General features: G+C 35.5%; 12 protein-coding genes and 3 long non-coding RNA genes across 22 annotated transcripts; 9 read left to right on the top strand and 6 right to left on the bottom strand.

Annotated features, from left to right (window-relative positions):
- The first annotated feature begins 1,278 nt into the window (after positions 1-1,278).
- LOC133858292 (probable polygalacturonase) lies at positions 1,279-6,200 on the top strand. Its single transcript, XM_062293732.1, has 7 exons — positions 1,279-1,344; positions 1,473-1,517; positions 2,057-2,386; positions 4,198-4,321; positions 4,421-4,595; positions 4,702-4,772; positions 5,400-6,200. The coding sequence occupies exons 1-7, from the start codon at positions 1,330-1,332 to the stop codon at positions 6,101-6,103; spliced, it is 1,464 nt and encodes a 487-aa protein (XP_062149716.1). The 5' UTR covers positions 1,279-1,329; the 3' UTR covers positions 6,104-6,200.
- On the top strand, positions 6,149-9,394 carry LOC133861858 (probable polygalacturonase). The gene is made up of 6 exons (XM_062297678.1): positions 6,149-6,163; positions 7,351-7,680; positions 7,906-8,026; positions 8,126-8,303; positions 8,405-8,475; positions 8,613-9,394. Exons 1-6 carry the CDS (start codon positions 6,149-6,151, stop codon positions 9,299-9,301), a joined length of 1,404 nt encoding a protein of 467 aa, XP_062153662.1. The 3' UTR covers positions 9,302-9,394.
- Positions 9,395-18,599: 9,205 nt separating this feature from the next.
- Positions 18,600-22,273, bottom strand: LOC133858294 (uncharacterized). The gene is made up of 3 exons (XR_009898503.1): positions 21,663-22,273; positions 19,748-19,821; positions 18,600-18,823 (listed from the first exon to the last, which is right to left on the bottom strand). It is a non-coding gene; the product is annotated as an uncharacterized LOC133858294 (long non-coding RNA).
- Positions 22,274-22,458: 185 nt separating this feature from the next.
- LOC133861849 (probable polygalacturonase) lies at positions 22,459-34,580 on the top strand (the record flags this gene model as incomplete). Its single annotated transcript, XM_062297667.1, has 6 exons — positions 22,459-22,640; positions 32,826-32,976; positions 33,179-33,299; positions 33,395-33,572; positions 33,674-33,744; positions 33,886-34,580. Coding segments are annotated over 6 exons (1,398 nt in total), but the record flags the coding sequence as incomplete, so codon positions are not given.
- On the top strand, positions 28,629-32,204 carry LOC133858291 (uncharacterized). The gene is made up of 7 exons (XM_062293731.1): positions 28,629-29,084; positions 29,209-29,447; positions 29,543-29,770; positions 29,850-29,942; positions 30,032-30,133; positions 30,203-30,596; positions 32,051-32,204. The coding sequence occupies exons 1-7, from the start codon at positions 28,637-28,639 to the stop codon at positions 32,059-32,061; spliced, it is 1,515 nt and encodes a 504-aa protein (XP_062149715.1). The 5' UTR covers positions 28,629-28,636; the 3' UTR covers positions 32,062-32,204.
- A 2,320-nt stretch (positions 34,581-36,900) lies between the features above and the next one.
- Positions 36,901-39,967, top strand: LOC133858289 (probable polygalacturonase). Its single transcript, XM_062293729.1, has 6 exons — positions 36,901-37,566; positions 38,092-38,406; positions 38,511-38,622; positions 38,706-38,883; positions 38,965-39,035; positions 39,180-39,967. The coding sequence occupies exons 1-6, from the start codon at positions 37,543-37,545 to the stop codon at positions 39,875-39,877; spliced, it is 1,398 nt and encodes a 465-aa protein (XP_062149713.1). The 5' UTR covers positions 36,901-37,542; the 3' UTR covers positions 39,878-39,967.
- Positions 39,968-42,580: 2,613 nt separating this feature from the next.
- LOC133858286 (probable polygalacturonase) lies at positions 42,581-45,472 on the top strand. 2 transcript variants are annotated; one of them, XM_062293726.1, is made up of 6 exons: positions 42,581-42,986; positions 43,525-43,839; positions 43,944-44,055; positions 44,139-44,316; positions 44,398-44,468; positions 44,613-45,472. In XM_062293726.1, the coding sequence occupies exons 1-6, from the start codon at positions 42,963-42,965 to the stop codon at positions 45,308-45,310; spliced, it is 1,398 nt and encodes a 465-aa protein (XP_062149710.1). In that variant the 5' UTR covers positions 42,581-42,962; the 3' UTR covers positions 45,311-45,472. The 2 variants fall into 2 exon arrangements, with proteins under 2 accessions (XP_062149710.1, XP_062149708.1); XM_062293724.1 differs by lacking the exon at positions 42,581-42,986 and adding an exon at positions 43,061-43,202.
- A 2,543-nt stretch (positions 45,473-48,015) lies between these two features.
- Positions 48,016-50,777, top strand: LOC133858288 (probable polygalacturonase). 2 transcript variants are annotated; one of them, XM_062293728.1, is made up of 6 exons: positions 48,016-48,418; positions 48,957-49,271; positions 49,376-49,487; positions 49,571-49,748; positions 49,830-49,900; positions 50,045-50,777. In XM_062293728.1, exons 1-6 carry the CDS (start codon positions 48,395-48,397, stop codon positions 50,737-50,739), a joined length of 1,395 nt encoding a protein of 464 aa, XP_062149712.1. In that variant the 5' UTR covers positions 48,016-48,394; the 3' UTR covers positions 50,740-50,777. The 2 variants fall into 2 exon arrangements, with proteins under 2 accessions (XP_062149712.1, XP_062149711.1); XM_062293727.1 differs by lacking the exon at positions 48,016-48,418 and adding an exon at positions 48,470-48,634.
- Positions 50,778-53,119: 2,342 nt separating this feature from the next.
- On the top strand, positions 53,120-55,656 carry LOC133858290 (uncharacterized). The gene is made up of 4 exons (XR_009898502.1): positions 53,120-53,340; positions 53,512-53,618; positions 54,171-54,231; positions 55,351-55,656. It is a non-coding gene; the product is annotated as an uncharacterized LOC133858290 (long non-coding RNA).
- Positions 55,657-60,469: 4,813 nt separating this feature from the next.
- LOC133858285 (uncharacterized) lies at positions 60,470-63,626 on the bottom strand. Of its 2 annotated transcripts, XR_009898501.1 has the most exons (3): positions 63,025-63,575; positions 61,787-61,822; positions 60,470-60,688 (listed from the first exon to the last, which is right to left on the bottom strand). It is a non-coding gene; the product is annotated as an uncharacterized LOC133858285 (long non-coding RNA). The 2 variants fall into 2 exon arrangements; XR_009898500.1 differs by lacking the exon at positions 61,787-61,822 and having other exon boundaries at positions 63,025-63,626.
- Positions 63,627-83,415: 19,789 nt separating this feature from the next.
- On the bottom strand, positions 83,416-86,537 carry LOC133861838 (probable serine/threonine-protein kinase At1g01540). Its single transcript, XM_062297656.1, has 7 exons — positions 85,891-86,537; positions 85,153-85,254; positions 84,899-85,018; positions 84,643-84,804; positions 84,402-84,525; positions 84,055-84,264; positions 83,416-83,451 (listed from the first exon to the last, which is right to left on the bottom strand). Exons 1-7 carry the CDS (start codon positions 86,436-86,438, stop codon positions 83,416-83,418), a joined length of 1,302 nt encoding a protein of 433 aa, XP_062153640.1. The 5' UTR covers positions 86,439-86,537.
- A 2,241-nt stretch (positions 86,538-88,778) lies between these two features.
- LOC133862755 (uncharacterized) lies at positions 88,779-91,120 on the bottom strand. 3 transcript variants are annotated; one of them, XM_062298630.1, is made up of 3 exons: positions 91,045-91,120; positions 89,444-90,953; positions 88,779-89,321 (listed from the first exon to the last, which is right to left on the bottom strand). In XM_062298630.1, the coding sequence occupies exon 2, from the start codon at positions 90,800-90,802 to the stop codon at positions 89,525-89,527; it is 1,278 nt and encodes a 425-aa protein (XP_062154614.1). In that variant the 5' UTR covers positions 90,803-90,953; positions 91,045-91,120; the 3' UTR covers positions 88,779-89,321; positions 89,444-89,524. The 3 variants fall into 3 exon arrangements, with proteins under 3 accessions (XP_062154614.1, XP_062154622.1, XP_062154608.1); XM_062298638.1 differs by having other exon boundaries at positions 88,779-89,329; positions 89,444-91,087; XM_062298624.1 differs by having other exon boundaries at positions 89,444-91,087.
- Positions 91,121-92,837: 1,717 nt separating this feature from the next.
- Positions 92,838-98,397, bottom strand: LOC133858284 (glutaminyl-peptide cyclotransferase). 3 transcript variants are annotated; one of them, XM_062293723.1, is made up of 11 exons: positions 98,052-98,395; positions 97,635-97,691; positions 96,919-96,954; positions 96,652-96,716; positions 96,350-96,413; positions 95,524-95,641; positions 95,178-95,275; positions 94,403-94,473; positions 94,218-94,245; positions 94,059-94,113; positions 92,838-93,557 (listed from the first exon to the last, which is right to left on the bottom strand). In XM_062293723.1, exons 1-11 carry the CDS (start codon positions 98,319-98,321, stop codon positions 93,436-93,438), a joined length of 984 nt encoding a protein of 327 aa, XP_062149707.1. In that variant the 5' UTR covers positions 98,322-98,395; the 3' UTR covers positions 92,838-93,435. The 3 variants fall into 3 exon arrangements, 1 of the variants encoding a protein (XP_062149707.1); XR_009898499.1 differs by having other exon boundaries at positions 93,428-93,557; positions 94,403-94,456; positions 98,052-98,396; XR_009898498.1 differs by lacking the exons at positions 92,838-93,557; positions 94,059-94,113; positions 94,218-94,245 and adding an exon at positions 94,767-94,873 and having other exon boundaries at positions 98,052-98,397.
- Positions 98,398-101,594: 3,197 nt separating this feature from the next.
- LOC133862748 (small ribosomal subunit protein eS10z-like) lies at positions 101,595-104,319 on the bottom strand. Its single transcript, XM_062298609.1, has 5 exons — positions 104,191-104,319; positions 104,047-104,095; positions 102,968-103,247; positions 102,735-102,867; positions 101,595-101,883 (listed from the first exon to the last, which is right to left on the bottom strand). The coding sequence occupies exons 1-5, from the start codon at positions 104,191-104,193 to the stop codon at positions 101,806-101,808; spliced, it is 543 nt and encodes a 180-aa protein (XP_062154593.1). The 5' UTR covers positions 104,194-104,319; the 3' UTR covers positions 101,595-101,805.
- An 8,340-nt stretch (positions 104,320-112,659) lies between these two features.
- LOC133863275 (uncharacterized) lies at positions 112,660-113,375 on the top strand. The gene is made up of 2 exons (XM_062299229.1): positions 112,660-112,919; positions 113,046-113,375. Exons 1-2 carry the CDS (start codon positions 112,697-112,699, stop codon positions 113,186-113,188), a joined length of 366 nt encoding a protein of 121 aa, XP_062155213.1. The 5' UTR covers positions 112,660-112,696; the 3' UTR covers positions 113,189-113,375.
- The last annotated feature ends 5,846 nt before the right edge of the window (positions 113,376-119,221 follow it).

The raw sequence follows: 119,221 nt of genomic DNA, 5'->3' as shown, positions 1-119,221 counted from the left end.
CTAAAATAGTTAATCAAAGTTATATTTTTTAGTTAATGACTTCTCAAATGCATTCCACGTACATCGGTTATTTATTCTTTATCTATACCATGCATTTTAAATATTCTTTATTTTTTATTTTTTTAAAAAAAGAATCCAAACATGAAAGAGAAAGTGGGAGATAGAAATAATAAAGAAAGAGAGTAACAGATAAAAACATAAAATAGTAATTATACATGAACCTAGAAAAGGGGGAAAAAAAAATTGAAAATTGAAAAGCACTTGTTCGGTAAAAGAGAAAAACGACATATACCTAATTACTTGACAAATAGGAATGAGGATGTGCCTAAATTCTAAAGTGATATAGTTCATGGTTAAAATGTCAAAGAACAGTTATGATCTAGTGGGTTGTTAGGGCTTGAATCCTATTTAGTTGGATAATCCCCCAACAATCAAGCACAATGGTGTACGTACGTGTCATCCAAAATATTCTTCAAATTCCGTGTTTTCAAAAGTAATTAAGGAATATATGGCTTATGGCCCCATTCAAAATTGATCACACTTTTTGATGAAAATAATATTTTAGATCAAATACTATATAACTATATATCAAAGAAATAAATTAATTTAAAAGAAGTTCACTTAAAGGTACCGTATTATCAGCCTATTTGACTTAAGGTTAGTGAACTTCAAAACGTCTCAAAATAAGATATTAAATTTTCAAAACGTTTCAATAACAGGTATTCTGTTAGGATTTGCTGTTAAATCATGTCATAATTCCCAAAATACACGTGTTTATTTTTTTACAAAAATTTTCAAAGACTCAAGTATGAGTATTTTTGCAGATTCCGTTAAATTCTGACCAACACCTAAATTCTAGCATTTTTTTTCCTAAAAAAAAAACGAGGATTATTTTAAAAATTTTGTTACGATTTAACAGCAAATCCTAACAGACTACCTGTAATTGAGACATTTGAAAAATTAGATACCCTTTTTTCAAATCGCACATTTTAAATTGTTATTTTAAATTGTACTTTTTGAAATTGTAAACCAAAACAGATCCGAAGTCAAATAAGCTGTTAGTTCGGTACCTAAGTTGTCCCAATTAATTTTCTTTTTCTTTTGTAAATGTCTTAGAATCTACCAATAAAAATTATGAGAATATATGAGTCTTAATAAATTGAAATTAACCTCTTACAATATTTGATTGGAAGACCACCACGACCACGATCTCTCAATATACGTGGGGGCAAGCAGCCCGCAAATATATAAAGATAAAGTCAGAAAGCGCCACAGTTACCATACCGCGCTGATCTCGCACGCCACTTTTACGTGACTTCACCGCCATGTATGGCTTCTCTTCAAGTGAGTTAATCATCTATATTCGTCACCAAGATTTGACCTAGATTTCCTTCCATTATTACGTTCCCTATAAATTCCCGGCCACCTAGTTTTGCAAACGAAAAACGATTATAAAGATTCTCTCTTCGCAGACCAATACCATGGAGACATGTCGAAGATCATTCAGAACATCCCATGTACGTTTTCTCTCCACCCTCAGTTTTTTTGATGAATGCGTTTTTCATTAATTTGGTACTATTATCATCTTTTTAGGGTTAATTATATTCTAGGTTGAATCTCACAAAACAGACTGCTCTTGCTGCTTAGTGATATATATGAAGCCAGATAACAAACAACCTTCATCTAACGTAAACAACAGTCTATCTCAAAGAAAATTGCTATGAAATAAGAAGAAATGTGAGAATCCAGCAAAACCGAAACCCACTTATATATAAGATCAAAGAAATGATCTAGAGGGAGAAGCTCTCAACCCATTTTACAAGTACTCCAACGCAAAGTTTTCTGTTTTAATACAGCGGTTTCTAGGTTTTGTTTACAAACTTGTTTATTTTTAGTTTTTTTTTTTTCCCTTCTGATTTCTCCTTTATTAATAAATAAATAAAAGCACTATTTTCTTTTGGGTAAAACATTTTTAAGTTTTAGTTATATATATGATTGAGAACTATTAAGAAGGAATTTAAAGTTGACACAAAAATTGATTTTCTTTGATAAACAGGTTATCCAGACCATCTCAGCAATTCTTATATTGGGAATGCTAAACTTACGAGTCGCAGAATGTACAGTTAAGGTTTCGTCCACCTTGCAGTACCGGGCAATAAATTGTCGAAAGCATAGTGCGATTTTGACGGAATTTGGAGCGGTTGGCGATGGAAAAACATCAAACACTAAAGCTTTCATGGCTGCAATTGATAGCCTCGGCAAGCATGCAGAAGATGGTGGGGCGGAGCTTATTGTACCTCCGGGAAAATGGTTAACTGGAAGCTTTAATCTCACTAGCCACTTCACTCTTTTTCTCCACGAGGATGCTGTCATTCTTGCATCTCAGGTAATTAAGCAAAACTTTAGTCAACAGCGGCGTGTCGTTTCTTGGGTTTTATTTATCTCAAGTATAACCATTGATTTAATAAATAAAATCTGCATTAAATTTTGAACAAATTAATCTATATATAATAGTAATTTAAGAACATGTATCATCTCGATCTCTTCGTTGTGACGGAGATAAACAGACACTACAAATTTAAGTTGCATATCTTATTGTAAACTGGCCTACTGTCGTTATCTTTTCCCTTATGTTGTATGTGAAAAGGCTCTCATGTATTAATGGCCAAGAAATTAACCAAAGGCGTTATAGCTGCTAGCCATGAAAGTGAAACCCGACTTTTCATGAAAGTTATATAACACCAACTTATGGTAATTGTTCCTACTCTCTGACCAAATCTGAAGCTAAAATCATGGAAATTAGATGTTGACTTTGTTAACTGGGGTGAATACCTGCAATCACCAAACACAAGCCTAATTTATCTACTTTTCTTTCTTTGTGCAAATTAAATAATTAATTTATCACAAAAAGATAAACACACAAATAACAATACAGATAAATAAGTCAAAAAACCCACAGGCAAGATTCTAAAATTTATATGTGAAAAACCTTTCGGTCTGAAGAGAGAAAATCACATAACCTAGCTAGTCAAATTAAATATTTCACTATCAACAATAATAAGCTTACAAGTGTCTTCTCTAAAACAATTTATAGAAGCTGCCAACACATCAAGAACTTATTTATTCTTGAATTAAACACAGTTCGTTACTCCAAGATTTGGAGTAGATTTCAATAAAAGAAAGAAAAAGAAAAAAAAGAAATATATCACCAGGTGGATATGAGCAATCAAATACCTTGAGAGAAAATCCAACAATCGATACCCGTCAATACGTAGGTCTCATCGTCAGGAATAATATACTAAAATTTTGATTAAGATCGAGCCGTAAACGACTTCCTATCTCTAATTAAAATATAAAAAGCCTCCATTTTCTTCATCTTTTCTCTCTCGCAGCTCTCTTCTCTAAGCTGATCTCTCGGTCTTTAATTTGTTGCTGCTTGTTTTTTCTTCCTTCTCTTTTTGTCAAAAGTCACACATTATCATGATTTATGTGACTTTCTTTTTGAAACAAGACAGGCTGCAGTGCTGCACCCTTCGTTTGTTCTACGTTGGTTGGTCCCTCACATACGATGAGGGACCGCCCAACAGACTTATCTTTTTCTTATCTTTTTTGTTTTCTCGTTTTAGACACGTTTTCTTACGTGGAGTTAGAAAAAAATACCACAAACCAATCTTGAATTTCACAGGAGGGCTGGCAACTTCGGTTACAATATATATGGTCATATAATCTTGATTGATTAGGGCTTGTTTGGCAAATACATGTACAAAACAGAACAGTGGGTTGTTAATTTTAAAATTAGTAAAAAATGATGATGTGATATAAAGTAAAAAGTATTTGTATATAAAAGTGAAAAAATTTTGTATTGTAGTGAATTTTTTTTATTTGAATAGTAATAAAAAATTATTGATGTGATATAAAAAGCGAAAAAAGTAAAAATGTTTTAATGTTGATTGGTATTAGAAAATATGAAAAAGTGAAAAAAGAAAAAAGAAAAAAAAAGTACATAAACAATAGTCAGCACTACTGTGTTTCGTTCCGGTGCTTGGCAAACAAGGCCATAATCTTGATTAAATTCCATCATAATTAATGTTGTGCAATCTTTTTGGTTACAATATTATGCATGGTTCCGTCTCTTATTTGATTCTATTTTTCTGATGCTCTGACTTGTCACATACGTGCATGATCAAATGGGTCCAGGATATGGAGTCAGAATGGCCTCTTCTTCCTGCACTGCCTTCTTACGGGAGGGGAAGGGATGCAGCTGGTGGGCGGTTCAGCAGTCTCATATTTGGAACAAATCTCACAGACGTCGTAATCACTGGTAATTATTTATGATAGTTACACATTAATTTTTGATAATTATATATATATATGATCAATTTTGTTGACCATGTCTAAATTAATTTGAATGTATAATTAGGTCACAATGGCACGATTGATGGCCAGGGTGCATTTTGGTGGGACAAGTTTCACAATAATGAGTTGAAAGTCACCCGACCATACATGATCGAGCTCATGTACTCTGATCAAATCCAGATATCTAATCTTACGCTAATCAACTCTCCATCGTGGTTTGTCCATCCGGTTTACAGCAGGTTTGAGCATGCATATATCCTCCTTTTATATATTAATTAAGTTTATCTTAATGCACAGTACTTGATCATAGCACCTCTTCTCATATTTCTGTGGTTTTGATTGCAGTAATGTACTAATCCAAGGACTGACGATCCTTGCACCAGTTGACTCTCCTAACACTGATGGGATAGACCCAGGTTTGTTTCCACTTAATTATTGGACTAACTCCCGACTTTTTCCACACGCTATTAGGCTTCTTAATAATACCTACCCACCTAATTAACAACTTAATTTATTATATATATATTTTTAATATAAGTACAACCTTTTTTCAATGCAATCGAAGAATCTAAAAGCAATTCAAAAGAAAAGGTTGTGGTCAATTTGTGTTTGGGTTGGTGAAATATAACAACTAGCTAGAGAGTCAAAAAGTGGCTTTGTTCTCAAAGTGTAAATTGATCAGAGTGATTTCAAAGAGTGACTTGAAATGTCAGAATTATCATTTTATTTTTTTATTTTTTTAAAAAAAAAAAAGAAAAGAAGAAGAAGAAGAAGAAAAAGAAGAAGATAAATGTGATTGAAGGGCAATTTAAGCATTTCAAATGCAAAATTTGCACGTATTGGTCATGAACTGATCATAGTTCGATCAAGTTAAATATCAAAAATAATAATTTCCAAAAGACTGGTGTAAGAGGATTAAGTATATATATATATAATTTTCCCTTAAAAAATTATGGATTAAAATTTTCCTTTCATTCATATCATGTTGTTTCCAATGAATTTTTCTTAAGACACTATCTGATCACCCATGTTTTGTTTTCCAGATTCGTGCACAAACACTCGTATTGAAGATTGCTTCGTAGTCTCAGGAGACGACTGCATTGCCGTGAAAAGTGGTTGGGATCAATACGGAATCAAATTTGGAATGCCCACAAAGCAGCTTGTCATCAGAAGGCTTACTTGCATTTCCCCCGACAGTGCTACCATTGCTCTAGGCAGTGAAATGTCTGGTGGAATTCAAGATGTTAGAGCCGAAGACATCACAGCCATTGATACACAATCAGGTGTTAGAATCAAGACTGCCATCGGAAGAGGAGCTTATGTGAAGGACATCTACGTGAGAAGAATGACATTCAAGACAATGAAGTATGTTTTCTGGATGTCAGGGGCTTACAATCAGCACCCTGACACTAGATTCGATCGAAATGCCCTTCCAAAGATTGAAGGAATTAATTATAGAGACGTGGTGGCCGAGAATGTTACTTATTCAGCAAGACTTGATGGAATCTCTGACAATCCTTTTACAGGAATATGCATTTCTAATGCTACTATTACTTTGACTGCGAAGCCAAAGAAATTGCAATGGAACTGTACTGATATTGCGGGGGTGACAAGCAACGTGACTCCTCAGCCATGTAGTTTGTTGCCGGAGAAAGAAGGTGTTGATTGTCCCTTCCCCGAGGATCGGCTGCCCATTGATGATATTCAGTTGAAGACTTGTTCTGCTAGTACCAGTGCCCTCGTGTAAGACGGTAATGTATTTTTGGAAAACTTTATGTTTAGAAAAAGTTAAATGGACCAAATGAAGGTAGTTTCTCAATTAAGTTCTATTTTTCTTTTTGCTATTTTCCTTTTTGTTACAACCAATCATGTTTGAAACATTCAACAAATTAATCAATTAACCAAGTAATTATTAGCTAATTCTCTATCAACGGACAATCAGAATTGAGAACAGTTGGCGTCAATTATATATCCATACTTATCACCAAGATTTGAATGCGAATATGCTTCAACAAATGGCGTCCCTATAAATATTCCCCTGGCCTCGTTCTGTTTTTTATGATCATCTCTTCTCGGACAATGGAGCCGTGTCTAACTTTCAGAACATCCCATGTATGGTTTCCTTCGACGCTCAGTTTTTGTGATGAATATATAATTTGGTTCTGGTTTCTACATATGTTTATCTTTTTATCTTTTTTATCTTTTTTTTTTTTTTTTTTTATGTTTTTTTTTTTTTTTTTTTTTTTTTTTTTTTGGTTTTTTGTGGGCTAGATCGATTATGGGTTAAAACTCACAAAACAGAATGTCTCTCAAAGTATTACCACTCAATTTGCAATTTCATCCTAAGCTTTCAAAACTTGCAATGTCTCTCCCCAAACTAGCTATCATTTTCACCTAGTCGATCCCTACCGTTAGAATTTTTCATTAACCTAGGCAGCACGCGCATCACGTGACCTAGACAGACATAAAATGTCCATCATATCGACCCTGTGAAATTTTTTTGAAAATATAATTATGCCCTTAGATGGAAAAAAAAAAAAAAAAAAAAACTTTGCTTGTCTTTGGAGAAGCCCCTTGACGTATCCGTGGGTCTGGAGTGAGCCATAGCCTAGCCATGTGTTTGGAGTGACCCAAGGCCTGGCTATGCTTTTGAATATTTTAACTTATACAGGGGGCCGGGGTATTTTTGAATAGACCAAAATGTCCATTTTTGTCGGATTTAACAAAAAAAAACCTTTAACGAAGGGAGTTCAATAAAAAAAAGGTTAGGTAGTTTGGAGAGGGATATTTGTAACTAATTATGAGAGTTTAAGGAGAATATTACAAATTGGGTGATTTGTTTTACAAGATATAAATAAAAGCTTTGATTGCTAGCTGGTGGGTAAAACATTAATTTCTAACTTCCTAAATTTATTTTGAACTTTTGCTTATGTAATTGACATATAAGAAGGAATATAAAGTCGACACAAAAACTGGATTTTCCTTGATAAACAGGTTGTTCATACCATCTCAGCAATTCTCATATTGGGAATGCTAAGTTTACGAGTCGCAGAATGCAGAACAGCTAAGGTTTCCTTGCATTACCGGGCAATAAATTGTCGAAAGCACAGCGCGCTTTTGACGGATTTTGGAGCGGTTGGCGACGGAAAAACATCAAACACCAAGGCTTTCAAGGCTGCAATTCATAGCCTCAGCAAGTATGCATCAGATGGCGGGGCGCAACTCATTGTACCTCCGGGAAAATGGTTAACTGGGAGCTTTAATCTCACTAGCAGCCATTTCACTCTTTTTCTCGAAAAGAAAGCTGTCATTCTTGCATCTCAGGTAAATGTAATTTTTGTCTAGTTTGGGAAACATAATAAAATTAAATAAAACTCTTAATTTCTATTATTGTATTTATTATAACAAAAATACCCATGACAAAGCATGATAAAATTCAAGAAAGTGGGTCTTTGTCCCACATCACAGTGTAACATGTTCTCCGCTCTTCATTGATTATATGTTTCTAATACTATCACTTGCCACAAACATGCATGATAAAATGGACAGGATGAGTCAGAATGGCCTCAAGTTCCTCCACTGCCTTCTTACGGGAGAGGAAGGGATGCATATGGTGGACGGTTCAGCAGTCTTATTTTTGGTACACATCTCACAGACGTCGTAATCACCGGTAATTATAGATTGATTCAACCCTTGATTTTTCAGAATTACATGTACGTAAGTATGACCATTTTGGTTTGACCATGTTCTCATTTCACTGTATCATTAGGCAACAATGGAACGATTGATGGCCAAGGTGCAACTTGGTGGAAAAAGTTTCGCAGTGACGGATTCTTAAATGTGACCCGACCGTACATGATTGAGCTTATGCACTCTAACCAAATCCAGATATCTAATCTTACACTAATCAACTCTCCATCGTGGTTTGTTCATCCCGTTTATAGCAGGTTTGAGCATGTTCCTCTTATATATGTTAAGTTTACCTTAATGCACGCATGATCGTCATAGCACCTAGATCTTTTCATATTTTTTGTGGCTTTGATTGCAGTGATATACTGATCCAAGGGCTGACGATCCTTGCGCCAGTTGACTCTCCTAACACCGATGGGGTAGACCCAGGTTTTTTTTGCTATTCTGACTAACTGCTATGATCATAATTATTTAATTCAGATTCCGTGGATGCCCATTCCTTTAATGCAAAGTATACAATCTAAGCCTATGTTTTACTACTTTTTTCTTTTTGCTTTGTTTTTCAGATTCGTGCACAAACACTCGTATTGAGGACTGCTTCATAGTCTCAGGAGATGACTGCATCGCCGTGAAAAGTGGTTGGGATCAATATGGAATCAAATATGGAATGCCCACAAAACACCTAATCATCAGAAGACTTACTTGCATTTCCCCTGACAGTGCTACCATTGCTCTAGGTAGTGAAATGTCTGGTGGAATTCAAGATGTTAGAGCTGAAGACATCACAGCCATTGATACGCAGTCAGGTGTTAGAATCAAGACTGCCATCGGAAGAGGAGCTTATGTGAAGGACATCTACGTGAGAAGAATGACATTCAAGACAATGAAATATGTTTTCTGGATGTCAGGCGCTTACAATCAGCACCCTGATGCTGGATTCGATCCAAATGCCCTTCCAGAGATTCAAGGAATTAATTATAGAGACGTGGTGGCGGAGAATGTTACTTATTCAGCAAGACTTGATGGAATGGCTAATAATCCTTTTACAGGAATATGCATTTCTAATGCTACTATTACTTTGACTGAGAAGCCAAAGGACTTGCAATGGAACTGTACTAATATTGCAGGGGTGACGAGCAATGTGTCTCCTAAGCCGTGCAGTTTATTGCATGTAAAAGAAGATGTTGTTTGTCCCTTCCCAGAGGATCAACTGCCCATTGATGATATTCAGTTGAAGACTTGTTCTACTACCTAGTGCCCTCGTGTGAGAGAGTATATGTATTTGGAAGTTTATGTATTGAATATGTTTCTTCTTTGAAAATATTGGATCAAATGAACCTACTTTCTAATGAAAAGTGGTTTAGATTGATGATATAAATATAAGGGTTAAATACAAAATTGCCCCATGTGGTTTGTAAACTTTATTTTTTGCTCTCTGAATTTTTATTTTTATCATAGATGGTACCTGAGGTATGGGAAAAGACGGAAATGGTACCTTCGTCAATTTTTCCATCCAAAACTAACATCCAGCCATGTCATCCTACAGGTGTCGGTGTACATGCGCGACATCTGTCCCCGTGCACACCTTAGCGCGAGAAAAACATGCACGTCAGCCTTTCCACTGCCACATCACTTAAAAGGAAAACTAAAATGGCGAATTTTCAAAAAAAAAAAAAAAGAGGAGTAAATATTTTCGATGCTGACAGTACCATTTTTCCCAACTTCCGATTATTTCTAGCCCTAGTACCTCAAAGTTAGTTCAGTCTCCCCCCAAAGCTACTTCCAACATTTAGGCCGAATTTGTTGTCGAAGGCTTAGAAGTAGATTTCTAGTTAGATTTTTCCGGAACCCACTCGGCCAACCTTTTCGGAACCCACTTGCAACAGAGTACCAGGAAAAGACACAAGGTATCTCTGAGACCCGAAAGTCATATTTCATAATGCTTTGTGTGAACTTTCTTTGTGATATGCAGAAGAACCTGACCCAAGAAGCCTTATATACATCTTTTGTCTTGGGGTTGGTTGTTAGGCAAAGTAATTTATATATATATATATATGAGTTTGGTTTTGTGGGTAAAGCATAAAGTGCCAAACTTTAGGTAGAGTCCCCAATGCACTGTGTTTTGTGTGTTTTTAACGGTTATGGCTTTTGGCATTTTCTGTCATGTTCTTGTTTGAAGGTTGTTGGGAACAATGTGTAAAGAATTGGGTTTGGGCTTCAAATTTTTAGGTCTTCTAACTTTTAAAAAGTTGGATGCATGTAGTTGACTGAGAGACTATAAATTTTTAGGTATCCTGGTCCATTTGAATTCGTATATCATATGGTCCCTTCCTTGCACAAGTTAGTTTGTCCAGCCATTTGAAAAATTTGCATGCGGATTTTGTTTGTATGTTGAAGTATAGGAAGTCAGTAAGAACTCACTCAAATTATCTTGTAAAAGTTCTTCAATCATAACAACAAAAAAACATACATGAAATTGCTTGGAACTGCTTACTCTTGAGTTGTAGGTGACGTAACCGCAAAATCTTCTTCCAGGGTTTTCCTCAGTCTAGGAGGTCTTTAATGGTGCTGGTAAATCGCAATAACATATGTACGACATCGATCTCAGCATGCCGCACCGAAGAAGATCCAGTTGATAACTACGTTTGATTCAAATGTCGAAACAACAAAACAAAAGATTTTTTTTTTTAATAGCCTGATACAAAAGTAAAATAAAATAAAATAAAATAAATAATAATAATAATAATCCTAACTCAAAAACAAACTAATAGGTTAAGAACACACCATGTCTGTAGAACGGGAAACATCTTTCCCTCCTGAATCTCATAGGCGACTTGATGATGCTATTCGTCCGATTGTGAACTAGATTTTGGGAGAAACGTTCGTGTAAGATCTGTGAGATGCGACAGAAATATGCGTTGGCCTTATCTGCTTTAGTTCCTAACCTTGATTTGGGGAGATTCGTCGGGTAGAAGCTGGTTAGGGTTAGGGGTACGGTCAAGGTTTTCAGACATTTGGGGAAACAAGGGAGGGGGAAGTCGACTTGTTCAGTTTTTAAATTTTCCTCTTTTTGAAATAATATTATGTGATTATGTAGATTTTCATTAATAAAAGGTGGCATTACATAAACACGTAGAATGTCTGAGGTGTGCACAAGGACAGGTGTCGCGCGCGCATATATGCCGACACATGTAGGATGACATGGCTGGACGTTAATTTTGGAAGAAAAATTGGACGGAGATACTATTTTATCTTTTCCTATACCATAAGTACCACTTATGATAAAAATTAATACTCAATGAGCAAAAAATAAAATTTGCAAACCACATGGATGTGTAGGGTATTTAACCTTAAATATAAATATCCATACCATTTCATCCAAAGATGTCATGAAAGCTCTCATTTTCTAGTAAGCATAACTGCCTTCATCAATGAATGATGGTGTAGTTAAAGACTTAATATGGCCGGGTTTAAATCAAATCCTAAGAACTGAACTTGCTATTATATCAATTGGAAAACGGTTTTGACAGAATTTGGAGTGGTTGGCGATAGAAAAAATATCAAACACTAAAGCTATCAAGGCTACAATTGATAGCCTCAGCAAGCATGCATCGAATGGTGGGGCACAACTTATTGTACCTCCCGAAAAATGGTTAACTAGGAGCTTTAATCTCGCAAGCCACTTAATTTACTCTTTTTCTTCACATGGAACCTGTCATTCTTGCGTCTCAGGTAAGCATAGCTTTTGTCTATTGTGGGTGTACGTTATTCAGTTTCATTTTGTAGCCCGCTTAACTTTAGTTTTGTTTCTTGGGTCGTTGTATGCTTAACTTTAATTATACTTGAAATGATTTTTTTTTTTTTTTGGATGAATGAAAGAAATTATTATTTTTTAGGCTGAAGATCTTCTATGTTTCTGATACTATATCGCTTGCCATGTACATGCGTGATGAAATGGACAGAATTAGGGAGAATGGCCTCAAAAATTCCAGCATTGCCTTCTTATGGGAGAAAGGATGCAAATGGTCAACGGTTCAACAATCTTATTTTTGGTCAAAAACCGGGTTAAATATCTTATGCACACTTGTGGTTTGAAAACTTAATTTTTTGTCCATTCAGTTTCATTTTTTTTTCATACGTGGTACCTGTGCTATGCGAAAAGATGGAGATGGTACCTCCGTAAATTTTTCTGTCCAAAACTGACGAATTTCAGCCACCCCATGGTCCAAAATGTTTTTTTTTTTTTTTTTTTTTTTTTTTTTTTTTTTTTTTTTTTTTTTTTAAGTTTTTAAATCACAGAGGACAAAGAGGTATTTAACCCTAAAAAATCTCACAAATGTTGAATTTACCGGTAATTACAAATTGATTAGACGACTGGAAAATACAATAGGACGTGCATAAAATATTTTATAGGCCAAAGAAATAAGTTATATAAAATAAAAATAAGAGAAAATGAATTAGAAATCAAATAAATGAGAAAAATGAAGAATTAAATTTGGCGCGCCCAGACGTGAATTGGTGCGTTCGGACGGCCTTTGATGGTCGCGCGTCCGAACACCTGTTTTAATGCGTCCGGACGGCTTGCAGTGAGTGGCTCACGTCTACTTAAACGGCGTGTCCAAACGGTAGTTAGTGTCTGTCCGGACGGCCTGCTATGTGGCGCACACCTTCTTAAATAGCGCGTGTCCGAACGGTGGTTAGTGCCCGTCCGAACAGTTTGCTTAAATGGCTTGTGTCTGGACGGTTTGTGATGTCCGTCCGGACGGGGTCCGAATTAAAGTGGGCAGAACGCTCATTTCTCTCTGTCTCTTCGGTTTTTATCTCCATTTCTTTACGTTTTTTCACCTAAAAACCGTGATATCTTGAAATCCAGCCATCCAATCTTAGATCCGACTTCGGTAACGTAATTCTTGAAGCCCGATTTACGTTTTGACCGAACATTTTGAGGTATTTTCATTAAGTTTATGTTTTGGAGATTTTGGTTAAATCTTGCAAATGTGAGTTTAATTTAGTGCTTTCTTTAAGTAATAGGTTACTTTGAACTTGCTTGAGATTACCCAAACAACGGATTTTGGTTTGGTGAATTTTTGATAAGTTTTCTCAAACCCTAACTTTTAAGTATTTAATTTTAATTGAGTTCTTATGTGATTAACCTTTAGTAAATGCTATTGGGTTAATGATATTATGCTTGGGGTAGTGTTTAAAAATAGATTGTTAAATCGTGTTAATAAGTTAGTAATTATTGTAAAAAGATTAGTGAATGTAATTTTAGGGTTGATGTTAATGTAAATATGGCAGTAAATTATGCGACTAGGTTAATGAAAATAATTTTTGGGTTAGTGGAAATAATTTGGAATTAGTATTATTTGAGTTTAAATTAGTATCCAGGATTTATAGGTAGATGTTTGGAAACCCTTAAAAATATTGTGGGTTTTCCAACAGTTAGCATTGAGCGATTCAAGTGCTAATTTGCGTGTTAAGTTGTTTAAAGTGCTAAACGATGAAATGTGTTATTCTACAGTGATGCATTGCATGGTGATGCCTAGGAAATCTAGTGCATAATATCCGCACAGCCATGTGAGTATTCTACTCACTAAGAAATTATATTTTTATGTATTATGGATTTGTAAAATGTATATTGTTTTATGAATTCGAACCGACTATATTATGAATTATATGCTTTGAAATAATTTGATTAGTTTCGATTATGTTTAAACTATATCAATGATGTTTAAGAAATGATACATGAGTGAAAAGTATTGAATTGATTTAAAGTGTTAAGTTTTGCGGTTGTGATTTAAATTATGCAAAATTGTTTGAGAACATGTCATGTTGAAACTGTTTATGTCTTATGAAACTATGTTTTGAATGATTTCAAAGTATTTGATGAAATGTTGGATTTGTTTAGTTTTAAGGAAACTAGATTTAGTAACATGATTTTATAGCATGATACAGTAGTGAAAAATATACTGATCAAACACAAAGCATAGAGCATATAGTATAGAGCATACATACTCTAACAGTATCAGTATATCAGCAGCATATCAGCATCAGTAGCATAATAGGATCAGCAACATATCAGTATCAGCAGCATTACAGAATCAGCGGCATATCAGTACCAGCAGTATCAATAGCCCCAGTTCATGCATATCATGTATAGCATTGTTCTATGAGTGATATTTTTATGTTATGAGTAGCTTTTACTAGACGTGTTGGTATGCATAAGTGTCTTAAATGAAAAGCACTTATGTATATTTCTATCGGATAGTCGCATGTGTTAAGATGTCATACATTAAACTTGAAAGTACACGGATACATGATTGCTCAGATGCGAGTAATGGCATGTCTATGAGTAGGAAGGTTAACTGTTCTTGTTCATCAGGAAAGACTTGTTAGCATGATTGAGTTTAACTCTAGTGCTCTCATGATCTACTGACGTTCAAGGCACGAAGCTGAAATATGATTAGAGATGATGTTGCGAGTGTTTTGTTAAAAGATGTTATCCTAGTATGGAAGAGTAAGATGCCATGTTTCTTGCTTAAGACCTATGTGTATGCGTGATATCTGTGATGAAGTGATCATGTACATGTATGTCTGAGCGACCGATGAAAAATAGTATTATAAAGGAGTCTATATGTAGAAACTTCCAAGGAGGGATGACTGGAACTTCTACATATATTCACAGCTATATAGTATGTTTTAAATGTTTTTTGAATAGTCGGTGTTTGCTGCATTAGCTATTAGTAAATTGTAGTTAATATAGTGCTCACGTGACTAAAAATAAAAGAAAGGTTGGTTCTTTATGAAAACTCAGTTAGTTTTATATCACTGAGGTCTTAGTATGAGGTATACTGAGGCGGTGAACTTATTCTTTCACCTATGTGGATGTGGATACCACCATAACCGTGTAGATATGGTTTCTTGATTGCAGGTACCGCAGATGTAGATGACGATTAGTTTGGTTAGCGTATGAGATGCTATGATTAGAACATATCGCGACAGTCATATGCCGAACTCATGGGTAGTCCGCATTTTAGGGTATTTTGTTATGGCTCGTGTCCTATGGGACATGTATTTGCAGAGCCTATATTTTGGGTATGTAATTATAGTAATATGTTTTATAAGCTTTAACCAGTTAGACATGTAATTGACTCTTGTTGTAATTAACTGTAATGTATTAGATATATTTTCACTTATGATATGTGTTCCGCTGCACATTGATTATTATATTCCGCTTCTAGATGTAACTCTGACGATCTGGTACATGTTATGGGCATGTGTCATATGTTGGCTGAGCGACATGTAGTCGTACCACTACGATAACTCGTTTTATATATTTTTTTTTTAAAAAAAAAAAGAAAAAAAAAAGGTCGTCACATTGTATTTTAGAATTAAATGTAAGTATGATCATTTTGGTTGACTGTGTTCATCTTTTGACTGTATGTATCATTAGGCAACAATGGCAAGATTGATGGCTAGGGTGTAACTTGGTGGAAAAAATAACATAGTGGCAGATTCTTGAATGTGACCCGACCATACATGATTGAGCTTATATATGCACTCCAATCAAATCCAGATATCTAATATTACACTAATCGACTCTCCCGCATGGTTTGTCCATCCAATATATAGCAATTTTGAGCATGCTTCTAATTCTATTGAGTTTATCTTAATGCACACACGACACATGATCATAGCCTCATAATTTTGTGTTTCTGATTGCTGTGATCTACTATTGATCCAAGGGCTGGTAATCTTTGCGCCATTTGACTCTCATAACATTGATGGGATAGACCCAGGTTTTTTTGCCTCTTGAATTATTGAATCCAGACCATGTGCAATGAGGATGTCCGTTCCACATCTAATGGGAGATTGATGTAAACGATTCAATCTGAGCCTATGTTTTACTTCTTTATTTTTTGGCTTTATTTTCTAGATTCATGGAAAACCGCTCGCATTGAGGACTGCGTGATAGTCTCAGGGGATGACTGCATTTCCGTTAAAAGTGGTTGGGATCAATATGGAATCAGATTTGGAATGCCCACAAATCAGCTTGTCATCAGAAGGCTTACCTGCATTTTACCTGACAGTGCTGTCATAGGTTTAGGATGTGAAATGTCTGATGGAATTCATGATGTTAGAGTTGAAGACTTTAAAGCCCTTCATACGCAGTCAGGTATTAGAATCAAGATTGCGCGTAAAAATTATAAAAAGCAGCCAAATGTTCCAAAGTTAGGCAGGTGTATTTAGGGTACTTGATGGCTATCCTAATAGTATGTATGTCTTGATCACTCCGCCTGATCTTTTCGTTGTGGCGAAAAAGGTCTATCAATTTATGTAATGCCCTACTATATCTTATTGGACTGTTGTCAAATGCATTCTTCGCTACCTCAAGCATATATACCCCGCATTTTGGCTTGCTCATTCCTAATTCAGCGTTTTTGTCAGTACATGCTTTTTTCAATGTCCATTACTCAGGTGGTTCGGATAATCGGTGCTCCACTCTTGGCTATTTTCCTTTGCTTGGATCCAACTTAATTTCTTGGAGTTCTAAAAAGCAATCCACTATCACTCGATCCAACACTGAGGCAGAGTGCAAGTCCCTAACTAACGCCACTGCTAAGCTGATTTGGTTGAAAAGTTTATTTAGTGAGTTTGGTGTCTTTCTCGCTCACCGCTTGACCCTTTGGTATGACAACATTGGTGCTACCTATCTTTCTATCAATCCCATGTTTCATGTAAGCAATGCTAGCTTGAGGTGGCACCAAACACGTTCTACCTCAAGCATACGTCACATTTTGGCTTGTTCGTCCGCAAATTGGCGTATGATGCCATCATGTCTATTTTGACGTTAAATTGGACAGGTTTACGCTCCACAAGTATCTGTTTTTACTTGGTCACAAATTAATCTCTTAGAGTTTTAAGAAGTATCCCAGTATCCCACTATGGCCCGATCTAGCTCAAGAAGTATCTCAAAATTTTAGGTAGAGTACAAGGTCCTAGCAAATTTCTTTGTTCGATCTCCTCTTTTTCTTCTTTTCTTATAACTTTTAGAACGTCATTGTTATAATGGATATTGATAAATTCTGTATTTCTTCCGATCCTTCTCTTCACTCAGCCCCGTAAGGTAGCCACAATCCGTTCTTCCTTTAACTTATGCAAATTGCCTTTAAAGGGAAGTCGTATAAACTATGGAGCTGATTTGCTTGCAAATTTTTCGAGTGAGCTTGACGTTTTTCTCGCTCACCCTCCGGCCCTTTGGTGTGATAGTATTGGTGCTATCCATCTCAACGGTACTGCTACTGCTCCTGCGTTGAGCTTCAGGGGCCATATTGAGACAAATCCCCTGATCTCTTCCTCATCTACCCTCGACACCTCAAAAGGAAAGAAATCCTAACATATCATAGACAATCGAGACGCAAGAAATCCCCAACCAATTAAGGAATGTGGCCATTCATGAGATTTCATTTCCATTACACGGTTGTGTATTCTTTTATATAAGAGAAATGTTCGAAACCTAGCTTCTTTGTATATATTTTTTTATTTGATCTTTTAAAATTGATACGACTTTTAAAATTATCGTTGAATTTGAAATTATTATATCATTATGAAATTTTGATCTAATGGTGATTTTAAAAGTCAGATTAACTTTAGGAGATAAGAATATGATTCCTAGGACCTTAGCATTAATTACTTTGAATATAAACATATGTAAACATGTGAATAAAGGCTGGATAAATAGAAGCTGTACTTACCACCTGTGTAACTGTGTTAAAACATGTTTATTATTCTCAAACGCCACTTTTATATAGTTGACTTCACCAATCACTGCTATATATGGCATGTTTGAAACATTCAAGAAGTTAGTTAATTCTCCATGGATGAAGAAAACAGTTCGCGTCAATTATCCATATTTCTCTCCGACATGCATTTGACGCAGATATGCTTCCAAACACAGGTGCCACAAGTACTCCCTACAAATTTCACCTCGTTCTGCAATGCAATGCAATTAAAACAATATTAAATATTATTCTTTTCTAAGAACATGGAGCCATGTCTAAGTTCCAGAACAACCCATGTATGCTTTCCAGCGACGCTTAGTTGTTGTGATGAATAATTTGGTTCTAGTTTTTTTATGTCTACCATTTGATATATCTTGTGTTTTTCTTTCTTTTTTTGGGCTAGATTTTGGGTAAAACATTTTTGAATTTTTGGATTTATTTTTAACTTTTGCTTCCCTCGTTGACTTATAAAATGGAATCCAAAGTTGACAAAAAGAAAAACCTGGATTTTCTTTGATAAACAGGTTGTTCAGACCATCTGTGACGACCCGTTTTTTTTTTTTTTTTTTTTATACAAACATAAAACGAGTCATCGCAGTGGCACGACTACGTGTCGCTCAGCCAACATATGGCACATGCCCCATAACATGTACCTGATAATCAGAGTATAACATACATCTATCTATGCAGCGGAAAACATAAATCTGAATAGCGGAAATTACAACTTATACATCTATCACCAATAATTACAACAAAAAGCCATTAAATATCTATATGATTAAATCTTTCCACGAATTAAATAAGTGATATAAATGGTTTTGTACAATAACAAGTGACACAAACGTCACAAGCCATAAACCAAACCTATAAACAAGTGGACAATCCGTGGTCCACCAATTACGACCGTTGCGGCGTGTTTCAGTCATAACATCCAAAATACCCTTCTACAATGCTATCAACCACGACCGGAATACCTGCAGCCAAAAGAACATCATCTATACGGTTGTGGGGGTTTGCCACATCCGTATAGGTGGAATTATGAGCCCACCGCCTTAGCATACATAAATACACTAAGACCTCAGAGGTATACTATTCACTGAGTTTTCGCAAAGAACCAACTTTTCTTTTCTAGTCATGCGTACACTATAACAGCCACCAATTTTATGAACTTTTGTTTGAAAACCCCCATAGCTGATATAGCGGACACCGACTAATAGAAAACATTTACACATACTATGTAGCTGAGACTTAGAAACAATAGCATTTAAATCATGCAACCATCCGATAGAAATATACGTAAGCTCCTTTCCATTGAGACTCTTATGTATATTAATACGTCTAGCAAAACTACTCATAATGTAAAAACACCACACTCATAAAAACAATGCTATACATGCTCATGCAAGTTTCTCATGGAAATGAATCCACGCCTCGTGGAAATGAATCCACGCCTCGTGGAAATGAATCCATGCCTCGTGGAAATGAATCCACGCCTCATGGGAATTATCCCAAGTATAGTTTCCTGTGGGCTATGAACCTCACTTTGATGCACGTTTAGCGTTCATATGCTCATGCCTTCAAACAATATACTTATACTTTCTAATTTCATGAACATGCTTTAAACTCATGTTTCCAATATAAATCCATAAACCATTTAACACATCAATTCTCCTACTAATATTTTTGTAATTGACATCCCTACAACATCTCACATTCAAATCCTTCAAATCAGTTTAAATCACTTTTCAGTCACACATAATTTCTCATAAACATCATTGATACTTCAACATAATTGAAACTACTTAAAACATCCAAAACATACATGTTAACATATCGTTGGTTCAGTAAGAAAATCATATATCATTTGCACTTCTATAAAATACATAAAAATATATTTTCTCAGTGAGTAGAATACTCACCTTGGCTGCATTGGACCATGACTCGGACTCTACATTGGAGAACCCATTAAAAAGACTCCAATCCGGACACTATCCTGCAAACATTAATAACATTAGACTATGTTATTGAACTCTATACTCTATGACATCCTAACTACCCGCGTGCTCACGCGTCACGTCACTCGCTTCTAAACTATCTAGATACCTTAAGCTATTATTAGATTAGTCGTTGGTTATAGGTTAATTCCACTTAAATCTTTAAAACACGTTTACTATTTTATTTGTCTCCTTATTATACTTACAACATATTGTCTTTATTGTTAATCTTTTTATAGCTTATTGCTTATTTACTAACTTATCATTATTTACCGAATTCATATTCATGTATATGACTATGTATGTATATACATACATATATATATATATATATATATATATATATATATATATATATATATATATATATATATATATATATATATATATATATATATATATATATATATATATATATATATATATATATATACATAATGCTTAACAAGCTTAGACCCAATCTAAAGACACACTTAAACACTTGGTGTACGTAGATAGGTAAATTGGGTATCAAGTTACCTTATTCTCATTTTTAACTACAAGTCTTATAATTGTTTATCCATTTGAGTTAAGTGTATTCGGTCCATACACATATATATATACATATGTGTATAGAATGCTTATTAAGCTAAGCACAACCTCCTAACGCACTTATGTATTTTATAATACTCACGTACGCACATTAATACTAAATTACATTACCCAAATGAATCCAGAGCATATATATGTATCTCCATAACCTTACTAACTTATATTTATCGACTTAGGGTTATTTAGATAATTTACAACTCTTATTACCTTCTAATCTTGACAATTGTATTTAATACTTTATTCTTTATTAAACCTATAGGCACAAATGGGTTTTAGAATTTATTTTAGCTATCTTTTATTTATTCATTTGTTAACCGCATCAAGCCCTATACTTACATACTTTTTATCATTCTTCCATTAGCGCCAATATTAAAACCATACTAATTACAACCACAATCTAACACAATCTCATAGTCAACATACCTATAATACCAATAGGAGGAATTTAACCATTAATTAACAACACATCCCTAATTAATTCAATTTCATCAATACCTAAAATATCTAACATCATAAACATATCATGGAATACATATTAGCCCTCATCAACCAACTACACATCAAAAACCCATACCAAATATCAATTCCACTATATTCCTACAATTCATCATAATCACTCCAAATCTCATCAAAACTCATCAATTTTTCTCCCCATAATCTTATAACAATAATCGTCCTCTAATAACACAAGTCCAAATGATAACCAAACATTACCTAAACAGAAAATCCACAATTAAAACCCTAGATTTCACAACAACACCCAAACACCAAACCATCATCTATAAACATTAATCTCCACCCTTAACAATTAATCATTAGCCAAATATCACTAAACTGCCAATCCAACTCCCAATTTCCCACTGCCCTTCACAGGTATCAACTATCAAAAATTAACTCATAACATCCATAAGCAACTTAACCCAAAAATCAAAGATAACAACTCCCACATCAACAACTCATTCATCAAAATCAACCCATAAATTCACCATACACCCTAGATTCAGCCAAGATCCACAAAATCCTAGAAATTCCATACCAAAGCCACAACTAAAATCACTCCACTGCCAACACACCAAAAACAAGGGTTTTCATGCTTTAACCAAAACACAAAACCAACACAGATCCATCAACCAATTTCAGATTTCAATTAATTAAAACAAATGATCTAAGAACCTCAAATACTCAAACCCTAATTCAATAATAATCAAATCAATCCCCAAATAAATCATCATAGGTTATAAGAAATTACCCCAAGGATTTTCATAGCAAATCCACCGAAAAACGCCACTGGCAGTCGCCGGAAAATGCCCTTAGAGAACCGGGTTTTCTGGATTTTCGGGTTGCGGGTCACTGGGTCGCGGGTCGTACCGGTTCTGGGTCACGGATCTACAAGGTTAGGCCGGAAAACACCTTGGCAAGTCGGAAATCGGCTTCTGACCGTCATACATGGAGGATCGGACCTCCGGAAGGTTCGGGTTTGGCTCACGGGTCCACGAACCACCCGGGTTCTCCCTTCACGGGTCAAGCGGGTTGCGGGTCACGGCACTTGGGCTCCGCTGAAAATCGTCGGCTTTGGCTCTGCCGGCGACGACCCAGCACCACCAACCAGCAACCGGAACCCTGAGGGGTCGGATTTCTCCCCAGCCCCGTCGGGTCTCCCCACACGGATCCACCGGATCCGCTCTTCACTCCCTCTCCCGAGTCTCATCTCTCTCTCAACATCTCTCGATCTCTCCCTCTCACGTCACTCTCTCTGTCAGTCGGTCTCTCAGTTTGGTTGAGAAGAAAGAAGAAAGCTGAAGGAAAGAAGAAAGAAGGGAAAAGAAGAAAAGAAAAGAGGAAGGGGGCTGTGCGTGAGGTTGGGGAAGAAAGGGTTGACCGGATTGGACCTTTTGTCCATTCTTTTCTTTTCTTTTTAAAACCCCCATATTCTCTAAATTATAACATTGCCCCAACCCATTTAGTTCTCTATTTTCTTAATTGTTATTTGACCCCATATATTTAATAAACATAACTTATAAATCACTAAATTTCATATCTAATTTCTTGGTCTTCACACCATCTCATCAGTTCTTATATTGGGAATGCTAAGTCTACGATTTGCAGAGTGCAAAACAACTAAAGTTTCCTTGCAGTACCAGGCAATAAATTGTCGAAAGCACAGCGCGCTTTTGACGGATTTTGGAGCGGTTGGCGACGGAAACACATCAAACACCAAGGCTTTCAAGGCTGCACACTACTAAAAAACCGGATTTTATAGACGGTTTTTTCATAGACGTTTTTCAAAACCGTCTATGAAAAAAAATATTGTGGACGTTTTTTTACTAAACCGTCTGAAAAATAAATTTACGGACGGTTTTTTTAAACCGTCCGTAAAACACAGACGGTTTTTTTAAACCGTTCGCAAAACACAGACGGTTTTTTTAAACCGTCCGCAAAACACAGACGGTTTTTTTAAACCGTCCGCAAAACACAGACGGTTTTTTTAAACCGTCCGCAAAACACAGACGGTTTTCGAAAAACCGTCTGGAATTATAAAATTACCGACGGTTTTTCTAAACCGTCTATATTATTATAGACGGTTTTTTCAAACCGTCTATATTATTATAGACGGTTTAGAAAAACCGTCTGGAATTTTCTAATTCCAGACGGTTTTTCGAAAACCGTCTAGACCTAATTTCTAATTGTAGAAATCCCTAGCTAGCTCAATCAGTTCATGCTCTCTCTCTCGGTCCATGCTCTCTCTCTCACACACACGCCGGCTGCCATAGCTTCTTCCTCCACTTCTCCGGCACTCTCTCTCTCTCTCTCTCTCTCTCTCTCTCTCTCTCTCTCTCTCTCTCTCTCTCTCTCTAGCTCAGTTCCCCCCTAGGTCCCGGCCCTCTCGATATTTCCCTCTCTTTTCCCGCCGGCTGGCCCTGAATCGTCTTCTCCGGCGCCATCTCTCTAGAAGTCGACCCCGGCTGGGCCTTACATCATCTTCTCCGGCGACGCTCTGACGCGTCTCAGCTAGCCCACGCCCGTTTTCCCGACGTACGCCGGCCCACGCCCGGATTAAAGGTTTGATTGGTTATTTGTATTTTTATTTTGTTGGTTTTTTGTTGAAATGTTTTCAAAAAGTTTGTCGTTTGCTGATCTGCTTACTATGCTGATTTGGTAGTTAATATTGCTGCAGACGAATTTGTGAGCAAATATAAGTGAGCTGGCCTTTCTTTTGCTCTCTCTGTGTTATGATTTTGTCCTAGTTACTTTTCACCGACTGGCTGAAGCCGATCATTTGTCTTTGCTATGATTAATTGGAGTATGCTTTAAGCATTTTATCTAGTTTAAGAATTTTCCCTTTAATTCATTTTATGTCTTTTAATATCGATTTTTAGACAGGAATGGTTGGTATTTATCTATCTTCATTCTTAACGACAGTTATAGCCAATTTGGTCAAGAGTTAGTATTCGAACTGTCCCTATGATTTCATTCACAGCACACTGTTGTTAATGAAAGATGGTGATAAAGTGTAGAAATTAAGGGCGATTTTATTTGAAATGTTGATGGGGAAGCTAGCAAATAAATTTTGATTACCACAAAGTGATGATATTTCAACTGGCTGGATGCTATATGGTACTTATTGCAGGGTCTGAATGTCAAATTTAGAAACATTGAAAATTAGGATTTGGGGTATATATATGCTAAAGTGCAGTGGCTACCCTATTCATATTTTTTGTTTGTTGAATGAAATTTGCTTATTCATAAAAAATAAAAAAATAAAAAAATAAAAAAATAAAAAATTAATGTCACTTACACATGAAAATTTGGTTATTTCCTCTTTTCTTTCCTCTTTTCTTTTCTTTTCTTTTCTTTTATTATTATAATGAAATTGCATGGAAAGGTTACAAAGGACCAAACAGTAAAAAATGACTGACCCGGTCCTCTCAACTTATCCAAAAGACAAAAACCATGTTATAAAAATCTTGAATAAGACTTACGTTTTAATTAAGAGAGTATAATTCGTTTTCTGCTTCTTTGTTTATAATGTGTTTTTGTTCACAATAATAGATTTTTCATGCTACAAACAGAGAAAAATATAAAAAATAATCCATCAAAATAAAATGATCTTAATATGAATATATATATATATATATATATATATAAAATTTTAATGTGTAATTAAAAGCAGGATTGACAGCACTTACAAAAAAAAAGAAGAAGCAAGGATTGACAACATTAATTAATGCCATTCAATTGATTGGTGGAGCACACCTTATGAGATTGATTTTGTTGGTCATGGTTAATAATTACATACACCTACTTAACTTCAGTGCTATATGTGCTAAGTTATGGATATGGTTTTGTTTATATTATGCTTTCTTTTCAAGGAATACCAAACTTACCCTTATATATATAGCATTTTTGTGTCTAAACTCATAGATTTAAGCTTTTGAGTTGTGTGTGGTATCTCAACGTATTATATTATACATGGTGTAGTTAATGTCACTTACACATGGTGTAGTTAGGAAGATGGACAAGAGTTGGATGAAGTTGCCGCGAAGTTCGCGAGAGTATATTCGCGGGGTTATGGAATTTGTGAAATTTGCACGTGAACATGAGAGTAGAAAAGATGTCATTGTGTGCCCCTGTAAGAAGTGTTTGTTGGGCAAATCATGGTCCAGTGAAGTCGTATTTACTCATTTAACATCAGGTACTGGGATTATTGAGGGTTACACTGAGTGGATAATGCATGAGGAATCACTTGTCCCTCCTGTTCAGAGCGAGACAATATATGAAGCTCCCAGGAGGCTTCAAGCGGATGGCATTCCACTACATGGGGGGTCCAGTGGGATGCAAGACATGCTTAATGGTGTTTTCATGATGCACGATATCTGTGTAGAAGCCGGTGGGTCTCAAGTGCGAGATGAAGTCGAAGCCGAAGCTGAGCCCGTGGATGTTGAAATTGAAGACTCTAACAGGGTGCCGAATAAGTTAGAAGAATTGCTAAAGGATGCCGATACGCCACTCCATGGAAATACAAAACATAGCAAATTGGGAGCTATTGTGCGCCTATTTAGTATTAAGTGTATGGGTGGTTGGAGCAATACATCGTTCTCCATGTTGCTTGAATTCATTAATGAACTAATGCATCCAGATGCAAGTTTGCTGCCTAAAGACACATACGAGGCAAAAAAATACTTGAAGGATTTGGGCCTTGAGTATGAGAAGATATCGGCTTGTCGCAATGGCTGTATGTTGTTTTGGAAGGAAAATGAAAAATTAGACAAATGTACATTCTGCAATGAGTCCAGGTGGAAGGATAACTTAATTAATGAAGATGGGTCGATAAAATGTTCGAAAAAGAAGCCGCTCAAAGTGTTGCGTTGGTTTCCTCTAATACCAAGGCTGCAGAGGTTATTTATGTCACATCATACGTCGCCACATATGAAGTGGCACGCTCAAGGCTGTACAAAAGACGGTGTGTTGAGGCATCCGGCCGATGGAGAAGCATGGAAGGCATTCGATTCACGTTACCCAATATTCGCATCAGACCCGCGAAATGTCCGGCTAGGTTTAGCGTCAGATGGCTTCAATCCTTTTGGAAACATGTCCTCTAGTCACAGTACTTGGCCAGTAATATTAGTACCTTACAATTTACCTTCTTGGATGTGTATGAAGCAGCCGTATTTTATGTTAACCTTGATTCTCCCTGGTCCGAGTGCACCAGGACAAAATATAGATGTGTACCTAGCTCCCCTTGTAAGTGAGTTGAAAAAACTATGGGAAGTAGGGGTACAGACTTTTGATGTAACCTCGAGGAAATATTTTACAATGCGTTTGGCCTTGATGTGGACGATAAATGATTTCCCGGCATATGGTGATTTGTCAGGTTGGAGTACACATGGACGAAAAGCATGTCCCTGTTGTATGCATGAAACGCAATCAACGTGGCTAACTTATGGTAAAAAGTTCTGCTTTATGGGACATAGGCGATGGTTGCCTCTTGATCATCCATGGAGAAGAAATAAGAGACGATTCAATGGTGCGCAGGAAATGGGTAGTCCTCCCAATGTGCCGAATGGCGATGAGATCATCCGACAATTAGAATGTGTTGTCAATCGGGCAAGGACTGGACAGAAGCTACCGCCTGGAGAAGTTGATTGGAAGAGGCGAAGTATACTATACGATTTGCCGTATTGGAAAGATCAGTTACTACGCCATAACATTGATGTGATGCATACAGAAAAAAACATCGTTGATAACATACTTGGCACGCTATTGAACATGAGTGGTAAAACCAAAGACAACAAAGAAGCACGTCAAGACTTGCATAAGATGAAATTGAGACCAGAACTTCATCCATTTACCGCGGAAAACGGCAAAACACTTTTGCCTGCAGCTTGTTTCACAATGACGAAAAAAGAGAAGACTGACTTTCTGCAAGTATTACATGATGTTAGAGTGCCAGATGGATATTCTTCAAATGTGTCACGTGGTGTGAAGCTCAAGGAATGTACTGTTGGGGGTTTGAAGAGTCATGACAATCACATAATCATGCAACAACTCATGCCAATTGCACTTCGAGGAACCTTATCGGATGATGTTGTGAGGCCTTTAATCGAGCTATGTGGGTTCTTTAGGGATATTTGTTCAAAAACACTGCGGGTGGAAGATCTGGATCGTCTTGAAAATCAAATTCCTATAATATTGTGCAAATTGGAACGAATATTCCCTCCGGGTTTTTTTACATCTATGGTGCACGTAAGCATACATTTAGTACGTGAATGCAAACTGGGTGGACCGGTACACTACAGGTGGATGTATCCTGTTGAGAGGTAATGTTAAAATTTTGTTAAATTAAGGTTTGTTCTTATATGGCAGTCTCATGGTCTAACTTTAATGTAGGTGCCTTGGTAGATATAAACGTAGTGTTCGTAATAAGGGCGCACCCGAAGGGTCTATTGCAGAGGGTTACATTGTAGACGAATTGTTGACATTTTGCTCTCGGTATTTAGTCAACGCGCCAACGGTTCACAATAAGACCCCAAGATACCAAGATGAATCAAGAGGGGCGACCAATTGGTTTAAACTTGATACTTGCACGTTGGAGCAAGTACACCGATATATTTTATTCAACTCTGATGATTTCCTCCAATTTCGCACGTAAGTCACATTATTGTTAGATATTGTTAGTTGCTAAATACGATGAAAAGTAACCAACATCATATGTTGTTGACGTATAGGATGCACATGGAGTCGTTAATGGAACAAAACAATAGGGAACGTACCTCGCATCAACCGTTGCTGAAGCAACAACGAGACCAATTCTGTAGCTGGTACAAGTCATACGTAAGAAAATTGTTGGTTTGAATAATTATTTATCTATAACAGCATCATGAAACTTTGATTTTTAAATAAGGTGTCTAAATCACAGGTTGATAAGTTGACCGAGGCGGAGAGGATGACATTAGGAGAGAAACTTGTTAGTCATGCCAAAGGCCCAATGTTCGATGCTGTCGAATGTAAGCGGTATGTGGTTAACGGCGTGTTGTACCGCACCCTGGATGTCGACGAAGAGAAAAAAAGTCAAAACAGTGGATTGTGTGTCACCACTGAAGATGGTCCCACCTACTACGGTAGGCTAACTCAAATAATCGAGGTTACATACTACGACTTGACGCGGTATGTCCTTTTCAAGTGCGATTGGGCCGATATTCAACCGAATAAGGGATACAAAAAGGACGAATATGGATTCGATTTGGTAAATTTCAAGAACCTAATACACACGGGTGCGCGAATCACTGATGATCCGTTTGTACTACCTAGTCAAGTATCGCAAGTGTATTATGTCGAGAATCCCAAAAATCCAAATTGGGCTGTTGCTGTAAGGACAAAACCAAGAAATGTGTACGATGTTGGCAGTGGTGAAAGTGATGACGGGACCGAGGCTGATAGTTATCATGAGCATGAGCCTTTCAACGTCAACGTGACGGGGAACGTTGGTTTTGATGACTTTGATTGTGCACGTACTGATGTACCGGCCACCGAAGCAACATAATAATTGTATGTATGAATATGGTTAAACTATTAAATAGAATCTAAATACATGGTGTGTCCAGAAGGATTTACTTATAGTTCAATCATTTTTTAATTCTTTAAGCATGTCGTTTTTGCATGCTGCATATTGTATATTTTATATTGTATGAAATGTGACTCATTTTAATGTGTTTGCAGATAGACATGGCCCCTAAAAAATGGAAGCCGCAATCAGGAAATGATTTTTGGACGCCTATGGACTGCACATCAGAGGGGCGATCGGTTGTGGGGTCAGATGATACGACACAGGACCCTAACGAGACACAAGGGAACATAGATTCTCAGCATGTACGACATGAGCAACCGGTTGTGGGGTCAGACGAAACGACACAGGACCCTGACGAGACACAAGGGAACATAGATTCTCAGCATGTACGACATGAGCAACCGGTTGTGGGGTCAGACGAAACGACACAGGACCCTGACGAGACACAGGACCCTGACGAGACACAAGGGCCGATAAATTCCGAACAATGTATAGCACCTGAGATGGAGTTTGGACCATCACTACAATCAGGATCTGATACTTCACATCATAATGGTACTACTCGGGTGCCACGTATGTTACGGGGTGGGAAAGTTTACACAATAGGTATGAATTAATTTTGGTTTTTTTTTTTTTTTTTTTTTTTTTTTTTTTTTTATCAAATACTTTGATAATATTCTACTAATTAGTGATAATCAAGTGTGACATAAATGTATTTAATGGTTTGCAGATGAGCAGGGTAGAAGAAATGTTAGGACTGTTGGTAGTCCTAAGGACATATGGCACATACCTGCTGGAGAAAAGGTGGTGATCGAGTTCAACACGTTGTGCCAACCAACCGGCCCGGGGGTCGAGAAATTTAGAAGGATTTGTGGGAAGATCATCAGAAATGGTCGATTTGTAAAGTTGCATGGTAACTGGAGGAAAATACCATTGCAAGAGAAGGAAGATATGTGGAACACCCTAACGGTATGAAACGATTTATTTTCATGTCTATCACTTATTTATAGTTTTGTAGTCCTACATTTTAAATTTAACTTGCGTTGATTTCATTTTTGGTGTAGAAAAAATTTCATTTTGAGCCTGTCCACCTAGTTGATCAAATTAAGTCGTTAACAATGAAGGACCTAGCAACGAAAAGAAGGCAATACAGATACGAGATCAAGTGCGGTCTAAAGTTGAAACAGGGTGATACCTTAGAGTCTGTGATCACTAGGGCTTCGGCAGTGAAAGTCTTCGATTCTGAAGACTTTGAAATGCAAGTTGATACGTGGTTGTCTTCGGCTGATATGGTATATACATTTATTTATTTATTTGTTTATTAAATTTGTTGAAGAAATATGCTACATATTAACATTACCAAATTTATAGGAGAGAGCGTTGAAGGCCAAGACAAGCCGTGCCCAAAATGTATTTCTTCACACTCTGGGATCGAAGAGTATCGCACAAGTTGCACGAGAAATGGTACGTATAGTAGATAAACGTTTACGGCATGTACGTATTGTAGTAAGATAATAAGCTTGTAACTGATAATGTTAAGGATATTAATGCAGGAGGAAGACATGGGAGAAACACCGAACCGAGATGATATGTTCATTGTCTCGCATACCAAGAAAGATGGAAACCCTGTGAATGAAGCGGTTGGGGAAGCTATTGTAAGTGGTAAATATGTAATTTAAATTAGTTCTATTACGGATGTTTTCACCCTTGGACATTATGTGCAGGCGAAGATGAGAGAGATTATCGAGAATCAGTCGCCTACAGAACGAGTGTGTTCACAGGGGTCAGTCCGTTGGTCGCAGAATGATGCATGTGCACAAGTGCTAGGACGAGAACATTCCGGTCGTGTGCGTGGCTTGGGGCTAGGGCCAACTCCCGGGAAATCAAGCTCTTACAGTACCTCCGGACAAGGATCGATCTCTAGTGCGCCTACTCCCAAAGAACTAGAGATGGCTGCTGAGATGGAACGTTTGAAGAATTTGTACGAAACGACAAACATCAAACTGCAAGAGCAAAACAACAAGTATGAAGCGCAACAAGAAGAGTTGGCAGCCGTCAAACGTATGGTCGCAATGATTATGGCAGAGAAACAATCATCAATGGGAAACAACCAAGAAGGTGAGCTGAACTTGATTTATTTTGTGTTACTTTCAAATTTGTTGGACTTGGTTTATTTTTAAACTTTTTATGGTCATGAGTCATTTTTCATCGTTGTGGTTGCATAGTATGATATGACAAAAAATCTCTCAAAAGTAAATAGAAATGTATGAAGTGTTACATGAGATTATTACTTTTTGATTTGATAGTTAGCAATTTCTTAGCCTTCCATGATGAAGGAAACAAGGGTTGAAGTCCCTATAAGACAATCAATTAATGCATTTCATTGGTATTGTATTTGTTAGTTTGAGGTGGTTGTAGGAAGTATTGCTCTTTGTATTTTTAGTTTTTCCTTGTATTTCCTGGGAATTTTTTATTTTTTTTTTATAACCTTCGTAAGTAAAGACTTGCAACTCTTATCTTGCCAGAAACAAAAAAAAAAAAGTTGCATGTTTAGGGAGTCAGACCCAGTAAAGTTCCAATACCCATGTATGCTTTCACTGTACACGATGTAATACAACTTTTGAATTCAAAGTACAATTAGGGTTGTGAACTTGTGAGACTCAACCTTCATAGTCATTAATTTTCTTTACTGTTTTTTGTTCTTTGTTGATATCCAACCTGCATGATCACGAAGGTTGTGAAGTTGGGGTTAGCTAGATTAAATTAAAGAATAAAGTTACTAATTGATCTCCACATAATACAGGCAAAATTGTGCTACATATACAAAATCATTTGGTGTCCTGGTCCTATAGAGAGATGATCAATGTGGCATAGATAACTCTTTCATTAACAGATCATGATTTATGAAGTTTTTCTTGTGAAATCCAAAATCATTTGGTGTCTTGGTCCTACAGAAAGAAATATAATTAACACAATTAATATATATATATAAACAGCATATCTAGGCACTTAATGCTGCAAAAAAAAAATATCACAGCAAAGGAACTAATCTAGTGGATAGATAAATAAATAAAATAGAAGATTAATTCATCTGATAGATTATCTTACTCCAACACACTTTTCAAATGCAATCAATCTCCTTGGAGGGCTTATTCTACATTCTTTGTCTCATTTACAGAGAAAAAGACAAAGAAAGACTTGCGTAAAAGCCTACAACGTTAAGATTATTAACTTATATAGTCTTATATCTATGTCATAAATGATTAGTGAGAAACAAGAGAAGAGGGGCCGTTGTTGCAGAACAACTTCCAGCTCTCTTCTCTATCGTAGAGAACAGAGAACAGTTTTTAGCTATTAACCTATCCTTTTTTCTTCAACCTCTCAGCCCTCCGAGTAGATGGCTAGTTCACTTTGTTCTCTTGTTCTAATTAGTTTCATATTATAAGTTGTATTATGATTGAGGATGAATGTTAATCTAGGCAGTTAATTTTCACCTTGTAACATGTTAATTTTAGCTTCATAAAGATGATTCTTACCTAACTAACAATTTGGAATTTGTATACTTATTGCAGCGAACACATAAAAGCATAAATGAAGAAGATGCACACAAGGTCGTAAACCGGATTTTCCTTTGGGTCGGCTTGCATACATTGATGATTATAATTAATGATGTATGAAATTTAGGTTTTATGTTTTTTTCATTTTAAGTATGTATTTATTTTGACTGTTGTGGTAAATAGTTAAAATTTCCCAATATTTTTGGATTTGAATTTGTATTGACTTTGGAGATGAATTTAGGATTTTGGAAATGGATTTGATATTTTTGTTGTATTAGGGATTTTTTTCTCAGAAATTAAATATATGCATGGGGAAAAAAAATTAAAAAAAAAATTATGGACGGTTTGGGCCCAAACCGTCCAGATTTTTTTTGGTTTATACAATCTGAATTGCAGACGGTTTGGGCTCAAACCGTCTGGAATTTTACAGACGGTTTGGGCCCAAACCGTCTGGAATTTTACAGACGGTTTGGGCCTAAACCGTCTGGAATTTTACGGACGGTTTAGGCCCAAACCGTCCGTAAATAATTACAGACGGTTTGAGCCCAAACCGTCTGCAATTATTTACAGACGGTTTGGATAAAACCGTCCGCAATATTTTCTAGACGGTTTGTAAAAAACCGTCCGTAATTGCGGACGGTTTTACTAAAACCGTCTGCAATTTTAAATGCCGACGCATTTTCATGGACGTTTTAAACCGTCTAGAAAAAACCGTCTGGACCATTTTCCAGACGGTTTTTTTCCAATTTCTGGACGGTTTAAAACCGTCTAGAAACTGAGTTTTTTTAGTAGTGGCAATTCATAGCCTCAGCAAGTATGCAGCACATGGTGGGGCGCAACTTATTGTACCTCCGGGAAAATGGTTAACTGGGAGCTTTAATCTCACTAGCAGCCATTTCACTCTTTTTCTTGAAAAAGATGCAGTCATTCTTGCATCTCAAGTAAGTGTAATTTTCGTCTACTTTGGGAAAAGTAATAAAATAAAACTCTTGATTTCTAATATTGTATTAATTATTAAAAAAAAAAAAAATACCCATGACAAAACATAACAAAATTCAAAGAAGTGGATCTTTTTCCCACATCACAATATAATATGTTTATGATACTATCACTTGCCACAAACATGAATGATCAAATTGACAGGATGAGTCAGAATGGCCTCAAGTTTCTCCACTTCCTTCTTATGGTAGAGGAAGGGATGCATATGGTGGACGGTTCAGCAGTCTTATTTTTGGTACAAATCTCACAGACGTCGTAATCACCGGTAATTATAGATTGATTCGACCCTTGATTTTTCAGAATTACTTGTAAGTATTATTATTTTGGTTGACTGTGTTATTCATTTGACTGTATCATTAGGAAACAATGGCACGATTGATGGCCAGGGTGCAACTTGGTGGAAAAAGTATCGTAGTGGCGGATTCTTGAATGTGACCCGACCGTACACGATTGAGCTTATGCACTCTAACCAAATCCAGATATCTAATCTTACACTAATCAACTCCCCAGCGTGGTTTGTCCATCCCGTATATAGCAGGTTTGGGCATGCTTCTTCTATATATATTAAGTTTATCCGAATGCACACATGATCATCATAGCTAGATCTTCTCATATTTTTTTTTTTGTCTATGATTGTAGTGATATACTAATCCAAAAGCTGACGATCCTTGCGCCAATTGACTCTCCCAACACTGATGGGATAAACCCAGGTTTAGTTTGTTTGCCACTTGAACTAACTGCTATGATAATTATTTAATTGAAATCCCGTGGATGCATGTCCATTCCATTAATGCAAACTATACAATCTGAGCCTATGTTTTACTTTCTTTCTTTCTTTCTTTCTTTTGCAGATTCGTGCACAAACACTCGTATTGAGGATTGCTTCATAGTCTCAGGAGATAACTGCATTGCCGTGAAAAGTGGTTGGGATCAATATGGAATCAGATATGGAATGCCCACAAAACACCTAATCATCAGAAGGCTTACTTGCATTTCCCCTGACAGTGCAACCATTGCTCTTGGCAGTGAAATGTCTGGTGGAATTCAAGACGTTAGAGCTGAAGACATCACAGCCATTAATACGCAGTCAGGTGTGAGGATCAAGACTGCCATCGGAAGAGGAGCTTTTGTGAAGGACATATATGCAAGAAGATTGACCTTCAAGACAATGAAGTTTGTTTTCTGGATGTCAGGCGCTTACGGTCAGCACTCTGACGGTGGATTCGATCCAAATGCCATTCCACAGATTCAAGGAATTAACTATAAAGACGTGGTGGCCGAGAATGTTACTATTTCAGCAAGACTTGATGGAATCGCTAATGATCCTTTTACAGGAATATGCATTTCTAATGCAACTTTTACGTTGACTGCGAAGCCAGATGAATTGCAATGGAACTGTACTAATATTCAGGGGGTGACAAGCAATGTGACTCCTAAGCCGTGCAGTTTGTTGCCTGAGCAAAAAGGTGTTGATTGTCACTTTCCTGAAGACAAGCTGCCCATTGACGATGTTCAGTTGAAGACATGTTATGCTACCATTGCCTAATGCCTTCGTGTGAGATTGTCATGTACTAAGAATTTTGTATTTCAAATAACCTGGTTTTCCAATTTGTGGACTTCTTTCAGGATAGGTTCCTTTTTCTACAACCAAGCTAGTGAAAAGGAAATGATTCAAATGAAAGTTGGAAATATATTGCTCTCATGCCTGTTGGCCTTTTTTGCGTTATCAAAAACTGTGAAGTTAGCAGATTCTTTTACTATTTATGTATAATTCTGAATAAAATAAACTAAAAATAACTTTATGGATCCAGAAATACTTCACTATATATACTACGTACAACCTGTCTAAAAGACAATATTCAAGATAAAGAAAAACAGTGTCATGTACACTAGGTTTATGAATTTTGCAATTAAGAAACATTATGGATAGTTTAGCCTTAGGATGATGGAGGATCGATTACGAAGAATAATCCAATCTAATCATCTTTGGCTATAATTAACATTATAATTAATTCATAAAACTGGATTAGAGAAAAAAAAAAATCCAATGTTATAAATGATGAGGAATATATGCCTTCTATTATGATTAATATTTATTTTGGTAAACAAAGGTAATCTAAAATGAACAAATATTTAATGGCTTGAGCTTATGAACGAATTGAAGGAATTAGAATCGTGATACTTGTTTTGAAAGAGCAGTACCTTCAACTCATTGACGTTCATGATTAATACTTTTTCTAAATTTGTAACATCATTTAGTACTAGTAGTGATTTTCTGATGCTTGCACCTTTATTTGTTCTGTTCAGATCATCATGATCACCTGATGCGGAAACAACCAAATCTCCCATTTTAGGCCTCTGATTTACATTAGGATCTACACATCGAAGATCAACCAAAATCATCCTTTTGAGTCCCTTTGAAGAAGGCATTTCTGGCAATTTAGGATCAGAAATTTCATGATTTGCAAACATGGACTTAAACCACTCAATCAAATGTGGATGCAGTTCAAAAATCCTAACATATTCATAATCTAGAATATGAGAAGGGCTGAGAAAAAAAAAAAAAAAAAACTAAAATTGGTTTTGCTTGTAAAAAAGATAATATATATATATATATATATATATATAAAAGCAGCCAAATGTTCCAAACATGATCTTTCCTTTGCAGTGATCAAGGTTTGTCAATTTATATATGTAGCACCCTGCATTCCTCATTGGACCGCTACCAAACGCATTATTCGCTAATTTAAACATATATACCTCGCATTTTAGCTTGCGCATTCCCAATTTAATGTCTCTGTTAATACATGCCTATTCCAATGTTAATTGGATAGGTTGTCTGGATGATCGGCGCTCCACTAGTGGCTATTTGATTTTGGTCCCAACATAATTTCTTGGAGTTCTAAGAAGCAACCCATTGTTGCTTGATCCAGCATTAATGCAGAGTACATGTCTCTTGCCAATACCATTGCTAAGCTAATTTGGTTGAAAAGTTTATTGAGTAAGTTTGGTGTCTCTCTCACCCTCGACCCTTTGGTGTGATAACATTAGTGCTTCCTGTATCTCTCTATGAATCCTATGTTTCATGTGAGGTATGGTTCAAGTAGCACAAAACACTTGTTACCTCAAGCATCCTATGCATTTTAGAATTTGAATTCTCTCAATTTCTTTCCATTTAGTTATAAAGTAGGGACATAGTTGTCTTTTTACATTCCATAAAAATGTGAAAAGAGAACTATACCCCTCCTTTATAAGTAAATTGAGAAAATCCTCTCTATTTCATCCTATTCCCGTATTTTGGCTATTAAATTTGCAAATTAGTATATTCCTTTTGCAATGTAATCTTTTTTCTTCTAAAAAAAATTTAACTCATTTGTTTACCTTAACAAACAACTTTTTTCACTTTACTCAAGAAAAAAAAAAATTAAAACTTTTCTCTACTCTATGTTATATCAATCAATTTTTCACATTATTGTACAAGTTTCTTCATTTTTCTCTTGCCAACCAAAAAAAAAAAATCTTACACTTTTACATCATATGAATGAATTCTTATTAATATTAAAAAAAAAAAAAATTGATTTGCCAAAACACCCCAAGCCTCTGATCATGGAATATTTTTTTCAAATAATTCTACATGAACATTAAAAGTCCATCAAGTATCCATTAAAAAATAAAATACATTTTAAAATTATTATTTAATAAATCACACATCTAATGATAATTTTAAAAATTACCATCATCTTTTGATAGATGATTAATATAATTATGGAATTACTCTATTTTTCCTGACGCTAGTTGTAGCATGCCTGTATTTCTCAAGTCAAGCATGGGCCCTTTCTTTGTTGCTTTTGTGGCTCTCCTTAAACTCCCTTCATTTCATCACACTTACATGTCTCTGTTTTCACTTAGCTTCTTGGAGGAACTTTGACCGAACAATTCACTTGATATTGAAGGAAAAGCTATTTCGGCCATTTAGAGAAACAGCGCAGAGACTTCAGGAAGACTTTTCTAGTTTTCTCACATGGTGTTGTTGTGCCGCACGGCACTCCGAGAATTAAGAGAAGTTTTTCCCTTTTTCTAATTCTTTGTGAGAATGAGATTTGGGTCAATTGGAGTTTTTGGGTTTAATTGATTTTTCGTTCATTACTTTCCATCTTTTCATAATGAATTTTTTCTTGGTTCGTCTTAGCTTGTAAACGTAGACTTGTTAAGCCGAATCTAAATTATCTATATTTACTATTTTTTTTTAATTTTTTTTTGGGGCTTATTTGGTGATCCTAAAATCAATTTTTGTCGCAACGCTAATTGGGAAGGTTAACTTAATATCTTGGAGTTTGAAGGAGTATCCCATTAGCTGGCGCTAAGGCAGGTACAAGGCCGTGGGGCACTGGGGCTACGCCAATACGGATCCGGAGCTGAATTTTTTGAATGAGCTTGGTGTCTTTCTCGCTCACCCTCCGGCCATTTGGTGTGATAGCATAGGCGCTACTTGTCTCTACGCCAATATCATGTTGCATTCGCACACCAAGCAGGTTGCCACTTTTATTTGCTTTACTTCACCGCTATATATGGCATGTTTGAAACTTTCAACAAGTTAGTTAATTGTCAATGGTTGAAGAAAACAGTTGTCGTCGATTATCCATATTTATCTCCGACTATAAATTCCCTCGCTGTTCTGCAATGCAAAACAGTTGTAAAAATTATCTTCTCAAACCATGGAGCCGTGTCTGACATTCAGAACATCCCATGTATGGTTTCCCTCGACGCTCAGTTTTTCTGATGAATAATATGGTTCTGGTTAATCTCACAAAAGAGACTGCTTTTGCTGCTTTCTGATTTGGATCTTTCGGTTTTAATACAGTGGTTTCTAGCTTTTGTATATAAACTTGTTTGTGATGGGTCTTTCGGTTTTAATATAAGTAAAAGCTCTGTTTGCTGTTGGCCTGGTAAAACATTTTTAACCCTATAGATTTATTTCTAGCTTTTGCTTCTGCAATTGTCTTATAAGGAAGAATTTAAAGGTGACACAAAAAATCTGGATTTTCTTTGATAAACAGGTTATTCAGATCATCTCAGCAATCCTTATATTGGGAGTCGCAGAATGTACAGTTAAGCTTTCGTCCACCTTGCAGTACCGGGCAATAAATTGTCGAAAGCACAGCGCATTTTTGACGGAATTTGGAGCTGTTGGCGATGGAAAAACATCAAACACCAAGGCTTTCAAGGCTGCAATTGATAGCCTCAGCAAGTATGCATCAGATGGTGGGGCGCAGCTTATTGTACCCCCAGGAAAATGGTTAACTGGGAGCGTTAGTCTCACTAGCCATTTTACTCTTTTTCTCCACAAGGATGCTCTTATTCTTGCATCTCAGGTAAGGATGACTTTTTTCCCACATCGCATTATTTTTCCCCTCTTCGTTGATTATATGTTTATGATACTATCAATTGCCACAAACATCCACGATCAAATGGACAGGATGAATCAGAATGGCCTCAAATTCCTCCATTGCCTTCTTATGGCAGAGCATTTAGTGGACGGTTCCGCAGTCTTATTTTTGGTACAAATCTCACAGACGTCGTAATCACCGGTAATTACAGAATGATTTTTCAGAATTACATGCAAGTATGATCATTTTGGTTGACCGTGTTCTTCATCTTGATGAATGATTAGGCAACAATGGCACGATTGATGGCCAAGGTGTAACTTGGTGGACAAAGTATAATAGTGGCGGATTCTTGAATGTGAGCCGACCAGGCATGATTGAGCTTATGTACTCTAATCAAATCCAGATATCTAATCTTACACTAATTAACTCTCCATTCACGTTTGTCCATCCAGTATATAGCAGGTTTGAGCATGCCTTTTCTATTAAGTTTATCTTTAATGCACACATGATCATAGTTTCATATTTTTGTGACTCTGATTGCAGTGATATACTAATCCAAGGGCTGACGATCCTTGCACCGATTGACTCTCCTAACACTGATGGGATAGAGCCAGGTTTGTTTGCCTCTTGAACTAACTGCTCTCTTTGATACGTATCAGACTCAATAATTACTGAATTTAGATCCCGTACAATGAGAATGTCCACTTCACTGATTAATGCAAACGATACTTCTTTTGTTTTTTGGCTTTGTTTTCCAGATTCATGCACAAACACTCGTATTGAGGACTGCTTCATAGCACCAGGGGATGACTGCATTTTCGTGAAAAGTGGTATTGATCAATCTGGAATTAGATTTGGAATGCCCACAAAGCAGCTTGTCATCAGAAGGCTTACCTGCATTTCACCTGACAATGCTATCATTGCTCTAGGCAGTGAAATGTCTGGTGGAATTCAAGATGTTAGAGCTGAAGACATCACCGCCTTTAATATGCAAGCAGGTGTTAGAATCAAGACTGCTATCGGAAGAGGAGCTTATGTGAAGGACATTTATGTAAGAAGATTGACCTTGAAGACAGCCAAGTATGTTTTCTGGATGATGGGTAATTATGATAAGCACCCTGACAATGGATTATTCGATCCAAAAGCCCTTCCAAAGATTCATGGAATTAATTATAGAGACGTGGTGGCAGAGAATGTTACTTATTCAGCAAGACTTATAGGAATCTCTAATGATCCTTTTACAGGAATATGCATTTCTAATGCGACTTTTACGTTGACTGCGAAGCCAAAGGAATTGCAATGGAACTGTACTAATATTGCGGGGGTGACAAGCAATGTGACTCCTAAGCCGTGCAATTTGTTGCCCGAGAAAAAAGGTGTTAATTGTCACTTTCCTGAAGATAAGCTGCCCATTGAACATGTTCGGTTGAAGAGATGTTCTGCTACCACTCCCTAATTCCTTCGTGTGAGACTGTAATGTATTTGGAAATAACTCGGTTCTTTAAGAAAATTGAACCAAATGAAAGTGATTTTCCAATTTTTGTTTTTCCTTTAGCTTTGTTGCTTTTTCTACATCCAAGCTAGTTAGAAGGAAATGAAAGTTGGAAATGTTTAACCATTTTCTCATGCAGACAGCAGGTCATCTATCATCTATGTGTGTGCAAGCCAAAAACTGATTGCAATATACAAGCCAAACAGCTTATGGCACCCATGTTCCACAACTTCCCAGAATATATTTACCCAAATAGAAAATTCCCTGAATTTCGAGGTAGAAAATGTACATATCTTAAACAAATCACAGAAGGTACGTGAATGAGAAACGAGAAATGTAGAAAGTGATCATGCCTGATTTGCAGATCTTAAATGGCTCAATCAGATAAAGTAGAATCAAATGAGCTTTTTTCATAACATTTATTCAGCTTATGCGTAGTATCCTCACTGCAATGGTAAAGCATCTGGATTGGAGCACTTGGCTAAACGAAACCGGTTTACTTTGGTGTAACTGCTCCAAGAAAGAAGGTAAGTGTTTTGGAATAATACTCTGCATTTCTCATTGGACTGCTACCAAACGCATTCTTCGCTAATTTAAACATACCTCGCATTTTTTCTTGTTCATTCCCAATTTAGTGTCTCTGTCAGTACATCACATGCCCTTTCCAATGTTAATTGGATAAGTTGTCTAGATGATTGGCGCTCCACTAGTAGCTATTTGATTTTGGTCCCAACATAATTTCTTGGAATTCTAAGAAGCAACCCATTATTGCTTGATCCAGCATTAATGCAGAGTACATGTCTCTTGCCAATGCCACTGCTAAGCTGATTTGGTTGAGAAGTTTGTTGCGTAAGTTTGGTGTCTCTCTCACCCTCGACCCTTTGGTGTGATAACATTAGTGCTTCCTATATCTCTCTATGAATCCCATGTTTCATTTGAGGTATGGTTCAGGTAGCACAAAACACTTGTTACCTCTTGCCTCCTACGTATTTTGGCTATTAAAAATTAGTGTATTTCTTTGGCAATGTATTCTTTTTTCTTCTAAAAAAAAAAATCAAATTCATTTGTTTACCTCAACAAACAACTTTTTTCACTTTACTCAAAAAAAAAAAATTAAAATTTTTCTCTACTTTATGTCACATCAATCAGTTTTTCACATTATTGTACAAGTTTCTTCATTTTTCTCTAGGTAAATTTATCATAAATCTCTGAGTCAACGAGTGATTTGAAATTTGTACCTCACTTTTTAAAAATCAATTTTTACTTCTTCATTTTTTCGTGGATTTAAAATAGGTCATTCCGTGAGTTTTCCGTCCAAATTTTTGATATCCGTTAGTGCCGCATCGGCCTTTTTGACACATCACTTTAAAATATATATATTTTTTTAATAATTTTATTTTAAAAGAAAACTTTAAAAAAGAAAAGGAAAAACAAAAAGTGAGAGGCATCCCACTAGGCTTAGGTTTCAACTTTCAATGGATCCTTCTCTTTCCTGGGAACAGATCCAGGTTCATCCGGCTACAATTCTCCTCCCAAATACACGAGGGAAGGCTTGAACAATCGAAATGTTACTAATGTTGTGATGAGAGATAAAGGAAGAGAGGAGTACCGAGAGAGCCATGGAAAATGGGATTGAAGCCTTCTTGGTTTCTTTTTCTTCTTCTAGTTTGAACTAGAGATACTGTTAAAGCAATTCCATAGCAGTCTTCTGTTTGTGCTCCTCCTCAAAGACCTTCATGGCTTTAGCCTTTAGACTCGCGTTTCTCCCAAAATGTTTGAAATTTATTTAAGGGAGAAAATACAATTTAGCCTCATAAATTGCTACATTATTTTCGGATAGCCCATTTAAACTACCAAGGCTTATACTTTGGCTCCTCAAACTATCAAAACCTTTGAAAAATGTTCATTTTGACGAAATATCCTCATAATACCCCAGTCACGTGTCATTTTTCAATTAATAAAAAATTAATTTAAAAAAAAACTGAAAAAAACAAAAATTTATTTTTTATTTTTTTATTTTTAAAAAAATATTGCGATCGACCAGATAACGTACTGCTTCTTTCCAACATCGTCATTGGGCACGATGCACGCCTGTAGCTCGGCGAACTCGTCCCCGCCTCTCCAAACATGAACATGGCTAATTTCCTATCCTTCGATGTCTATGATATTGATCTTTCGAGTGTTATGAATGATTCTAATCTGAATTTTGTTTTGTTACAAACGACGAGCAAGTCTATCGTCGTTGTAGAAAACCTCGATCAATTTTTTATGGAGAAATCAGTGGTTTTAAAAAAAAAAAAAAAAAAAAAAAAAATGATTTGCCAAAACACCCAGCGTCTTTCATGGCATATTTTTTCTGATGACAGTTGTAGCATGGTTGACTTGTATTTCTCAAGTGAGGCATGGGCCCATTCTTTGTTGACTTTGTGGTTCTCCTTAAACTCCTTTCATTTCATCACACTTACATGTCTCTGTTTTCACTTAGCTTCCTGGAAAAGCTTTTGACCGAACAATTCACTTGATATTGAAGGAAAACTATTTCGGCCATTTAGAGAAACAGCGCAGAGACTTCAGGAAGACTTTTCTGGTTTTCTCACATGGTGTTATGCCGCACGGCACTCCGAGATTCCCTTTTCTAATTCTTTGTGAGAATGAGATTTGGGTCAATTGGAGTTTTTGGATTTAATTGATTTTTCGTTCATTACTTTCCATCTTTTCATAATGAATTTTTTCTTGGTTCGTCTTAGCTTGTAAACGTAGACTTGTTAAGCCGAATCTAAATTATCTATATTTACTATTTTTTTTATTTCTTTTTTGGGCTTATTTGGTGATCCTAAAATCAATTTTTGTTGCAACACTAATTGGGAAGGTTAACTTAATAATATCTTGAAGTTTTAAGGAGTATCCCAGCATTAGCTAGCGCTGACTCGCTGAGGCAGAGTACAAGGCCGTGGGGGCTAACGCCACTAGGGAGCTGAATTTTTTAAATAAGCATGGTGTCTTTCTTACGAGTGATAGCATAGGCGCTACTTGTCTCTACGCCAATATTATGTTGCATTCGCACACCAAGCAGGTTGCCACTTTTATTTACTTTAATTCACCGCTATATATGGCATGTTTGAAACGTTCAACAAGTTAGTTAATTCTCAACAGTTAAAGAAAACAGTTGGCGTCGATTATCCATATTTATCTCCGACTATAAATTCCCTCACTGTTCTGCAATGCAAAACAGTTGTAAATATTATCTTCTCAGACCATGGAGCCGTGTCTGAAATTCAGAACATCCCATGTATGGTTTCCCTCGACGCTCAGCTTTTCTGATGAATAATATGGTTCTGGTTAATCTCACAAAACAGACTGCTTTTGCTGCTTTCTGATATGGACCTTTCGGTTTTAATACAGTGGTTTCTAGCTTTTGTATATAAACTTGTTTGTGATGGGTCTTTCGGTTTTGATATAAGTAAAAGCTCTGTTTGCTGTTGGCCTGGTAAAACATTTTTTAAGTTTTAACCCTTTAGATTTATTTCTAGCTTTTGCTTCTGTAATTGTCTTATAAAGAAGAATTTAAAGGTGACACAAAAAAACTGGATTTTTTTTTCTTTGATAAACAGGTTATTCAGATCATCTCAGCAATCCTTATATTGGGAGTCGCAGAATGTACAGTTAAGCTTTCGTCTACCTTGCAGTACCAGGCAATCAATTGTCGAAAGCACAGCGCGGTGTTGACGGAATTTGGAGCGGTTGGCGATGGAAAAACATCAAACACAAAGGCTTTCAAGGCTGCAATTGATAGCCTCAGCAAGTATGCATCAGATGGTGGGGCGCTGCTTATTGTACCCCCGGGAAAATGGTTAACTGGGAGCTTTAGTCTCACTAGCCATTTTACTCTTTTTCTCCACAAGGATGCTCTTATTCTCGCATCTCAGGTAAGGATGACTTTTTTCCCACATCGCATTATGTTCCCCCTCTTCGTTGATTATATGTTTATGATACTATCACTTGCCACAAACATCCACGATCAAATGGACAGGATGAATCAGAATGGCCTCAAATTCCTCCATTGCCTTCTTATGGGAGAGCATTTAGTGGACGGTTCCGCAGTCTTATTTTTGGTACAAATCTCACAGACGTCGTAATCACCGGTAATTACAGAATGATTTTTCAGAATTACATGCAAGTATGATCATTTTGGTTGACCGTGTTCTTCATTTGGATGGATGATTAGGCAACAATGGCACGATTGATGGCCAGGGTGTAACTTGGTGGGCAAAGTATAATAGTGGCGGATTCTTGAATGTGAGCCGACCAGGCATGATTGAGCTTATGTACTCTAATCAAATCCAGATATCTAATCTTACACTAATTAACTCTCCATTCACGTTTGTCCATCCAGTATATAGCAGGTTTGAGCACACTTTTTCTATTAAGTTTATCTTTAATGCACACATGATCATAGTTTCATATTTTTGTGACTCTGATTGCAGTGATATACTAATCCAAGGGCTGACGATCCTTGCACCGATTGACTCTCCTAACACTGATGGGATAGAGCCAGGTTTGTTTGCCTCTTGAACTAACTGCTCTCTTTGATACGTATCAGACTCAATAATTACTGAATTTAGATCCCGTACAATGAGAATGTCCACTTCACTGATTAATGCAAACGATACTTCTTTTGTTTTTTGGCTTTGTTTTCCAGATTCATGCACAAACACTCGTATTGAGGACTGCTTCATAGCACCAGGGGATGACTGCATTTTCGTGAAAAGTGGTATTGATCAATCTGGAATTAGATTTGGAATGCCCACAAAGCAGCTTGTCATCAGAAGGCTTACCTGCATTTCACCTGACAATGCTATCATTGCTCTAGGCAGTGAAATGTCTGGTGGAATTCAAGATGTTAGAGCTGAAGACATCACCGCCTTTAATATGCAAGCAGGTGTTAGAATCAAGACTGCTATCGGAAGAGGAGCTTATGTGAAGGACATTTATGTAAGAAGATTGACCTTGAAGACAGCCAAGTATGTTTTCTGGATGATGGGTAATTATGATAAGCACCCTGACAATGGATTATTCGATCCAAAAGCCCTTCCAAAGATTCATGGAATTAATTATAGAGACGTGGTGGCAGAGAATGTTACTTATTCAGCAAGACTTATAGGAATCTCTAATGATCCTTTTACAGGAATATGCATTTCTAATGCGACTTTTACGTTGACTGCGAAGCCAAAGGAATTGCAATGGAACTGTACTAATATTGCGGGGGTGACAAGCAATGTGACTCCTAAGCCGTGCAATTTGTTGCCCGAGAAAAAAGGTGTTAATTGTCACTTTCCTGAAGATAAGCTTCCCATTGAACATGTTCGGTTGAAGAGATGTTCTGCTACCACTCCCTAATTCCTTAGTGTGAGACTGTAATGTATTTGGAAATAACTCGGTTCTTTAAGAAAATTGAACCAAATGAAAGTGATTTTCCAATTTTTGTTTTTCCTTTAGCTTTGTTGCTTTTTCTACATCCAAGCTAGTTAAAAGGAAATGAAAGTTGGAAATGTTTAACCATTTTCTCATGCAGACAGCAGGTCATCTATCATCTATGTGTGCAAGCCAAAAAACTGATTGCAATATACAAGCCAAACAGCTTATGGCACCCATGTTCCACAACTTCCCAGAATATATTTACCCAAATAGAAAATTCCCTGAATTTCGAGGTAGAAAATGTACATATCTTAAACAAATCACAGAAGGTACGTGAATGAGAAACGAGAAATGTAGAAAGTGATCATGCCTGATTTGCAGATCTTAAATGGCTCAATCAGATAAAGTAGAATCAAATGAGCTTTTTTCATAACATTTATTCAGCTTATGCGTAGTATCCTCACTGCAATGGTAAAGCATCTGGATTGGAGCACTTGGCTAAACGAAACCGGTTTACTTTGGTGTAACTGCTCCAAGAAAGAAGGTAAGTGTTTTGGAATAATACTCTGCATTTCTCATTGGACTGCTACCAAACGCATTCTTCGCTAATTTAAACATACCTCGCATTTTTTCTTGTTCATTCCCAATTTAGTGTCTCTGTCAGTACATCACATGCCCTTTCCAATGTTAATTGGATAAGTTGTCTAGATGATTGGCGCTCCACTAGTAGCTATTTGATTTTGGTCCCAACATAATTTCTTGGAATTCTAAGAAGCAACCCATTATTGCTTGATCCAGCATTAATGCAGAGTACATGTCTCTTGCCAATGCCACTGCTAAGCTGATTTGGTTGAGAAGTTTGTTGCGTAAGTTTGGTGTCTCTCTCACCCTCGACCCTTTGGTGTGATAACATTAGTGCTTCCTATATCTCTCTATGAATCCCATGTTTCATTTGAGGTATGGTTCAGGTAGCACAAAACACTTGTTACCTCTTGCCTCCTACGTATTTTGGCTATTAAAAATTAGTGTATTTCTTTGGCAATGTATTCTTTTTTCTTCTAAAAAAAAAAATCAAATTCATTTGTTTACCTCAACAAACAACTTTTTTCACTTTACTCAAAAAAAAAAAATTAAAATTTTTCTCTACTTTATGTCACATCAATCAGTTTTTCACATTATTGTACAAGTTTCTTCATTTTTCTCTAGGTAAATTTATCATAAATCTCTGAGTCAACGAGTGATTTGAAATTTGTACCTCACTTTTTAAAAATCAATTTTTACTTCTTCATTTTTTCGTGGATTTAAAATAGGTCATTCCGTGAGTTTTCCGTCCAAATTTTTGATATCCGTTAGTGCCGCATCGGCCTTTTTGACACATCACTTTAAAATATATATATTTTTTTAATAATTTTATTTTAAAAGAAAACTTTAAAAAAGAAAAGGAAAAACAAAAAGTGAGAGGCATCCCACTAGGCTTAGGTTTCAACTTTCAATGGATCCTTCTCTTTCCTGGGAACAGATCCAGGTTCATCCGGCTACAATTCTCCTCCCAAATACACGAGGGAAGGCTTGAACAATCGAAATGTTACTAATGTTGTGATGAGAGATAAAGGAAGAGAGGAGTACCGAGAGAGCCATGGAAAATGGGATTGAAGCCTTCTTGGTTTCTTTTTCTTCTTCTAGTTTGAACTAGAGATACTGTTAAAGCAATTCCATAGCAGTCTTCTGTTTGTGCTCCTCCTCAAAGACCTTCATGGCTTTAGCCTTTAGACTCGCGTTTCTCCCAAAATGTTTGAAATTTATTTAAGGGAGAAAATACAATTTAGCCTCATAAATTGCTACATTATTTTCGGATAGCCCATTTAAACTACCAAGGCTTATACTTTGGCTCCTCAAACTATCAAAACCTTTGAAAAATGTTCATTTTGACGAAATATCCTCATAATACCCCAGTCACGTGTCATTTTTCAATTAATAAAAAATTAATTTAAAAAAAAACTGAAAAAAACAAAAATTTATTTTTTATTTTTTTATTTTTAAAAAAATATTGCGATCGACCAGATAACGTACTGCTTCTTTCCAACATCGTCATTGGGCACGATGCACGCCTGTAGCTCGGCGAACTCGTCCCCGCCTCTCCAAACATGAACATGGCTAATTTCCTATCCTTCGATGTCTATGATATTGATCTTTCGAGTGTTATGAATGATTCTAATCTGAATTTTGTTTTGTTACAAACGACGAGCAAGTCTATCGTCGTTGTAGAAAACCTCGATCAATTTTTTATGGAGAAATCAGTGGTTTTAAAAAAAAAAAAAAAAAAAAAAAAAATGATTTGCCAAAACACCCAGCGTCTTTCATGGCATATTTTTTCTGATGACAGTTGTAGCATGGTTGACTTGTATTTCTCAAGTGAGGCATGGGCCCATTCTTTGTTGACTTTGTGGTTCTCCTTAAACTCCTTTCATTTCATCACACTTACATGTCTCTGTTTTCACTTAGCTTCCTGGAAAAGCTTTTGACCGAACAATTCACTTGATATTGAAGGAAAACTATTTCGGCCATTTAGAGAAACAGCGCAGAGACTTCAGGAAGACTTTTCTGGTTTTCTCACATGGTGTTATGCCGCACGGCACTCCGAGATTCCCTTTTCTAATTCTTTGTGAGAATGAGATTTGGGTCAATTGGAGTTTTTGGATTTAATTGATTTTTCGTTCATTACTTTCCATCTTTTCATAATGAATTTTTTCTTGGTTCGTCTTAGCTTGTAAACGTAGACTTGTTAAGCCGAATCTAAATTATCTATATTTACTATTTTTTTTATTTCTTTTTTGGGCTTATTTGGTGATCCTAAAATCAATTTTTGTTGCAACACTAATTGGGAAGGTTAACTTAATAATATCTTGAAGTTTTAAGGAGTATCCCAGCATTAGCTAGCGCTGACTCGCTGAGGCAGAGTACAAGGCCGTGGGGGCTAACGCCACTAGGGAGCTGAATTTTTTAAATAAGCATGGTGTCTTTCTTACGAGTGATAGCATAGGCGCTACTTGTCTCTACGCCAATATTATGTTGCATTCGCACACCAAGCAGGTTGCCACTTTTATTTACTTTAATTCACCGCTATATATGGCATGTTTGAAACGTTCAACAAGTTAGTTAATTCTCAACAGTTAAAGAAAACAGTTGGCGTCGATTATCCATATTTATCTCCGACTATAAATTCCCTCACTGTTCTGCAATGCAAAACAGTTGTAAATATTATCTTCTCAGACCATGGAGCCGTGTCTGAAATTCAGAACATCCCATGTATGGTTTCCCTCGACGCTCAGCTTTTCTGATGAATAATATGGTTCTGGTTAATCTCACAAAACAGACTGCTTTTGCTGCTTTCTGATATGGACCTTTCGGTTTTAATACAGTGGTTTCTAGCTTTTGTATATAAACTTGTTTGTGATGGGTCTTTCGGTTTTGATATAAGTAAAAGCTCTGTTTGCTGTTGGCCTGGTAAAACATTTTTTAAGTTTTAACCCTTTAGATTTATTTCTAGCTTTTGCTTCTGTAATTGTCTTATAAAGAAGAATTTAAAGGTGACACAAAAAAACTGGATTTTTTTTTCTTTGATAAACAGGTTATTCAGATCATCTCAGCAATCCTTATATTGGGAGTCGCAGAATGTACAGTTAAGCTTTCGTCTACCTTGCAGTACCAGGCAATCAATTGTCGAAAGCACAGCGCGGTGTTGACGGAATTTGGAGCGGTTGGCGATGGAAAAACATCAAACACAAAGGCTTTCAAGGCTGCAATTGATAGCCTCAGCAAGTATGCATCAGATGGTGGGGCGCTGCTTATTGTACCCCCGGGAAAATGGTTAACTGGGAGCTTTAGTCTCACTAGCCATTTTACTCTTTTTCTCCACAAGGATGCTCTTATTCTCGCATCTCAGGTAAGGATGACTTTTTTCCCACATCGCATTATGTTCCCCCTCTTCGTTGATTATATGTTTATGATACTATCACTTGCCACAAACATCCACGATCAAATGGACAGGATGAATCAGAATGGCCTCAAATTCCTCCATTGCCTTCTTATGGGAGAGCATTTAGTGGACGGTTCCGCAGTCTTATTTTTGGTACAAATCTCACAGACGTCGTAATCACCGGTAATTACAGAATGATTTTTCAGAATTACATGCAAGTATGATCATTTTGGTTGACCGTGTTCTTCATTTGGATGGATGATTAGGCAACAATGGCACGATTGATGGCCAGGGTGTAACTTGGTGGGCAAAGTATAATAGTGGCGGATTCTTGAATGTGAGCCGACCAGGCATGATTGAGCTTATGTACTCTAATCAAATCCAGATATCTAATCTTACACTAATTAACTCTCCATTCACGTTTGTCCATCCAGTATATAGCAGGTTTGAGCACACTTTTTCTATTAAGTTTATCTTTAATGCACACATGATCATAGTTTCATATTTTTGTGACTCTGATTGCAGTGATATACTAATCCAAGGGCTGACGATCCTTGCACCGATTGACTCTCCTAACACTGATGGGATAGAGCCAGGTTTGTTTGCCTCTTGAACTAACTGCTCTCTTTGATACGTATCAGACTCAATAATTACTGAATTTAGATCCCGTACAATGAGAATGTCCACTTCACTGATTAATGCAAACGATACTTCTTTTGTTTTTTGGCTTTGTTTTCCAGATTCATGCACAAACACTCGTATTGAGGACTGCTTCATAGCACCAGGGGATGACTGCATTTTCGTGAAAAGTGGTATTGATCAATCTGGAATTAGATTTGGAATGCCCACAAAGCAGCTTGTCATCAGAAGGCTTACCTGCATTTCACCTGACAATGCTATCATTGCTCTAGGCAGTGAAATGTCTGGTGGAATTCAAGATGTTAGAGCTGAAGACATCACAGCCCTTAATATGCAAGCAGGTGTTAGTATCAAGACTGCTATCGGAAGAGGAGCTTATGTGAATGACATTTATGTGAGAAGATTGACCTTGAAGACAGCCAAGTATGTTTTCTTGATGATGGGTAATTATAATAAGCACCCTGACAATGGATTCGATCCAAAAGCCATTCCAGAGATTCATGGAATTAATTATAAAGACATGGTGGCAGAGAATGTTACTTATTCAGCAAGACTTGAAGGAATCTCTAATGATCCTTTTTCAGGAATATGCATTTCTAATGCGACTTTTACGTTGACTGCAAAGCCAAACGAATTGCAATGGAAGTGTACTGATATTGTGGGGGTGACAAGCAATGTGACTCCTGAGCCGTGCAGTTTGTTGACTGAGAAAGGAGGTTATGCTTGTTACTTTCCTGAGGATAAGCTGCCCATTGAAAATGTTCAGTTGAAGACATGTTCTGCTGCCGCTGCCTAATGCCTTCGTGTGAGATTGTAATATATTTTGAAATAGCTGGGTTCTTTAAGAAAATTGAACCAAATAAAAGTGATTTTCCAATTTTTGTTCTTCTTTTAGCTTTGTTCCTTTTTTCTACATCCAAGCTAGTTAAAAGGAAATGAAAGTTGGAAATGTTTAAACCGTTTTCTCATGCAGACAGCAGGTCATCTATCATCTATGTGTGTGCAAGCCAAAAAACTGATTGCAATATACAAGCCAAGCAGCTTATGGTACCAATGTTCCACAACTTCCCAGAATATATATATACTTGCCCAAATAGAAAATTCCATGAATTTCGAGGTAGAAAATGTACTTATCTTAAACAAATCACAAAAAGTACGTGAATGAGAAACGAGAAATGTAAAAAGTGATAATGCCTGATTTGCAGATTTTAATTGGCTCTATCAGAAAAAGTAGCATCAAATGAGCTTTTTTCATAACATTTATTCAGCTTATGCTTAATATCCTCACTGCAATGGTGAAGCATCTGGATTGGAGCACTTGGCTGAACGAAACCAATTTACTTTGGTGTAACTGCTCCAAGAAAGAAGGTAAGTGTTTTTGGAATAACACTCGCATTTCTCATTGAACTGCTACCAAACGCATTTTTCGCTAATTTAAACATACCTCGCATTTATGCTTGCTCATTCCCAATTTAGTCTCTGTCAGTACATGCCCTTTCCAATGTTAATTAGATAGGTTGTCTGGATGATCAGTGCACCACTAGTGGCTATTTGATTTTGGTCCCAACATAATTTCTTGGAGTTCTAAGAAGCAACCCATTATTGCTTGATCCAGCGTTATTGCGGAGTACACGTCTCTTGCCAATGCCACTGCTAAGCTGATTTGGTTGAAAAAGTTTATTTGTGTTAAGTTTGGTGTCTCTCTCACCCTCGACCCTTTGCTGTAATAACATTACTGCTTCTTATGTCTCTCTTGTAATGTTCAAGAAATTATTTAATAAATTTATTAGGAATTAAATAATATTAAGCCCATTTAGTATGGTAAAACTACACTTGTGAATTTAATTAAGAAAAGTGAAGAGACAAAAGTAGAATATTATTAATAGATTGATTACAATTAATTAATAATAGGTGGAATTAAGGTGGTAAATAATACAAGATAGTTTTATTTTATTTTATGGACTAGTATGGTTTAGAAATGGTAGCCCACGAGTAAAAGAGAATTAAAAAAAAAAAAAGAAAAAAAAAAGTTTACAATGTAGGCCCAAGTGTGTGATAAATGGTTAAAGCCCATTTCATTTTCATTCACTCACTTGGAGAATAGGAGTAGGGATGTAAATAAGCCAGTCCGTTCGACAGCCCGCTCGATACCCGCTCGGTTTAGCCTGATCCGAACTCGAGCTCGATACTGTTGAAACTCGATCGTTACTGTTGAAACCCGCTCGATTAGTAAGTGATACATACCCGACTCGCTCGACAAAACTCGATAGGGGCTCGTGAGCTCAACTCGTTTAAAGCTCGACCAGATCGCTCGCCCGACTCGTTAGTTCGACTCGTTAGCTCGTTCATATCTTACATATATATTAGTAAATAGTAAACATAGTATAATATATATAGTATTACATATTAATTATAATACTTTGATAACAATATTTAGTATGTTAAATTAACATATTAAGTTATTAATAGTTAGTATATAACAATATAACAATATTACATAGTTAGCATATATATATAAACACATATATCACATCACACATGGTTAACAATAGTTATATATTATACTTATATTATAGTTACTTAGTTATATAGAATATATTAGACTTACTATTTGTTCACATTATACATATACCATTGTTTATACTCTGTAGTTATATATAATAACATATTATTAATTTGTTACTTATAAACTATAGTTATGTAATATATTTTATAATATGCAATAATATATTTTATAATATGCCTTATATACTTACATATTATATATTTATGTTATTAATAAATGCATAGAGGTTGTTCATAACCTTGGGCTTGAATTCTGCTTTGATCACTCATTAAAAAATTTAATAGTTTACATCGAGCTCTAGTTGAGCCGAGCTTGTCTAGTAACCCGGCTCGGCTCGAATGTCATTTTCAACGAACTCGAGCTTGAGCTCGAGCTCGCCCGAGTTTTAAACGAGCCGAGCTTGAACATGTAATTTATAGCTCGGCTCGAATTCGAGCTCGACTATTTAGGCTCGACTCATAAACGAGCCAGTCTTGAAATCTTCAAACTCGACTCGGCTCGGCTCGATTACATCCCTAAATAGGAGACACCACATTCAGTTCCAGCAGGTTTTTAAATAAACATAGAGCCCATTCCTTTGACTTTTCCTCACTTTTGGCTTGACCTCACTTGTGAAAACAAAAGGCATTCGGTTCCTAGGAATTAAAACCGCAAGTCTCCTTTTGTTTTCCCTCTTTGTTTCACTCCAGCCCTCATTCTCTCCACCCTACACGTGAGCTCAGCCCTCTCCCAACTCTCATCTCTTCAACACGTGAAGCTTGGCATGGGTATCAGTTGGATTTCTCATTGAAGACAAGGAACAATTAAGGGTTTAAAGGGCTGAAACCATAGGTAATTTCTCAACCCTCTTTTGCTCCCTTGTCCTCTTTCACGCAGATCATGGTTTAAGCATGGATTTACACTTCTAATTAGCTATGGTAGTGCATAGGAAAGAGTATAGGGGCTGATTTGGTGAGTTAAAAATTCTGAAATTCTCACTTGTCTTTACCATTTCACTTGAAGCTTGAGATTTGAGCATGGGTCTTGCTTCCTAGTGAAAGTTTCCATCATTTTCAAGCTTTGAGTAACGATTATCAACATCAAAGGTCTGATTTATCGAGTATCTTGAGGTAATTTTGAAAACTATAATATTTCTCGAAGTTAGGTTAAATTTTGGATATGTGATGAAATTCTTGGAATTGCTATGGGGTCTTTGTTTGCAACAAATTCCTACATGATAATCAAGCTTTGAGTTGTTTTATTGTTGGGTTAGAACTTCAATTTTGTTAATTATTGAAGTATGGGCATAAACTCTATATTTGATGAGTTGAGTTAAATTTGGGGCTTTTAGGTGTTTAAACCATAGATTATTAATTAGTGGTTTAATTGCGTTTAGTGTGTTAATTAATCCTAGGTTATTTATGGGTTCTATGGAAAATGGGTATTTAGGAAGTTAGGTCTTAATGTTAATGAGATGTATAAAATAGAGGTTTGCTTTATTATAAACCTATGAAAGTTCTAGGTATTGGCCTAATTAATTAATGGGTAATACAAGTAAGCCCTAGAAATTACTTAGGTTGTCATAAAGATGAATCCATGAGACAAACCAAGAACCTATGTGGTGTTTACAATTAAAAGTGTTTCAATTTAGTTTTAATGCGTTATTGCATTGTGAAATGCAGTGGTTCATCGCAAGACGTTGTCTAGGAATCTATAGTTGAGCGTGTTATCCGCACAGCCAAGGTGAGTATTCTACTCACTGAGAAGTATTATTTTCATATATGATGAATTGCAAAATATACATTGTTTTACAAACCTGAACCAACTGTATGTTGAGTATATTGAAATTATGATGATGTTTTGAAGTATAAATATGATATGTGATTTTAGAGTGAGTATAAGTTGGAGATTTAAGTTATGCAAATTGTCTAAGAAATGATATGTAGGACTGTTTATGTTTTATAAAGAAAGCATGTGTTAAATGCACGATCATGAAATTAAGTGTATAGTATTTAAGCATGAGCATGGGGTTTGAAAGTATATAAAGTTTTGAGCATAGAGCATTGGGTTGTTGAAGACCCTTGGGCCTGAGTCCCCATTGGCATAGGCTGTTAAAGACCCATGGGCCTGAGTCCCCATTGGCATAGGCTGTCGAAGACCCTTGGGCCTGAGTCCCCATTGGCATAGGTTGTGGAAGACCTTTGGGCCTGAGTCCCCATTGGCATAGGTAGTCGAAGACCCTTGGGCCTGAGTCCCCATTGGCATAGGCTGAGGAAGACCCTTGGGCCAGAGTCCCCATTGGCATAGGTAGTCGAAGACCCTTGGGCCAGAGTCCCCATTGGCATAGGCTGTGGAAGACCCTTGGGCCAGAGTCCCCATTGGCATAGGTTATGGATCGGGTTGGCAATTGGGTATGCATAACATTGTTTTTATGAGTGAGATGTTTTCATGATTTGATATATAGGGTATGCTTTTACAGGTCTCTTATAGTTGTTTTCATGATAATCTGCATAATTGATTTAAAAGCATTGAGCCATCAATTGTAAAAGTATTATAGTAGGTGAGAATGTATATAATTATCTCCCACAATGGAACTTCTACGTATAATCTCAGCTGCATAGTATATTTTAAATGTTTTCTAATAGTCGGTGTTTGCTGTATCAGCTATGGGGATTTTCAAACAAAAGTTAATAAATTGGTAGCTGTTATAGTGTACGCGAGATTATAAAAAAATGAAAAGTTGGTTCTTTGCGAAAACTCAGTGAATAGTATACCTCTGAGGTCTTAGTGTAATTATTTATGCTAAGGCGGTGGGCTCATAATTCCACCTGTACGGATGCGGCAACCCCCGCAACCGTGCAGACATTGATGTTTTGGTTGCAGGTTCTGTGGATATAGATATTGACTCGTCCACCTAGCGTATGGGATGCTATGATTGGAGCACATCGCGCCAGTCATAAATCACGGACTCATGGGTAGTCTGTGTTTTGGATATTTTATTTGTGGCTCGTGTCCTACGTGGTTTACGTATTTGATGAGCCTGTATTTTGATATGTAATTATAGTAAAATGTTTTATAAGCTTTAATCAGTTAGACATGTAAACGATTCTTGTTATTGATAACAGTTATGTATTAGATATATTTCAACTATTGATATATGTTCCGCTACACATTGATTATTATATTCCGCTGTGTTAGATGTAACTCTGAATATCAGGTACATGTTATGGAACGTGTACGTTATGTTGGCTGAGCGACATATAGTCGTGCCACTGTGAAGATCCGTTTGTATGTTTTAAAAAAAAAAAAAAAAAAAAAAAAAAAAAAAAAAACGGGTCGTCACATCTCTATGAATCCTATGTTTCATGTGAGGTATGGTTCAGGTAGAGTACAAAACACTTGTTACCTCTGGCATCCTACGTATTGTGGCTATTAAATTTGCAAATTAGTGTATTCCTTTGGTAATGTATTCTTCTTTCTTCTAAAAAAAAAATCAAATTCATTTGTTTACCTTAACAAACAACGTTTTTTACTTTACTCAAAAAAAAAATTAAAAAATTAAAACTTTTCTTTACTTTTTTTTTTGAAAGAGAGTTATAGGCTTTTCATTAAAGACTCATAAGAAACCACCAAGATTGGTGTACATAATTCAACCACCGTATAGGTGTACACACATCATGAGTCCACAAACAGATTGCTAACAACAAAACCTAGCCAAACAGAAAGGTGCCCCTACAACAGCATAAACAACTTTTACTTGAACTGGGAGAAGGCCACACGATTTGGGCAGGAAACCAATGACTAGGTTGATCGAGCGCGGAGCAATCTAGGGAAGAAAACTCTCAAACCATCATAGGCAGTTGCTACGAAGAAACCCAAGCCAAACAGAAGGGTGCCTCTACGGAAGTATAAAAACTGTTACTTGATCTGGGAGAAGGCCACACGTTCTGGGCTAAAAAGCCAATGACTAGTGTTAAGCCTGAAAAACAAAGTAAAACCGCCAGATGATGGACAGAATACCATAGAGCACCCAAAAAAGAGGCAGCCGTCGGAGGAAAAACTGTCGTCGACGGCGCGTGGAGCCCACGCGCCTCCACCGGCGACGTCGCGTGAGGCACAGAAAGAGCCGCAGCAGCGGACGACCACCGGAAAGCCTCGGCCACAACCAGAACCGGCAAAAGATGCGAGCGTGGCACACACGCCTATCCAGAGGGAGGAAAACCCCAAGCACGTGCACACCACGCGCCGATGACCTTTGAGCGACTCGACCGGAAAGGACGGTGGAGGGAGCAGAGGACGACGACGGGGGCGGCTGGGTGGCGCGTGTCGTCAGAACATGGATGGAACTGAGTAGATCTGGCAGCAAAGAAAATTGTGAATTTAAGCCTCTTCCAGATCTACCCACCGGCGGCACCAACAACAGCTTCTCCGCTTCAGGGCCTCTGAATGGGTGTTTTTACCAAACAAAACAGAAAAAACAACGAGAAACAAATAAAGAAACAAAACCACCATAGTCCAAAACGGACTAGGGGACTAAAACCACCACCGGAACAAGTCCGGGGGGACAAAACTCCACAACCCTATTGGTTGGGAGACTCTAGCCTCCATTGGACCAACCCAGGGAGGAATCAAAACCTCTAAAGCCCCGAGGGTCTAAGAGGACACAACAAAGGCCGGGAGGAGGGGGGCTAGCCCCGCTCCTCGGCGAACAAAAACTGGCTTTTGGAGAGGTTTTGGAGAGAGAGAGAAAAAGGAAGGGAGCAAAAACTTTTCTTTACTTGATGTCACGTCAATCAATTTTTCACATTATTGTACAAGTTTCTTCATTTTCCTCTCGTCAACCAAAAAAAAAAAATCTTATACTTTTACATCATATGGATGAATTCTTATTAATATTAAGAGAAAAAAAAAAATGATTTGCCTAAACACCCGGCGTCTCTGTTGACCGTTCATGGCATATTTTTTCAAATAATTTTACATGTACATTAAAAGTCTATCAAATGTCATTAAAAAATGAGATAAATTTTAAAATTATTATTTAATCAAAATCATCATTAATTTCAAAATCACACATTTAATGATAATTTTAAAAATCACTTTAATTTTTATGAACACTTTATATATTTGTAGAATTATCCTATTTTTCTGACGCTAGTTGTAGCATGGTTGACTTGTATTTCTCAAGTGAAGCATGGGCCCATTCCTTGTTGATTTTGTGCTTCTCCTTAAACTCCTTACATTTTATCACACTTACATGTCTCTGTTTTCACTTACGATCCGTTTGTTTCGGAGTAAAATGATTTCTGAAAAATAATTTCGACATTTTACGGTATTTGGTAGGGGCAAAAATAATGGTCAACGAAAATCATTTTCGGTTTGACGGTAAAAGTTTCCTTAATTTTTGAAAACGATTTACGGTTTTTAAAACCGTAAATCGTTTTTTGGAATTAAACTCTTTGTTATTGCACGTACGTTTGATATCTGATTGCTGAAACCCGACAATACTCGATTGTTGGAATCCAGGCGGCACCGGAATCCGGCAACATCTGGCCACCAGAATACTGCACGCGCCAGAATCTGGCGACATCCGGCCACCGTCATCGGATACCAAATTCCGGTCGAATCTGGCTGGGATCCAACCGGATGTGGATGGATCTGACAACTGATCTGGTCGGATTCGGTCAAAATGGCTGGGATCCAACCGGATGGATGGATCCAGCCACAGATCCGACCGAATTTGGCCAAAATGGTCGGAATACGGTCGTATCTGGATGGATTCAGCCACTGATCCAGCCAGTTTTGGCCAAAATGGCTGGAATCCGGCCAAACATATTCGTCGGAATCCAACAACGGCAACCGGATGTTGCCGGATTTCGGCAACAATTGCATTTTTACCTTTTGTAATTTTTTCGTGCGAATCAAATGTCAAAAAATATTTTACAACAAAACTATTTTACGTTAAAACAAACATAGCATTAGCTTCTTGGATAAACTTTGACCGAACAATTCACTTGATATCGAAGAAAAATCTATTTCGGCCATTTAGAGAAACAGCGCAAAGACTTCAGGAAGACTTTTCTAGTTTTCTCACATGGTGTTATGCCGCACGGCACTCCGAGAATTAAGAGAAGTTTTTCCCTTTTCCTAATTCTTTGGGTCAATTGAAGTTTTTGGGATTAAGTGATTTTTCTTTCATTACTTTCCATCTTTTCATAATGAATTTTTTCTTGGTTCGTCTTGGCTTGTAACCGTAGACTTCTTAACCCGAATTTAAATTATCTATACTAGCTCATAACCCGCGTTACGTATGGGACTCTTCATTATAATTTAGTTTCTGAATTTAAACATATTTAGTCTGTTCATTATAGGTTAAAAAATGCTTGTAAACAATATATATATCACACATCTTTCAATAAAAAGACAATAAAGGTTAAGACCCTTAATTTTATTTTAACCCAAAAAAAGTAAAACTTTTTAAAATATTTATCCACATAGGTGTAGGTTATAACGAAAAGAAGTATTAAAAAAAATAGCAAAAATAAAATCTAAATTCCAAATATTACAGCATAGGTGCTGTAGTTTTTTCAATGGTAAGACGGTGCTGTAATTTTATTTTACAGCAACTAAGCCAAATCCTATAAAATAAAACAAAATTTTTCACTCAACATTTAATAAATCAAATAAATCATCTCATATCACGTTCAATGCTTAATCAAATAATTTTTTTTTGCCTTATTTGCTTTCAAAAGCAGAAAAAACACTTCAATTTTTTTTTCGAGTGAATCATACCAAAAAAAAAATATTCAAATATATTAAAAAATAACTCTTTAACTTTATTTTAATCCATATAAATTAAAACATATTAAAATCTTTGTTCTCATATCAGTAGTTTAAAATGGAAAGAAGTATAAAAAAAAATAAAAAAAATAAAAAAAAAAGAAGCAAAAAAACAAGAAGAAAACCAGTAAATTATGATTATCAAAGCATTAATAAAAAAAAAATTAGCAAGAGTCTCTAATATTATTGGCGTGATACATATTACATTTCGATACAAATAAAACCCATATAATTTTAAACATTCTAAAAAAAATACATAGCAATCAAATAAATTATCACATCATGTTCAATGCTTAATATCTCTTCGGTGTTTCAAAAGTATTTATATTCTTTTTATGCACAACAATCAAATAAATTTTTGCCTTGTTTTGCTTTCACAAGCATTAAAACACTTTCAAAAAATGGCTAAAAATTGAGTAAATCATATAAATGAAAAAAAAAATTAAATTTTGGAAAACATAAGTCTTTATCTTAGTTTAATCCATATACATTAAAAAATGTTTAAATCTTTGATCACATAGGTATACATGGTTTAAAATGAAAAATATAAAGAAAAAAAAATATCAAAAAGAAAATACATAGTTTAATCTAAATATCAAAGCATTAATACAAAATTAGTAGAAACCTTTGTGTGATACCTATTATATTTTAATACAAATAAAACGCAAATAATTCTAAACATTAGGAAAAAAAATACAAAGAAAATTTATTCCTATAGGTAGACATGGTTGAAAACGGAAAGTATAAAGAAGAAGAAAAAAAAAAAAAAAAAAAAAAAAAAAAAGCATAAGAATATCAAGATTCTAATTATAAAAATGCATAAAATCTAAAGTCCTTCAACCTCCACAAAACCAAAACAAAATTATGTAATTCAAAACAAAATTATATGGTCAATTATGAGTAGTTAATGTAGTACGTTCTTAGTTTTAAATTTTGTCTCTCTATAATGTTTTAGAGTCGTCAATTCTGAAATCATAATATTGTACATTAAAATTTTGAACTTAATGAAATCTCATATAAGGAAAATTTTTGAAATAAAATTTTGAAGAAAAAAAAAAACAAAATCTGACATCTTATAATTAATGCATGCAATACCTATATACGCCCCCATTTTGAGATATAAGGAGAAACGCGAACTTGAGAGTTAAACAAAAAAAAATATTTAAATGGAAGCGTGCATTTACAATATTTAAGTTCTAACTTCCTATTTTATAATTTCTGTCTATTAATAATTCTTTACAAAGCCATGAACTCCAAAAGGAACATACTATACAAATTTAAGGTTTGGCCAGTTCACAACGATCTATTGCTCTTAACGAGGTCTACGCCTTTACAAGGAAATGACTTCGTCTTACTGGGTCATCTGAAAAGAGGTGGGGGAAAAAAGGGTAAGTTTGACAACTCAGTAAGAAAATTACATCATCAGGGAAATAAAACATTCTGTAAAATCTTCTTTCCATAATTTTTAGTCATGCATAATGACAGTTTATGCAAAATAACATAATGAACAATTAAACAGAATTTATGGGTAAGTGAATGAGAAATATGAGTAATGGCATAAAAATGACAGTTTATACATAATAACATAATGAACAATTAAACAGAATTTATGAGTAGTGAATGAGGAATATGAGTAATGGCATAAGAATGACAGTTTATGCAGAATAACATAATGAACAATTGAATAGAATTTATGAGTAGTGAATAAGGAATATGAGTAATGGCATAAGAATGACAGTTTATGCAGAATAACAAAATGACCAATTAAACAGATTTTATAATGATCCAGTAAATTCTTTTAGTTTATTTTCTCTTTAAAACTGTAACTATGGTTTAACCCTTTACATACTCTACACCGTTGTTACTTGTGAGCGGAGCACGTTGGCTTTTGTCCCAATGACCTATGGACTCAGCCTGTCGTCACAGGGGAGAGTCACCGGGTTGGGGATCTTCCCTATGTGAAGGCCAATCCCAATTGGTAGCACACACTGTCTTTCGGTATGCTTGTCATGCTACCCTATATGGTACCGATTCCAACTGTAATAGTACCTCAGGGTTAAACAATTACTGCACATGAACGTTTTCTTGTAATTCTGTAGGCTCTGCTATAACTGTACATTTTACTTTAAAATTGTAAGAGCCGCTCTCATAACTATAGTCATGTGCAGAATTAAAACTTTAGATTCTCTTTTCTTTCAAAACTATATTCTTGTAAGTATGCATAATCCATAACTTTGAAGTGCTCTTAGTCTTAACTATAATTATGCATAAACCATAACTTTAAAATGCTATTAATCATAACTGTGATTTATGCACAAAATTCTTGAATAATAACATATGAATAATAAAATCTTGACATTAAAACCACATAAGTAAATGTTTGGTGAAAATTCTCCAACACTTTTTCAAAAGATTTGCAATAAAATCTTGTTGGGGGTTTTTCGGTGTTGTATCCCCTTACCTGAATTTGCCATTAACGTCAAGATCGAGCTTTTACCTAAATAAAATACAAGGATAAATTTAACAGAGCGTTCTGAAATTTCAATTCTAAGACTTAAACTAAATTATCCTATATATATATACATACAAATCTCTATCCAAAAATTAAAACATATAAGATTCAATTTTTAATACAAAGTCTACCAATTCAACTAGATCCCAAGCCCAAGGCAAATCATCCCAAAATCACTCACAATTAGAACAGTAACCATAACTCAATAATCCTAACCAAGCAGAATCACGCCCACACAACCATACACCAACAATAATTAACTTCCAAATTCTTCCCATTTGGTCAAGACAGAAATAATCAATCCAAATGCCAAGCAACCGGGAAATACTCGAAATCAGTACACATTCAATTATCAACACCACAACCCATAACACTACCCACGGCTATTGCCCACATAATCGGTTAAATAGAAATTAAAGGCTCCTAAAATTGATCCGCCGTGAATCATTATCCCCAAAATACCGCTCAAACACACAATCCGTTAAAAACCAAAACCTCTAATTAATAATTTATCATCTAGATCCACACCCTTTTTACACAATACACTGGGAACACAAGTAATAAAAATCCAACTCAAAATCATCAATATCATAAACACATAATCATTCTACAAAAATTCTAGCTTCCAAAATCATCACAAGCCAGCTAATCAAAACACTGTTGACAGAGAAAAACTAATCGGCTAGCAAAACCCAAAAACAGTAGCCTCTCGGCCATTTCACAATCCAGTCCACAAAACCACCAAATCAGAACACTCATCATCAAATCTCCACAACGCAACCGATCCCAAAATAATTCCAGCAACAAAAATTCAACATGAAATATCACAAGTCTAACAACTACATACACTGCCAAATTAGGAGAGTCTACCCAAAATTAAAACATGGCCGAACACCTCAAATCAGTCCATCACAGTCACAACAAAGACAATTTTAACCTCAAAACCATTTGGCCAAAAGCATCATAAATCCAAACACTACATAATCGGTTAAGACACACAAGAAACCCAAATCTGCCGCACTCATACACCCACTGAATCAGCCAAGAACAGAAAACAGAATACCCACAAACACTCAACCAACCTATTTAAACACAATCGATTGAAAAGCCCCAAAATAATTAAACCCTAATTCCATAATAAGCAAATTAATCCCCAAAATAAATCATCATAGGTTTTTAGAAATTACCCCAAGGATTTTCATAGCAAATCCACCGGAATTCGCCACTGATTCCGCCGGAAAAACTGTTCCTAGAGGGTCGGGTTTCACGGGTCACGGGTTCTCGGGTCTCTCGGGTTTTCTAGGCTCACGGGTCGCTGGTCCAAGCTCCTGGGTTCCGTTGGAGCTCCTCAATCGCTGGATTTCGGTTTCTGGTCGCCGGGAATCGCCACGGAGGACTGGGTCTCTCGAATTCAACGGGTCACTCAGTCACGGGTTCACCGGAATCGCCAGAAATTGCGCCTCCGATGACACATGGAGGATCGGCCTCCTCTGGTTTCACGACTCACCAGACCTCTTCCTGCCTCGCCGGATTTCGGTTATGGCCACCGCCCACAGAGGATCGGGTCCCCTGGGTTCCGGGTCCGACTCCATCTCTGGCTCCCTCTCCTTCTCCCGATCTCTTAACTCTTCCTCTCTCCCGATCTCTCTCTCAAACTCTCTCTCTGCTCTCTCTGTGATCATGTCTTGGGCGGAAGAAGAGAGAAGTGAGGAGGAAGAAAATAAGAAGAAAGAAAAAAGGAAAGAAGAAAGAGTAAAAAAAAAATAAGACAACTTGCTGTGCAAGTTGTTGCTATTGTTTTTTTTTTTTCAACTTGTTGATCAAGTTACTTAGTTTACTTAATAAGTCTTGTATTATTATTATTATAATATTATGTCTAATAAAATATGGGGCATTACATATATGGTCAATTATGAGTAGTTAATGTAGTACGTTCTTAGTTTTAAATTTTGTCTTTCTATAATTTTGGAGAGTCGTAAATTATGAAACCATAATATTGTACATTAAAATTTTGAACTTAATAAAATCTCATATAAGGAAAATTTTTGAAATAAAATTTTGGAGAAAAAAAAAAACTTGACCACTTATAATTAATGCATGATTCTAATTTTAATTTTTTTAAAAAAAATCTCACAACTTAATGTGGCCATAATGACACTTAATGATATAATGCGAAAAAATCCTTATTTTGGTCTCATGAAGATTAATACCCATGATCTTTTTCATTAAAGTACAATAAATTTATTAAAATCATGACAAAACTGGTTCAACATTTAAAATTCACAAGTTTTTTTAACTTAAAAAACCGGTTCAGTGTTTAAAAATGATGGGTTCACGCCACATGTCATAATTCTTTATTGTGCAAAGAACATTGGATGAATATATAAATTACATAAAATTTTACAATCAAAAGAACCATAATTTTAGTTTTAATCCATATAATTAAGACATTTAAAATATTCTCATATGTGTAGTTTAAAATGGAAAGAAGCGTAAAGAAAAAAAAAAATAGCAAGATAAAAACTTGGATTTTGATTATCAAAGATTAATAATAGGATTAATAGTAAGAATCTATGATATTGTTAATGTGATACGTACCTATTATGTTTTAATAAAAATAAAATCCATATAATTTTGAACAGTAAAAAAAAAAAAAAATCATTTCAAACTATCTCATAAAACATTCAAATGAATTAAAACATAAGACCCTTATTTTTAGTTTATTTCATATAAATTAAAACATGTTAAAATCTTTGTTCCCATGAGTGTAGTTTAGAATGAAAATAAGTGTGAAGAAGAAAAATAGCAAGAAGAAAATCATGATTTTGCTTATTAAAGCATAAAATATAAAATTAGCAGGAATTTATTTTTATTGTCGATGTGATATCTATTATATTCCAATCCTAAAGAATATGATCATTTGAAAAAGCAAATGAACAAAAATAAAATCTCATAAACATTCAAATGAAGGATTGTTCAACCAAAAATTTCACAAACAAAATGGAAACATATTTAATTAGATTTCAACAAAAAATATAAAATACTAAAGAAACACCTTTAATTATATCATTAATTGAGAGAGATATACAAATTGTATCATTAATAGAGAGAGATATTAAATTGACTGGTTAAATTTTATTTAAAAGATTGGTTCCGTATTTAAAGGATCGGTTTAATCACTAAAAAGTATGGGTCCATGCCACGTGTCACCATTCTATGCCATTCTAAGGAAGAACTCGACTTTTATATATATGCTAGCTCATAACCCGCCTAATGCACAGGATTCTTCATTATAATTTAATTTCAAAATTTAAACACATTTTTATCGTACTTTTTATTATAAGTTAAAAAACGCTTGTAAAAAAAAATTATCATACCCAAAAAATAGTAATTTTTTTAAAAATATTTGTTCACATAGATGTAATTTATAACGAAAAGAAGTATATATAAAAAAAATAGTAAAAAGAAAATCAAAATTTCAAATATCACGGCATAAGTGTTGTAGTTTTTCTAATGGTCAATATGGTGATGTAATTTATTTTTACAGCACCTAAGCCAAATCTTACAAAATAAAACAAAAAATTTCACTCAACATTTAATGCAATCAAATAAATCATTTCACAACACGTTCAATGCTTAATCAAGTAATTTTTTTGCCAAATTTTGCTTTCAAAAACAGAAAAAAAAAAAAAAAAAAAAAACATTTCAAAAAAAAAAACTGAGTGAATCATTCAAAAAAAACACCATTAAATATTCAAATATATTAAAAAATAAGACCATTAATTTTATTTTAATCCATATAAATTAAAACATATTAAAATATTTGTTCACATATCAGTAGTTTAAAATGAAAAGAGGTATAAAGAAAATAAAAAAAAAAATTAAGAGGAAAACCCATAGATTATGATTATCAAAGCATTAATAAAAAAAAATTAGCAGGAGCCTCTAATATTATTGGTGTGATATATATTACATTTCAATACAAATAAACCCATATAATTTTGAACATTCTAAAAAAAAAATACATAACAAGCTAAACAAAATGGCTAAAAATACAGTAAATCATAGAAACGAAAACAAAAATATTCCATAAAAAATTCAAATGAACTAAAAAATAAGACACTTAATTTTAGTTTAATCCATATAAATTAAAACATGTTAAAATATTTGTACCCATATGAATAATTTATAACAAAAAAGAAGTATAAAGAAAAAAAAAAATAGTAAGAAGAAAACATGGTTTAATCTAATTACCAAAGCATTAATAAAAAAAATTAGCATGAATCTATGATATTGTTAGTGTGATAGCTATTATATTTAAATACAAATAAAACCAAAGTAATTATAAACATATAAAAAAATATTGAACAAACTAAACAAAATATTTTTTTTTACAAATACAAAATAAAACAAAATCTTTCATTAAACATTTAACGCAATCAAATAAATTATCGCATCATGTTCAATGCTTAATATATCTTTGGTGTTTCAAAGTATTTTTATTCCTTTTATGCACGCCAATCAAATAAATTTTTGTAAATCACATAAACGGAAAAAAAAAAAAAAAAAAATGGGAAAAACATAAGATTCTTTACCTTAGTTTAATCCATATACATTAAAACATGTTTAAATCTTTGATCACATAGGTATACATGGTTTAAAATGAAAAGTATAAAGAAAAAAAAATCAAGAAGAATACATAATTTAATCTAAATATCAAAGCATCAATACAAAATTAGTAGGAATCTTTGTGTGATACCTATTATATTTCAATACTGATAAAACGTAAATAATTATGAACATCAAGGAAAAAAAAATACAGAGAAAAATAAACATTTTTCATGAAAAATTATTTCCATGGGTAGACTTGATTGAAAACAAAAAGTATAAAGAAAGAAAAAAATAACAGAAGAATACCTAGATTTTAATTATAAAAATACATAAAACACAAAGTCATTCAACCTCCACAAAACCAAAAATAAAATATAAAATATAAAATATAAAAGAAGAAGAAGAAGAAGAAAGCAAAGCAAAGTCCTTAAAAAAAATTATGTACTTTAACACTTTTTTCTTCTCTTAAATGTCGCTGCTATATACTCTTAATTTCACAATTCAAGATGTTTCAAACCCTAAAGAGAAAGATATAAATAACCAATCTAAAAGAGTAATATGACTTTTCAGTTTACTTGTACAGTTTCTTTAGAATTAATGTATGCAATACCTATATGGTCAATTATGAGTAGTTAATTTAGTACGTTTTTAGTTTTAAATTTTGTCTCTTTATAATTTATGAGAGTCGTAAATTCTGAAACAACAATATTATATATTAAAATTTTGAACTTAATGAAATCTCATATATGGAAAAATTTTGAAATAAAATTTTAGAGAAAAAAAAATCTGACCATTTAGAATTAATGCATGTTTTTAATTTTAATTTTTTAAAAAATCTTACAACTTAATGCTATAATGACACTTAATGATATAATGCAAAAAAATTCCTTATTTTGGTTTCACGAAGATTAACACACTCATGATCTTTTTCATTAAATACACAATAAATTTATTAAAATCATGACAAAATCGGTTCAACCTTTAAAATTCACCAGTTTATTTTACTTAAAAAACTAGTTTAGTGTTTAAAAATTATGAGTTCACACCACGTGTTATAATTCTCCATTGCACAAAGAACATTGCATGAATATATAAATCACATAAAATTTTACTATCAAAATAACCATATTTTTATTTTTAATTCATATAAATTAAAATATTCAAATATTCTCATACGTATAGTATAAAATTGAAAGAAGCGTAAAAAAAAAATAAAAAGAAAAAAACCTGAATTTTGATTATCACAGTATTATAGTAGGATTAATAGTAAGAATCTATAGAACTAACACATTATTGGCCCTTAGCTTTCTCCCTTTCTCTTTCTGACAAGAGATCATGGCGGAAGATGAAGGGAATTTTCTTGGGGGATTTCCTATGACGGAAGGAGAACTGAGAGGACTACACATCTCGGATGAGTCAACTCAGGATCTTCGAGTCAAGGGATCCCGATGTCTGGTGGGTCGACTGAGAGTACCAAAAAAGCTCAATAAGGAGGCGTTCAAATCCATCCTTTTGCGTATTTGGTGACCGGTGGGCAGGGTGGTCTTCAAAGAAATTCAGGAAAACTTGTGGCTGTTTGAATTCTTTGAAGAGGGAGACAAGCAAAAGGTGATGGTGGGTCGTCCTTGGTCGTATGACCGAACCCTCCTAATCCTAAATGAGTTTGACTAGCAGATCTCCCCGTCGCAGATGGACTTCTCCTTCTCCCCAATATGGGTCCAGATTCACGATATGCTGCTTGGATGCATGAATCGAGCATGGCTAATCAAATAGCTCTCTAGGGACGGTGGAAGCTGTTGCAGTGGCGGAGGACGATGTGGGTTGGGGAAGTTATCTTCGGGTTAGGGTGGCGATCGACCTGTACCAGCCTCTTGAGCGTGGGAGAGCTCTCTTTATCTCGGATAAGAGAAGATGGGTCTCGTTCAAATATGAGAAACTTCCAGTTTTCTGCTTTCAGTGTGGACGAATCATCCACAGATCAAAGGGATGCTCGGAGGTGAACATTAGGAAAACGAGCCATGACGGGGACTCTGAGGGATGGGGCCCCTGGCTACGAGCTGATGACCACTCTAAAAGGGCAGGGCTCTCGGAGGGTCAGCTGAATCAACGTTCTCTTTCCCCTAAGTCCTCTAATTCCGGCCAGGAGGCAGCACCGGTGAACTGCATGCCGGAAAAGGAAATTAAACAGTCTGTGGCTGAGACGGGGACAAGATTCGGACAACACGCTCATTCCAAATCGGGATGTCAATCTCCCTCGCGCCAAACTGGTTGTTCAAATTCTAGGATTGGAATGATTGCGGATTCCCAGAGGAAGATTCCGGAAGTTTTGGAGGTTACCCCACGAATCTCGTCGACTGTCCACAATAATTATGAGAGGGATACGTTTTTGACTACTAAGGAAAAGTCCTTAAAAGTAAAGAAAGGGGGTAGTAAAGGTGGCAACAAAAAGTAAGGAATCAGACTTATTTGAGAAGGAAAACGGTCGTGGCGCGATCTCTGGGCGCATTCAGGAAAGAGGACACGTGGGAGCTATGAAAAAGTACGAGGGAGAGAAAAAGTCTGAGCGAGCTAAGTGTTTTGGGAGAACTACTTACCGCCAAAAAGGCCTTATTGCTGAGCCCATTCAAAACCCACGTGGTGACCTGTCAACTGGCCCAACAAAAGACAAGCTCCCAGCTCCTCATCCGGGGACATATTCCACTTCTGGGAATTCCTCCCAGAAGCTTTCCCTTTCAAAAACGGCACAACGGCCCCGTTTAGTAATCCCCTCCCTTTCCTCTCCCTTTCCCTTTGTGAGAATTTTTTTGTTGTGTGAAAATAGAAAGTGATTGATGTGATATAAAGTAGAAAGAATTTATATGAAAAAGTGGAAAAAATTTGTATTGTAGTAGATTTTTTTATTTAAATAATAATAAAAAATTATTGATGTGATATAAAAAGTAAAAAAGAAAAGAATGTTTTGAATTTGATGTTTTTTGGGAAAGGTAAAAGTAAGGGGAGAGAAGGGAAGGGGAAGGGGAGGGAGTTAGTAAACAGGGCACATCTCAGGAAAAGAAAAGGAAGGGAACCATCAGTGCTTTCCTCGGGGGATTCCCTCGCTGTTAGTCCAATGGAAAGACTTAGTCCGGGAGGAAGAGTTCGCGGTTGGAAGAGGATGGCAAGGGGATTGGTGGAACCTCTCTCAGTGACGCAATCGGTCCGTTTGAAAGAAGTATCAGAAGGTTCTAGTCAGGTGGAGGGGTACCCTCCAATCCTCTCTTCAGTTCCTATGACAACTCAAGAGAAAAGAATTGAAGATATGAACTCCTTTTCGAAGGAGGTCGGTATTAGCTCAAACATCTCCAGGAAATTTCCTTTTTTTGCAACTGTCAAAGGGCATGAATCGAAATTTACTGGAACTGTCGAGGGCTTGGGCACCCTCGCACAGTTCGGGAACTTCACAGCTGGGTGAAGGAAAAGAAGCCCACCCTATTGTTTCTCATGAAAACCAAACTGAGAAACAGTAGGATGCAATTAGTTCGTAATAAACTGAATTTCAATGGAATGCTTACGGTGGAGCCGGTTGGTAAAAGTGGGGGGCTTGCTTTTCTCTGGAAAGATCCGGCTTTTTGTGGATATTGTAAACTTCTCTGTTAGGCATATTTGTGCAAAGGTTCATATGTCAGGAATTGAAGAACCTTGGAAATTTACGGGATTCTACGGGAGTCCAGTTAATGGGGCCCGTGTAGACTCTTGGACAATTCTTCGTCATCTCTGCACCTACTCCCCCTTAGACTGGTTGTGCATGTCACGCTCCCGTTTTGGAATATAAGGGGAAACGCGAACTAAGTGAATTTATAAAAAAAAAATTATAAAGACAGAGAGTTTCAAGACACGAGTAATAGTACTAATTATTCTATCTACAATAGCAGTATCAAAATTGTTATACTGGGGTTCAAGGTTATTTACAACTCAAAAGAAAAGTGGTAATACAAAAACTAGCAATCAACATTGCTAGAAAACCACCTAAGTTAAAGGACAGTAATGTGTACAGTTTCCATCACAAAATAAAACTGTACTATTGTGATCTTTTAGCTCTATAGTCCTTATCCACGAAGGAGTCCCCAGGTACTAAAACTGCTACTATTTACAAATATCTACATCTTCAGCTAGTCCACAGAATAGTAGGTCCAGGTTGCCCACTGATAGGGCCAGATCTGTGGATCACTGACAACCAAGAGTCCTACTGATACTCCTCCTCTCATGACTATTATATAAACATTCATCTGAAAAAAGGTTATAAGGAAAATGGGTGAGTTCGACAACTCAGTAATGAAATATCAACACTAGGGAAATAAAACATGCTATAAATTCTTTAGTCATGTATAATGATGTTTTATACAAAAATAACAAAATGAACAATTAAAACTGACTTTATAAGTATAATTAACAGAACTTAAAATAAATGAACCAGAAATAGCATAAGAAATTTTATAAATAATCAAGTAAATTCTTTTCATCTAATTTCTGATAAAATTGTAGCTGTGATTTAACTCTTTAATCCTTTATCTGTGGTTTAACCCCTTACAGACTTTACACCGATATTACTCGTGAGCGGAGCACGTTGGCTTTTGTCCCAAGGACCTATGGACTCAGTCTGTTGTCACAGAGGAGAGTCGTCGGGTTGGGGATCTTCCCTAGGTGAAGGCCAACCTCGGCCGGTAGCACACACCGTCTTACGGTATGCTTGCCTTGCTACCCTATGTGTACCAATTCTAACTGTAATAGTATCTCAGGGTTAAACAATTACTGCACATGAATGTTTTATGTAATACTGTAGGCTCTGCTATAACTGTATACTTTATTTTAAAACTGTAAGAGCCGTTTTCATAACTATAATCATGTGCAGACTTTAAACCATAAATCCTCATTTCACTCAATACTGTATGCATATATAAATAATAAACTTAAAATACTATTAATCATAACTGTAAATATGCATAAAATTGCGTGAATAATAACATATGAGAAATAACAGCTTGGCATTTAAAATATTACATAAATAAATGCTTTATAAAATTTCCCAACATTTTTCTCAAAAGATTTGTAATAAAATTTTGTTGGGGTTTTTCGGTGTTGTATCCCCTTACCTGGATTCTTTGAGCAGACCTTTTTAAATATCTCTACCTAGAATAAACCATGAAAATTATTTTTTTTAGAGACCATTCAAAGAATAATTAAAATTTGTTCTACTAATATTAAAAGATAAACTTTAAAGGGCATTTCCAAATATAAATCACATATCTTTCCTAGGACTAATTTTAACTAATTCTTATGTCATCAATTTAGTTATTTCAACACTATGCTTCAGATTATTATTAAATAAACCATAGTTTGACTAATATTACTTATGATTAAAAAGACATACCTATTATTTACAAAACAACCGGTCATATACATATTAAATTAACTTGAACTTTAAAACAAGTAACAAATGAATATAAGCAAGTAAATTTTCACAATCGGGTCTGGTTCCACAACAACCTTCAGCCATCACAGGGAGTCCATACATAACAAAACCACAAGATTTTTCAACAACTCTACTACATCTCCAAGACTTTCATCAATCACAATCCAACCATGGAAAACAAGCCTAAAATATACTTACAAAAAAAATAATTCTTCCAATACCTATCCATCTTAAAATTTCTGTCCAAAACCCATAAAAATTCTGTTCAAAACCCATTCGGCCTACCCATACGAATCCAGCTCTAAATCCTTCTCAAAAATCAACTAAAAATGAAAAAGGACTAAGATTTTCACTTACCCATGAAGAAATTTGGCTTCCAACGGTATGGGTACCGGCAAAATTGCCGAAAAAAGCCCACCAGGGACGTCGCCGTCGTGGAGCCGTGGCTTGCCGGTCCGGTGGCGTCGTCCGCCCAGTCCGGTGGTCAACCCACTGGTTGGGTCCCCAGTTCTTTCTCCCCCCTCTCTCTCGGCCAACACTCAACTCACTCTCGTCTCCCTCTCTGTTCGTGTAAGGAGGAAATGAAGAAGAAATAAACAGAGAAGAAAGAAGAAAAGTGGAAGGAAAAGAAGAAGAGGAAAGAAAAGAAAAAAAAAACAATTGTGATGTCTGAGACACGCACGGGTACTGAGAGAAGAAAAAGAAAACAGAAAAAAAAAATAATATACATATGTCAAAAACGTTAAAGAGCTAGAGAACAAAAGAATGTGCACTAGAAACTCAAGAATATACCTGTTGATTTACTCTGATTATGAGCTTCTCAGTTCAGCTAATGGAAGGCGTGAAGAAAAAAAAATGAGCACAGCCTTTTAAGTTAGAAGATCAGTTGAAGTTTACTTGGAGAAGAAGAAGTCTACTACGTGCGGTTTCTCGAAGTTGAAGTTCAGGTTCTGCCGGTGTGTACCTCTGATCACAAACCATTGTGGATTCGCTTAGCTTCCACTGCAGGAGTTGGTAGGCGAAAATCTTCTTTCAAGTTTGAGGCTTGCTGGAACATGGACGCAGAATGTGCAGATGTTATAAGGGAAGCTTGGAAAGGAAGGGGGCAGGGGAGTGCTGTGAACTTGTCCACCTCGATAGATAAGTTGGACCAATGCAGGCGTGCCTTATCTGAATGGAGTCGGAAGAAGTTTGGAGATGTGCCAAACCACTTAAAGTCAATGACTAAGAGGCTAGATCTTCTACAACAGAACGAGCATCCAGGGATCCTGGAAGAGATAAACCAATTACAAAAGGAGATAGAGAACCTTCTGGAGATGGAGGATATCAAATGGCAGCAAAGAGCTAAAAGAACTTGGTTCAAGCAAGGGGACAGGAATACACGCTATTTCCATGCCTTGGCTTCTCATTGTCGCAGGACAAATCTTATTGCTGTCATTCGGGACTCAACAGGGGACCAGTGGTCTTCACCTGAAGACATTGGTAGAATTTTCATGCAACATTTCCAGAATATTTTCTCCTCTTCTGGGGTGCAGGGAGTTGGTGAGGTTTTGGCAACTGTTTCTGTTAAAGTGACTCCAACTATGAATGAAGCACTTGTGCGCCCGTTCCAGTTGGAGGAGGTAAAAGCGGCTTTACTCCAAATGCAGCCATTAACATCCCCCGGTCCAGATGGATTCGGAGTGTGTTTCTTTCAACAACACTGGGAGTCATTGGGGGGGGGGGGGGGGTGAGATCGGAGAAGCAGCCTTACAGTTCTTGAATAATGGTATATTTGACTCCTCATTAAATCTCACTCACCTAGCTTTAATTCCTAAAAAGTCTAATGCAAATTCGGTGAGTGATTTCAGGCCAATTAGTCTTTGCAACGTCTTGTATAAGATCATTGCAAAGGCCATTGCCAATAGACTAAAACTGGTGATGGATGAGATCATTTCGCCATTTCAAAGTGCTTTTGTGCCAGGGAGATTGATCACAGACAACATTTTGGTGGCATACGAGGCTCTTCACTCTATGAGCAAGCGGATGAAAGGAGAGAAGGGGTACATGGCCATCAAACTGGATATGTCAAAAGCATATGATCGGGTGGAATGGGGCTTCTTGGAAGCGATGATGCTTAGATTGGGCTTTGCCGAGCAATGGGTGAAACTCATTATGAGGTGTGTGATGTGTGTTTTAAATAGTACTCGCAAGTGCACGAATCGTTTTGCAATATAATGTTATGCAAGTGCGAGGTCGATCCCACAGGGAAATGGTCAAATATTAGTGTCTTGCTTGATTAACCCCATTTTAACCTAGTTCCAAAGGTTTGAGAAATGATTGAAGAACAAAAGACTAAATAAAAGAGATTGTAATGAAATATGCAAATTAAAAGGAACTAAGGTTAAGGAATCCACTAAACCAAATCCTACAACTCACACTCTTGGTTTCCACTTGAACACCCAAAGAACATTAAGCTTAGGGTGTTATTCAAGTTTCTTAACCATAAACCCAAGGACCATTAAATGAATCCAACTCATTGACAAATCACAAAGAGTACCGATTGAAATCAAAATATCCAATGTATCATTCAATCACAATGGATATCATCATTCAAACTGATAAAACAATGTATTAGTCGGTTGAAACACATAAAATGTCCTCTATCCACCACTAACCACATTCATTGCAAAAGATAAAGCTTTAAATGAATGGAACTTGAACAACTAAAATGATATATCATTAAATGTGCAAGTGGTACAGCAATGTTGTGAGTGTCATCAATGGAAAGGTTGCATCCTCAACCCTAGTTGAGGTTACTAGCCTTCCATGACTAAGAACACCACAAGAAAATGATGAACAACCATGGAAATGAAAGAAAAGCTCTACAAAGAGAAAGTATCTGAAAATAAACTACTGAATTACACTACAAGAAGCACGAAATTAAACCTATCTACAGAGTTTCTGCTCTATCCTACTCTCCATTCTACCCTTCCAACAAGGGGAGGGCTATGGCTTTTATAGAAGCAAGCCATGGCAAGAAATAACTCATCTACCCTCCTCTAGGGTTCCTCTGCAGCTAGAGACAACCACAAACACGAAACCAGCGTGTTCTGCAGCGGAAATCAGAGAGAGGACTGCTTTTTGGCTTCTGATTGGGCGTTCTGGCGCGCTCTGCAAAAGCAGTTTCTGGGAAAATTCGATCGATCGACTTTTATTTCGATCGATCGACTTCGGGCAAATATTCGATCGATCGAATTTTTAAGTTCGATCGATCAACTTGTCAGGGTCTCCGAATTTCCAGCTATTTCCTTATGAAATTTGTCATTCCTCTCTTATTGTCCTACAAAAACAGAAAACACAAAAACTAACCAAAACATTAGAAAATAACAAGGCTAAAGGTCTAACTAGTGCAAATCAAGGGGTCCAAATACACCATATTTGGTACTCATCAGTGTGTTTGCTCGGTCTCATATGCGATTCTTCTCATCGGTTCCCCCCTCGAAGTTTTCTATCCATCTCGAGGCTTAAGACAAGGGGATCCCCTTCCCTCGTATCTCTTTTTAATGTGTGGTGAGGGGTTAAGCTCATTGCTAGGGGTGGGTATCGGGTAAGTCGGTGTCGGAAACCCCTTCACCGACTTCCGACCGAAATAGTCGGGTAAAGTCGGGGAATTACCCGACTTTATTCCGAGAAAGAAATTTTTCGACATTTTCGGATAATTCGAAAGAATCAAAAAAATCGGTGAAGGGCGGTCGGAAAAATCGGTAGGATTACATATTTTCTGCCTAAAATTCCAACAAAGTGAACAAAGATTACAGCTTACAGATTCACCATTCATTCAACAAGGTTACAAGATTACAGATTTACAGCATAAAATTCCAACAAAGTGAACAAACTCAATAACCCAAATCCGCCGAAAATGAATAAATCAAAGAAAAAAGGAGTGGGAATGGTTTAACCAATGGCTCGATTCAGTTGAAGACGAGAGTGAGAGAGACGCTCTAGATCCTCATCGGCCACTGCATCATCTGAGGCGAGAGAGAGAGAAAGACGGGCGGCTGGCGAGCTGGGCGTTGGTCGTGGCCAGATGAGCAGGGCAGGCGGGCAGCAGGTGGGCGTAAGTCGTGACTCGTGAGTGGCGGCTAGGCGTGGGCGTGGGCAGACGGGAGGCTGGGAGTGATTCTAGGGTTTTGTTTTTGGAGGCAGCAGAAGGGATGGGTTGAGAACTTGAGACTTGAGAAATGAGATTCTAGGGTTTTGCAAAAAAATATGAATATATACTAGTGAGAGTTTGAAAAACGACGTCGTGGTGGGTACTGGGTACTAGTGGGTAGTGGGTTTTAGTATATAGAAAAATGACGTCGTGGCCTCGTGGGAAATGGGCACTGGGCGTCTGGGTTTTAGACTAAAAGAGAACAGCAGTGAAAAAAAATTTAGTTCAATTATATCATTTATATGAACTGTCGGTCGGTCGGTAACCGACGGAATTTTTTTTTTTTTTTTTCGATTACCGACCGATAATGTATTCGGAAATAAATTTAATTTCGATTTTCGATTTTTTTTTTTTTTTCGGTAGGCGGTCAAAGTCGGTTCGGTAGCGGTCGGCGAATTTTCGGTAGTCGGTAATCGGATAATTTGCCCACCCCTACTCATTGCTATCTAGAGCTAGTCAAGATGGACAGATTTCGGGGGTTCCAATCTCAGCAAGGGGCGTAAAACTTAGTCATCTTTTCTTTGTGGATGACAATCTTTTATTTTGTCGGGCGAATTTCAATGAGTGGGGGGCTGTACTCAATATTTTGCAGAGGTGTGAATTGGCATCTGGACAGAAATTGAACAGTGAGAAAACCTCCATCTATTAGTAGAAATACGAGACGAGCTTTTAAGGAGTTCATCTAGGACTTAACTGGAATTCATGTCTCAGCCTCCTATGAGAAATATTTGGGCCTCCCGGCTATAGTGGGTCGATCCAAGACGAGAACTTTCGCTAGAATTGTGTCCAGGGTAAGAAAGAAGCTTGAAGATTGGAAAGATAAATTCCTGTCGCAAGCGGGCAGAGAGATACTCCTCAAAGCAGTGGTTCAAGCTATCCCGGCATACTGCATGAGCGTCTTCCAGCTCCCTAAGTCACTGTCCTCGCAAATCCATTCCCTCATGAACCGGTTCTGGTGGGGGAGCAACCCGAATGCAAAAGGGGTGCATTGGATGAATTGGTCGAGGTTAGGACTCTCTAAACAGCAGGGTGGCCTTGGCTTTCAGGATTTGGAGGCCTTTAACTTAGCACTCCTTGCAAAACAAGGTTGGAGGCTGCTCCAGCAACCCCACTCTTTGCTGGCCCAAGTTCTAAAAGGGAAGTACTTCCCTAAGGACTCTTTTCTGCATGCCAAAATAAGAGTAAACCCTTCCTTTACCTGGCGTAGCTTGATTAATGCTAGATCTCTATTGGAGAAAGGGTTGATGTAGAGGATTGGCAATGGACAGCAGGTACGAATTTGGGGAGATAAGTGGCTTCCATCTTCCACAGATCATCTTGTTCACTCCCCAGTCCAGCTCCTGTCTCATGATGCAAAGGTGGCTGAATTGCTGGATCCAGAAACGGGTTGGCGGAACTATAATTTAATCAATGCACTCTTCTCCCCCACAGAGGTTGCGAAGGTGTGTAGTGTGGTGCCAAGCCCCATGAGTAAAGAGGACAAATTGGTCGGCCAGGGTCGAAGAATGGGTGCTTTACAGTGAGAAGTGCCTATCATCTTGAAATGGACAGAAGGGTCCAGGACACAGGGGAGGCTTCAAACGTGGGCGATATCCAACATTTCTGGAAGGCCATGAGGAGGTGGAAGTTTTTGCCAATGTAGAAAAATTTCTTATGGAAACTGGGCAACAATATTCTTGCTACAAGGGAGAACTTATTCCGGAAAGGTATAGTTCACGATCCTTTTTGTCCATTCTGCCTTATAGAGGTAGAATAAGCTTTTCATGCATTATGGAGTTGCCCTGCTTCTGTAGCAGTTTGGCAAGAAAGTGGACACAGGCTGCAGAAGATAGTCCTTGCTGAGTGCGACGGGATGCAACTCATCCAATCGCTCAAGGTGAGTACGGACAGGGATGCGTTTACAGAAGCTATGTTGGTGTTGGGTACAATATGGCTTCAAAGAAATGACTTCGTTTTCCAAGGGAAGTTCCCTCCGCCCGGCCAGGTCATCTTGAAGGCTCAGTCCTTGGCTGCTATTTGTACAGAGACCCAACAGGAGGCCCTCCCAGAAAAGTTGGCAATGGAAAAAACCTCTTCTCAGTGGCGGGCCCCAAGGGATGGATGGCTCAAAGTAAATTGGGATGCGGCTTTGCATATTCAAACGAAGAAAATGGGCATTGGAGTAGTGGTCAAGAATGAAACAGGAGAGGTGAAAGCAGCATTAGCAAAATTTCTTCCATTGGTAGATGACCCCACGACTGCTGAAGCTATAGCAGCTTGGTTTGCAGTAAAATTATGTGTGGATTGTGGGTTTCAGTTGGTGGTGTTGGAGGGGGATTCTATGAATGTAGGCTCGGCAATTAACCAAGCCTCACCTAACTGGAGCTTCTATGGTCATTTGGTAGAAGATACAAAAGTGCTGGCTCAAAGTGTGCATCAGTTGGAAATAAACTATGCTAGCCGAGTTGTAAACTCTGCAGCACATACCTTAGCCAAATGTGTTATTTTGCATTCTTTAGATGAATTGTGAATGGAGGAATGTCTTTCTTACATCCAGTCTATTGTACTTGCTGAGCAAGTTTCATTTTAATGATTTATGAGAATCTTTATTAAAAAAAAAAATTAGTAGGAATCTATAATATTGTTAGTGTGATACGTACCTATTATGTTTCAATAAAAATAAAATTCATATAATTTTGAACATTAAAAAAAAATTTTCAAATTTAATACTTAATTAACTCTTTAGTGTTTTAAAAGCATTTATATTTCTTTTGTGCACAATAATCAAATAAAATTTTGTCTTTTTTGGCTTTCAAAAGTAGAATAATACTTCCAAAAAATAAGTGAAAATCATGTAAATCACATAAAAAAAAAACCTTAAAACTTTTAAATGAATTAAACCATAAGACCCTTATTTTTAGTTTAATTCATATAAATTAAAACATGGTAAAATCTTTGTTCTTATAGGTGTAGTTTAGAATGAAAATAAATATGAAGAAGAAAAATAGCAAGAAGAAAACTATGATTTTCATTATCAAAGCATAAAATAGAAAATTAGCAGGAATTTTTTCTATTGTTGATGTCATACCTATTATATTCAAATCCTATATAATTTTGAACATTCGAAAAAAGCAAACGAATAAAAAATAATAATAATAATAATCGCATAAACATTCAAATGAAAAATTGTTCAACCACAAATTTCACAAACAAAATGGAAACATATTTAGATTTTAATCAAAAATATAAAATACTAAAGAGTCATACTTATATCATTAATTGAGAGAGAGAGAGACTACTTGTATCATTAATAGAGAGAGATATATATTTAGATTTCAATCAAAATGGAAACATATTTAGATTTCAATCAAAAATATAAAATACTATAGAAACACATTTAATTGTATCATTAATTAAGAAGAAAAATAGCAAGAAGAAAACTATGATTTTTCATTATTAAAGCATAAAATAGAAAATTAGCAGGAATTTTTTCTATTGTTAATGTGATACCTATTATATTTCAATCCTATATAATTTTGAACATTCGAAAAAGCAAACAAATGAAAAAATAAAATAAAATAACAATCTCATAAACATTCAAATGAAAAATTGCACAACCACAAATTTCACAAACAAAATGGAAACATATTTAAATTTTAATAAAAAATATAAAATACTAAAGAGTCCTACTTATTTCATTAATTGAGATAGAGAGATAGACTACTTGTATCATTAATAAAGAGATATATATATATATTTAGATTTCAATCAAAATGGAAACATATTTAGATTTCAATCAAAAATATAAAATATTATAGAAACACATTTAATTGTATCATTAATTGAGAGAGTGACTAATTGTATCATTAATAGAGAGAGATTAAATAGACCGGTTCAATTTTATTTCAAATATCGGTTCAATACTTAAATGAGCGGTTTAGTCACTAAAAAGTATGGGTTCATGCCACGTATCACCATTATGTCTTATTAAGGAAGAACTCGGCTTTTATATATATATAATATGATTTACTAATTTTTTTTTTTTTTGGCTTATTTGGTGATCCTAAAATCAATTTTTGTTGCAACACTAATTGGGAAGGTTAACTAAATCATATCTTGGAGTTTTAAGGAGTATCCCATTAGGCATTAGCTAGCGCTGAGGCAGAGTACAAGGCCGTGGGGGCTACGCGCGCCACTACGGAGCTGAATTTTTTAAATGAGCTTGGTGTCTTCCTTTGGTTCTTATCTCTACGCCAATATCATGCATGCGCACGCCAAGCAGGTTGCCACTTTTATTTACTTTAATTCACCGCTATATATGGCATGTTGGAAACGCTCAACAAGTTAGTTAATTCTCAATGGTTAAAGAAAACAATTGGAGTCGATTATTCATCTTAAAAAAAAAAACAATTGGCGTCGATTATCCATATTTATCTTCGACTATAAATTCCCTCACTGTTCTACTTCTGCAATGCAAAACAGTAGTAAATATTATCTTCTCAGACCATGGAGCCGTGTCTGAAATTCAGAACATCACATGTATGGTTTCCCTCGACGCTCAGCTTTTCTGAAGAATAATATGGTTCTGGTTAATCTCACAAAACAGACTGCTTTTGCTGCTTTCTGAAATGGACCTTTAATTTCGGTTTTAATACAGTGGTTTCTAGCTTTTGTATATAAACTTGTTTGTGATGGGTCTTTCGGTTTTAATATAAGTAAAAGCTCTGTTTGCTGTTGGCCTGGTAAACCATTTTTAAGTTTTAACCCTTTAGATTTATTTCTAGCTTTTGCTTCTGTAATTGTCTTATATATAAGGAAGAATTTAAAGGTGACACAAAAAAACTGGATTTTCTTTGATAAACAGGTTATTCAGACCATTTCAGTAATTCTTATATTGGGAGTCGCAGAATGTACAGTTAAGCTTTCGTCCGCCTTGCAGTACCAGGCAATAAATTGTCGAAAGCACAGCGCGGTGTTGACGGAATTTGGAGCGGTTGGCGATGGAAAAACATCAAACACCAAAGCTTTCAAGGCTGCAATTGATAGCCTCAGCAAGTATGCATCAGATGGTGGGGCGCAGCTAATTGTACCTCCGGGAAAATGGTTAACTGGGAGCTTTAGTCTCACTAGCCATTTTACTCTTTTTCTCCACAAGGATGCTCTTATCCTCGCATCTCAGGTAAGGATGACTTTTTTCCCACATCGCAATATTTCCCCCTCTTCGTTGATTATATGTTTATGATACTATCACTTGCCACAAACATGCACGATCAAATGGACAGGATGAATCAGAATGGCCTCAAATTCCTCCATTGCCTTCTTATGGGAGAGCATTTAGTGGACGGTTCCGCAGTCTTATTTTTGGTACAAATCTCACAGACGTCGTAATCACCGGTAATTGCAGGTTGATTTTTCAGAATTACATGCAAGTATGATCATTTTAGTTGACCGTGTTCTTCATTTTGATGAATGATTAGGCAACAATGGCACGATCGATGGCCAAGGTGTAACTTGGTGGGCAAAGTATACTAGTGGCGGATTCTTGAATGTGAGCCGACCAGGCATGATTGAGCTTATGTACTCTAATCAAATCCAGATATCTAATCTTACACTAATTAACTCTCCATTCACGTTTGTCCATCCAGTATATAGCAGGTTTGTGCATGCTTTTTCTATTAAGTTTATCTTTAATGCACACATGATCATAGTTTCATATTTTTGTGGCTCTGATTGCAGTGATATACTAATCCAAGGGCTGACGATCCTTGCACCGATTGACTCTCCTAACACTGATGGGATAGAGCCAGGTTTGTTTGCCTCTTAAACTAACTGCTCTCTTTGATACGTATCAGATTCAATAATTACTGAATTTAGATCCCTTACAATGAGAATGTCCTTTTCACAGATCAATGCAAACGATAAAATCTGAGCTCTATGTATTACTTCTTTTGTTTTTTTGGCTTTGTTTTCCAGATTCATGCACAAACACTCGTATTGAGGACTGCTTCATAGCACCAGGGGATGACTGCATTTTCGTGAAAAGTGGTATTGATCAATATGGAATTAGATTTGGAATGCCCACAAAGCAGCTTGTCATCAGAAGGCTTACCTGCATTTCACCTGACAATGCTGTCATTGCTCTAGGCAGTGAAATGTCTGGTGGAATTCAAGATGTTAGAGCTGAAGACATCACAGCCCTTAATATGCAAGCAGGTGTTAGTATCAAGACTGCTATCGGAAGAGGAGCTTATGTGAATGACATTTATGTGAGACGATTGACCTTGAAGACAGCCAAGTATGTTTTCTGGATGATGGGTAATTATAATAAGCACCCTGACAATGGATTCGATCCAAAAGCCCTTCCAGAGATTCATGGAATTAATTATAAAGACATGGTGGCAGAGAATGTTACTTATTCAGCAAGACTTGAAGGAATCTCTAATGATCCTTTTTCCGGAATATGCATTTCTAATGCGACTTTTACGTTGACTGCGAAGCCAAACGAATTGCAATGGAAGTGTACTGATATTGTGGGGGTGACAAGCAATGTGACTCCTGAGCCGTGCAGTTTGTTGACTGAGAAAGGAGGTTATGCTTGTTACTTTCCTGAGGATAAGCTGCCCATTGAAAATGTTCAGTTGAAGACATGTTCTGCTGCCGCTGCCTAATGCCTTCGTGTGAGATTGTAATATATTTTGAAATAACTGGGTTCTTTAAGAAAATTGAACCAAATAAAAGTGATTTTCCAATTTTTGTTCTTCTCTTAGCTTTGTTCCTTTTCTACATCCAAGCTAGTTAAAAGGAAATGAAAGTTGGAAATGTTTAAACCGTTTTCTCATGCAGACAGCAGGTCATCTATCATCTATGTGTGTGCAAGCCAAAAAACAGATTGCAATATACAAGCCAAGCAGCTTATGGTACCAATGTTCCACAACTTCCCAGAATACACTTACCCAAATAGAAAATTCCCTGAATTTCGAGGTAGAAAATGTACTTATCTTAAACAAATCACAAAAAGTACATGAATGAGAAACGAGAAATGTAAAAAGTGACAATGCCTGATTTGCAGATCTTAATTGGCTCTATCAGAAAAAGTAGCATCAAATGAGCTTTCATAACATTTATTCAGCTTATGCTTAGTATCCTCACTGCAATGGTGAAGCATCTGGATTGGAGCACTTGGCTAAACCAAACCGGTTTACTCTGGTGTAATTGCTTCAAGAAAGAAGGGAAGTGTTTTTGGAATAATGCTCTGATGCCTATTTGCCTTTTTTGCGTTGTCAAAAACAGTGAAATTAACAGATTCTGTTACTATTTCTCTATAATTCTAAATAAACAAAAACTTTATGGATCCAGAAATACTTCACTACGACAGCCAGCCTGAAAGACATACAAAATAAAGAACAATGGTGTCATGTACACTGGGTTTATGAATTTTGCAATTAAGAAACATTAATTATGGATAGTTTTAGCCTTAGGATTATGGAGGAATACGGAAAAAAATACACCAATCTAATCATCTAGGGCTACGATTAACATTATAAATTCATAAAACTGGATTAGAGCAACAATTTCCAACTCATTTATAAATGATCAGGAGGGCCTTCTTTTATGAAGATTTATCTTGGTAAAAAAGGTAATTCAAAATGAACAAATATTTCGTGGCTGAATCTTATGAACTGAGGAAATATGATCGTGATACTTGTCTCGAAAAAGCAGTACCTTCAACTCATTGACCTTCATGATTTGTGCTTTCGTTTCCAACATCATTTAGTACTGGTGCTGATTTCCTGCTCCTTTCACCTCTATTTGTTCTGGTTCGGATCATCATTTGATGCGGCAACAGACAAACTTTCTTCTGGGTGATTATGGCTAGAAGTTTCTCTCCTAATCCAGTGATCCTTTGTACATAAATAAGGAAATTGGAATTGTCGTAAGAAAAAAATAAGGACATGAGTTTCAGAACAAACAGATTGTTCTTACATTATTGAGTAGCATGTCACATTGCTCAAGCATGTGAACCACATCTCCCATTTTAGGCCTATGATTTATATTAGGATCTACACATCGAAGAGCAACCAGAATAATCCGTTTGAGACCCTTTAAAGAAGGCATTTCTGGCAATTTAGGATCCACCACACAAGAAATTTCTCGATTCGCAACCATGGACTTAAACCACTCAATCAAATATGGCTGCAATGCAAAAATCCAAACATATTCACAACCTAGAATATGAGAAGGGCTGGGAAAAAAATAAAACAAATATTGAAAAGCGTGTTAAAAAAATTATAAGAAAAGCTACAAAATGTTCCAAAGTTAGGAATCTGTACTTGGGGTTGACGGCTATCTACTGGGATCAATCCAGAGATGATCTCCATGACAAGTATCCCGAAGCTATAAACATCAGTCTCCTCAGTGAATGCGTCAGTTGAAGGAGATTCTGGAGCTACGTAACTGGAGGCTTTGGCAAGTTTAACATTAATCACTTAAAAAGAAAGAAAACACCATTTTCACAGTTCATGTGTCTTGATATTCAAGAAAATGAAGGATTCGCCGAGCAATGAAACTGACCCTAAAGTTTCCATAATTAGGTGACTCCACTCAGGATCAAAAAGCTTAGCAAGGCCAAAATCAGTTATCTTCGGATTCCATTGGTGATCAAGCAGTATATTGCTAGATTTTAGGCATCCATGAAGAACGCTTGGCTCAAGGTCCTCATGAAGATAGGCCAATCTGCAGAAGCAGGTCCTTTTCAGCTTATATGACGACAAACTCATAACAAGGACCAAAGTAAGATGTATCTAAGATCTAGGATATGACATCTCACCCTTTTGCAATTCCTTGGATAATTTTTATCCTTGTACTCCATGTTAGAGGACTGATTTCTGGGCTTCCATGAAGCCACTCGTATAGATTACCATAATCTACATACTCATATACAAGCATCCTAATAGCAACAAAAAGCAACATTAATTGTTTGAATATCTAAATCTGTTATAATTGCCAAAACATTCTCATAATACTGTAGTTAAAAAAAGAAAAGCCCCCCACTTATTCAATAAGAAAATAAGTACTTGATACCTGTATGTTCCTTCAATACAGCATCCAAGCAGCTTGACAAGATTCTTGTGCCTAACTTGCCCAAATGTCTCCACTTCTGCTATGAAATCCTCAGCTTGGCAACTGATTGTTATTAGTTTCATTGAAAGATATTACATATTATATGGCTGACTACAATTCACAAATATGATTTTGTTGAAGACTCTGAGCATATATAGTTTCTTGGAAACCTATTTATACTTTAATCCGTTTCAGGGTTTATCTATTATAGTCCAAATCATTGTCAGCATCAAAATTATGAACTGAACAAAACTGCATCCAATTTAACTAAGCAACCTGTTTGCTTTATTCGAATGTCAATTGGACCGAAGAGCAAGAAGGGCAGGAACTGATGGTATAGGAATCAGGATTCTGGAAGAACACAGAAATACACTAACATAGAAGTTAATTACAAGATACATATTTATTCAGTAGCACCTAATATATCAGCATGCAATTTATCACCTTATTTGTGATTTTAATTGAATTTTTCTTTACCTCCCACAAACCAACTCTGCCTCTCAGTTTACAATCTTTCTCTAAGATCAACAAATTTTAAACCAGAAAAGCAGAACAACGAATAATATACATAAATCTTTATTCTGTTTTAGTAGCTTAACATTCACATTAACTGTATACTTGTATATTAAATAATTTCGTGTTCATAGAAACTCATTCTATAGAATCAATCAACAACAACAACTGGGTAATTATAAGTACCTGCCGCTCACTAGCTTCTTCACTGCCACTCGCGTATTATCCAACAAAATGCCACGATAAACAACCCCATAATCCCCACTTCCGATCACATTTTCTTTTGCCAACCTGTTCGTCGCCATCTCAATCTCCTTTAGACTAAACTTGCTCCCCCTCCAAACATCCTTGGCCACCGGCAAGTACCTAACAACTGATTCCACGTCATCAGTCACAATCCAATGTTGTTGAGGAGTTGTCCCAGAATGACCTTCCGAAGACCTCCCATTGCTCATCTCAACCTCGTATATGTTACGTGGAAGTAGCCTCCTATCGAGGGACGACATGCTGTAACTGTCGTAACGATGAGGCTTGCAGGGGATAGGATTTGGTAAGCAAAAGTAGTTGTCTTTGTAGGATTTTCGGCGACGACGACAGATGAAGCAGAGAGATATGATGACCAAAACGATAACAATGCAGAATGCACTGAGAAGTATAATCAAAACCCATAATGGAAGGCCTAAGAATGCGGTATGCTTAAAGAGCTTTCTTTTGAAACTATTGCTGAAGGACATGTTTAGAGGGAGGTGATTATGGTTATGGGGTTGTGAGCTGCATGAAACGGCCGGAAAGAGCTTAAGCTTTTGTAGGGTACAAAAAATGAATTAAGAAGATGGGTGAAGAGGTTGAGTTTAGCTCAAACTCCTTGGAAGAATTGAAATTTTCAAGTACCGAACGAACCGGCGGCAGTAGCGGGAAACTCGATCTGGGTAATGATTTGTTGTGGGAGGCCAGCATGTATACCGTCACAGTGAACGAACCCAATAGGTTGGCTCTTCAATAAATGCCAGGTATCAATTTTGGTTGATTGAGATCAGCAGCAATTTGCTGCCCAAAATAATTTGAGCACTACATTTGTGAGATAATCTATACGAGACTTACCTGCTTAATAAATTTTGGGTTGTCCCGTTAATAATTTGGATAGGTAGATCTCATGTGGATTTTCTCTTATGCGTTGCCAAAATTGCAAGAAATTTGAAAAGTAAATTGTTGGAGATCCCAATCCAACTTAGGCAGTAGGTCTTAACTAATACTAGAAGTCTTTTTAAAAAAAATGATGTGTCTTTTAAAATTACTATTAGCCTGTAATTGATCACAATTAAATTTTGGAAAGTATTTCTTGCACTCACAGTGCACAACAGATGCACAATACCAAGACAAATTAGAGTGGGGGAAATGATCAAAACACTCCCAATGCACAACAAGACCACAACAACAAGGCACAATGGAGTGAAGTCCATGTGTGAGCCCCACTCCATTGTGCTTTGTTGTTGTGGCCTTGTTATGCACAATGAGTGTAAGGATCACTCCCCTTAGAGTGGGGCCCAATGTATAGACCCCACTCTATTGTGTCTTGGTGTTGTACTTGTTGTACACTATGAGTATTTCTATCATTTTCCTTCTACTCGAGCACAAAGCTCCAGCCCAAGCAAACGGGCCCACAGCCACCCTTACATTCCCATGCCCAAAAGCAAAAGGAAACAAATCCTACAATTTCAGGGATCTCGGTCCCTGACAAAGAGGCTCTTGGTAAGGCTATTTGTTTTTAACGGTACTAAGCTTGATCATTACCTATCTTTTCCTTAGAAAAATGATTCTGTTTGTTGATTTTTTTTTTTTTTTTTTTTGGGGGGGGGTGGGGGGAGCGGGTTGTTTGAAAAAATGTTTTAATATGTAAAAGTGAAAACTATTTTTGCATTTTTATGAGTGTTTTATATTTGAGTTGAATGTTAATGTTTTTGTTTTTGTTTTATTTTGAGAAAACAACAGACAGATTGCTCTATTTGTTAATGTGTTTAGGGGATTTCTTTTTTCTTTTCTTTTTTTATAGTTTGAAAATGTGTTATTATGTGACGTAAAAGTAAAAATTGTTTATGTGTTTTTATGGTGTTTGTGTTTAGAGTTTTTTATTGTTACTTTTTTTTAGAAGAAGACTTCTACCTTCATTGTATTCTACTAAAAAAAAGGCTTTATCCAACATGATTTGGGGCAAATTCAAGCTATCAATTAAAAATTTTCTTTACAAACTGACATAACAGTCTATAACTAGTAAAATAATTAAAAGTGTATGATTGACAAATCAACTACTAACTAATTAAATTAACAAATTAGATTTGTTGCTTAATCATTTTTCACTAATTATAAATGTCACATCAAATTTGTAAATGACTTGTAATAAAAGTTATAAGTACTCCTAATACGAGGTTGCAACTAATACTTAGAAACAAATTTCCTTCCAACTTTGTTTTTATTGGGTTGAATGGCCAACAAGTTAAAAAGATTTATTATTTAAAAGGTTTGTAAATGCTAAAGGTATTTTGAAGTGAATATATTTTGACCATTGAAGGACATAATTGATTTTCTTTTGGTTATGGGGGCGAACCAATTATAAAATTCTAGAGTTGGCACCTTCAGCAAAGAGGAGGCATTGCAAAAAAGTTTCCGTCTGGTGCCATCATGAAAGGGAAAGCTTGGTAAAGGCAAAGCAAAATTGTCTCAAAGGGCATATGAAAAGCAGTTAATTTACCAAGTTATTTGAAATAACCCATTTGCACTGTTAGCTTGTTCATATCAATTCTTCCATGAGTGTGCCATTTTAACGTCTATGATGTACAGAGGAAAAGTGTAGTGCATAGCTGAAATTTCAAGAGCCCTGAGGCTGAGAAGACACTAATTTTGAAGTGGTACATTTTCGTTACTGGAAGAAAGACTTCTGAAGATTGAGTTTTGGAACCAACCGATGAATCAAAGGAGCCCTTTCAAGTTCAGTATGACTGTATGAGAATACATCTTTGGACCATTCGGGGAAGACAGAATACGATCCTCTCCATTCTAAATGAAATGAATAGAATCCATTTCGCAGTTATGATTTTGTTTTTGTTTCTCTGCACAATAGTATCATATCATAATACCACAGAACAAGCTTAGTTTTTTTCAGTCAAAACCATCAATAGGCTGCAACACCAACTCCACCTCCACCAAAAATTAATGACGACTACGATTGAGCTCCATCACCCTTAAAAAACTTTAGCATCCCTCCTCTAAGGACCGAGGGCAGATTATGAGGAAACCCAGTACCATTTCTTTTGCGGAAACCTGATATGAGGAAACCCTGTACAACACTCTGTAGCTGGTACAAGTTGAACCACTCGAGGAAAGAGAGGGCAGATTCAGAATAACATAACGGCAATAAATTTTCACTCAATCATCTAACATAAACTACTGTCCTTCACAACTTTACTAAATGGGAGCAAACTTTGTGTTTATCTAAAATAACTAAACGGCAGCAACTATACTGGTTTTTATTTGATACGACTTAAACCGTGTCCAGGTGCAACAATCTCTTCTTTCCTTGTCCCCTTGATCTTGTTTCCATCATTTTCTTCTTTTTTCTTTTTCTGTTTTTCTTTTTTTTTTTTGAGGAGAGGGGGGAAAGGGTTAGTTATGCAAAATTTATCCTAGCTAAAAGATAATGAGTACTATATATAGTGATATAGAGTGAAGTACTTTGAGAAAGTACCTGGAAGTGACTTGCATGTAGTGTATAATCACCATCAAATAGCTTTCAAAATTTGAACATACTTGATTAGGCAATTTTTAGTCAAACACTGATCCCATGTACAAAGAACATATTTCCTCTATATGTAAGCATCCTGCCCTCAGCCCCAACACACCATAAATGACCTTGCAGCTCCAGAATTCCTTTCATCCCTGCGGCTTCCCACACAAATTTGTAAAGTCCAAGAGCCCTGTCCAGCTGCCTCACCCCACTCCAGACAATATTATCCTCTTTTGTAGTCAAAATTCTTCCCATGCATAAGCAAAACCTATTCTCACCAATGCTATAAATTCCACCACATAAATCCACTTCAATATCTCTAACGTGTCCATAGAGGTAGTATAATAGTAGTGTAAACAAGCACTTGGATGAGTGACCCAATGTCTTAGAGAGCTTCTTCTGTACTAGGCTTTCTTGATGTCGAGCTTCCTTGTATCCAATACTTTTATCAATCAATACATCCCTGATTTGAGACAATCCCTCTTTCATGATCTCAAGCTTCGCCACAAGAAAACACAAGTCCCTTTCACTTTTCAAACACCCAATGAGGTCATTGAACATCTCAAGGACATCTTCCCACTTATGTGAAGCAGACGAGTCAACAACTTTTACAGGCGCAAGCCGCATCCATGAAGTGGAGTCATGGTCAGAGGAAATGGCTGTGTCAGCCAAGAATTTTAGACAGCTAGAAACTATCTGCTGACCCATCTTGATCCCTTTGCTAGAGCATCGACAATTTAACACATCCAACTCATATTTCAATCCATTTAGGATCTCCTCAAGTGCACCTGTCCATATCCGCTGTTGGGTGACCTGGGGGCTTACCGTAAAACGAACCAGCTTTCTTTGCTGTGCGGAAACGTTCAGAAAGTTGGACACATGGTTAAGTGAATTCACAATCATAGGCTCTCTTTCACTCGGTGAACTGAAACAAACAAACGGGGTGCAGTTGGTACTCGCGGCCGAAAAGGCCATCACATTTTTCTGAACCGTTTGCTGAACTGAAGGAGACCCAATAAAGATCCTGGCCAGGGACTTGAAAGTTTTCAATTTTTGTTCAATTTGGCCATTAAAGAAAATCGAATTATCACTGACATCAACCAGCCCTCCATCAACCCAATCCACATTTCTCAACAAGTGGCTCAATTTCGCTACCTTTGGGAATGTCTTCTCATACCATTCACAATTTAAAGGCTCTTGATGGGAATGGGATACTTCTGAACAGTGATATAGCATGACATTCACATACAAAGCTCCATTTTGCTTGGTTTCTAAACACTTTGCACCATGGACAACCTTCTGTAAATATTTGTACACCATTATGATCCAGACCACGTCCTTTATATATAGTAAAAACAGCCTTTAGGACCAAAACCCAAATCCAGCTTCAACCTATAAGAGCTAGAACTTCGTTTCGACCATTCATCGAACACGTTTTAGACATAATATCTTACAAAAAAACCAGTCACCCCTAGCAACAATTATTTAAAGGAAGAGAAAGTAAGATAAAGAACGCATAACGAAAAGGATATGAAGATGTGAAACTTGCTTACTACTACAACCTTGTTTGACGCAGCCCGCAGGCAGTGCTCGTGGCTACTGAGGGAGGAGCCTCCAATTTCAAGTTTTTATTTATTTATATGTAGATAACCGTGGAGAAGTTAATCCAAGTATTCAACCATTTTGCAATAAATTGGGCCCGATTGCTTTGTGGGCCCACTAGAGCAAGATGGTCTTCAATGGGCCAGGCTTCAAGACTTCTTTTCAATTTATTCCAAATATTCGAGAATTTCATCTACCCATCTTTTTCTCTTTCTTTGAAAATATAAGAAACTATTTAAATCATTTTGATTTACAACTAATTTCATTTCTAGCCGTGGCGGAATGAGAAATTGACTATTTTACGGGTAAAATTAAAAATATAATAAACACAATTTAAAATAGAAAATGAATATTCTTCAGCTTAAACTATAGTTTCCACAACTAGAATTATAAAAAGGATGTTCTTCAGCTTCAACCCTTACAAATTTAAGAGGACACTCTTTGAGATTTGATATTTCATCGTTAAAATCCAATGGTGTTTTACTTCTTGGAATGTCAACTTTTTTTTCTTTTGAGTCGATAGTTTTTAATTTCAACGTTATTCATGAATTTAAATTTTTAAAATTAAATTACAATTCCAGAAGACACAAACAGGTTGATAAATAACAAATAAACAATCATAGAATAGAAACTAACATATATATATATATATATATATATATATATATATATATATATATATATATATATATATATATATATATATATATATATATATATATATATATATGTTTGTGTATGTATGCATGTATATAGTGCTTGGTGCAATCAAAACAATATATTGTTTTTGCCTTATCTACTCATTGGAGAAAAGAACATAGTTCACCAATAATTCAATAAAAAGCTTTAGAGTGATTAAAAAAAATAGACATTGATTCTCAAAAGACCAAGCGAACCTTTCTTATTTGTTAACGAGTATGTAGATGCTATTTTCAAAATTTTCCTTATAAATAAATTTTTTTAAAGACTTGTGGGGGCAGTGTTGGCCTTAATGTGGCTCCGCCACTAATTTGTAGACATAATGATTAGATCAATATGTCATTAATAGGACGGCTTGTTTTCATCGTTTATCCCAATAACCTATAAATCTTAGTACAAAAGACTAAAATTAGAGTTGTAAACACATACCTAAGTTTCTTTTGTCTTTTAGCTTTGTACTCTTTTATAAAATGAATGCTTGCTTGTAAATCTTTTTGAGAGCCGAGACATCAAATGTAAAATAAGTTTGAGGGTTCCTTTCTCTTTGAAGTTTTTCTTTTTTCTTTTTTTCAATTGGTATCAAAGCCAATCAACCCTCAAATAATTTGAGCTTTAAAGGTAAACCATGCATTTTAGAACAACCTTACCTAACCAAATAGCAACAGTTTCTTAATTACACTTTTTTTCTTCCAAATGAATTATAGCACTTCTTTTCACCAGCAAGAATCATCTCCATTTCATAGTCAAAATTTAAAGTTTGTGCATATGAATTCAACATTGTCAAGTCTTTTAACAAATTAAATAATGTCGAATCCTGTACATCATTAGATGCACTGACTTTAAATCCTAATCGTAAAATAAATATTATCCATTTCATTTAAAATTAACAAGATCTTATTTAAAAAGTGATTGTAGCATCTATGTTTCTTCTATATGACATGCTATTACTCCCCAAATAAATTATAACACATCCTGAAAAGCCCAAAAGAACAATAACACAAAAATCAGGAAAAGCCAAAACCATAATATATAAGTATAATCGGTGGATTACTGGTAGTTAAGAAGGAAATACTCTTATATCATTGGCCAATACATACTCTGGTCCGCTTAGACCTATGCACTACACAACCACAAGTAAAAAATACCCAAAGGAAGGAAAAAGAAAAATTCGAACTAATAACCTCTATTTTATAAAGCTATAAAGCATAATTCTAGGCTTCTAGTCGATTGAGCTACTCCTTGGAATCTCAATGAACTCTCTCTTACCTTAAACCCTTCCGCTCCAACTATATAACTTATTCCATCTTTTAAAGATCAACATGAAACTTTATCAGTTGAATCAACTGGCACCCACACGACTGATTTTTTTTATTTTTTATTTTTTAATCTTTTTCTAATTGGATTCCTTTTTCTCATCCAAATAATTCTTTCAAAAATGCCAGTTACTACCTTTTTACTACTACTGTAATTTGTTCCAAACACTGCTCTCTTTCCCAAAATGGCATCCGTTTCCTGTACAAATCTGTAAATAACAGTGAAATGCGTTTCCTGGACATTGACCTAATTTATAGGAGGAATGCTACATATCAACTCAAAATTGCAAGATCTTTAAGAAGTTCAGAAGTAGCATGTCTAGACCTTCAAGTATTTAGCTATGGCTTTGCAAAATGGACTGGCATCCGCAAGCAAAACCGCTCGATATCTCCACTTGTATATTGTTTCTTTGCTGAATCCAACTTGATCTCATAAAGCTTTGGCCAAAGTTTTCCGGTTACTGCAGCAAAAGAAAAAATCATTCAGATACAGGTAGCTGAGGTAGGTAAATAATTCAGAACCCTAATTCCAAGATATGGTCTAAAACAAGTCTTATTAGATGCAACATTATTCTTTTGAAAATACTTGACTGCAGAGCGCAGGTTCTATTAATAACTATCCACACATGAAAGAAATCACAAAGAGACAAAAACATCTAAATATCGAAGAATTGCAGGGGAAAAACTGAACTTAGAAGATGCAATATATGTTCCAAAGCCCTCCTATCACTGTTCCTATACAGTCAGCAATCTAACTCCAAAGAGGCAGTTTGACACATAATTATTTAGGATCACGCAAATCTGGGTACATGTTAGCGCTAATTTTGTCATAAAATCAGTCTACCTCAGTTAGCTCCCTATCCCGCTCATGAAACATCAAATTTCTCGAACAAGATATAGGCCACATGCAAGACAATACTAATGCTGCTTTTAGAAAAGGCATGTCAAATATTGGAGCTTACCAAAAATACGTTTCTCCTCACTATCCCAAGCTATGCCATTCAAAACATCAATAGCCTAGAAGGATGCAGATTTTCAAATAAATGAATTAGGTTAGGCAAGTGAAAGAAACAATTATCTTTTTTCAAATAAAGTTTTTTTTTTTTTTTTCAAATGCTTACAGAATTTGCAGCTGCTGCCACTTTTTCCCTGTAAGAAAAAAAAAATGAAGTGCAATTTTTTAGAAAATAAAAATATAGCTTTTTTTTTTATAAGTATAAAATAAAAAATATAGCTAAATTTATCTAATTCTTGAGTATAAACATCAGTCACTTCATCAAAAAGGGAAGGAGATGCAAAGCAAAACCTTAAAGTTTGGAGGAGAATCCATCCAAGCACAGTACCATCCTCAGGTGAAACTCTAGCAATGCAATCAGTCTACACATCAGAATATGAAGTTACAAGGTAATCCAAGACAAACAAAAAAACTTTTCAAGCCATGAATGTAATTTTATCTTTTCAAGCAATGAATGCAATTATATACATTGTGGATCACAAGGTCAGTGATAGCTAAGTAGCTGAAGCTTCAATGAAATCCACTCAGAAAACCCCGGTAGTGCAAACAGGATATCAATAAAAATATATTGCAATGAGAAGTTGCACCCAGGTCCATGCAAGGAAGCAGGGTTTAAATGGTCAAAGATGCTTTTGGAAATGGAGGAGCATCTCACATTCCAAATATAGGAGGTATCAGTAGTAGTAGGGGCCTTCATATGCTGTATTGTTATTGTCGCTTAGAACAGCTTCTGATCAAATGAGCGCCATTTTGGTGACATTTCTGTGGAAGTTTCTATTTTCTGTCATTATCAGTACCAATCCAAGACATGAAACCATATCTATGAACTTCCACTCAATCCTTAACATAGAAAAAATGTTTATCAAGCAAGTAGATGTTTCCATAGATTGGAAAATTTCAGATTTAATGCTCTGCTGCTAACTTTTCAAACAGTGATTGAATATCCTACCAAGGAATTACCATGCCAATACCCACTTAAATATGCACAACAATCTCCACTATGAAAAAAGCCCCCAAACAGTACAGAAAAAAAATGGTCATAGTCAATTGATGTGCAAGGACATACCTGCCAAACATTCGCCCAAACTTCTTTGTTTATAAACTCCAGTTCGTTAAGGTTGTGTACTTCATGACCATTATATTTGACAATTTTTTGTCCTATGACTGAATTAAAGAAATCAAATTAAATTCAGTAGTATCAAGCATAAATTTCTTGAAAGAAACAAAAAAAGAACGCAACAATTGAACAAAAATCTACCACCACATTTTGGAGGAATAAAAAAGTTCATGGAGGGAGTGAAAAACTGAAGGCTTGTGATAAATACACTAGCCCACTTTCTTTCTTTCTTTTTTGGGGGGTGAGGTTGGGTGAAGAAATGGAATTGACATTAAATGTTGTATACAAGAGAAACCTCTAAATGTTTGAGGGTCGATCAGATACAATGTTGAAGTCCCATCACTCCCGAACAAGAACTCTCCATCAGTTGCCAGACCCCAACCATCTTGCATTTGATGAGTAAATTTCTCAAACTGCACTAACCATAAAAGTATAAAGCTTGTTACAGATCTGGACCATCAATATTAATGGGCAAACCAAAAAGCACGCACCTTAGTCAAAAAGAACATTGCAAGAAAAAGTAACATTTAAAACGTTAGTGGTATGTAATGACATTAATCCAAGATAGATAAAGAAATGGATCACACTTTCTATTTTTAGACAACGAATCAATATCACCACAGAAGGAAATTGCAATGTAAAAGACATCAATTTTTCAAGATGGTAGGTTGTGATTGTCACAATTAAAATCATCCGGAAAAGAACCAAAATTATTCACATTAACTCAATGAGAGCACAAATCTTATTGGAATAGGGGCTTGCGATATCTCATCATACCAGCATGATCAGGCAGGGCAATCTTAATGGATATGCCAGCTAAACATCTCAAAGATGCCTGAAACACCTCCAATTTTAGGGTCTGTTTCGTAGTAAGGATAGAAAAGTAAGAGGAATGAATAGGAAGGACAGGGAAAAAAAAATAAAAAAATGGGAAAGATGTTGTTTTTCTTATGACAAACTTTTGTTGGGAAGGATGAAAAAGTATCTTGTAACTATTCATAGCGATTACCTTGACACCATTCAAACAACTTATTCTTGTTTCCATATTGAATTCGGAAGTAATAATTCAACAAATATAAGTAAGAAAAAAATTACATAAGGAAAAGAGGTGAAGCACAAACTTTGCTTAAATTATTTCGGTCATATATGAAACCGGTATTCTTCAACCACGTTACTTGGAACAGCCTATAGAAGAATATAAAAATTACAAGATTAGCATCATTTCTCTTTTAAATGTTAAAAGCACAAAACATGTAAAAATCAACAATTAAGAAAGTACATGAACAGATACAAGGCAAATGATGAAGCAAAAGGCTAAAATATATTGGAGGATCGGAAAAGCATAAATTTTAAATGAGTTAACCACAATTTACTAAAGAGACAAGAAAGTAAAACTGCAAGTCATAAATTTTCCCTTACGAACCTTTCACCAAGAAGAGTTAAACCCTCCCCAAAGTAAGAATCATCCATCTTTTGGAGAACCTCAACCTGTAGATAGCCAAAAACTAAGGAATTTATATTTGGAATCTTTAATCTAGCACCATTACAGTTAAGCATTGTGAATTGATTACTATTGTTTAGTCACACTGATTTCTCCACTACTCACAACTAAACTAAGTATTGCTAATCAGCTTATCCATATACAATCTTTGATACAAAACAATAAGAAATGTAAGAAACAGAAAACTACCTTCCCACTCTGAAGAGCTACTTTCCGAACTGATGACTGAAACAACACAAGTAAATAGACAGCCAAGTAAGAAATTGCACAAAAACCAAATGATGCTGGTAAGTAACAACAGCAAAGGCATAAAGCAAAATATGTAATTTATTTTAAAAATCTCTTAATGGGAGACTTAGAGGATTATACAAAATACACTTTGGAGAACTTACTTATCAAATAAAAGCCTGCCAGGTGCACACACAGACACAAACAGATTTTTGGCAATGAAGTAACAACCCAACAAGAAGATTACCTCATTTCTCATATGAAATGTCTGCCATGGATTTTTTTTCTTCTTTTAATTTAATGCAACATAGAGCCCCTAAAACAAATCGTAATTACAATGATGGCCACATATTATCTAGAATAACGTTGACTTCATATAATTAAAACAATCTTGAAATAACCCTCATAATGATTACAACAAACAACTCAAAAATATGAAAGTCTACCACTCATATATTAGACAGGTTTCAACAAAAAACGCATGTTAATTTGACTTAAAATAGCTGTCAGCTTAGAAGAAGTTACATATTTGATTTAAATGGATGATAACTCTGCTTAAGTCTACCTTGTGCGGCAATTGACCCTCCGAAGTTACTACTTTAACTTCTAGAAAGAAAAACAAACATATGCATATACATCAGCATATGTACGAAATCTATAACCAGAACGCAAATCACCTCCTTATAAAGACCAGTTGACTCAAATAGGGTGTTATTTCCTCCATAAAGAAGCCCCTGCAAGCAAAAAAGCATATACATTGTTATTCCTTTCCTCTGCACAGACATTAATTTCCCAAATAAACATCTAGAAAGTTCATATATGAAGGGAAAATACACTTCAAATAATTCTGAGAAACTCTTAAGGGATATAAATTCTTTAGATATAGCTTGAGGCTCTCGATCACAAATAATGTTGCATGCTACAACAAAACTAATCATTCAAATTATAAACAATGATCAATCATTCAAATTCGTAATCACAATCAGTGCAAAAGGCTTACAAAAGAAAAATAACTCATTCGCTTTGAAAAATCAGACTAGTCCATAGAATCAATTAAGAAAAATACAAAAAAGAAAACTTACGCGAATGCTTACCTGAGTGAAGGCATGGGGATCGTGAGGAAACTCGTTAACTACCTCGATCGTGTAGATTCTGGGAAATGACTCGTCAAGGGATTTGAACTTGCTCCACGCGCTCGATGAAATGCCCAGTAGAACAACAACAGAGAGAACCAAAAGAACCGAAACAAGCAGATAGGATTTTTCGTGGTTGGAAGAAGGGCTCGGGCGCAAAGCCATTGCCGTGTGCGGCTTAAGACTTGATCGCTTGCTGTGCTTTCTCTTGTGAAGCGATCCGATTGCCATGAAATGATCGAGGGTTGCTGTTCATGGGGATTTGGGTTTGCGACGACAATGAATAGGTACGCGCGGTCAGAATTAAGGAGTTTCACGCATTTTATTAAGAGAAACGGGACCACCTTGTTTGTAAAAATTTGTATCAAAACGTGGTAATAAATTATTACTCTTTTATTAAACGGGTCATTTTAGTTAGTTTCATGTTTCAATACAATTTGAACTTAACCAGCTATAAAGAACAATTTTTTATCCGATCCACTAATTCAATATAAATCCAACACAAAATGAAGGAGTTATAATTGAGTGTTCTAACATTTTTAGTTAAATAGATCGAATTATAGTTAATATATATAATCTTATACACATGATTCAATATGAACTAAGTCCCCAAGAAGTAACTCAATCAGTTGGAAACTACGTCTTATGAAGCAAAAGTCACTAGTTCAAATCTCCTCCTTCCTTTTTACGTGTACATGTAAAAAAAATAAAAATAAACACATGAACTAAAACTCAATACACAAACACAAAAGATAGCACAGACTTTCAAGTCAAAGAATCTAGCTAAGATGCGCCGGTGGTTGTCATCCTACACAAAATTGACAGACCCCGTTTACTAACTCCCTCCCCTTCCCCTTCCCTTCCCTCCCCTTACTTTTACCTTTTCCAAAAAACATCAAATTCAAAACATTCTTTTTTTTTATACTTTTTATATCACATCAATAATTTATTATTATTATTTAATTAAAAAAATCCACTACAATACAAATTTTTTTCACTTTTCCATATAAATTCTTTCTACTTTATATCACATCAATCACTTTCTATTTTCACACAACAAAAAAATTCTCACAAAGGGAAGGGGAGGGGATTATTAAATGGGGCCAGAGCCTCGAGTAACTTTAGCGTCTACCTAGAGCTCACAACTTTCTATTAGAATATGTAAAGTCTTAACACATGCGAAACCGATGCATGAATGAATTAGATTGAGATATTCAGCAATTGTTTTTTTTTTTAGAATATACATCTCCAAATAAGCTACATATCTGAACATATGAGTCTTGTATAAACTTTTTTAAGAATTTACTACAAATTGTTGGAGATTTCAATCCACGTTAATTGGGATTAGGATCCCGCTATTTCTCTAAAATTATGGGATCTATAATTTTGACAATCTAGACCAATCGTTACATGAAATGACCTGGTCATTAGTTTTCGCTCAGAATGTATGATCGATTTTATCTTCAAATAAAGGTTTATGTCAACGTATAGACACTATTATATTGGCTGAATTTTTTTATACTCATGTTAGATGTACACTCTTAGAGTGGCTGTTTATATTCACCGATATAGTATTTGTTGTTGTAATATTGATTTCAGTAATAAAAGTTTCAAACTTTCCTTAAAAAAAAAAAAAAGTTTTTAATTTCAAAATGTAAACATGCATGCTAATCAGACGTCCATTCTTTCTTCCACCTAAAACTCACATGCCCTCATTTTCTCTCATTTAGCCAAAAACCATATTTCCTTTCAAACCCCACAACTAAGATGTACCACCGATCAATCCTAGTGACCACCGACGGTGTCAACTCTTGAGGTGCTGCGACTACCTCTAAACATGATTAAAGTGGTATTACAACGAGGGAATGGATTAGGAAAGTTTTAAAATGAAAATTATGAATGTTTATAGCTTACATATGATAAATCTATATTGCATAATATTCATTTTTTTTCTCCTTAAATTAAGATTTTTATGTTTTATGAAGTTTGATAATACCTCTAAACATGATTTAAGAAATTATACCTAGCCTCTCACAGTACTTAATAAATTGAAGACGAGGTTTTGCATCTATATCACATAATTTAGATAAACACCATCGGTCCATCATCTATCTCCATTCCATTTTGAACATGGAAAAAAATGTCGAAAATATCAACTGGCAATGAAATGCACTCAATAAGTATGATATTGAAGAAGTGCGAGGGTATCCTACCTCGCCATTGAACTTCACGGCCAGTGACCATCGCTCTATTAGTGTACCACTCCAGTTTGACGAGTCGTTGATTTATTTGCAACGCAGTTAAAAAAAAAGGTCTTATTATGATGGTTGATCTCACTGTAGAAATGCATTGATGTTACTATGCTCTCCTCAAGATCAACTTCGATTCTCAGTTGAGGCCTGAGTGGGCATGCTTGAGACCTCGAAGTAGCTAATCAGGGCATTCTCATCCGGCTAACTATTCTTTAGCTACTACATAGTTACTTCTTTCTTTCTTTTTTTTTTCTTTTTATTTTTTTAGCTACTAACATTTTAAAAACATATCCATCATTCTTTCTATTTTAACTATCATTTTTCATTATTTCATTTTAATATTCTTTTCTTAGTATTTCTTTATTATTATTTTTTTCCCACAATCATATTTTTTTAAAAAAAATATAAATGTTTGTTTTCATTCTCCTACATATTTCTTGTTAATCTCTTCTTATACGTAAATCTATCATTAAATTTGTAAATCTCACATGTAGGTCCACAAATTTAAATAAAATAGAAATATTTGATTTATTCTCTTATCCATATGTTTTTTAAATCCACAATTGAATCTATAAAACTCACATATGAGTCACACAAGTTCAATGGTGATTTGCACATCTCTTGTATAAAGATAGAAAACATATGTGCATAAGAATGAAACCAAAGGTATCTCTTAAAAAAATGGACAAGAGTCGTGTAATACACCAAATACATCTCTTTTAAAAATTGAACAGTTACGAACACATTTTTAAAAGCCACGAACACTTGTGATAGCCAATCATAAGAACTTGGAATGGATGATTGGTTTAAAGTTGTGTTATTTATATTATGTTAGTCTTGATTGTAATTTAAAATTTCATAACCATTGCAATTTATGCTAGTTTGTATCTAATCTTGTGTCTTCATTTGCCAAATAAGCTATAATAGTCACTATTCAAGCGAAGCCACCAACACGAAATAGAACAACTAGCTTTAGTTGAGTTTGAGTTATTTGATTGATTAGGGTCTTGGATGATGGCGTATGCGCACACCTGTGCTGAAAAGTTGAGCAGGGGCGCCATCGCCTAAGAGGAAACTTCCAATTAAGGCTCAAGCATCCAAAAAAAGCAAGGATAATACAAAGGGTTTGCATTGTCAACGAATCAAACAAAACCTAGAGGAAGATCGAGAAAGAAAGTTTGGAGATGAAGGGAGTGAGATCACACCCGATGGCTGGAAAAATAATCTACTTAAGAGATGTGGAAACATATCGTACAGGAATCAGCTTAAAACATGATTTAATTTAATAAGCAACAAAATTTGTAACCATGCTGAAGCACATGATTTTCTACTTCCCGTCAAACCAAAACTCAAGGAATATATAGCTCATTATCTTAATACTACTGGAATTTGACAACTTTGCTGTATTCATTCCTAAATACCAAGTTCAAGAACTATAGACCATGAAGAAGCAGAGCATCATTTCACGACAAACTTGAACTAGGGGGAGTTGCACCAAAACCTCCACTGCCACGACCAAAGCCAGGCCTTCCACCAGGACCCTGCATTATCAAGAGAGCAAATGAAATAATCAATAAGAACAGCAATGCTACAAAAACATTTGGTAGGAAAATCACGAAAATCTAAAGGTAGAAACAAATCTTAAGATGCTAAATATTGTAAGCAGTATATGGTGATTAACAAAAATGTTACTTTTTACAATGATGACATACAAACCAATAAGCCACGAGTTGATAATGGCAACAACTAGCACCATATTAATGATTTAATCATTTGTCAAAGTTACTTCCAATTGACAGCAATCATTTCTCTACAAGCCTTTATCCATCTATTTCCATACCTATATATATAGCAGACCTAGTATTGTTATTCTGCCCGATACATAGTGTGCTTTCCAACAGTGGAACACCCGGATAATATATAATCATAGTTTTTCAAGAGACACTGACATCGGCATACTAACTAGAAATATACAACACAAGAATAACAGGAGAAACACCAATAACACTCAATAACCAGCGATATTCTTCAGAAATGAAACAAGACAAAATGTATAATAAAACTACATGTCACTAGACTACGATTCAGCTCTACATAATATATCCCAACTAGCTAGAAACCAGAAACAATCTGCAGAACAAAAGCTCAAAATAACTACTAATATGCTTACAACGTTAACTTCATCTGACAAAAACAAATGCAGACAGATAACATATTACACAAATGCGCGAAAGCTGCATGCTCATTTGAACATTTCCACCATGACATTACAATAGCCATTACCTAACTACACATCATAAGAGTAGTATAATTACCAGTAACAAACAAACAAACCAACTACAACATAAATAAACTGAAGTCCATTCAAAACATCCTAGAAGAGTTAAATTACCCTGTAAGAAGGCTGGAAGTCAGGGGGGGCTCCTCCTTTGTCACCACCAAACTCACCTGAAGGCCCACGTGGACCTCCACGATACCCATCACGATCACCAAACCTTGAACCTCCCTCAAAGCGAGGTGGGCCACTAGAAAAAAACACCACAACAACAACATATAAGAACATCCGAATAAAGCATTAAACTAAATGAGTCCATAAAGCCAAATATGCAGGAGATCTTATAATACCGTGGGCGGTCACCAGGTGGGCCTCCAAACGGCCTGCTAGGAGGTTTTGAGGATTTCTTCAAGGTGGCAGGCACGATTTCAGATGGAAGATTGAGGTAAGTTCTTAGAAACTCAATTCCATCATTCGTGAGGTACCAGTAATAGTGCATCCATGCGAAAGTCTCACGCACATACCCCTTTGATTTAAAGCTTTGCATTAGCTTAATCACCTGCAGATTTGGGACATCGATCTCCGGGTGTTTTGCAAGATTGAAATCCTTCTTTGCATAGCAGACTCCCTCTGTAGGTAAGAAAATGTATCAAGAGACGCAAAAACAGGTATTCTATACTCAGTTTAAAACAAACAGCAGAAAAACCAGCAACCACACAAGAAATGTAAACAAAAAAATTGTTGTCAATAAAGCAAAAAATCACCAGAAACCCCCAAGCAAACCAAATCCAACTATTTCACTTCCATTGTATCTTATCCTCTATGTTGCTCTTAGAAAACGAGAAAAAAATAATTACTCAATCTTTTAACATTTTCTTAGTTTGAAAGAAGAAAGAAAATCAGTAAAAGAAATATATATATATATATATATATCCCCAAAAAAAAAAATCACAAGGCTTAATGGGTCTATGTTTTTTCTCTCGATAAAAAAAAAAAAACCCAAATTTTGCTCTTTGCTTCTTTAACTTTTCTCAACATCCAAATTTAGGCTAAAAGGTTTTCATTGTGCACAATCAAAACAGAAACGATGACCCTCCACTCAATTTACATAGCACTATTCTTTTGATTATAGTCAAGTTGAGCTTTTTTTCCTTTTAAGATTTTGTTTTTCTAATAAATAATAGGAATTGGCAGGTAGTTTCCACACATTTATGGATTCAATTCTTTAGTATCTCAGAAACTAAACAACAACGTTAGGCACAGAAGTCCAAATTTTCTAACTTCTTCTCCTGTTCTTTTCCTTTCCTCGGTTTTCTCAGTAACCAAATTCACATAAAGCGAACTATAAAACAACAAAGTAAATTTTTTAAAATAAATAAATAAATAAATATGAAGCAAATGCATGCGAGAGAGATAGAGATATGGAGACCTTGGAAAAGGTTCTTGGAAATCTCTCTCCTGTTCTTCTCTGAAATAATCTGAAAATTGAACAAAACAAAACATTAACACATTGGACACGCCCAACGCAAACACACGCACACGGGGAGAGAGAGAGAGAGAGAGAGAGAGAGACCATGGTTGCGAGGCGAGGACAGTTCAGTCCCTTGGTTATTACGAGAGCAGCAGAGAAAAGAGCGGGAAGTAGAGGAGCACTGAAACCCTAGTGAAATGCCCTAGCCTACCGAAATGGGCGCAAATTGCAACATATATATAATTGTACGGGTTGCAGTGGGCCTGACTATCTGGTAACCTGATTCACATTTGGGTCCAACCCACCTGCTGGGCTGGGAGAACAGCCCATCTTTTTTATAATATTTTTAGAACTAAATTTTTTTTAAAAAAATAATCATTAGATTTTAATGCATTTTTTTAATATATATAACTATATTTATATATTAGAGACCACACTCTTATCTCACTTTACTAATGTGACGCTATCAATCAACTCTTGAATCAGTCTCTCCATCAATTCTTCCCTTCAAACATTTTTAAAAACATTACTATATGAATTTTCACCCCTTTAAAAATTAGTCAGTTTGTGAATCTTTCTGTCCAAACAAATAACATGGTTGAATTTATCATGGCCTTCTTTGGAACTAAATTTGTTTTTGTTTTTGTTTTTGATTTTAGTACAAATGTATGTGCAATTTTATGATTTACTTATGTGGAAAAATTCAAAATTTTATGTTCTTTTTTTTTTTTGTAATAAAATTCACATTCGGTGCAAACTTCAAGTACCCAAAATATCTATAACTATATAAATTTGTAAAACGCCACATGTAGTTTCACATATCCAATGGTAAATTTGCACATTTTTTATACGAATATGAACAAGAGATATGTAAGAAAATAAAACCAAACTTTCTCTTTTTTAAATTGAAAATTCATATTTGAAATTTAGTAATTTGCTGACATGATTTCTATCGCATCAACAATTTGGACGGAAAAACTAATAGATTGATTGGTTTTTAAAGTATTGAAAACCGATGGAGTGATTTTTTTAAAAAAAAAATGTTCAAAGCAATTTTTAAAAGCATAAAACCTTTGGATTTTTTTATTATTTTACAATTGTCCAACGATGTTCAAGTGACATTCTAAATCAACTATTAGATTTTATTTATTTATTTAATAATGATTAATCCAATGGTTAGTTAAGAATACAACATCAACTTTATTAAATAAAAATTAAATGGAATTAGATTATCTTAACATTTCTCGATTTATATAAGTTGGAAGTGTCCCAAAGGATTGAGGACATTAGTGATATAAATTGATGCGTTGGACAGGTTTTATTTAGTAAGAATTAGTATGCATTAACCCGTGTGATGTATGGAAAGAGTTATAAACCAATTGCTTAATTACCAAGACGGCACAAAAAATGCAACTGCCTCGTGCTGTTAAGATTTTTACGTGGAAGGCTTGTATAAATGCACTTTCGACTAAAGCAAACCTATTCAGACTAAAAATCACGAAAGATCCCCTTTGCCCGCTCTGTGGACTCATAGCTAAGACGACATGAAAGGCTGCCAAAGATGTCCAGAGCATGCGTGGGAGGAAGATAGAGCATGAGGATTTTGTGGTCATTAATCCCTCCTATGGGAATTGGAGCATAACGAAGTGAAATTTGTGGCGTTTGTGGCTCGAAAATTGTGGCTATGTCGAAATGTGGTGGTCTTTGGAGAAACTTTCAGCCACCCTTCCCTACTCGTTGCAAATGCTTTAGACTTCCTTGAGGCTTTTTGTAACGCAGACTCCTGTATGAAGACAAGGGTAACAGTAGATCGATCATACTATGTATCTCGTATGGCATGTCCAATTGAAGATTCTATCAAAGTCAATTGGGATGCAGTTGTTGGTAGGCATAAAATGAAGATGGATATCAGAATCATCATTTGAGATTGCAAGGGCGAAGTTTTAGCTACCTTGTTTGCTCCAAAGGATCATATCATTGATCTTGGTATTGTAGAAGCCGTAGTAACATAGAGAGCAGCTCATTTTTGTATAGAGTTGGGCGGGTCACCAACAGGTACTGCTAAAAGATGACGCTCTCCAAGTGGTGCAAGCTTTGTAGAAAGAAGGCAGGAGTTTAAATAAATATGAACATCTAGTTGAGGAAATTCGAAGGGTTAAATTGTCTTCAACAGTAAAATATCATTCATACCAAGCATCTCACTAATAGGACTGCGCAGCAGCTTGCAAAGGAAGCATTTTCTTTTAGTGAAGAATTAGTAGTTTCTTTAAGATATTCTACATTGTATTGTTGATGTTATTTCAATTCAGCATTGTGCTCAATTTGTTATAAATATATTTGGGCTTAGCCACTTTTTTTTTTTTTTTTTAAAAAAAAAAAAAAGGCACCATTTTCTTTTTAAGTTTTAACATCTATTAAGAATGAAACTTACAACATCTTGCTTATATGACATTGAAAGGATTGTGATGCTTTACAATTAATTATTCAAATTACATGTAATTTGAGCAGTATTAAGAGGAGTTACAAGATTTTACTTGTCGAGCAAATGCACTTCATATCAAGTTGTGAACAACAAATAAGTTTCACAACTCTCTCAATCAAATTACACACAATTCGAAAAGCCTTATCCTATCAAAGATAATCCTAAAAATGTCATGCTAAAGATAAAATTGCCCATAAATTCATAAGTAACTTATATTATATATTTGTTTAGAAAAAGAAAAGAAACACAATGCCAGATTTTATTTTTATAGATGAGTGAAACAATAATTTTTTGTAACAATATGAAACAAATAAGAAAATTACATATAACTAAGACAAATACCAAGAAAGTACACTATTCAATGCTTCAATTCATTTCACAGTCTCAAAGGATCCTCAAGAGGAAAGAATCAAATGAAAAAATTGTCAGCGATACTAGTTATAAGTTGTGGGTGCAACAGCACTTGACGGATTCTTAATTTTAGGCTAGCTAAAAAAACTTGAAAAATACTTATACAAACAGTTAAAGATTCTTAATTTAGAAGAAATGAGCGTCTCAGACAATAAGTTTTTTTTTAGAGAATTTAAGTGAAATAAAGATTTTCTTCGCTTCAAGTAAAATTAAGAGAATGAATTTTATTATTAAGATTTAATATTATTGCATTTAATGGCGCACACAATTACACACATTTAAATTTCTTATGAATAACGAGTTTTTTTTTTTTTTTGGGTGTTATATTGCCAGATTTTCTACTCCTCGTCCAACTTCCATTTATTAGTCTACACTCAGTCTGGAAGCCGTAAAATCTGAACAAGGAGCGAACCAGTCAAAATCAGCGATGTAATAAGAAAGTCAGTCGTATATCAATACGTGGCATACATTTTATTGTAAGTTCAGCATAAGTACCAAAGACATTATCACACTTGATCACGACCAAACAGCTATATATAGTGCAGTCGTCTCAAGCTGTAGCCTCATAATGAGAGAGACTGGTGGTCCATCCTCTGTACCTCAGCGTTACCGCCTTCTCTTGCAAGAAAAGTTTCTCACACTTTCTTTGCTCCCAAATGCACATCACACAACAAAGCCCTAGACATTTTCCTGTCTCTTTTTGCGAGAAAATCTTCATAGAAAAACTTCAAAAACCCGCTTTTGCAGCGATAGTTCGGTGCCCAGTCATTGTACGTACCTTCACACAGACGAGCTCACAGATTATTATAGACTGTATAATTTAGTCTAAAGGCCTTGATCGTTATGGTTTTTGAATATACGCACTTAATATGTAACGTTTTTGTAGGTTATTGAAATTGGTGCAGTTAAGGAACGTAGGCTTTGAGAATAGGAGATTAAGATTTGAGGGAAACTCATTTTGATCAAACGTTGAATTTTCCCGAGAAAATGAGCACAAGCAGTGAAAACCAGAGTTCGATTGGACAGAGTGAATCGGGTGGAACTGTCAATGAACTTCACGAGTAATTATTTTATTGTATCTTTTATGATATTTTAATTATTATAATATATATTTTCTATGTTGCTTACTGTTTGGTTGCTGAGAGAAATGGAGGAGGAAATGAAATTTTGTCTTAAAGTCGTATAAACTATGTAAAATCAATCGTTCATTCTGTATCTGTGCCTCAGAGTGCTACTTGCCTGATATTGGCATGTTCTCTTAACAATCAAATGGCGCATTATTACTGTTACTGTTTAGATAGTGACTTATCTCTTGTTTCAACGATTCAGACAACCAAAAGTTTCATATACAAGAGAATTTCTAATTTCTTTAACCGAGTTGGAGACATGCAAACAGTTACCATGCGGGTTGGACCTATCGATTTTACGGTAAGAAAATCAATACTTGCTTGCTAGATTTAGTTTTCTTTGCATTTCTTAATGTCCATGTTTACTACTAGCTAGTACGTGGTCGATTGGATTGTCTTTAATATGGGTTCTGTTTACAAACCAGTGAATCTGGTGATGCATCCAATTGTTCGTCACAGTCTTCGCGTGACTCAGGTGCGTGGTTTAAGTTTCACTCATATTTTATTTGACCTTCCAATTTATTTTTCAGAGCAGCTTTTATCGTTTATGTATGTTGTGGATATTCATTTTGCATTTTCACTCTTGTCCGAGAGAACTGAGAAACATCTGAATTGACTGCCCAACTTAGATTTTTGAGTTTTTAGTAATATGTTAGGGATATATAGATTAACAAAAAAAAAAAAATTTAAAAAATAAAATTGTATTTTAACTATGGTGTGTTTGAATGTTTATTGGAATCTTAAGATTAGTGTATATGAATTATAGATTAAGATGAAGTTCTTATTCTAAAAACTGCGAGATTAAAATGGTGAGAAGTAAAAGAGGAAACAATAATGGCTGATTATGACAGAAGTCAACCAAAATGGTTTGGTCATGTACTGTGGAGATCCACTTGTGCATTGCAAGCAAGAAGCAAGAAAGGCTCTTTTAGACGACTCCAAGCAGTTATAGTATTACTTATATTATTCATAACCATATGGGGGGGTGTCAATCCGGGTTTGGCATGAGTGGTAAGAATGACTGAATGAGTAAATCTCCTCATTTTGTTTTGGCAAGTATAAACTTGCAATATTTTTTAACATCAAGATATGATAGTTTCCTTACTTGATCGTGAATGTAACTTTCCGATTGGGAAAAAGTTCGATCATTTTTAAGTTGTTCAAGTTTAGCAAGTAATTTAAGTTCTTACCAAACTGTAGTCTTAAGTTACTGAACTGTAGAATTAGGTTTGGATGGTTGAGTGCAAAGTCCTAATTATCCACAAGACTTGTACCAATAAAAACACAAAAGGACAGAAATTCCAATTGTAATGTCCATGACAAAATGTTTGAAATTCCAATTCCTTAAATTAAGTATTCTCTTTGGAAAAGCTTTGCATCTAAAGCAAACCAGTCACTAAGATTGTATCAGTGCCTTGGAAGTCAGTTTTGGAATAGGCCCATACGGCCATACCTCTTGGAAGTTGGTATTTGTTACAAAATTTGAGCTTGGTTGACTGTTTGATACACTATAATTTAGTCCTTTGGTGTTCCTTTTTTTCTTTTTCTTTTTTTTTTTTTTTTTTTTTTTCTTTCTTTCTTTCTTTTTTCCTTGTTGTTAATCCTAGAAGGATCTAATCAAAATGGAGATTCCTAGGATTTTCTCCGGATGATAGCCTTGTCAGTAGCTACCCTATGGAAGTTAAAAGTTGCAATCAGATTATTTGGCTTATTGAACCATTCATATGATAATTGAGAGTCAAGAAGATGTTATGAAAAACCTATTTTGATCTTAGTTGAAAGGCTAGGATATGATGAAATCCTAGGAACTGGTGCTTTTTCCGAGAGTATCTTGATGTATATCTGATACATTACCAAATATAACTTTCATTGTGTTGTCTTATTACTTAGTCCCAACATGATATTTCCTAGTAATTTTTGGGGAACATAGCTTGTGAGTAGCTGGCTAGCAAATGGAGGTTGAAGTTGCATTGGATTTTGTGCCTTGTTAAACCATTCACGTTGCAATCCAGATTCTAGAAAATGTTATGACAACCTATCTCGACATTCATGGCAAAATTCTGAACATGATGGACTTCTGGGAGCTGGTGCTTTTCCAAGAGTATCTGGGTGTCGCGCTGGGGCTTCTGCTCTAAGAGTTCAAGGAAAAGGTTGTCTGCTCCACAGGAGTGATGAACCATATCGGCCTCCACTCCCCTATAAGGTCTGTTTAATATTATACATTTTCAGTTGGTACCAATGCAGTCTGAACACTCAGCAGCTTCATGTGAAATCTCTGAATTTAGGAAATAGTCTGACATTTCTCATTCCTCTTTTTGGTCCTAAGATTAAACAGTTTAACCAAAGAGATAAGAGTTGAAATTTGCAATTCCCTGTTATTTCAGGCAGTGCCTCATTTACGAAGGCAGATTAATGACTCATATAATGATGTAACATTTGGCTCTTCTGAGCACTTGAGTCCGGACATAACAGAGGATGAAACAAGGAGAACAGGTTGATTGGCGCATTCTTTCTTTAATAGTTTGGCGATACAAGTTTATCAATTAATTAGTGTCCTGATGCTAACGTTATAATTCCTCCTACTCAGCTTCATTTGAGTTGATGAGGAAGGAACAGCAAAAACAAATTCAAGAAAAGAAAAACAGAATCTCAGACGATCATAAGGAAAATTTAGACCCAGATCTGGTAGCACTGCTGCAGGATTCTGTTAAGGATAAGAATCATGTGGATGTATGCAATGAATCAGAACAAGACGCAGCACCTGCAGCTTCAAACAACAATTCTGCCAATAGGTCTTCCATAGAAGGTTGTGCAACCATTCCGACCATAACCCCAGGTTTTACAAGCAGGTTCTTTGAGGAGAATCTTGATAGAAAATCTTTAACTCATTCCCGTGCAACAAATGTGAGTAGTTTACATTTTTGAAACTAATGCACCAAGTCTTACTGTATTTGCGCATCTTTTCTTAACTTCTCAACCCATGCAGCTGACGGTTGAGAATGTGGGGGGCAAACTTGATGGTTAATTTCTTACTAATCATAGAAACATATAGCTTATTCTGAATAGCTTTTGTATTATTTCTCTTCCTGAAGCTAAATTTCTTGTGTTGACACCTTCAATCTTTCTGAAGGATGATCTATATTTATAGTCTAACACCCATTGTTTTGGTCCTCAGTCTGATTACACCAAAAGCCTTGTATTATGTTCTTCTGCATTTGCTCCTCAGTCTGTTAAAGAAGGTATACTTGTGTGAATAGTTCATTATGTTTGGGTTCAAGAGTCTTTGACTAGTGTTCTTTTTACTTGAAATTTACAATATCTGCATCAATGTTCATAAAATTTAGCTGCAGATGTACATAGAGAAAATCTAAAACTATCATTTTAACATTTTTCCCCAGAGGGAAAGCATGATAGTGGCATCTCTAGCAACATGAGAGCTGGCTCTAAAGTGTATGCGATGCCTCATGGAAATGTCACTGAGACCAACCACCTCTTCTCCAATGGAAATGAACTTTCACCCAAGCTTACAACATGTTCCTCACAATCTGCTAAAGTTGGGATCTCTGAGCAATTATATGGTGGTAACAAACCAACTGTGACTACAGACGTTTTAACATGTGGGGACCTTGAACTATCCCTTTTGTCCAGGATTAGTGAAAATCCAGAAAAAAGTCTTCTTTTTGAAGTTGGTATTGATAACAATGTGATTAGCATTTTTAGCCAGGAGAATGCTGGAAAATCTGATAGTCAGGAAGCTCTACATGGAACTAGTTTTACAAAGGAGTTGCAATTAACTGATGCATCATTTTTTCTCCAAAAAGGTTCCCCATGCAGGGTTACAAAGGATGATGCTTCGCTGCCTTGTGGTTTTGCATCTCCAGTGATGGACAACAGTTTCTTTGCCTCAGAAGTTGATGAAAATGGGCCCAATGTGGTCAATCAAGAAGGCATTATGTCCTTAAGCTACAATAAGCAAACTGATTCAAGTGAGATGAAGGGAAACAAGCAGGTCTCTGATGATATTCTGGCCAAAATTGGATCAAAAGTCCAACCTAAAGAGGGGTTGAAACTTAATCCTGTCAGAGATTTTGATGAAAAATCTTATTCAACCATCGAAATTTGTTTGCCTGATGAAGACAGTTTGATTACCTTTGATGACTACTGCTTTTTACCTGATGAGGACAGTCTGATTACAGGTGATGACTTCAGGCTTCCGTCTGATGAGAATTCGTTGTTTAGCCCAAGTTCACAGGTTCATAATGCTGAGAAGTCCTCTGGTCCAAATGTCACTCTCAGTCGTGAAAACTCTTCTCAACTGCGTTCAGAACGCCACACTGCTAATTATGGTTTAATGGGCTTGGAGTCCTCTAATCACACTTGGCATGCACAGCAATCTCACCCACAGTTGCATCACACTCAGCCATATACGGGAGAGGCATTTTTGCATTCTCTAGGTCCTCAAACATATCTGCATTATGCGAGGAATTCCATGAAGGCAAAGACCTATCCTTGCAATCATTCTCCCCTCGAGTTTCGCTCTACAAATGTGCTTCCCTCTCTTTTCCAGCAAACTCATGGTGAGCCAACAATGTTTGATCATCCTCTTAATCATATGCTGTTACAGCAGACGTCCTTCACAGGCAAACTTCCTCCTTACCAACTAAATGGACAACCAAGAGGTGTAATGCCTGATTTTCCCGTTAATCAAATAGCTTGTTACAGACAGGAGCTGAAGCCAATGCAAGATTTTTGCCCAACCTATGAGCAACCAAATTTTGCGGGTCTTGGAATGCCAAATCAGTACTGTATAGGTAACTTACTACTACATAAACTAGATTTATGTGATGAATTGTTATCATGTTTGGGATAAGTTATTCAGAACTAAGATAAAATAGTGATGAGTTCTCTGCTATCTTTCTTTTCTGTTGTCTCTTTAGATCCTCATGTTGCTAGAGACGATAATCACAGGAAGTTCAATGCTCTTTTTGGGAAGGAACTGGAAGCATCGTTTACCAGAAGCGGACATGGTCCTAGAAGATTTGGAAATCAGGTTGGCATAGGATTTTGGTACGAGCAATAGACCATAATGTGCTTTCGGAGTTGTCTGCCTGGTTCTCAACTAATTTCGGTAATGGATATACAACTTTATCTTAGGGTTCATCTGCGACATAGGTAGTCTAGTGAAGAAAAATTCACATTTGTACCTAAGAATTTGGTCAAGAATTGAGCACTATATAATTAAAAAATAAATAAAAGAAGAAGAAGAATTGAGCACTTTATATGGAAACAAACAGGAAAAAAAAGAATATACTTCCATAGTTAAAGGAACGACTGATATTTTCAGTTTTAATTTTGGCAATTTGGTTGTATATGATTGTATTGCTTGTAGTACCTATCGGGTTTCATTAGCTTGGTGCATGAGGAAACATCCCACCCGAAAAAAATAAAAAATAAAAAATATCAAATTCAGCATGGAGCTCCATATATCCGGAGATGAGATTGCTATTGATCTATTTACGTAGGTCATACGAGCATTCATTTGATCATGTGTGTATGTGAACGATATGCTTTAAGTATATGCAAATTATTTTTTTTTGAATGGCAACAATTTTTGAGGATTCGTCAGAGCTTTCTGAAAAAGGTAATCAACAGGAAAAGGCACCGTCAAAGGTATGGTCCACTTGTCGGGAATGATAAACAATTTAAATGTTTTAAACCATAGGACAGGGATGACATCGAATTACAAGGTTGCCGGTTAGTGTCGAACTTGGAAACGACCGGTTCAAAATGGCCTAGTCTCTGGTTTAATGATTTGGTACACAGTTGAGCATTAGCCCATGACAAAAAAGATGAATACCAGGCTTTTCTAATGTCCATAAAACATCCACTAGCAATGAAGAAACAAAGATTATTATACAAGGTAAATCAAGAATAAATAGCTTCAAGATAGGATTGATTACACTGGCATACCCTAGGTATTGCGCCTTATCAGTAGATTAATCAAAACCAAAACTAGACAACAACAAGACCCTACACTAAACAGGATCAGCCTTAAGAAAACAACTTCAACAACTATACATTCCCACACTATGTATTCTTTTTTATTTTTCCTTTTTAACATATATACAAGTACACCAAAATGGCAACAAAAAAATAAATTAATAAACTAACCAAACTACGTAGCCAATGGCCCCACTATATTATATAGGCAATACTAGTCACAAACCAGTGCAGCAGGTTATCAACACCGAGGACTTGAAGCTGTCACAATGTCGCACTTTCCTCTGGCGCTGTCACGATTGGTTGTGCACAAGCCAACAGCGTCATAACAAAACTCTTCTGCCCAACCTAAGCAACAGTCTTGGACTGCTCACTATACAAGGTTTTGTCTGCATCACCATAATTAGTTGTGTCTGTTCCGATCTCGTACGATGACAGCAACTTCCTCTGCACCAAAGCAAAAGATAAAAAGAGGCAATGATGCTGATGAACTAGCATAAATAAGCATTTACTTAGAAAAGAAGCAACAACATAAGATTAATGCAAGTATTGCTGAGGTGATCTACCTAACTGAAAGGCGAGAGCTTTTGTGTCGAGAACCTAAGATTTGAGACACACATGGCTATCTAGATTCTAGACTTGCCAAACTCTAATCAGGTCCTTCTCTCCGTCGTATGTTAAATATGGAACAGAGGAAGTATCTTTGCATGGTCAGAAAATATCACCTAAAGGAAACTACGACTAAAGCTATCAGCCCATCCCAATCAAGGGACTGCCTACGATTTGGATTTGTTTCTCCAAGTGTAGCCAACCAACAAGAGATTGTAAACAGATTTTCCCATCTTCTTTACATCACAAAAACAAACCATTAATTATGATCAAATTTATGCAGTAATTCAGCATAAGGTAAATCTGATCTGTCCTTACTCCTGATTTTTCATTTCTAATTTCTTTACCAGCATAATAAACCAAAATGTACTTGAATTTAGGTCATTTTACTGGACCATTATACAAACTAGTTCGTAACCCATGCTATGCGCGGGTTTCTTTCTTATAATTCAGTTTCATAAAATAATAATAATAATAATAATAAAAAAATAAATAAAAAATAAAGGGAAGAAGAGAAGCATAGAAAATATAGATAAAAAATGAAAACTGAAAAACACTAATATAATATAATAGGGACAAAATTTTTTTATAAACTGGTTTATAGAAAATTTTCTACAACTCACATTTAAAAAAGACATGTATCCTTTAAACATGTGAGAAGCACATGTTTTTTTTATTAATGCTATTACAAAAGCATTTACGAAGTACATGCTATTTAAATAACATATGCTTCTCACATTTCAAATGACACATGTCAATCTTATATGTGGATTGTAAGAAATTTTTTACAAACCAGTTTGTAGGAAATTTCTGTCCATATAATAGTGTTATCTTTTTTGTATTACACAAAGTAATAAAAAAACTACTCAATAAACATAATACGCTAAAAAATCATCATACCCCGTACAAAAAACAACCATAGGAAACTCTCTCTCACCATCATTTTCTTGAATTTAGTGTAAAATTTACAAAAGATAAAATAAGTAATTTGAATGAAAAATAATATATTAATTACATAAAAAATAAAGAAAAAAAGAAGAAGAGGGGAAATGAAATAAGAGAACCATAGAAAATATAGACAAAAAATAAAAAATAAAAAATACTTATAGAATAAATTAGAGTTTTCTTTTCCATATACTTTTTCGGTTCATATGAAATCTTGAAAATCAATATTGTCTATCAATTAAGCATGTTAACAATGTGCATTATACAGGGAAAAAAATCAGTGAACAATGTAAATTAAAAAATCGTCATACCTCGTACTCAAAACAATAATTAATGTAAACTCTCTCTCTCCATGGTTTCCTTGAATTCAATGTAAAATTTAAAAAAGGAAAAAGAAAAAAAGAAAAAAAGAAAAAAGCAATTTGAACAAAAAAATAATATAAATTAGGAAATAAGGACAAAACAAAAATGTAAAGAAAGAACAAAATCATAGAAAATATAGTAAAAAAAAATGATAACCACTAATATAATAGAAAATAACTATTTTTTTATATACTTTTTCCAGTTTCAAAGAAATTTGTAGGTATGGAAAGAAACTACGGTTAGATAGATATTTTTTAATTCGACCATCATTCTTATATATTGCGTAAAAGAAACTACTTTTTCAACAAATAAAAAAAAATATATATATAAATTATCAATGCAAAAATAAGGATAGAAAATCAAATCAGAAAAACAGAAGTACATAAAATAAATACAAACGTACATATTATTTACAATTCTATTGAACACAACCTCGACAAACTAAAAAAAAAAGGCTATAACAGTATTAGAAACAAAAATGTTCCAACAATAGCAAAAACTCCGCTCTCTTTGCTTTGAGCACCACTCTCTGGTAATGTAAACAACATTGCAGTTTTGCATAGCCACAAACCATTACTTCTTCATATATTTATTTGAGAAAGCGAAAGATATTGGAGTGACTTTTGACATTTCCCAAAGAAAAAAAAATGACATTTGACTCTTTGAGGTTTAGTTTATAACGGACATTTAGTGGGAAAGGAAGCAGTGTTAGAGTAAAAGATTTTACTTAAAGGAAGAGAGAGGTAGAAATTAGTGAGAATTTAATGACAACCAAATTAAATGTTTCTATTCATTTTCTATTCAATGGAAGAGATTTGATTAGGAATACGTTTCTATTCATTTTTTATTCAATATAAGATAATTAATTAGTCATATTAAATACACCATTTATTTTACTTGAAATACACAGACCGGTTTAGTTTTACTTAAATTACCAGTTTTTTACTCAAATGGCCGGTTCAATATCTAAAAGTATGGGTTCATGCCACGTGTCACTATTTTATGTCATTCTAAGGAAAAACTCGGCTTTTATATATATATATATATATATGATATATGATATGATATGTTTCAATAAAAATAAAATCCATATAATTTTGAACATTAAAAAAAACATTTCAAATTTAATGCTTAATTAACTCTTTAGTGTTTTAAAAGCATTTATATTCCTTTTGTGCACAATAATCAAATAAAATTTTGCATTTTTTGACTTTCAAAAGCAGAATAACACTTACAAAAAATAAGTGAAAATCGTAAAAATCACATAAAAGAAAAACAAATATCCCATAAAACATTTAAATCAATTAATACATAAGACCCTTATTTTTAGTTTAATTCATATAAATTAAAACATGTTAAAATATTTATTCACATAGGTGTAGTTTAAAATGAAAATAAGTATGAAGAAGAAAAATAGCAAGAAGAAAACCACGATTTTGATTATCAAAATATAAAATAGAAAATTAGTAGAAATTTTTTTTTATGTTGGTGTTATACCTATTATATTTCAATCCTATATAATTCTGAACATTCGAAAAAGCAAATGAACAAAAAAAAAAATCTCATAAACATTCAAATGAAGAATTGTTCAATCACAAATTTCACAAACAAAATGGAAACATATTTAGATTTCAACCAAAAATATAAAAATACCAAAGAATCATACTTATATCATTAATTGAGAGAGAGAGGCTACTTGTATCATTAATAGAGAGATAGAGAGATTAAATAGACCGGTTATATTTAGATTTCAACAAAAAATATAAAAATACTAAAGAGTTATACTTATATCATTAATTGAGAGAGAGATGGGCTACTTGTATCATTAATAGAGAGAGAGAGAGAGAAGGGGAGAGATTAATTAGTAGAAATTTTTTTTTTATGTTGGTGTTATACCTATTATATTTCAATCCTATATAATTCTGAACATTCGAAAAAGCAAATGAACAAAAAAAAAATCTCATAAACATTCAAATGAAGAATTGTTCAATCACAAATTTCACAAACAAAATGGAAACATATTTAGATTTCAACCAAAAATATAAAAATACCAAAGAATCATACTTATATCATTAATTGAGAGAGAGAGGCTACTTGTATCATTAATAGAGAGAGAGAGAGATTAAATAGACCGGTTATATTTAGATTTCAACAAAAAATATAAAAATACTAAAGAGTCATACTTATATCATTAATTGAGAGAGAGATGGGCTACTTGTATCATTAATAGAGAGAGAGAGAGAGAGAGAGAGAGAGAGAGAAGGGGAGAGATTAAATAGACCGGTTTAATTTTATTTAAAATACCGGTTCAGTATTTAAATGACCGGTTTAGTCACTAAAAAGTATGGGTTCATGCCACGTGTCACTATTCTATGTCATTCTAAGGAAAAACTCGGCTTTTATATATATGATATGATATGATATGATATGATATGTTTCAATAAAAATAAAATCCATATAATTTTGAACATTAAAAAAAAAAACATTTCAAATTTAATGTTTAATTAACTCTTTAGTGTTTTAAAAGCATTTATATTCCTTTTGTGCACAATAATCAAATAAAATTTTGCATTTTTTGACTTTCAAAAGCAGAATAACACTTACAAAAAATAAGTGAAAATCGTAAAAATCACATAAAAGAAAAACAAATATTTCATAAAACATTTAAATCAATTAATACATAAGACCCTTATTTTTAGTTTAATTCATACAAATTAAAACATGTTAAAATATTTATTCACATAGGTGTAGTTTAGAATGAAAATAAGTATGAAGAAGAAAAATAGCAAGAAGAAAACCACGATTTTGATTATCAAAATATAAAATAGAAAATTAGTAGGAATTTTTTTTTATGTTGGTGTTATACCTATTATATTTCAATCCTATATAATTCTGAACATTCGAAAAAGCAAATGAACAAAAAAAAATCTCATAAACATTCAAATGAAGAATTGTTCAATCACAAATTTCACAAACAAAATGGAAACATATTTAGATTTCAACCAAAAATATAAAAATACCAAAGAATCATACTTATATCATTAATTGAGAGAGAGAGAGGCTACTTGTATCATTAATAGATAGAGAGAGATTAAATAGACCGGTTATATTTAGATTTCAACAAAAAATATAAAAGTACTAAAGAGTCATACTTATATCATTAATTGAGAGAGAGATGGGCTACTTGTATCATTAA

This window comes from Alnus glutinosa, chromosome 1 (assembly GCF_958979055.1).
Source record: "Alnus glutinosa chromosome 1, dhAlnGlut1.1, whole genome shotgun sequence".
Classification (NCBI taxonomy): Eukaryota; Viridiplantae; Streptophyta; class Magnoliopsida; order Fagales; family Betulaceae; genus Alnus; species Alnus glutinosa.
This window is presented reverse-complemented; position numbering and strand designations above follow the sequence as displayed.

Excerpts from the sequence above, each read along its gene's own strand:
- LOC133858292 (XM_062293732.1), top strand. Across the intron at positions 2,387-4,197 it reads CTGTCATTCTTGCATCTCAG|GATATGGAGTCAGAATGGCC; the intron begins GTAATTAAGCAA and ends AAATGGGTCCAG. Across the intron at positions 4,596-4,701 it reads GTCCATCCGGTTTACAGCAG|TAATGTACTAATCCAAGGAC; the intron begins GTTTGAGCATGC and ends TTTTGATTGCAG.
- LOC133861858 (XM_062297678.1), top strand. Across the intron at positions 7,681-7,905 it reads CTGTCATTCTTGCATCTCAG|GATGAGTCAGAATGGCCTCA; the intron begins GTAAATGTAATT and ends TAAAATGGACAG. Across the intron at positions 8,027-8,125 it reads CACAGACGTCGTAATCACCG|GCAACAATGGAACGATTGAT; the intron begins GTAATTATAGAT and ends CTGTATCATTAG.
- LOC133858291 (XM_062293731.1), top strand. The coding sequence starts at position 28,637 with ATGGCCCCTAAAAAATGGAAGCCGCAATCAGGAAATGATTTTTGGACG. Across the intron at positions 29,448-29,542 it reads ATATGTGGAACACCCTAACG|AAAAAATTTCATTTTGAGCC; the intron begins GTATGAAACGAT and ends TTTTTGGTGTAG. Across the intron at positions 29,943-30,031 it reads CACAAGTTGCACGAGAAATG|GAGGAAGACATGGGAGAAAC; the intron begins GTACGTATAGTA and ends ATATTAATGCAG.
- LOC133858289 (XM_062293729.1), top strand. The coding sequence starts at position 37,543 with ATGTTGCATTCGCACACCAAGCAG. Across the intron at positions 38,884-38,964 it reads GTCCATCCAGTATATAGCAG|TGATATACTAATCCAAGGGC; the intron begins GTTTGAGCATGC and ends CTCTGATTGCAG. Across the intron at positions 39,036-39,179 it reads CACTGATGGGATAGAGCCAG|ATTCATGCACAAACACTCGT; the intron begins GTTTGTTTGCCT and ends TTTGTTTTCCAG.
- LOC133858286 (XM_062293724.1), top strand. The coding sequence starts at position 43,170 with ATGGAGCCGTGTCTGAAATTCAGAACATCCCAT. Across the intron at positions 43,840-43,943 it reads CTCTTATTCTCGCATCTCAG|GATGAATCAGAATGGCCTCA; the intron begins GTAAGGATGACT and ends TCAAATGGACAG. Across the intron at positions 44,469-44,612 it reads CACTGATGGGATAGAGCCAG|ATTCATGCACAAACACTCGT; the intron begins GTTTGTTTGCCT and ends TTTGTTTTCCAG.
- LOC133858288 (XM_062293727.1), top strand. The coding sequence starts at position 48,602 with ATGGAGCCGTGTCTGAAATTCAGAACATCCCAT. Across the intron at positions 49,272-49,375 it reads CTCTTATTCTCGCATCTCAG|GATGAATCAGAATGGCCTCA; the intron begins GTAAGGATGACT and ends TCAAATGGACAG. Across the intron at positions 49,488-49,570 it reads CACAGACGTCGTAATCACCG|GCAACAATGGCACGATTGAT; the intron begins GTAATTACAGAA and ends ATGGATGATTAG.
- LOC133861838 (XM_062297656.1), bottom strand. The coding sequence starts at position 86,438 with ATGTCCTTCAGCAATAGTTTCAAAAGAAAGCTCTTTAAGCATACCGCA. Across the intron at positions 85,255-85,890 it reads AAGAAGCTAGTGAGCGGCAG|TTGCCAAGCTGAGGATTTCA; the intron begins GTACTTATAATT and ends AATAACAATCAG. Across the intron at positions 84,265-84,401 it reads TAGATAGCCGTCAACCCCAA|CCATATTTGATTGAGTGGTT; the intron begins GTACAGATTCCT and ends TTTGCATTGCAG.
- LOC133862755 (XM_062298630.1), bottom strand. The coding sequence starts at position 90,802 with ATGGTGTACAAATATTTACAGAAGGTTGTCCATGGTGCAAAGTGTTTA.
- LOC133858284 (XM_062293723.1), bottom strand. The coding sequence starts at position 98,321 with ATGGCAATCGGATCGCTTCACAAGAGAAAGCACAGCAAGCGATCAAGT. Across the intron at positions 97,692-98,051 it reads ATCCCCATGCCTTCACTCAG|GGGCTTCTTTATGGAGGAAA; the intron begins GTAAGCATTCGC and ends TTTTGCTTGCAG. Across the intron at positions 96,414-96,651 it reads TTAACTCTTCTTGGTGAAAG|GCTGTTCCAAGTAACGTGGT; the intron begins GTTCGTAAGGGA and ends ATTCTTCTATAG.
- LOC133862748 (XM_062298609.1), bottom strand. Across the intron at positions 102,868-102,967 it reads CCACCTGGTGACCGCCCACG|TGGCCCACCTCGCTTTGAGG; the intron begins GTATTATAAGAT and ends GTTTTTTTCTAG. Across the intron at positions 101,884-102,734 it reads ACTTCCAGCCTTCTTACAGG|GGTCCTGGTGGAAGGCCTGG; the intron begins GTAATTTAACTC and ends TTGATAATGCAG.
- LOC133863275 (XM_062299229.1), top strand. The coding sequence starts at position 112,697 with ATGTTTGATCATCCTCTTAATCATATGCTGTTACAGCAGACGTCCTTC. Across the intron at positions 112,920-113,045 it reads GCCAAATCAGTACTGTATAG|ATCCTCATGTTGCTAGAGAC; the intron begins GTAACTTACTAC and ends TTGTCTCTTTAG.